This window comes from Mustela putorius, unplaced genomic scaffold (assembly GCF_011764305.1).
Source record: "Mustela putorius furo isolate JIRA1106 unplaced genomic scaffold, ASM1176430v1.1 tig00003834_pilon_pilon_pilon, whole genome shotgun sequence".
NCBI classification, from domain to species: Eukaryota; Metazoa; Chordata; class Mammalia; order Carnivora; family Mustelidae; genus Mustela; species Mustela putorius.
Window position 1 is genome coordinate 129,561,892 of NW_025421987.1, and position 121,896 is coordinate 129,683,787.

At 41.8% G+C, this 121,896-nt stretch overlaps 5 protein-coding genes across 11 annotated transcripts; 3 read left to right on the plus strand and 2 right to left on the minus strand.

Annotated features, from left to right (window-relative positions):
• Nucleotides 1-29,087: 29,087 nt before the first annotated feature.
• LOC101679651 (zinc finger protein with KRAB and SCAN domains 7) lies at nucleotides 29,088-40,648 on the minus strand. Its single transcript, XM_013046680.2, has 3 exons — nucleotides 40,572-40,648; nucleotides 35,177-35,268; nucleotides 29,088-32,740 (listed from the first exon to the last, which is right to left on the minus strand). Exon 3 carries the CDS (start codon nucleotides 32,724-32,726, stop codon nucleotides 31,287-31,289), a length of 1,440 nt encoding a protein of 479 aa, XP_012902134.1. The 5' UTR covers nucleotides 32,727-32,740; nucleotides 35,177-35,268; nucleotides 40,572-40,648; the 3' UTR covers nucleotides 29,088-31,286.
• A 2,909-nt stretch (nucleotides 40,649-43,557) lies between these two features.
• Nucleotides 43,558-52,712, minus strand: LOC106006544. Its single transcript, XM_045088148.1, is given in 5 exon segments — nucleotides 43,558-44,804; nucleotides 44,911-46,132; nucleotides 46,135-46,386; nucleotides 46,389-47,271; nucleotides 52,704-52,712. Coding segments are annotated over 5 exon segments (3,465 nt in total). The 3' UTR covers nucleotides 43,558-43,705.
• LOC123394339 lies at nucleotides 52,711-65,680 on the plus strand. Its single transcript, XM_045088149.1, is given in 6 exon segments — nucleotides 52,711-52,722; nucleotides 62,084-62,674; nucleotides 62,676-62,997; nucleotides 63,000-63,251; nucleotides 63,254-64,544; nucleotides 64,546-65,680. Coding segments are annotated over 6 exon segments (3,603 nt in total).
• Nucleotides 65,681-68,685: 3,005 nt separating this feature from the next.
• Nucleotides 68,686-108,504, plus strand: ZNF445 (zinc finger protein 445). Of its 6 annotated transcripts, XM_045089030.1 has the most exons (8): nucleotides 68,690-68,817; nucleotides 93,565-93,648; nucleotides 96,647-97,212; nucleotides 99,666-99,876; nucleotides 100,175-100,251; nucleotides 100,533-100,659; nucleotides 101,141-101,251; nucleotides 102,044-108,504. In XM_045089030.1, the coding sequence occupies exons 3-8, from the start codon at nucleotides 96,787-96,789 to the stop codon at nucleotides 104,206-104,208; spliced, it is 3,117 nt and encodes a 1,038-aa protein (XP_044944965.1). In that variant the 5' UTR covers nucleotides 68,690-68,817; nucleotides 93,565-93,648; nucleotides 96,647-96,786; the 3' UTR covers nucleotides 104,209-108,504. The 6 variants fall into 6 exon arrangements, with proteins under 6 accessions (XP_004774208.2, XP_004774210.2, XP_044944965.1 ...); XM_004774151.3 differs by lacking the exon at nucleotides 93,565-93,648 and having other exon boundaries at nucleotides 68,686-68,817; XM_004774153.3 differs by lacking the exon at nucleotides 93,565-93,648 and having other exon boundaries at nucleotides 68,686-68,817; nucleotides 99,666-99,834.
• An 8,706-nt stretch (nucleotides 108,505-117,210) lies between these two features.
• Nucleotides 117,211-119,687, plus strand: CUNH3orf86 (chromosome unknown C3orf86 homolog). Of its 2 annotated transcripts, XR_006609282.1 has the most exons (3): nucleotides 117,221-117,585; nucleotides 118,858-119,131; nucleotides 119,382-119,686. XR_006609282.1 is itself a non-coding variant. In XM_045089041.1 (2 exons), the coding sequence occupies exon 2, from the start codon at nucleotides 118,860-118,862 to the stop codon at nucleotides 119,370-119,372; it is 513 nt and encodes a 170-aa protein (XP_044944976.1). In that variant the 5' UTR covers nucleotides 117,211-117,585; nucleotides 118,858-118,859; the 3' UTR covers nucleotides 119,373-119,687. The 2 variants fall into 2 exon arrangements, 1 of the variants encoding a protein (XP_044944976.1); XM_045089041.1 differs by having other exon boundaries at nucleotides 117,211-117,585; nucleotides 118,858-119,687.
• Nucleotides 119,688-121,896: the final 2,209 nt, after the last annotated feature.

Here is a 121,896-nt window from a genome sequence, read left to right on the forward strand (position 1 = left end):
TCCCAACAGGGGAGCAGTCAATGGTATCAACCAACTAATAATGAAAATTAAAATAATATATATTGATAATAATATATTAATAGTAAGAGACTTCAACACTCCACTCACAGCATTAGACAAACCATATAAGGAAAAGATCAACAAAGAAACAAGACCCTCAAAAGACACATTGGATTGGATGGACTTTGTAGATACATACAGAACATTTCATTCTAAAACAATAGAATACTCATTCTTCTCAAGGTCACATGGAACTTTCCCCAGAATAGACCACATTCTAGATCATAAATCAGGTCTAAACTAATACCAGAAGATTGGGATTATTCCCTGCATATTTTCAGACCCCATGCTTTTAAACTGGAACTCAATCACAAGAAAACATTTGGAAGGAATTCAAACACTTTGAAGTTAAAGAGCATCCTGCTAAAGAATGAATGGGTCAACAGGAAATTAAGGAAGAGCTTAAACAAGTCATGAAAATGAATGAGAGGTGAAAACACATTGGTCCAAAACCCACGAAATATTGCAAATATTGTCCTAAGGGGGAAATACATAGCCATCCAAGCCTCTCTCAAATAAAGTAGAAAAATCCCAAATGCACAAGCTAACAATAAACCTAAAGGACCTGGAGAAAGAACAGCAAATAAAGCCTAAACCAAGCAGGAGATGAGAAATAATAAAGATTAGAGCAGAAATCAATGAAACAGAAACCAGAAAAACAGTAGAACGGAACAATGAAACTAGAAGCTGCTGACGTAAAAGAACAAATAAGATTGATAAACCTCTGGCCAGACTTACCAAAACAAATGAGAATGGACCCAAATTAATAAAATCATGAACGAAAGGGAAGAAGTCATGACTAACAACAAGAAAATAGAAAAAAATAGAAATTATTACCAGTGTACACTAAAAAGAAATTTTTTTAAAAAGAAAGAAATTATTACCAGCAACTATGTGCCAACAAATGAAGCAATCTGGAAGAAACAGATGCCTTCCTGGAAAATTATAAACCACCAAGACTGAAACAGGGTAAAACAGACAATGTGAACAGACCAATAACCAGTAAGGAAATTGAAAAATTAATCAAAAACTTTTCAAAACAGAAAAGTCCAGGGCTTCCCAGAAGAATTATACCAAACACTCAAAGAAGAAATTACACCTATTCTACTGAAGCTGTTTCAAAAAACAAAAATCGAAGAAAAACTTTCAAACTCATTCTATGAGGCCAGCACTAGCCTGATCCCCAAACCAGGCAAAGACCCCATCAAAAAGGGGAATTTCAGACCAATATTCCTGATGAACGTGGATGCCAAAATATTCAACAAGACCAGGTTGGATTTGTTTCTGGGATACAAGGGTGGTTTAACATTTGCAAACCAATGAACATGATAAAGCACTTAATAAAAGAAAAGACATAATCCTCTCAACTGTTGCAAAAAAGCATTTGATGGTATTGGAGACAAGAAGGCGGGGAAGTAGTAGGAGGCGCCGTTTCAACCTGTACCCTAAAGTGAGCTGATTACTACCAAAGAACTCCGATCACCCATGAAATCAGCCTGAGATCAGAATTACACACGTCCGGATCTCTACAGGGGCAGAAGACACCAGTGGGCAGGTAAAGCGGAGTGGGAATGTCGGACTGATATCAGAAGATAAACAAAAGGGGGAGGGAGCCACCAGAGGCAACCGATTGGAAAGTAATACCCCTAATAGGAGAGTGCCCTGCATCTGGGGACCAGCATTAACTTGGAGACAGGTTGAAAGCACACAGAAAGAGCAAAGGATTGCGGGGGGGGGGGTGAATTGCAAGAATCGGGGTGGTTAGGGACAGGGGCTTAAGTCCCCAGACCCAGGATAGCCTCCCCTGGTGCTGAGCCAGAGAAAGTGAGGTGGAGAAACCAGGTCTTGGTCCCTGAGAATGCGTGGGGCCTGGCTCCAGTGAGGGTCTGGGAGCCTCACCAGACTGCAGAACACCAAGCCACGCTAACAGAACCTGAGATGTGTGCGCCCCTCACCCTCCCCTGAGAGAGGTGTGCAAAGGCCCAGCCAGGCGTTCTTAGACCCATGCCATTCTACCAGACCCTGAGACACATGCATGCCCCAAACCCGCCCCTGAGAGAGGTGCGTGAAGGCCCAGCCTGGTGCTCTCGGACCCGAGCCCTGCTACCAGAGCCTGAGATGCACGCGTGACCTACAGCCTCTCCTGAGAGAGGTGCGCTCAAGCCCGGCACTCTTAGACCCAGAAAAACCAGGTACTCCCAGCCTGAGCCAGCGGGAAAATCTAAGTGTGTAATTGCTGCTTGGAACCTCTCCGGAGGTCCGGAGCTGTCCAGACAGCCACCGCTGCTGTGGTTTTAGGTACAAGCAGAAGATCCTGCACCCCCTGGGACCACAAATCAAAACCTGCTCTGCCAGCAGCCAAGGGGGAATTTATATGGGCTCTGCAGCACCCACAGGGGACCAGGCTGAGGCTTCTCTCTGAGAGGGCAGTCAGGGTGCAGTTTGCTTTCCTCTAAACCTACAAAAACCAACAAAAGCAGTCAAGGCAAGAGAAAAAAAAGTGAACAAACATAAAAACCTCCAGAGAACAAAAGCCTGAAAAAATCGGTTTCCTCAGAGCCCACCCCTTTGAGGGGGGCAGGAGGACTTAACTCAGGGAACATCATTGACTGAAAACCCACATGGCAGGCCCTTTTCCCAGAAAACAACCAGGAAAGAAAAAAAAAAAAAGACTACAAGAGAACAACCACCACTACTTCATAGGACAACTTTTATTTTTAACTTGTTCCCACTATTCTGGTTCTTTTTTTTTAATATAGATAATTTTTTAACCTATTTACCATTACAGTGAATGTCCAGTACATCAAATTCAATAATTACCTTCTAAACTGAACTTTTTGATACATACACCCATGTTTTTCTTTTGCATTTCTATTTCTTAATTTATTTTAAATTTTAGTTTAGTCTAGTTTATTCCTTTTTTATTTTTATTTTATAATATTCATATAGAGTTAAATTTCAAGGTAATCCCTTTTTGCAATCAATGCTACCCCTATAGGTAAACCAATTTTTCTTTTTTCTTTTTTTTTTAAGATTTTATTTATTAATTTGACAGAAATCACAAGTAGACAGAGAGGCAGCTAGAGAAAGAGAGAGAGAGGGAAGCAGGCTCCCTGCTGAGCAGAGAGCCCAATGCGGGACTCGATCCCAGGACCCTGAGATCATGACCTGAGCCGAAGGCAGCGGCTTAACCCACTGAGCCACCCAGGCGCCCCGGTAAACCAATTTTTAATCCCCCTTTACCTTAGGAAAGATGAGTCCTTTAACAAAGATATCAAGATACATCCAGGAAGAATCAAAACAACCTTCCTCTCCCACACTGAGAATTTATAAGCAGTCCCCGATTTTTTCTTCTGCCAGTTTTTCTGTGTTTTTGTGTTGTCCTGATAGTGTATAAATCTTATAACAGCAATCAGACAACAAAGAGAAATAAAAGGTATCCAAATTGGCAATGAAGAAGTCAAACTCTATTCACAGATAACATGATTCTTTATATGGAAAACCCAAAAGACCACCCACAAACTACTAGAACTCATACAGCAATTCAGCAACGTGGCAGGATACAAAGTCAATGTACAGAAATCAGTGGCTTTCTTATACACTAACAATGAAAATACAGAAAGGGAAATGAGAGAATCGATTCCATTTACTATAGCACCAAGAACCATAAGATAACTGGAAATCAACCTAACCAAAGAGGTAAAGGATCTGTACTCAAGGAATTACAGAACACTCATGAGAGAAATTGAAGAAGATACAAAAAGATGGAAGACCATTCCATGCTCTTGGATCGGAAGAATAAACATTGTTAAAATGTCTTTACTGCCTAGAGCAATCTATACTTTTAATGCCATTCCGATCAAAATTCCACCTGTATTCTTCAAAGAGCTGGAGCAAATAATCCAAAAATTTATATGGAATGATAGTATATAAATCTTAAACTTGGGGTTCTTTTTGATGAGGTTCTTCTTTTATTTGCATATATATAATATATTTATATATTTATTATGTTAATTGATTAATCTATTATAATTAATTAATCAATCATAATTATATATTTATTTATATATTATTCATTTATTTATTATAATTATATAATTATAAATCTACAAATATATAATAATTATATTATTATTCATTATAACTAAATATTATAAAATATTTCTAATATATAAATATGTATATAAATAACTATATATCTAAATATATATGTTTTTCTCTTGTCTTCTACTTTTATCAATCTTTTTGTTTGTCTGTTTTTGTTTGTATACTTCATAAATCTTACCTTGGGACCCATTTGGGCTGAACCTTCACTTTCATCTTCCCTTTCATTCCTGTCTCTCTCTTTTTTTTTCTTTTTTTCTTTTTCTTTTATTTTGTCTCTCATATGGGAGGGGAATCCTGATTGCTCAGAAGTGTTCCAGGGTGCACCTTGACTGCATCATGGTTGATACATCCAGCTACATCTGTTCAGTCATCTCTCACCAAAATGACTAGGAGGAGGAATGCCCAACAGAAGAAAAAGACAGAGCTAACGGCTATCAACATAGACAATATGTCGGAAAGAGAATTCAGGTTAACAATTATCCAGGCAATAGCTAGGTTGGAGAAAGCCATGGATGACCAAATGGAATTGATTAGGGCTGAGCTGAAAGCGACCAGGGATGATGTTCCCAATGTTAGGACGGAGTTAAAAGCTACCAGGGATGAGGTTCACAATGCTCTCAATGAGTTCCAATCTAATCTAAATTCTCTCAAAGCTAGGGTAACTGAGACAGAAGATAGAATTAGTGATTTGGAGGACAAACAGATAGAGAGAAAGGATCAGGAGGAAGCCTGGAACAAACAGCTTAGAAGCCATGAAAATAGAATCAGGGAAATAAATGATGCCATGAAATGTTCCAATATCAGAATTATTGGAATCCCTGAAGGGGAGGAGAAACAAAGAAGTCTAGAAGATAGAGTGGAACAAGTTCTTCATGAAAATTTTCCCAATCTTGCGAATGGAGTCAGCGTTCATGTACTAGAGGCCGAACGGTCTCCCCCCAAGATTATAGATTCTAAAAAAAATCAAGGCACCTGATAGTCAAATTGAGAAATCATAATTGTAGATACAATCTCTTGAAAACCTCTAAGACAAAGAGGCTCCTTACTTACAGAGAAAGCCCATCAGAATAACATCAGACCTGTCCACAGAGACCTGGCAAGCCAGAAAGGGCTCCAAGATATATTCAGGGCACTAAATGAGAAGAACATGCAGCCAAGAATACTTTATCCAGCAAGACTGACATTCAAAATGGATGGAGAGATAAAGAGTTTCTAAGACCAACAAGAGTGAAATAAGTCAAGCAGAGAGAGTCAATTATCATATGGTTTCACTTATTTGTGGAGCATAACAAAAAGCATGGAGGACATGGGGAGTTAGAGAGAAGGGGGTTGGGTAAATTGGAAGGGGAGGTGAATCATGAGAGACTGTGGACTCTGAAAAACAATCTGAGGGGTTCGAAGAGGCGGGGGGGGGGGGTGGGAGGTCAGGGTACCAGGTGGTGGGTATTATAGATGGCACGGATTGCATGGATGAAAAAATAATGGTGTGGTGTGTGAAAAAATAATGATACTGTTATGTAATGATACTGTTATGCTGAAAATAAATACATGGAAAAAAAAAAGACTATGCAACCACCAAGCCGACACTGCAGGAAATATTAAGGGGGGGGGGTTCAATGAAAGAGGAAAATTCCTAAGAATAACACTGAACATAAATATAGAGACAATCTACAGAAAGAAAGACTTCAAAGGTAACACAATATCAATAAAAACGTATCTCTCAATAATCACTCTCAATGTGAATGGCCTAAATGCACCCATAAAATGGCACAGGGTTGCATATTGGATAAAACGACAGGACCCATCCATATGTTGTCTACAAGAGACCCATTTTGAACCTAAAGGTACACCCAGACTGAAAGTGAAGGGATGGAGAAGCATCTTTCAGGCCAATAGGCCTCAAAAGAATGCCGGGGTAGCGATTCTCATATCAGACAAATTAGATTTTAAACTAAAGACTGTAGTCAGAGATACAGAAAGACACTACATCATTCTTAAAGGGACTATGCACCAAGAAGTTCTAACAATTGTAAATAGCTATTCCCCCAATATGGGAGCAGCCAATTACACATAAAACTGTTAATCAAGATAAAGAGTCATATTGATATGAATACACTAATAGTAGGAGATTTTAAAAATTAAACATATACTGTTTATACAAGTGAAATAGCATTTCACTCTCAGGTATTTACTCAAGATAAATAAAAACCTACATATAGACAGAAGATGGTAGAGCTGAAGGCCCAAAGATCCATCCCTCCACTTAAACAACTGTTGAACTGGCAGAATCACCCAAATCAAGACTCTGGAGTCTAGTCAAACACTTGCAACATCCAGGAAAGAACGTGATAAAAAGGCTGTAAACATCAATAATTTCAACCTTTCATGATGTATTAGTCCCCATCCTGGTGGTAGGCGGCAGTGGGGAAAGCTGGCTTTGTTCCTGATGCAGCTTTCTGAGCCAGTGTGGGCAATAAGGACTTGTCTTCTGTATATGCGTATTGTGTGGTCTGTGTATTGACGTTCTTTTTGATCACTGAGGGACCAGCAAAAATGCTGGCAGTTAGGGTTTTTAACCCATGCCCCCCTAACTCCCACTGGCTGAGGCAACGTCAGGGAATTTAAAGAGACATTACTCTTTCTGCTGTTGTGGAACTCTGACATTTAAGAAATATTTGGTCACAGAGATAACAACAGAAACCTTAATTTCTATATACAACAAAGAATACACACTTTGCAAAAGAAAGAAAGAAAGAGTGAAAGAATGAAAGAGAGAAAGAAAGAAAGAGTGAAAGAATGAAAGAGAGAGAAAAGAGGGTTTGGGAAAGCCACAGCCACAGATGGATGGCTCCAACTCTCCAAAAGCAAGATTTAGCAATCACTGAGGAGTGAGACAATTACATTTTCAGAATTGCCATAACACTCAAAATGTCCAGTTTTGAATTAAAAAGCTTAAAACAGGGGTGCCTGGGTGGCTCAGTGGGTTAAGCCACTGCCTTCGGCTCAGGTCATGATCTCAGGGTCCTGGGATCTAGTCCCACATCGGGCTCTCAGCTCAGCAGGGAGCCTGCTTCCCTCTCCCTCTCTCTCTGCCTGTCTCTCTAACTACTTGTGATCTCTATCAAATAAATAAATAAAACCTTTTTAAAAAAAGCATAAAACATACAAAGAAACAGGCTGATGTATGGTATCTGGAAGAAATCATTCTCTAGGAAGACCAAATATTAGAATTATTCATCAAAGATGTTAAATCAACTGTCTTAAATACGTACAATGATTTAAAGGAAACCTTGGACAAAGAACTAAGGGAAATCAGGAAAATGATGTGTGAAAAAAAATGAGAATATCAATAAAGACAGAAATTTTAAAAATTTACCAAGGAAATTCTCAAGTTGAGAAGTACAATAACTACAATAAAAAATTTACTAAGGAGGTTCCGCAACAGATTTGACCAAATAGAAGAAAGGATCAGTAAACTTGAAATTATCCAGTATGAAGAAGAGAGGGGAAAAAAGAATGAATAAGCAAGGAACCGAGTCTAAGGGACATCATCAAAGTTACCATCATTTGCATTTTATTTCAAAAGAGGAAGAGAGATAGAAAGGGGCAGAAAAAATATATGAAGAAATAATGTCCCAGGGCACCTGGGTGGATCAGTCAGTTAAGCCTCTGCCTTCAGCTCAGGCTGTGATCTCAGGTCCTGGGATCAAGTCCCGCATGGGGCTCTCTGCTTGGCAGGGAGTCTGCTTCCTCCTCTCTCTCTCTGCCTGCCTCTCTGTCTACTTGTGATTTTTCTCTGTCAAGTAAATAAATAAAATCTTTTTAAAAAAGAGAGAAAGAATGTCCCAAAGTTCTCAAATATGAGGGAACACAAGAATAAGCACATCCAAGATCAGTGAATTCCAATGAGGATAAACTCAAAAAGATTTACACCAGGCACATTATAGTCAACTTGCTGAAACCCAAAGACAAAGAAGGAATTTGGAAAGCAATAAGAGAGAACTAACCCATCCCATACAAAGAATCCTCCATAAAATTAAAAGCTGATTTCCCTTCAAAAGCCATGAAACTCAGAAAGCAGTGAAAAGGCATATTTAAAGCCTTGAAAGAAAGAAATGTTAACTATGAATTCTATATCTGTCAAAACTATCTCTCAAAAATGAAGGAGAAATTAAGACATTTTAGATACACAAAAGCTGAGGGAGTTAGTTTCTAGTAAACTTGCCATACAAGAGACACTAAAGAGAGTTTCTCACTGTCAAGAACAGTTTCCTCAAAAAGAAGATTGTGGGGGAGGGAAAGACAGTGTATTCAGAAATAAATGGGAGAGTACACTACTACGTAGATTCATGATGGTAGGGATTTTGTCCATTTTGTTTACCTTTGTCTTCCCAGGATCTAGCATAGTTTCAAGCACAAAGTAGACATCAAAAAAAATTTTTTTGAATAAATAGATGAAAGAATTAAGTTGCATGAAGTGATATAAGCCAGAACACTGAAATTGTGGGCACATATGGATAAATTTGATGGTCAATGGGTAACAAGAATTAACCATCCTCATTTTCTTTCCCCACTCTATATTCTTTTTTCTGCCTTGCAGTTCTCCTCTCTCACACTCACTTGTCAAGAATAAATCCAGCATCAATCCAGCATCATTATTTTTTTTTATCATAACAGTATTCATTATTTTTTCACCACACCCAGTGCTCCATGCAATCCGTGCCCTCTATAATACCCACCACCTGGTACCCCAACCTCCCACCCCCCCGCCACTTCAAAACCTTAAGATTGTTTTTCAGAGTCCATAGTCTCTCATGAATCACCTCCCCTTCCAATTTCCCCCAACTCCCTTCTCCTCTCTAACTCCCCATGTCCTCCATGCTATTTGTTGTGCTCCACAAATAAGTGAAACCATATGATAATTGACTCTCTCCAGCATTATTATTAGTAGTGGTGCCCTTAACTCATGAAAATATTCCAGTTTGGACAATAGATTTCATATCATCCTACCTAAAAGTGGAATTAGGAAAAGAATGCTTTAGAGTATAATTTTTTAAAAATATTTTATTTATTTATTTGACAGAGAGAGATCACACGTAGGCAGAGAGGCAGGCTGAAAGAGAGAAAGGAAGAAGCAGGTTCCCTGTCAAGCAGAGAGCCCGATGTGGGGCTCCATCCCAGGATCCTGGGATCACGACCTGAGCCGAAGGCAGAGGCTTAACCCACTGAGTCACCCAGGCACCCCTAGGGTATGATATTGTATAGCAACTATACTTAAACATGCTTTTTTAAAAAATTATTTAGGAAGATTAGCCCAGATGGATTAGAAGCGAAAAAAAAGAATGGAGGAAAGGAAAAGCGTTGGGAGACAGCTTTAGAAATTCAATATGGGTCATGGAGACAAGATGGTGGGGAAGTAGGAGGAGGCACCGTTTCAACCTATACCCTAAAGTGAGCTGATTACCTACCAAAATACTCCGATCACCCATGAAATCAGCCTGAGATCAGAATTATACATGTATGGATCTCTACAGGGGAAGAAGACACCAGTAGGCAGGTAAAGTGGAATGGGAACGGCGGACTGATATCAGAAGGTAAACAAAAGGAGGGGAGAGCCACCAGAGGCGACCAATTGGAAAATAATACCCCATCACAAGAGTGCCTGGCATCTGGGGACCAGCATTAACATGGAGTCTGGCTGAAAGCACTCAAAAAAAGCAAAGGATCATGGGGGGAAATTGTGGGAATCAGGGTGGCTAGGGAGAGGGGTTTAAGTCCCCAGACCCAGGACAACCTTTCCTTGTGCTGAGCCAGAGAGAGTGCAGTGGAAAAACCAGGTCTTTGTCCCTGAGCTGCCAGTGTACCCAAGAACGCGTGGGGTCCAGCTCCTGTGAGGGGCTGGGAACCTCGTCAGATGGCAGAACACGGTGCTATCAGAGCCTGAGACATGCCGCCCCACACACTCCCCTGAGAGAGGTGTGTAGAGACCCAGCCTGGAACTTTTGGACCTGGGCCCTGCTATCAGAGCCTGAGACCCATATGCCCCACACCCTCCCCTGAGAGAGGTGTGCACAGCACAGCACTCTTAGACCCAGAAAGACCAGGCACTCCCAGACTGGGCCAGTGGGAAAATCTCAGTGTGCAATTGCTGCTTGGAACCTCTCTGGCAGTCTGGAGCTGCCCAGATAGCCACCACTGTCGTGGTTTTAGGTACAATCAGACGATCCTGCATCCCCAGGGACCGCGACTTGGAACCTGATCTGCCAGCGGCTGAGGGGGAACTTAATGTGCTCTGGAGACCCAGAGGGGAGACTGAGGTTTCTCTCTGAGAGGGAGGTCGGGGTGCAGTTTGCTTTACTCTAAACCTACAAAAAAACACCAAAAGCGGTCAAGGTGAGAGAAAAGAAGTGAACAAACATAAAAACCTCCAGAGAAAAAAAGCCTGAAGAAAACTGTTTCCTCAGTGCCCACCCCTTTGAGGGCGGTGGGAGTACTTAACTCAAGGGAACATCATTGACTAAAACCACATGGCAGGCCCCTCCCCCAGAAAACCAACCAGGAAAGGAAAAAAAAATAAAAGACTATAAGAGAACCACCATGACTACTTCATAGATACAACATTTATTTTTAACACGTTCACAATATTCTGGTTCATTTTTTTATATAGATAATTTTTTAACCTATTTACCACCACAGTGAGATGTACAGTACATCAAATTCCATAATAACCTTCTAACCTGAACTTTTTGATACATAAACCTGTGTTTTTCGTTTGCATTTCCATGGTAAAGGATCTGTACTCGAGGAACTACAGAATACTCGTGAAAGAAACTGAAGAAGACACAAAAAGATGGAAGATCATTCCATGATCTTGGATTGGAAGAATAAACATTGTTAAAATGTCTATGCTGCCTAGAGCAATCCATACTTTTAATGCCGTTCCAATCAAAATTCCACCGGTATTCGAAGAGCTGGAGCAAATAATCCAAAAATTTGTATGGAATCAGAAGAGACCCCGAATCGCTAAGGAAATGTTGAAAAACAAAAATAAAACTGGGGGCATCATGTTACCTGATTTCAAGCTTTACTACAAAGCTTTGGTCACCAAGACACCATGGTACTGGCATAAAAACAGACACATAGACCAGTGGAATAGAGTAGAGAACCCAGATATGGACCCTCAACTCTATGGGCAAATAAACTTCGACAAAACAGGAAAAAATATACAGTGGAAAAAAGACAGTCTCTTCAAGAAGTGGTGCTGGAAAAACTGGGCAGCTATATGCAGAAGAATGAAACTCGACCATTCTCTTATACCATACACAAAGATAAACTCAAAATGGATGAAAGACCTCAATGTGAGACAGGAATTCATCAGAATCCTAGAGGAGAACATAGGCAGTAATCTCTTCGATATCAGCCACAGCAACTTCTTTCAAGATATGTCTCCAAAGGCAAAGGAAACAAAAGCGAAAATGAACTTTTGGGACTTCATCAAAATGAAAAGTTTCTGCACAGCAAAGGAAACAGTCAAGAAAACAAAGAGGCAACCCACGGAATGGGAGAAGATATTTGCAAATGACAGTACAGACAAAAGGTTGATATCCAGGATCTATAATGAACTCCTCAAACTCAACACACACAAAACAGAAAATCTTATCAAAAAATTTGTAGAAGATATGGACAGACACTTCTCCAATAAAGACAAACAAATGACTATCAGACACATGAAAAAATGTTCATCATCACTAGCCATCAGGGAGATTCAAATTAAAACTACATTGAGATATCACCTTACACCAGTTAGAATGGCCAAAATTAGCAAGACAGGAAACAACATGTGTTGGAGAGGATGTGGAGAAAGGGGAACCCTCTTCCACTGTTGGTGGGAATGCAAGTTGGTGCAGCCTCTTTGGAGAACAGTGTGGAGATTCCTCAAGAAATTAAAAATAAAGCTTCCCTATGACCGTGTAATTGCACTTCTGGGTATTTACCCCAAAGATACCAATGCAGTGAAAGAAGGGCCACCTGTACCCTCAGTGTTCACAGCAGCAATGTCCATGGTCGCCAAACTGTGGAAACAACCAAGACGCCCTTCAACGGACAAATGGATAAGGAAGATGTGGTCCATATAAACTACAGAGTATTATGCCTCCATAAGAAAGGATGAAATCACAACTTTTGTATCAACATGGATGGGAGTGGAAGAGATTATGCTGAGTGAAAAAAGTCAAGCAGAGAGAGTCAATTATCATATGGTTTCACTTATTTGTGGAGCATAAGAAACAACATGGAGGACAAGGGGAGATGGAGAGGGGAAGGGAATTGGGGGAAATTGGAGGGGGTGATGAACCATGAGAGACTATGGACTCTGAAAAACGATCTGAGGGTTTTGAAGGGTGGAGAGTAGGAAGTTGGGGGAGCCTGGTGGTGGGTTTAATGTAGGGTATGTATTGCATGGAGCACTGGGTGTGGTGTAGAAACAATGAATTCTATTACACTGAAAAGAAATTTAAAAAAATAAAATTTTTTTTAAAAAGAAGGCAAAAAAAAAATCATTAAGCCTTAATTCTTACAACCACAGTATATTATACCTTGTGAAGCACAAGTATTTGGAGGACTGCTTGCAAAAATGTGTATCCTTTTTCTTTTTGCAAATAGTATCCCTCATAAATAACAAGCTTTGGAGCACTTTTTCAGAGAAATCTGAAAGACCATTTCCCAAGCTAGTGTCCACAGTAAAACAATGACCAAAGCTTTTACTGTCCACTTTGAGGTTGGCTTTCTTTCAGTCAATATATCCAACACAAGCAAAAAGGAAAATGGGCACCATTGAAACACTTGTCAATGCCTTAATTTCTTCATTACTTTCTTTTTGAAATAATGATCAGAGATAACTCCATGAGGTAGGTGATACAAGGTGGGGGCATACTGAACATTTATAACCATCCATGGGAAGAATTTTGAGTTTTGTCTGTTTGAGAATAAAATGTTTCCATCATAGAGGAGCTTGAGCAGTTCTCTATGTTTCAGATGTGCTTACAGGATGTTTTTCAACATTACTAGGCAGTCAGCATGCATAGCATCCAGACCAATGTGGTAGAACATGCTGCTGCCCCTCGATACGATTTGTTACTTAAACTGTAACCCCTGGAGGATTTTACTAGTTGCCAAGAACATTTAGATATGGCCTTAAAAAATACTGATACTGACAACAGGTGTTTGGGGAGAAGGACGATGTACAATCGTGAAGCTGGGCAGCTGGGGATGCCCGGCTCGCTCAGGGCGGAATGCCGCCCCTTCACAGAAGCTGGGCAGCTGGGGATGCCCGGCTCGCTCAGGGCAGAAGGCCGCCCCTTCACTAAAGCCGGGCAGCCGGGAACACCTGGCCCGCCCAGGGCGGAATGCCGCCTGCTTCAGGGAAGCCGAGCACCCGGGAACACCCGGTCAGCTCAGGGTGGAGCGAAAACTGCTTGCTTCCCTTTTTCGTTATCGCTCCTTTCTCTTCCCAGAAGTGCTCCTTGTTAGTTAGATGAGTCTTTTGAATGTGCTTGGTTAACTATAAACTTTATCCTCCTTCTTGCTTGTCTGCAAGACGGGATTAACGTTTGACCTTCATCAGTCCTTCTGTTGGTTATTGTTTTCTATCTAATAAAAGTGAGACTGTGGAGTTGCTCCTGGCAGCAGTCCTTTTTGACTGTTGTCCCCTGCTCCCCGTCTTTTGCAGCTGACTTGTTTGTGCCTAATTCTTCTCTCGTCACCGACTGGTAGTAGCAGAACAGATCCATCAGATGGGCCTTGCCATCATTTAAAGCTGGCAGCAGCTGCTAGGAAAGAAGCCCTCCTGCAGTTTTTTTTTTTTTTTAATATTTATATATTTATGTGAGAGAAAGCTAGAGAAAGATAGAGAGAGCACTAACAGGGAAGGAGGGGGGGGAGAGAGAGAGAGAGAGAAGCAGACTCCCTGACTCTCTGTTGAGCAAAGACTCTGATGTGAGACTCGACCACAGGATTTCTGGGATCATGACCTGAGCCAAAGGCAGACACTTAACTGACTGAGCTGCCCAGGCACCCCTTGAATAGCTTTTGAAGCTCAGCCCACCTCTGCCAATACTCGATTTCCCTGAAAGCCACATCACAGAGCCCGTACCAATGAGGTTTCTGCCCTCTGAGGTCAGAGGCCTATTCTTTTGAACTGTATTTCCTGAGTGCTTTACCTCCTTACAGATGGGGCTAGTGTGATTGGAATAAGCTCTAGGCAGAGCTTCTCCAATTTTATTTTATTATTTTTTATTTTTAAAAATGATTATTTATTTGAGAAAGAGAGAGAGCGAGAGATGGAACACAAGCAGGGGAAGTGGGAGAGGGAGAAGCAGGCTTCCTGTCGGGCAGGGAGCCTGATGTGGGTCTCAACCCCAGGACTCTGGGATCTTGACCTGAGCTAAAGGCAGATGCTTAATGACTGAGCCACACAGGTGCCTGAGCTTCTCCAATTTTAATGTGCATATGACTACAAATGACTTCGGTTTAAATGGTTAAACTAGATTCTAATTCAGGAGGTCTGTGAGGGGCCACGGGTATTTTATTATTATTATTATGTTATGTTAGTCACCATACATCACATCATTAGTTTTTGATGTAGTTTTCCATGATTCATTGTTTGCGTATAACATGCAGTGCTCCCTGCAATACGTGGCCCTGTTAATACACACCAGGCTGACCCATCCTCCTACCCCCTCCATTCTAAAACCTTCAGTTTGTTTCTCAGAGTCCATAGTCTCTTATGGTTCCCCCGCATCCTGTTTCCTCCACTTCATTTCCCCCTTCCTTCTCTTAATGTCCTCCATGCTATTCCTTATGTTCCACAAGTGAGACCATATGATAATTGACTTTCTCTGTTTGACTTACGTCTCTTAGCATACTCTCCTCCAGTCCCATGCATGTTGATGCAAATGTTGGATATTAATTCTTTATGATGCCTCCATAATATTCCATTGTATATATGGACCACATCTTCTTTATCCACTCATCTGTTGAAGGGCATCTTGTGTTCTTTCTAGTTTGGCTATTGTGGATATAGCTGCTATGAGCATTGGGGTGCATATGGCCCTTCTTTTCACTACACCTGTGTCTTTGGGGTAAATATACAGTAGTACAATTGCTTGGTCATAAAGTAGGTCTATTTTTAGTTTTTTGAGGAACTTCCACACTTTTTCCAAAGTGGCTGCACCAACTTGCATTGTTACCAATAGTGTAAGATGGTTCACCTTTATCCACAGTCTCCCCAACATTTGTTGTTTCTTGCCTTGCCAATTTTTTCCATTCTAACTAGTGTAAGGTGGTATATCAATGTGGTTTTTATTTTAATTTCCCCAATGGCTAATCGTAATGAACATTTTTTCATGTGTCTGTTAAACATTTGTATGAATTCTCTGGAGAAGTCTCTGTTCACATTTTCTGCTCATTTTTGACTTGATTATTTGTTTTTTGGGTGTTGAGTTTGAAAAGTTCTTTGCAGATCTTGGATCTTGGCTTTTATGATATACAGGTATATTGCTTCTATGTGTTTACTTTGAAGACTTTTCATCAGGAAATGTACTTTGTCAAATGCTTTTTCTGCATCAACTGAGAGGATCATATGGTTCTTGTCTTTTATTAATGTGATCTAGCACATTGATTTCTGAATGTTGAACCACCTTTGCATCCCAGAACTGAATCCCACCCATTAATGCTTCTAATGTATTGTTGGATCCTGTTGGCTAGGATCCTGGCGAGTATTCTGGCATCCATATTCATCAGGTATGTTGGTCTGTAATTCTCCTTTTTGATGGAGTATTTTTCTGGTTTTGTAATCATGGTAGTGGTGACCCCATACAATGGGTTTGAAAGTTTTCCTTCCATTTCTATTTATTTATTTATTTATTCAAATTAAACAGTTGCAGTAGAATAGGTACTAGTTCATCTTTATTTATTTTTATTTTATTGTATTGTATTTTTTCAGTGTTCCAAGATGCACTGTCCAAGCACCACACCCAGTGCTCCACGTAATACGTACCCCCCCTTATTACCCACCACTAGGCTCATCCATCCTCCCACTCCCCACCCCTCCAAAACTCTCAGTTGTTTCTCATAGTAAACAGTCTCTCATGGTTCACCTCTCCCTCCAATTTTCCCCAATTCACTTTTCCTTTCCTTCCCCCAATGTCCTCCAGGTTAATCCTTATGCTCCAAAATTAAGTTAAGCCATATGATAATTGACTCTCTCTGCTTGACTTATTTCACTCAGCATAATCTCTTCCAGTCCCATCCATGTTGCTACAAAAGTTGGGTATTCATCCTTTCTGATGGAGGCATAATACTCCATAGTGTATATGGACCACATCTTCCTTATCCATTTGTCCGTTGAAGGGCATCTTGGTTCTTTCCACAGTTTGTCGACTGTGGCCATTGCTGCTATAAACATTGGGGTACAAATGACACTTCTTTTCACTGCATTTGTATCTTTGGGGTAAATACCCAGTAGTGCAATTGCAGGGTCATAGTGTAGCTCTATTTTTCATTTCTTAAGGAACCTCCACACTGTTTTCCAGAGTGGCTGCTCTAACTTGCATTCCCTCCAACAGTATAGGAGGGTTCCACTTTTTCCACATCATCTCCAACACTTCTTGTTTGATGGTATCTCAATATAGTTTTGATCTGAATCTCTCTGATAGCCAATAATCATTTACATTTTTTTATGTGTCTGATAGCAATTTGCATGTCTTCTTTGGAGAAGAGTCTGTTCATGTCTTCTGCCCATTTTTTGACGTGATTATCTATTTTTTGAGTGCTGAGTTTGAGGAGTTCTTTATAGATGTTGGATATCAGCCTTTTGTCTGTATTGCCATTTGTGAATACATTTACCCATTCCATGGGTGGCCGTTTTGTTTTGTTGACTGTTTCCTTTGCTGTGCAGAAGCTTTTGATCTTGATGAAGTTCATTTTTGCTTTTGTTTCCTTTGTCTTTGGAGACATATCTTGAAAGCTTTTGTTTCCTTTGTCTTTGGAGACATATCACAACATCAGCTACATGTTGAAGAGGTTATTGCCTATGTTCTCCTCTAGGATTTTGATAGATTCCTGCCTCACTTTGATGTCTTCTATCCATTTTGAGTTTATCCTTGTATACACAAGAGATATGGTCAAGTTATATGTAAGAGAATGGTCAAGTTTCATTCTTCTACACATAGGTGTCCAATTTTCCCAGCAGCATTTATTGAAGAGAGTGTCTTTTTTCCACTGGATACTTTTTCCTGCTTTGTCAAAGATTATTTGACCATAGAGTGGCGGGTGGGTCCATATCTGTGCTCTGTACTCTGTTCCGCTGATCTATGTGTCTGTTTTTGTGCCAGTACTATGCTGTCTTGGTCATCACAACTTTGTAGTAAAGCTTGAGATCAGGTAACATGATGCCCCCAGTTTTGTTTTTTCTTCTCAGCATTTCCTTAACAATTTGGGGTCTTTTCTGGTTCCATACAAATTTTAGGATGGTTTCTTCCAGCCCTTTTGAAAAATACTGGTGGGATTTTTATCAGGATGGCACTGAAAGTATAGATTGCTCTAGGCAGTATAGACATTTTTAACAATGTTAATTCTTCTGATCCATGAGCATGGAATGGTATTCTATCTTTTTGTGTCTTTGATTTCTTTCATGAGTGTTCTGTAGTTCCTCAAGTACAGATCCTTTACCTCTTTGGTTAGGTTTATTCCCATATCTTATGGTTCTTGGAGCTATAGTAAATAGAACTGATTCTCTAATTTCCCTTTCTATATTTTCATTGTTAGTGTATAAGAAAGCTACTGATTTCTGTGCATTGATTTTGTATCCTGCCACATTACTGAATTGCTATATGAGTTCTAGTAGTTTGGGGGTGGAGTCCTTTGGGTTTTCCATATAAAGTATCATGTCATCCATGAAGAGAGAGAGTTGGACTTCTTCTTCTTTGCTAATTTGAATACATTTTATTTCTTTTTGTTGTCTGTTTGCTGTCTCTAGGTCTTCTAGTACTGTGTTGAACAACAGTGGTAAGAGTGGGCATCCTTGTCATGTTTTTGATCTCAAAGGGAAGGCTATCAGCTTTTCCCCATTGAGAATTATATTTGCTGTGGGTTTTTCATTGATAGATTTTATGAAGTTGAGTAATATTCCTTCATCCCTATACTTTGAAGCATTTTAATCAGGAACAGATGCTGTATCTTGTCAGATGCTTTTTCTGCATCAGTTGTGATGACTATGTGGTTCTTCTCTCTTTTATTGATTTGTTCTATCACATTGACTTGTGAATGTTGAACCACTCTTGCATCCAAGGAATGAATCCCACTTGATCATGGTGGATAATCTTTTTAATGTACTGTTGGATCCTATTATCTAGATTCTTTTTGAGAATCTTGGCATCCATGTTTATCAGGGTATTGGTCTGAAATTTTCCTTTTTGATGGGGTCTTTGCCTGGATCAGCAATGCAGGTAATGTTGGCTTCATAGAAAGAGTTTGGAAGTTTTCCTTCTGCTTCTATTTCTTGAAACAGCTTCAGGAGAATAGGTATTATTTCTTCTTTGAATGTTTGGTAGAATACCCCACGGAATCCAACAGGTCCTGGGTTCTTGTTCTTTGGGAGGTTTTTGATCACTACTTCAATCTCGCTACTAGATATGGTCTATTCAGGTTCTCAGTTTTCCTGTTTCAGTCTTGGAAGTTTCTAGGTTGCCTGGAATGCATCCATTTTTTCTAGGTTGATTAACTTATTGGCACAAAACTCTTGACAATAATTTATGATATTCGTTTCTATTTCCTTGGTGTTAGTCATGATCTCTCCCCTTCATTCATAATTTTATTAATTTGGGTCCTCTTTTCTTTTGGATTAGTATTGATCTTATAAATTCTTTCAAAGAATCAGCTTCTAGTTTTGTTGATGTGTTCCACTGTATCTCTAGTTTCTAACTCATTGATCTTTGCTAATCTTGACTATTTCCCTTCTTATGCATGGGGTTGGCTTAAGTTGTTGATTTTCTAGTTCTTTAAGGTGTAAACAGAGCTGGTGTGTTCTAGATTTTTCAATCTTTTTTTGAGTGAGGCTCAGATGGCTATGTACTTTCCTCTTAGGACAGCCTTTGCTATATCCCAGCAGTTTTGGACCAATGTGTCTTTATTCTCATTGTTTTCCATGAATTGTTTAAGTTCTTCTTTGATTTCCTGGTTGATCCAAACATTCTTAAGCAAGGCAGTCTTTAGCTTCCAGGTATTTGAATTCCTTCCAAACTTCTTGTGGTTGAGTTCCAGTTTCAAAGCATTGTGGTGTGAGAATATGCAGGGAATAATCTCAATCTTTTGGTATTAGTTGGGCCCTGATTTGTGACACAGGGTGTGGTCTATTCTGGAGAAAATTCTCTGTGCACTTGAGAAGAATGTGTATTCTGTTGCTTTAGGGTCGAATGTTCTGTATATATCTATGAGGTCCATCTGGTCCAATATGTCATTCAAAGCTCTTATTTATTTATTGATATTCTGCTTGGATGACCTGTGTATTACTGAGAGTGGTGTGTTAAAATCCCCTACTATTAATGTATTCATGTCAATATGGCTTCTTATTTTGATTAACAGTTGGCTTATGTAATTGACTGCTCTCATATTGGGGACATACATATTTACAATTGTAAGGTCTTGGTGGATAGACCCTTTAAGAATGATGTAGTGTCCTTCTTTATCTCTGGCTACAGTCTTTAGTTCAAAATCTAATTTATCTGATATGAGAATCACTACCCTAGCTTTCTTTTGAGGCCCTTTGGCATGAAAGATTTCTCTCTATCCCTTCACTTTCAGTATGGATATATCTTTAGGTTTGAAATGTGTCTCTTGCAGACAGCATATGGACTGGTACTTTTCTTTTATCCAATCTGCAAGCCTGTGCCAATTAGGAACATTTAAGCCATTCATATTAGAGCTTTTATTGAAATATATGTTTTTATTGATGTCATGTTGCCTGTGAAGTCCTTGTTTCTAAAGATTGTTTCTGCATATTTCTGTTCTATGTCACTCTTGGGTTCTTTCTTCTTTTATAGAACCCTCCCTTAATATTTCTTGTTGTGCCAGCTTGGGGGGGGTCACATACTCTTTTAAGTCTTGCCAGTCTTGGAAGCTCTTTATCTTTCCATCCAATCTGAATGTCAGCCTTTCTGGATAAAGTATTCTTGGCTGCATGTTGTTCTCATTTAGTGCTCTGAGTATGTCTTGCTAGTCCTTTCTGGCTTGCCAGGGTTCTGTGGACAGGTTTGATGTTATTCTGATGTACCCTCCTCTGTACGTAAGGATTCTCTTCCTTGTACCTGCCCTTAGAACCTCTTCTCTAAAATTATGATTTGTGAATATCACAATAATGTGTCTGGAGTTCTTTCTAGATTCATTGATCTTGAATGGGGGGAGGGTGTCCTTTCTTCCTCTAGGACACGAACGCTTATTCCATTCCCCAGATTGGGAAAATTTTCATATAGTTCAACTATTATCTTCTAGTCTTCTCTCTTTCTCCACCCCCTCAAGGATCCCAATGATTCTGACATTGGAATGTTTTGTTGCATCATTTTTTTCCCTAATTCTGTTTTCATGGCTTCTAAGCTGTTTGTTCCAGGTTTCCTCCTTATTCTTCTCCATCATTTTGTCCTCTAGATCACTAATTCTATCTTCTGTCTCAGTTACCCTAGTTGTTAGAGTATTTAGATTAGATTGGTCTCATTGACAGAATTTTTAGCTTCTGCCAGATTGGCTCTCACTTTTGCCCTTAGAGATTCTATGTTGTCACTAATGGTTTTCTCCAACCTATCATTGCCTGAATAATTGTTACCCTGAATTCCCTTTCTGACATACTGTTCATGTCCATATCCAATAGTTCTGTGGCAGAGGGCACAGTCTCTGAATTTTCCTCTGTTGGGTGTTTCTCCTCCTATTCTTTTTGTTGAGAAGTGGTAGAGAGGATGTATAGCTAAATATATCTACCACGATCCACCCTGGAATGTTTCAGAGCAATCAGAAGTCACCAGCAAAAAGAAAAAGAGAGAAAGAGAGAGAGAGAGAAAAAAGAAAACCCAAGCAAAATGAAATCCAGAATTAAGATTTTTAAGGTATATAAACAAAAATGAACAAACAAAAAGACCGACAAAATAAATGACAAAAAAAAAAAAAGAAGAACCCAGCCAAAATGAAACCCATGAGTAAGATTAATACAATACCAGAAAAAAAGGAAAACAAACAAACACTGACAGAAGAAGAAGATGGGAGGGTGGTTTTAAACCCTCGATGTCAACAAGAAGCTTATTTCAGTTCTTCCTGGGTAGATCTTGATATCTTTGTGAAAGGACTAAACTTTCCAGAGATACAGGGAAGTTAAAACTGGTTTATATATAGGGGTAGTATTGAATAGGGAAAAAAGATTACCTTAAAGCTTATATCTATAGGTATATTTTTTAAAAAGAAAAGAAAAAGAAACAGTATGTGTATGAAAAAAGTTCAAGGGGCGCCTAGGTGGCTCAGTGGGTTAAGCCGCTGCCTTCGGCTCAGGTCGTGATCTCAGGGTCCTGGGATCGAGCCCCGCATCGGGCTCTCTGCTCAGCAGGGAGCCTGCTTCCCTCTCTCTCTCTCTGCCTGCCTCTCTGTCTACTTGTGATTTCTCTCTGTCAAATAAATAAATAAAATCTTTAAAAAAAAAAAAAGAAAAAAAGTTCAAGTTAAAATGTTAGTATGGTATTTGTTGTTTTAAGCCTCTAGTTGTAATGGTAAGTTTAAAAAAAATTACATGAACAAGAATTGTAAGAGCAAATTAAAAAAAAAAAAAGCTGTATCTATGAAATATACAGGCTTTAGGGCAATACTGGGAGTTTTTCCCCTGATGTTGGGGTTTTACAGTTTTATGGTGACCCTGTGGTCATTGTCCTCTAGTTCTTTTGGCTTGTCTCCTGGGTGAGGGGCCTGCTGAATTGTTCTCCCATCAATATTGCTTGGATTGAGTTGTCCTGCAGATTATCAGGGTGCTGGGCTCTGTGGAAACTGGTTTTCAGGCTTTTGTTCTCTGGAGGTTTTTGTTGTTTGGCAGCTTTTTGTGGCTTTTCAGATGTCAGAGTAAAGAATCTGTCTGCACCCAGACCTACTTCAGGGAGAAGCCTCAGACTGTTACGCTCTGGGTGGTCCAGAACACACAGACTCCCCCTTTGCAAACTCTGCTAAACAGCGCAACCTCCTACAGGTGGTACGCACTTCCAGCCACCATCCCAGTGGTCACCTGAGGCTACCGCTTGTCTCTGTACCCCTGTGCTACTAAAACTATGAGCTATATTGATCTGGGAAGTCCACTTCTGGTAACTGCCCTTGCTGGGACTGCTGTCTGGAGTCCAGACCCACGCTGGGTGTGCTCAGACCCAGTGGTCATGCAGGTTGCGGAAGAGTGCTGCTGAGGGATCCTGACCAGAGATCCAGCCCGGTTCTCTCAGGCATGGCCTGGGAGCACTCAGACCATGTGGTGGATGGCAGAATGCTGTGGTCCTAGAGCCAGGTTCCTGGCGCCCACACGTGGCTGTCTCAGGTGCTGGTGGGTGTACGTTCAGACATCACAGTTGCACTGGTCACCAAAGACTGTGGTCCTAGAAATCGCGGGCTGGTGCGTACCCCAGGCTCTTTCAGATGTGGATGGGAGTGCACCCAGCAGAGTGGTGGCGTAAGCAGCAGAAAGCTGCGGTCTCCCTGACCATGGACTGGAGGCCCTTCAGGACTCTCTGGCATGGGTGGTCACTGGCATTGACAGTTCTGGGAACATGGGATTAGGCCCCTGCCCATGACTGCCCAATTCCACCAGTTGCCCCTTAAGATCTTTTGTTTTTGCGTGCTTTTAACCAGACTCTAAGTTAATGGTGGTTCCCAATCACAGGGAACTTTTGTATTGGGGTATTACTTTCCAATGGGTCACTTCTGGTGGCTCCCTCCCCATTCTGTTTATCCTCCGATATCAGTTTGAGTGCTCCCACTCCACTTTACTCTCCACTGATGTCTTCTTCCTCATAGAGATCCAGAAGTATGTAATCTTACATCTTAGACTGATTTCATGGTTGTTCAGAGTGTTCTGGTAGATATTTAACTCACTTTAGGAAACTGGTTGAAACAGTCTCCTACTTCTCTGCCATCTTGCCCCTCCTCCCTGCATCCCCTCACTTTCAATCTGCCGTGTCTGTAGGTCTCAAATGAGTCTCTTGTAAACAGCATATAGCTTGGTCTTGCTTTTAAAAAATACATTCTGATACCCTATGTCTTTGGAACATTTATTCCATGTACATTCAGAGGAATTTTTGAAAGATATGAATTTAGTGCCATCCTATTATCTGTAGTGTTGCTGTTTTTGTAGATTGTCTCTGTTCATTTCTGGTCTTTGTTACTTTTGGGATCACTCTTCCCTCAAAGGATCCTCTTTAATGTCTTGCAAAGTTGTTTTAGTGTTCACAAATTCCTTTAGTTTTTATTTGTTCTGGAAACACTTTATCTCTCCTTCTATTATTAATGACTGCTTTGCTAGATAAGGTATTCTTGCCTGCATATTTTTTCCATTCAGCATGTCGAGTATATTCTGAAACTGCTTTCTGGCCTTCCCTGTTTCTGTGGACAGATCTCATGCAAATCTGATCTGTCTTCCCTGTATGTTAAAGACTCTGCCCCACTGCTTTCAGGATTCTTTCATTGTCTATGTATTTTGTGAATTTGACTACAGCATGTGTTGGTGATGGCTGGATTTTGTTGAATTTAATGGGGATTCTCTGTGCTTCTTGCAGTGCGAAGTGTGTTTCCTTCCTCAGGTTAGGGAATTTTTCAGCCCTAATTTGGCCAAATAAACTTCTGCCTCCTTGTTTCCTGTCTTCATCTTGTGGGATTCCTATGATATGAATGTTATTATGCTTTAAGTAGTTAGAGTTCCGTAAGTGTACATTAGTGATCCAATACCTTTCTCTCTCTTTTTTTAAAGATTTTATTTATTCATTTGACACAGAGAGAGATCACAAGTAGGTAAAGAGGCAGGCAGAGAAAGGGGGAAGCAGGCTCCCTGCTGAGCAGAGAGCTGGATGTGGGGCTTGATCCTAGAACCCTGGGATCATGACCTGAGCTGAAGGCAGAGGCTTAACCTACTGAGCCACCCAGGTGCTCCTGTGATCCAACACCTTTCTTTCTCTCTTCTCTTCACCTTTATTTTTTTCATAATTTTATGTTTTATATCACTGGTTCATTCCTTTGCTTCAACCATTCTCACTGTCATGGTATCCATTTGGAAACACATCTCAGTTGCGGCACTTTTAATTTGGGTCTGAATAGTTTTTTGTTCTTTTATCTCTGCAATAAAGGATTCTCTAGTGTCCTTTATGTTTTTTTCAAGTCCAGCCAATAATTATAAAAACAATTATCAATTTTAGCTCAGACGCCCTATTTATATCTATATCAATTAAACACCTGGCCATCACTTCTTGCTGTTCTTTCTTTTTGGGTGAATTCCTATCTTGTCATTTTTGATGTCAAAGAAAATAAAAATTTTAAAAATAGATAATAATTTCAAAAAAATAAAGGAAGCTAGATCCTAGATGTGTTTTGGTCTGTTTATTAATGGAAGCTTGATCAATTTTTAAAAAAATAAAAATTTGAATGTTAAAAAATTAAAAATAAGTGAAATTAAAAATTGCTTTTTCTGTATAAAAAAAAAGAAAAGAAAAAGAAAAGGAGGGCTAGATCCTGTTTTCCCTAGAGCTGAAGCTTTGCAGCACTCCTTGATCAGTAAACTTGGTGTGTGCAAAGGTTTTGTCCTTGTCTTCTGGGGGAAAGGCCTACTGTTGATTCTTAGGTGGACTTGCCCTAAAGGAGTTACACCTGCAGGACACAGGGCAGCTCTGGCATCCACTTGGTGGTGCTGTTTTCCTCACTGAGGTTGGTCGGTCCTGGTCAGTGAAAACAGCTCCCCTCCCATTCTCCAGAGGGCGGAGCTTGGTATCCCCCGCTCCTCAATTAAGCTCTGGAGATGAGCAACCACTCCCTGGCTTTCATCAGATCCCCACCTTCACCCTGTGTCTGAGCTCTTACCTGCCAGGTGGTGCAGCACTTCCTTTTTATCTCAGGTGTGGTTGGGTTTTAAAACTCCAAACTTCAGAGACCCCCCCCCCCCCTAGTGTGGATCCATACTGATACTTTAGGGGTGGGTTTTGGTGCTCTGTGGCTGGTGCCGGCTTGTCCCAGGAAATGGTCACACAACTGCACAGCAGTTGAGAGTTTATGGTAAATCACAGCACAAAGCTGGTGCCAAGGTTTGCCACCCTCAATCTGCATCTTTGTTCCTATGCTGGTGAATGGGGCAGCTTAATGGCACTTGCCAGGTCTTTTACCTCTACAGAGGCCATATCACCTCTACCAAATGCACTCTAAGGAGGGGAATTATTTAGCTCCACGCAGTTGAGGGGATCCTCAGAATGCTGCCCCCTTTGGGTTTCCACTCTTTCCCACCAGAGCACCACTGAGCTCACCCAGCGTGAGCCTGGTGATGGCACTGACCCTCGAAAATTCAGAGTGTGCTCTGCTGTTCATAAAAAAGTTGTAATTTATTTTATTTTAGTTTGGTTATTTTATTTGCATTATTTAAATCCTCTCCTTTTTCTCAGTTAATGGTTTTGGGAAATAGTTTTTCTTGTGAAATCCTCTGCCCCTGTTCTCACTCTTTCTCTCTCACTCCTCTCTCTGTGGTCAGGTTTCCCTCCCCTCCACAATGCCTGTGGCTCTTTTCTCCCCCAAATCAACTCTCTGCAGTTTATACCTTCCACAAGGTGGTCTTTTTTCTTTTCTGCTTGTAGAGGTGCAGATTTGTTCTCTCAGTCCACGGATCAATTTCCTGCATGTCCAGAATAATTTGATATTTATCTAGCTGTGTTCAAGGGAGGAGGTAAGTTAGGGTTGCCCTCCTCCTCTGTCATCTTAACCCTCCCCCTGTTCTCTCCTTCCCAAAAAATCCCTTTTACTATTTCTTGCAGAGGTGGTTTAATGGTCATGAACACCTTTAGTGTTTGTTTGTCTGGGAAACTCTTTATCTTTCCTTCTACTCTGAATGATAACCTGGCTGGATAGCGTATCTTGGCTGCAGATTTTTCTCATTAGGCACTTTGAATATATCATGCCGTTCTCTTCTGCCTTGGAAATTTCTGTTGAAAAATCTCGTGCTAGCCTTATGACTTTTCCCTTGTCAGCTATGACTTCCTTCATCTTGCTACTTTTAACATTTTTTGTCACTATATTTTGCAAAGTTAATTAAATATGTCTTGGTGTTGGTCTGCTTCTGTTAATTCTTTTAGGGGTTTTCTGTGCCTCCTTCCACAGATTAGAAAAATTTTCAGCTATTACTTCAAGTCAATTTTCTGCCCCTTATCTTTCTTCTTCTGGTTCTCCTCTAGTACAAATATTATGTTTCACGGAATCACTGAGTTCCCTAAGTCCATTCTTGTTTTGCATAATTCTTTCTTTTGTTCAGCTTATTTTCCCTTACTCTGTCTTCCAGGTCACTAATTTGTTCCTCTGATTCTTCTATCCTGCTGTTCATTCTATCAAGTGTGTTTCTCCTTTCATTTATTGTGCTCTTCATGTTGACTATATTGCTATTCCGGTCTTAATGACCTCACTCATGTCTTCCACTCTTTTCTCAAGTCTAGTGAGTATCCTTATGATCATTGCTTTAAATTCTCTATTAGGCATGTTACTTATAACTGTTTTGCCTAGATCTCTGGTTGTGGCCTTGTCTTAGTCATTCATTTGGGATAAATTTCCCTATCTCCTCATTTTGTCTGTTTCTCTGTGTTAAGAAACTCAAGATGAAAAGCACAATAAATGCAATGAGAAACACAGTTGATACAAAAAACAGCAGGATAGAAAAGCCTTCTGCTCTTCAAAGTAGTGACTTTATGAAGAAGCGTTCCTGGAGTATCCTGTAGTGCAGTGTCCCCTATTCACTAGAACCTGGCACTTCAGCAGAGTATTCTATATGTATTATTTACACCCTGCTGGTGTGTCTCTCTTTTCTTTTCAGTGCATTCATCTGCACCAACTCTGCCTGCTGTGGGCTGTGCTTGCTCTTTGTGGTATTAGTGTAACCTAGGCAGGCCAGCTCTGCCTGGGAGTGAGGTCTATGCCCACCAGGGAAATCCGGCGGGGGTGGGGTGGGGTGGGGTGAGGCAATGGTGTTAGCAAAATTCGCAGTGCACCACTAGTTTTTTGTAGGATCCCCCGAAGTGCTGCTATGGCTAGGGATGTACAACTGGCTGTGCTGTGGTGGTTGCCCCTGATGCAGTGGTTGGGCTAGGCAAAAGCTATATATCTGGTGGCTGTGCAGGGTGTACAACTGCAACTAGGGACACACAATTACAGCTGGGGTATGCAACTGGGTGGTGTGGAATGTCATCTGGGGGCACACAAACACACAGGCACAGCATGTGATTGTGGCTGGGGTAATGCAGCCGGGGCAGCCGGGTGAAATACACGAGGATGACTTAGAGGCATACAGCTGGATGCGCACATGGCTTTAACAAAATTTGCCCTGAGTCCGCGACCAAGCCTAGCAGGCTTGGAGTAGGTGAGCCCTCAGGAGAACTTGGGCATAGCGCACTGCTATCAGGTTAAGTAGCAAGTGTCTATGCCATCCTACCTCCCCCAGGTGTCCCTGTGTTTGTACTGGGGGTAGTAGAGGAAAATGATACCTGTCAGGTTATTTTCATAGTTCCCCAAACACTCTGAAGTCAGTATGAACAATCTTCTTCTATTTGCCACTGTTTGTGTAAACTGCTTTTATGTTCCTCTCTGCACAAACTGCTGTCTCTTTATGGGCAACAACCTAGCTATCACTTAGCCTCCCAGCTTGCCCCATGTTTAATCAGCTTACCTCCAAAGCCCCTCATTTCAAGTCTCACTGGTTTTACGAACACATTATTCAGCCCTTCTGGTTTTTGAAGTCAAATGCTATGGGTTTGTCTTTCCCATGTGAGTTCCCTGGCACAAGGGCCCATTTCTCTGCCCTCTTTGTTTGTACAGTTCCCTCCCTCCTGCAGGTAGTCTCCCTCCATCTTTCTGACCATTCTTTCAGATGCAGCTTCTTCTCTATATTTAGTTGTGGAGTTTGTTCCATTAACCTTTAGTTCACTCTAGTTTATTGACTTGGATGTGAATAGTATCTAGTTGAAAATGTGGTGAGTTCAGGGTCCTCTTACTCTGTCACCTTCCCAGGCTCCCTGGTTCCTGTATCAACATCGTGTGACTGCCTAGTTACAACTTTGCCTCTTTATGTTTCAGAAATTATGCAGACAGATAGATATGACTCAGTTATCATTACTTGATATCCCTGTCTTTCCAGATTTACTTCAATTTCCTACTTCTTTCTACCTTAAGGAGACAGTACTGTCCAGACCCTTCTTAATAAACTCTTCTCAATGATTCCAACAGCCTACAAACTCCTAGTGGCTCCGGTCATACCCGCTTCCTCAGGCCTTCACAAAGGAGCCCAGGTGGGGAACCCTAGCACATACCAGAGACATTCCCCAGCTTTCATTAATGAGAGAGATATATACCCATTTTTATAAAATTCTATAAAATGCAAACAGATCTACAGTGACAAAAAGTAGATCAGTAGTTGCCTGGGACTGGGGGCCAGAGCAGGAATCTGCCATAAGAGGACTCTTTTAGGGATGATGAAATGTTCTGTATTTTAATTGTGGAAATGGTTTGCTGCATGGAGTTATCTATCAAAACTCATTCAACAATATACTTTAAATAGATGCAGTTGTTACACATATTTCATGACTCAATATACTAGATTTTTGGAATGGAAAAAAATCTGTTCACTCTCCAAAAAAAATGTTTTTTTAATAGTTTTGCTAACACACAACTTAAGTGACACACAGATTGGAGATGAAAAGAATATTAACCCTTATTTATTGTATACTTAGAAAAGCTAGGAAATGAAACTAAAAAACTATTACAACTAAAAATAATTTAGCATGGCAAATGGGTCCAGATAAAATTTTTAAAATTCAATACTTTTAAAAAATACTAGCAATAACAAATAGAAATTGAGGTGGCTTTCATATATAGCCCATTTTCCTCCATGCAAGAGCTGGAGTACTCTTCAAGGAAGTAAGGACATTCATTCCTGCTGAACACGTACACCAGACTGGTGTGGGGGAGGTAATGTGCTTATGAGCAGTGCTGGCTCTCCCCATCCAGACTCAAGAGTGGTAAGAGGATGAGCAAATAACAAACACATACAACATGCAGAGAGTTCTATTGAAGATATGACTAGCAATGTGCAAGTCACAGTGGAGGAATGGGGATATGCTAATATGGGCTCCTTCTCAGAATCTGGATGCTCCCAAGATAAAACACTTTTAAGAAAGTCCTATCTGCAGATCTTGTAAAGGAAAATGGAAACAAACAGTAAAAATACATCTGAAAACAGAAATTTAATTTAAAACACTTATTTCAAAATGGCTAATTTCTAGCTATATACTTCATTCAGTAGTTTTTACGGATCTCCCCAATAACATTCTTCCTAATCTTTTCTGAGATGCCTCCCCCCAAATCCCATCTAATTCTTATTTTCTTTAGCCTCAATTCTCTTCCTTTTCTTCTCCATTGTCTCAGATATAAGTCAGAGCTCACAATAATCTCTCCTCTCCAGGTTACATAATCTGACATTGCCCATCTAACCTCCTCCTCTGCCACACTGTCAATCCTACTGTCCTGCTAAAAGAATGGGGAAGACACCAGAGGCAAAGCTCCCCAGCACTGGAGCACTCCTGCATTGGTGAAAGGGATAGGTGTTGAAGCTAATGTCTCATATGACTATAGGACTCTGAAAAGATCTCCTGATGGCCCAGAAGATTATTACAATAATTAAATGTACTCTTCTCATCTTGCCATTAAATGGCAGTTACAGGCAGACTGAACTATACGTTAAGGAAATCAGAGTCACTCTGAGGACAAATCACAGAAAGCAGGGAAAAGTACATGTCAGTGGGATAACTGCTGACTCCAAAACCTAGACACACACACACAGACATGCATGCACAGAGGCATGCTCAAGCATAAATTGTTAGTTTTTTGAGGCTGAGGTAACAGCACTAAAACTCCCAGACGCGTATACCCCAGAGGTATATGCAGAGGATATGAATGACACCTTTATCTGTGGTAACCTATGATATCCATCTTTAAAAGTCTTAGGTCCAGTGGTAGAAGGGAAGTACGTGCCCAGTTTAAGAATGGTTGAATTGGAAAGGTGAGTTTTAAAAAATTATTAAACTAGCATATGAAAATTATCTGTATGATAAAATAAATACCTAACCTCAAAGAGCCTACATTAAGTTGGTATGAAAGTATATACCAATGCCTGGACAATTATTCTGAATGCAATTTAGTAACAATTGCAAATTGTAGCACAGACTAATTTGAAGCACTGAATTCAAATCAACAGACATTTAGGAGGATGGAAAAAGCATCTCAAGAAGAAAGTCTTTCTGAGATGAGCTAGATCTTAAAGGGTCTGAGAGATAAAGATTAGCAAACAGGAAGAAAAAAAGGTTTTCTAGATAGGAAATACGAGTGATGAGGATCTAGACTGTAATAGAACTTTTTAAAAGGCCACACCCAAGATAGGAAAGAATCAGAGCATTGGAGAAAGACTTTATGCAAATGAATTATCTAGAAAGAAAGGAAGCATTTAATTACTGTCCTTGAAAAGCACACAATTTGATTATGGGATTCCTAACTAAAACCAGAGATACATTTTTAAACAAAAAAGAGAGAGAAGGTAGGAAGGGAGGGAGGGAAAAAGGTAGGGAGGGAACCTATAAGTACAAGAAATGTGTAGTCCTTACTTCCCTCATAGTTGGGAAGGATGGCCCTGTGACTCTTCCACCTTCATGATCCAGCAGAAAGAATGCAGGGAATGGACGTCGTTGATTAGTGATTCCAAGAGGAGATCAGGGTATCTTTCTTACAAAGAAAAATGAACTCAAAATATCTTGCTCTGTCTTGGGGAATCTTCCTTAACAAACTGAGTAAGCCAGAGCTGAATGCTTCTCTCCAGTGTGAGTTCGCTGGTGGTGATTAAAAGTGGAACGCTGACTGAAGGCTTTCCCACACTCAATACATTCATAGGGCTTCTCTCCTGTGTGAACTCTCTGGTGCACAGTGAGCTGTGAGCTGTCACTAAAAGCTTTCCCACAATCTGTACATTTATAGGGTTTCTCCCCTGTATGGGTTCTCTGATGAACCATAAGGCTAGAATTATGACTGAAGACTTTCCCACACTCATTACATTCATAAGGCTTCTCACCAGTGTGAATTCTCTGGTGTATAATGAGGTAGGAGTTCTGATTGAAGGATTTTCCACACTCGTTACATTTATACGGCTTTTCACCTGTGTGAAGTCTCTGATGTCGAATAAGACATTTGCTGAGACTGAATGCCTTACCACACTCATTACATTCGAAAGGTTTTTCTCCAGTATGAATTCGCTCATGGTCAACAAGTTGAGAGATCTGACTGAAGGCTTTCCCACACTCAGTACATTTATATGGTTTTTGTCCAGTGTGGAGGCTTTGATGTCGAATAAGACATTTACTCCGACTGAAAGCTTTGCCACATTCATTACACTCATAAGGCTTCTCCCCAGTATGGATCCTCTGATGATCAACAAGATTTCTATTAGAACAGAAAGCTTTCCCACACTCACTACACTTGTAAGGTTTTTTACCAGTGTGAAGTACCTGATGTCGGATGAGATTTTTACTTCGACTAAAGGCAGCCCCACACTCATTGCATTCATAAGGTTTCTCCCCAGTATGGGTTCTCTGGTGGTCAAAAAGTTTGGAACTCTCATTGAAAGCTTTTGCACATTCATTACACTTATATGGTTTCTCACCATTATGGAGTCTCTGGTGTTGAATAAGATGGGAGCTGTGTCGGTAAGTCTTTCCACACTCATTGCACTCATAGGGCTTTTCCCCTGTGTGGGTTCTGAGATGAACTATGAGTTGAGAGGTCTGCCTGAAGGTCTTACCACATTCATTACACTCATAGGGTTTCTCTCCAGTATGGATTCTCTGATGTCCAATGAGGTGTGAACTCCAATTGAAAGCTTTACCACATTCATCACACTGATAAAATTTCTGTCCCTTCAGAACTCCCTGACATTCTACAGCACTAGAGGACAGATGTGGATGTTTCCCAAGTTCATTATATTCATCATATTCATCCTTTGTGGACTTATCTTCATCCTCGTGTGTTATTCTGAAGACCTCGTTTTCCAGTCTGCTCCCTTCTTCCTCTGAGAGTTGCCCTTCCAGCTTTTCTAAAGTACCTTCACAGGCAGCTCCTGCCTCTGGCTCCCCAGAAACTACTCCACAGAGTCCTCCAGATGTCCCATCAGATGACACCGGTCCTTTAGAAACTTCCTGCTCTGCAGGCAACTCTGAATGCCACATCCTAGTCTCACCTGCTGCCAAAAGAAAGAATACTTTATTAATTTCTTTTTCTCCGATGAAACAGAATCAGGAGTCTGTGGACCTGAGAAAACCTTCATGTTAGGGGATACATTAAGAGATGAAATATTAAGAACAAGAGAAAGATGGGAAATAGCTCAAACTTTCCTTCATGGACAGAAAGACAAAGAGGGGAAAGAAGGTCAGTGGGAGAGGGTGGAAGAAGAGCTATCAGGACAGAGCTCTGTCCTGACAGCTCTTAATTGCCCCACTTATTTGTCCAATCAAAAAGAGCAGCTGGAAAGCAAGAGAGCAGACTGTAAAGGTGGTGTGATCTTAGAGAAATCACTTAGTAAAATGATGAACTCTGACGTCCTTTCCAATCATGACACTGTATGGTTCTGTGGTTCCCAGTAATGATAGTGTGGAGAGAGAGGTGCCTGGGTGGTTCAGTGGGTTAAAGCCTCTGCCTTCGGCTCAGGGCCCTAGGATCGAACCCCGCATCGGGTTCTCTGCTCAGCAAGGAGCCTGCTTCCCTTCCTCTCTCTCCGTCTCTCTGTGATCTCTGTCAAATGAATAAATAAAATCTTAAAAAAAAAAAAAAAAAGATAGTGGGAAGAGAAAGGAGGAGGAAATACCTCAAATCAAATATGAGAAACAGTATGGGCAAATACAATTAGGAAAAAATGTACCAAAAAAGTGAGTCTTATATGTAAGCACAGTGACAAGATTCAGAGAATTCACAGGTTCAGAAATACGGGGGGAAAAGTATTGTGGAAGGGACAGCAAAGGTCTAAAAGTGGGGATTCCGCTAGTCTCTGATGCACTAGACTGGCAGAAGTCAGTAGAGTAAGTACTACATTTCTAAAAAAATTAAGAAACGGATTGATAATTTGAAATATGAATCAAAATACGTCTTTGGTATCTTGATAATCCAGAAGCACGGGAAAATACATAGTTGAATATTTCCTTTCGAATTTGGAAAAGGTAGAAGTAGCAAGCAATCAGTCATGTCTGAACACAAAACTGTTGGTTCTTTTAACCAGGGCCACAAGCCATCGTGGCATTTTAGCATGTGGAAAGTTATAGCTATCCTGGACTCCTAAGCCCATCCACCCTCTCCAGAGTTGGCTACTGTCCTAGACTTGCCAGCCAGAGAGCCTGCCCTGAAAACACTCCTTTCCAGGAAACTGTCCTGCCTCAGTCTTTCCTGAAGGGGAAAATGAGGCAACCATGTAACTGGCCTCAATACATCTCAGACCACAACCGACTAGACCAGGGCACCATGCCCAAGTGTAGCTTCTCTGTATGTTACACTTCAGCCTCTGTTGTGGCCAGGAGCAAAGTTCTGCCCAAACAGAGATGATACTTAATGGCTGAACCACCCTTGGAGGCCCTTTCTAAGTAAAATTTGAGCTGGAAATAAGGCAAAATAAAGAGAACTAAAACAAGAAGGCACTCTAAACTGAAATGAGGCATGGAGAGAAGCCAAGCCATTAGGAGCCATAGCATGCAGAAAGTATATGGGAATGGGAAATCTAATAAAGAAGTAGCTATGAGGGGACAAGAGATTCAGAGTGAAGAAAATGGGAAGACAAACAGATATGCAGGGAGCAATTGCCTTACATTCCCTGGCATAAAAATTATTTGCTATTGTTGCTGAGGGTCCTGTTTCCCAAAGGACGGTCTGAGTGGTAGGTCTGATCAGCCTACTCCTTCCAGACTTATTTAAGTAAAACAGCTCAGTACTTACAATAACATGAGTGGCCCCCTATTCCTTACAACTACAAATTCTAATCAAACCACCCTAGGTCAATTAATAATGGAGTAAAGACAATGTTGATAACTTAGGGCTGAGTGATGGACACAAAGAGGTTCATTACAGTATTCTCTCTACCTTATCTCATCTTTGCAACTTTCCATGATAAAAAGGCTGGGAAAAAATAGAATAGAGGAAAGAAAATGTAAAGAAAAGAATGCAGACTGTATTACTGGCAAACAGAATCATTAACCAATGAGGCCATGCTGCAATAGTTTTTCGGCATGATGCACCAGTACACAGCTCTCTGACTGAGGGCTGGACCTTTCTACTTCCTCTCAGTATAGTCCACAGACAGGAACTGGTATGCTGCAGATTCCTGGAATGATAAGCTTCTACTGCTCAGGGATATTCTCAGCCTGAAGGGCAGAAACATCAGGGTACCAAGAGCCCAGGTAGGACCCTGGTGGGCATAGGGGTAAGGGAGGCAGAGAAGCTGGGATGACACATCTAAGAGGACAAGTCCAGGGCCAGAAAGAATCCATGAACTCAGTAGGCGGGACCCAATTCCAGAGGAAGCAATTAGGCAGGAAAACCACAGGATTAATCTCAGAATTGGGCAGAGCTGGAGATGACTGCTAGCTATTCTCAGGCCACAGACTTGGGGACTCAAGGAAGACAGAGTCCAGCTCACCTGGGGCCTGACCATCTGAAGCATAGTTGCCACTGCCTGATCTCCTGACTTCCCAGCTTGGAAAAGGGCAGGCACCTTGGAAGCACACTGACCTGAGGGAGGGAGAAAAGAGAGCTATGAGGACAAACCCTGCTTCGGCTCCAATAAGGTCTGTATCCCAGGGAGTAGGTTCAACAGAACCCAGGCAGCTCCGCTCCACACACTGCCTCTCATCCCTCTTTCACTCAGGTGTTATTCTGACTGCGCTGTGAATTTTCCATGCAGGTTTTACTCTGAGGGTGCAGAGGGTTCCCTGGTCCAAGTAAGAATTGGCCATTCCTCCCAGCCCTCACTCATTTTAAACTCTCTGAAGAAAGCTATACTTTGGCCCACTTTCTCTCCCCATGGCTTCCTTAGCATTAGCCCTGCCTGATTTGCCCCTCACATTTCTGGCCCTTCATTCCTGATTTCCCTTCCTTTTTTGGCTTCTCATTATGGATGCTGCAGGCGCTGGGCCTCAAAGCATCCCTTTTTGCTCTGACAGACATCTCACGGACTCTGAATGCTCTAATGTTGCTTTCCCAGTTCCAGCCCTCTTCTAGACCCCCATTACAGACTTCCAGTGGCCTACTGGACATTTCATTTGGGTGTCCCTCTTTATCTTATATTCAGTCAAAAATGGATATTCTTACCATCTTTCTATCGTGACTTTCCAAATTCTGTCAATGATTCTAGACATCTCCCATTCCCTCTCTTTCCTTAAACTCACATCCATAAATAGTCCTCCAATTAAGCTTTAGTTTCACCATGATCTCTATTAAATCTCCAAATGGCTCCTATTGGAAACTGACAATCTCATAATAAAATTCATATGGAAAACCAAGGAGTTCTAGCTATGAGAATACTGGGAAAACATAAGCTGAAGGATTTATAATCCCAATGTCAAAATTTACTAAGTAGCAGTCATCAAAGTAGTGTAGTGCTGACATAAGGTCAGACACAGAGATCATTAACAGAATAAGCATCGAGTGATAAACCCATATATCCACAATTACTTATTTTTGACAAAAGTCCTAAGAACACTGAAAGGAAAAGAGATTTTTCAACATGTGGTGCTGGAACAACTAGATGTGCATACAAAAAGGATAAAGATTGACCCTACTTCAGACCATAGAAAGACAGAACAACTTGGCATCTGTTACATCATGGCCTCATAACTCAGTGCACCATGTCACAAATGACACTCATTTTTCCCTGAAACCACCCTCCATCTCTCACCATCACTAAGCACATTTAAGAAATCATTGCCTTCACCCAAAAGTCATCCCCTCTTTGTTATAAACCAATACCTATCCAACATCTTCCGGACTCAGCCAATAATATCAGGACAGACAAAAAATAATGACTAAACACAGACGGAAAGAGGCTCACACCAGAAAGCAAGCTGCCATCCCACTAACGGAAAGAAACTACACTCTTGCTCTCAGGGCATGAAGAGTAAAATAAAGATCTACATTAAGGATTATGCACACTGAGGAGTCTGCTAAAGCTCCGGCAGAGTAAAGAAGCCTTGCTGTAAAAACTAGGGGAGTAAAAGAAGAGTAAATATTTCAGAAAACAAAAGCAAAGGAAAAGGAGGGATATGATAAAGTGGCTGAAGGCCCACAGACAGACTTGAAGACCAGCAATAACAAAAGATGAGAGGAAAGGGAACTTCAGGCACAAGAGGGGCAGGCTCCAGCATTGTTGACCACAGCAGCACAAACAGATGCAGAAACAGCTGCTCAGAAGGAAGCTAAAAGTCAAGAGAAATAGGGACAGGGACTTTCGCTGACAAACTTATAGAACAGACTGGAGAAGGGAAAGAAATGGAAGTATGAAAGAAGTAGAAAACTGCTCAGGTGAAGAGAAACCTGGCATTCGGGCTAAAGACAATGAACTCAAGGTCAGAGACAAGTATTTTGAAGAAATGCATCGACAAGGAAATATAAACGGCATGACCTATCTCAGGAAATGGAGACCCACGGCACAATAAGCACCAATTTTAAGCCTCCAAGCAGACCTTTTCTGAAGCAGCTGTCATAGAAATGTCTAAAGAGGTGGGTGAAGTATCTGGACAGCGGTGATGAGAAGACTGACAGACAGGAAACTGAGGGCAAACGCCAGGAATTTGGCAAAGGATTCCAGGCCTTTGACCAAAGAAAGGGTTAGGCCAGCTTCTACAACCTTGAACATGGAGAAGACCCTTTTGGACTCTGGATGAAAGACCCAGAGCACAGTTAAGGACATAGGAGGCCAGTGAGCTGATCCCGCAAGGTTAAATTCAGGTATCCTAATGCCTCAGGGTTTCTCCACGTCCCAACTAGCTTTTGAGAACAGAAGGAAAACTTCACTCATCCCAAACCCAGGAGGAAACCTGGGCTGATCAGGACTATTCTCCCAGAGCTTCATACCTTAATCCCAGTCTCAATCCTACAGTGAAAATGGCTTTGTAAAGCACAAGGAAAATCCCAAGCAATTATCGGGGCATTTTCCAGGGGCATTCTTTTTTTCCCTTCTTCTCTTTTCATTCTTTCTTTCCTTCTTCCTTCCCTCCCTTTCTTCAACTCATACACAATGTGATTTTGTTTTCTTTTAAAATCCTCATTAAGCAGTCTCTTACTCTTGTGTTTTTCCTACCAGTGTCAGGGTACATATGCTTTATTTTATACACTGGTAAGGAAACAAGAAAAACTGCTTCCAGTACATAACTGGAATGTTATATTAAACAAATCCATCAATTAAGAAATGAACTCAAACCTCGTGTCCCAAACTTGGGTTTCTCCATACCTTTCTCCAGTAAACGGAACTAGGGCTCCCTGGAGAAGTGGTGGTCTTCAGGGCTGGGGAGGGAAAGATACAACACAAGCATTCTGTGGTGCCAGAAAGTCAGGGAAAGACACCAAAATGGATGTGGGCACTTCAAGGGGAAACAGGAGCCAACTGCAAAGAGCGCCCAATGGCCAAGGCTAGAATAATTCAAGTAACAAAATAATATCAGCACTGCATCAGAGCTCAAAGAATACATACCCAACATCACACACTGATATAACTAACTGAATAAATAAAACAAAGGGAAACAAGGCACAACTCTTCCTCAGAAAGTATTCCAATTAATAACTGTAGGGAGAATAACAGAAATGAAAGTCACCTTTAGACCATTACACTAATAAGATCCACCAGGAAGGCTAATTAGTAGGTGAAACAGGATATTGTTATGCAAGGTCTCAAAGTATAATTGCTAGTTATAGAGGGAAAGACAGTATCTTTACAGTGGCAGACACCACTAGATCAAAATTAATATCAACAGCAATAAGACATATCGACACCATCCAATCGAAGCAGGAGAAAATGCCTGACAAAACCAAAGTGAGGAGCATTCTAAAAATACCAGCACAACATACTTCAAAAGCATCGAGGTCACGAAGAACAGGGAAAGATGGAGAGACCGTCACATACTAAAGGAAAACTTGGAGACATGACTACTAAACGCAACGAGGGATTCTAGACTGGATCCTGGAACAGAAAAAGGTCACTAGTGAGAAGCTGATGACCTCTAAATATTAAAGTCAGCAGTTTAATTAACAGTACTGCGCCACTGTGAAATTCTTAAGTTTGATGACTGTTCTGTGGTTAACTTTAACTTTAGGCAAACTGAGCGAAGACTATAAGGGAACTCTACAACTTCTGCACCCCCCTGTAAATCTACAATTACTCAAAAGAAAAAAGTTTTTTGAATTGAGGAAGTGTGTTACCGTTTTTCTCTGATTTACTTTTTTTCTTAGCTTAAAAATTAACTTGGCAATCAAAGATACCAAATACTGTCATTCTTGTCTCCAATTTACAGTCATTCTTTTATTAACTTAACAATATCTATTGAGCACCTACTATGCCGCAGGCACTAAGGTCGCTGTGGTGAATGATACAAAATAATAATAATAATAATGATACCGCCTTCCAGAGCTCACAGGAGGACAGCCAATGAAGTGTAGATATGTTAAGAGGTATGTTACAGTGTCCAGAGCAATGCAGTTTAATAAAACAAGAAAGGAGGCTAAAAGTTTTAAGATCTGGGAAGGAAAACATTCTGATCATTACCACCCACAGGAAGGATTACGGTTTTTAACCAAACTTTGTCTGCCTTTCTCCAGCATTAACATGACATGTAAGAGCACCCTTATTCACCAGACTCTCCGTATACCCAGAGATACAGACACGTGCCAACAGACGCCAAGTCCTCTGAAATTCATTCCTCAAATTACAACTAAAGCCACTTGCTGACATCTCCCTGCAAATTTTCACTCTTGAACTACAAAGAGTTTTGAAACAGGATGGTGTTCTCTCCTGGCCACCACTTTTAACCTAGAAGGAGACCATTCTCTGATTACCGAGGCCTATGCAAGTCAGAGACAGTACAGTAGTTTTAAGTTAGAGCTGTACCTTCTGTTTAAATATTCCCCTTTATTAAAATAAAATCTGTAAAAAAAAAAAAAACCCTATATTACAAAATAAAAAAAACCTCCCTCTCGGACACTTCACTTTTCATTCTGAAAAGAGACAATCACCCTAATAAACAAGACTGCTATTTTTCTTCACAAACGTCACTTGTTGCGCTTTATGTAACACAGCTTAATGCAATGTGTGCTAAGGAAAATAAACTGCAAACAAAATGTTTTCTATCCATCACAGTCAGAAATATGTCTTAGTGATGCCATAATGCTGACACCAATTCTGACCACCAAGTGAACAAATGCATTCCGCCGGAATTTTCAAGAGGCAAGAGTATGACTGTGCTTAATGCCACTGAATGATGCCACACTTTAAAATGGTTAAAATGGTAAATTTTATTGTAGCCTACGGTAAATAATATGCATATCTTATCACAGCATTACTGTATCACAAGAATACTAAAAGAAGTTTTTAAAAGCAATGGTATGATCCAATTTCGTAATAAACAAACAAACATATATTTATGTATATGAGTTTCCATAATTGTGAACAAATTTATACTGTCAAGAAGCATCCAGACGAAACTATTTGCGGTTACTCTTACTTTTCTGGCACTCACCCGCGTCACCTAATTGTCCATAATGAGTAGCTTTGTTCGCGTAATTGGGAGAAAGAATAAAGCGCAGAAGCCATTACTCTCCAACTCCCTGCCCCGGGCTGCAAAGCACTTCCAGATACGCGCCTCCCCGAGGCGGGCACCGGCTTCCCCGCTAAACCACCCGCCCCGGGCGCAGCCTCCAGGCCCGGCCTCAGCCGCCTCCCGCCCCTCTACTCTCAGACCGGGAGGGGCCAAACATCCCCGCCGCCCTCCCGAACCCTGCGCCAGCCAGCCGACCCCGACGCCCCAGCGCCCCGCCCGGCCGCTCACCGACTCCCCAGGCCCCCCCGCCAGCTCGTCCTGCGACCACACCCACCGGGCCACGGCCTGTCGCCCCCGCGCCGGTCTCTCCGTCAGCCCCGGGCGCGCACGCGCGCCGCCGCCCGGGTCCTCCGCAGCCTCTCTAGGAAGTCGGGAGGGCCAGCGTCTCGGCTTCTCCCTGGCGCCGGTGCAATATCCGCCAGCCTGTGAGCGCCTGGCTGGTCCCCAACACTCCCCCCCCCCCCCCCACACTCACTCGCGCCCGGGCGCCTGCCCTCCACTCGTCAATCCAATGCCCTGTCAGGCTCCAGAGCTCTACGGGCCTTGCCCACTTTGACCACATCCCTTGCAAGTGTGTGCCTCGCTGCCCTCCAGGCCTTCTCCTCCCCACCCCCGCGCCCCGCAAGAACAGGATCCAAAACTAGAGGTCAAAATAGGGAGGCACTAAGTTCTAGCTGACTGGTTCTGGCCAAAGGGAGAGTTGTTAAGGGGGCCACTCATTGTATCTAGGGGTACTTGCTGATTTCCGACCACAGGGGCACAAAAACGGTACCTTCCCGTGGCTTCGGGGGATTTTCTTCTGAACAAAATTCAACTGAGTACATTTTAAAGATCTCATTGGCTTTTATTCAAGAGTTCACCAATAGGGCAGCATCCAGTCTAGCCGACAGAAAGAAAGGAGCTGGAAGCACTATACAAGGGTGGACTTATATAGTAGACTGGTTATTGCAATGTGACTTTCCTTATGTTATATTCTGAGCAGCGAGTTATAAAGACGGACACCATATTCAGCAGGCCAAATTGAGGAGTGTTTATTAAAAAACCCGGGGCTGCGAGAGGGCTCATGTACTCCAAAATCTCACAGCCCCCAATGAGCTCAGGGGTTGTAATGCCGGATGCGTTGTACGCCCACCTTAAAAGACCACCAGAGACGCAAGTCAAAGCCAAACAGCAGGGGTCGTTTACTGCGAGTTCGAATCCGGACACTCGTTGCTGGTGACGCTGAGAGGTCCTTAAAGTGCAGGGTTTTTATAAGCAGGTACAAACAAGTTTTGGGGTGGGGTACAAACAAGTTAAAAAATCATACCTGGTGTTGGTTGATTGGTGTTGGGAGCCCGCACCCGCATTAAGCAAGCATTCGAACAGAAGCAAAAGTAGCTAGTTAGCCGCGCATTGAGCAAGGACTTTTACAGAAGCAGAAGTAGCTGGTTGATAACTCTTTCGGGCGTAAACAAGTTTCGGGTGGGGTGAGGTTTGTCCAGGCCTTTCATCTCCCCCTCTCTCAAGGACCTGAGGAGCCAATCTTGGATCCTCCGTGGGCACGAGTGCAGTCGTTGTCATGTAAGTCTAGGGGCTGGTATTGCTGTCTTAAGACCAGAGTTTGCACTGTCTGGAGGCGTTGATTGACAAAAGTTACCAGGCGGTTTAAAATGTATGGTCCAAAAGTTAACAGGAGGAGTAAGATACAGATGGGTCCCAGCAAGGAAGAGATTAAGGTCGTTATCCAAGGGGACGAGGCAAACCAGGATTGGAATAAGCCCTTTGTTGCCTCTCGCTCCTTTTTCCACTTTGCCAACCCTTCTCTCACCTTAGCCATAGAATCTTTGACTACTCCTGAGTGATCAACATAGAAACAACATTCCTCCTTAAGGGCAGCACAGAGGCCCCCCTGTTGGAGGAATAGGAGATCTAACCCCTGTCTGTTTTGTAGGACTACTTCCACTAACGAGCTGATTGACTCTTGCAACTTTGAGATGGATAATTCTAGCTCCTGTATATCTGCATCTATGGCTTCTCACAGGCCCTGATAGTGGTGTTGTTGTGAGATTAAGGCTGAGGTTCCAGTGGCTACCCGGGCAGTTCCTAGTCCTAGCCCCAGGATGAGTGCAAGAGTCAAGCTTACGGGTTCTCTCTTAACCCTGTGTGGTCCTCCCTCCCAGTATGAAATCACGTCCTCATAGGGGTGGTAGATTAGGCGAGGTACAAGATGCACCAGAACACAATAGTCTTTAGTTCGGTTCAGTGCTGACAGATGGATGCATGGGCTAAGTCCAGAGGCACAGGCCCACCAGGTGTTTTGGGGTGGTATTAGATATTTTTCTGTGTCATTTATGGCTATAGTCTGGTTGCAGATGTGGGAATGTTCTGGTGGGACCTGTCCTATACAAGTCCCTTGTCCGCTTATGGCCGTTATAGTTAGGCGATGGTTGGAGTTAGACCAACGACACACAGAAGGTGAACTGGAGCTATTATAACTTCCAGAAGTGGCCAAGCCCTCATAAAAGGGGGGTTATGTTTCATAACACAACCAGCAGGACTCTGTGGCACTAGGATTAGTATAGTTTAGGACTTGAAAGGCATACTGAACTAGTTGGGTTAGGCGGGTGGGGGTGTCTTTTGGCCTAGGGCCCGTTACTACTACAGGCAGCTTTTCGGGGCTTGGGAGGGTTGGTTGGGCCATGTGTGTGGGTAAGTGGTGTTGGCCTTGGCCTTGGTCTCTGGGGAGGCAAGGCGAGAACTGGATTGGGTCCTATGGCTACCGGAGGCTGAAGGGGGGCAATGAAGAGTCTAATTCCAAATAGAGCTCCGGGATCTTTGGGGCCCAATCTAGTCTTTTCAAAAAGTCTTAGCCCCCAGAATAGCATTCCAGAGCTCCATCTGGTGTCTTTCTGTCCTAGGGGAGTAAAGGAAATGATTACTGGATTACACATTCCTTCGATACCTTTACCAAAATTTTTGGAGCACCGCTTGGTAGTGGGTAGCCTTTTGACTGTTATGAGGTCTTGTTTGTATGGTGGGGTCCACTAAGTGTGCCCTGTGGAGACACAGCTCCATGACGAGCAATAAAAGTTAGAGTCTCCCCCACATTGCCATGCTCTCTTTGGTGGATGGCCAGGACAGACGTAAAAGTGATGTTTGCTTATGAAGGTTTCGTCCCAGATTAGGTGGAGGAGTTTAGCTAAGTCAAAGGTTAGGGAGGGAAACCATGTCCCCCGGGGAGCAATTTTACTGGTAGAGTTTAGAACCTCTCCATTAGCCACATTGTACACTATCCATTAGGTTAAGTGGCATGTGAGCACTGGAGGTCCCGCACCATGGCAGGAATGTAAGCAGCAGGACAGAGAGAGAGAGTTTCATATTAATTATTGAGGAAGCAGGGGGTCAGGTTTTCTGCGCAGGGTTAGTTTTAGAGGATTGTCCTTACTGCGGTCCACTGTCCAACTGATGTCCTGGTCAGGCTCCCCAATGAGATCCGACAGGGGGTTGACTGGTTTGACGTGAGCGTGGTGGACCCAGGCGGCTATGTTGTCTACTTTGATGGCTGTGGGGGTGGCCAGGATGATCTGGTAAGGTCCTTTCCACCTGGGCTGGAGGGTCTCAGGCCAATGTCGCTTGACGAGGACCCAGTCCCCCAGACGAAGTTGGTGGGGTGCAGGCAGTGGCTCTGTCTTATACAAGTCCTTCAGTTTAGGCCAAATCCTTTTGTGGACCTGCTGCAGGGCTTAGAGGGAAAACAAGAGGGAATTATCCCGGTCTGACTCTATGAGATCAGTTTTGAGTTTGGGAATGACAGGAGGAGGCCTGCCATACATGATCTCATAGGGCGTGAGCCCCAGCTTGTATGGGGTGTTGCATACCCGATACAGAGCGTAGGGGAGTAGAGCCACCCAGTTAGCGCCAGTCTCCATGGTCAATTTAGCAAGGGTCCCTTTTAAGGTTCTATTCATTCTCTCTACCTGTCCTGAGCTCTGGGGTCTATATGCACAATGCAATTTCCAATTAACCCCAAGTATGGAAGCCAGTCCCTGACTTACCTTAGAAAGGAAGGCTGGCCCATTATCTGATCCTATTACAACAGGAAAGCCATACCTGGACAGGATGTCCTCAAGTAGTTTCTTTGTTACAACCTGTGCTGTTTCGTGCTTGGTTGGGAAAGCCTCAGTCCAACTTGAAAAGGTATCTATGAACACCAGTAAATACTTATAGCCATATTTTCCAGGCTTTACCTCTGTAAAGTCTATTTCCCAGTAGGCTCCCGGCAGGGTCCCCCTTTCTCGGGATCCGGCTGCAGCAGGATGTGGGTGAGCATTCTGGAAACGGCAGGCTGCACAGCTTGAGGTAATCTTCTCTGTCTTCCTGGTGATATCTTTGATGAGTAGTTTGGATTGCCTTATAAGATCCTGAAGTCTTTTAGAACCCAAGTGGGTCGTGCGATGAATTCGCTCCAAGACTGTCTGCCCCAAGGCCTCGGGGAGGATGATGTTATCCTTGGCATCCCGTCACCAACCATCCTGGATCTGTCATTGGGAGTTTGCACATCCAGGCGATGTCCTCTCCAGAGTACTTGGGGTGAGGTGGCAGTTCTCGGGGCCCTGGGTCAGGCAGCTGTATAGGCAACACTGGAATGGTCCTGTGGGCTATCTGGCGAGCAGTCTGGTCAGCAAGGTTGTTTCCCCAGGAAACCAGATCGTTTGGTTTCTGGTGGCCGGGGCAGTGTACTATGGCCAGTTTCTTGGGGGCTCAGATGGCCGTTAGTCGGGCCAAAATTTCGTCCCTGTTTTTAATGTGTTTCCCCTTGGCGGTGAGTAACCCCCTTTCTCTGTAAATTGCTCCATGGATGTGGGCTGTGGCAAAGGCATATCGACTGTCCATGTACACAGTCATCCGGAGGCCCTGCCCCAACTTTAGGGCCTGAGTCAGGGTGATTAACCCAACTCTTTGTGCTGAGGTGCCCGGAGGCAATGCCTCTGCCCAAATAACCTCTGTTTCAGATGTCACCGCGGCCCCTGCATACCTTTGTCCTTGGTGAACGAAGCTGCTGCCATCAGTGAACCAGACAACTTCGGCATCCATCAGGGGGTAGTCCTGCAGGTCTTCTCGTAGCCCAAAAGTCTGGGCCAATATGTCGGCGCAGTCATGGAGGGGTGCATCCAAGTCCAGGTCAGGTAACAGGGATGCAGGGTTTAGGGCCCGAGGGGAAGTGTAGGTTATTCTTAAGGGGTTCAGTAGCAGTCCTTGGTAATGGACCAAGCGAGCATTACTCATCCATCGGTCTGGAGGTTGTTTAAGGACACCTTCAATAGCATGCGGGATGGTCACATGTAATTCTTGACCCATGGACAGCTTATCGGTGTCCTTTACCATTAGGGCAGTGGCTGCTATCATCTGCAGGCAAGGGGGCCACCCGGCTGCCACGGGGTCTAATTTCTTTGAAAGGTATGCTACGGGCCTAGGCCAGGGGCCTAGACTTTGAGTCAGTACTGCCTTAGCCACCCCATTATGCTCATCCACAAACAGGTGGAACGGTTTAGGAATGTCTGGTATACCCAGAGCTGGGGCAGAGAGGAGGGCCTTTTTTATCTGCTGGAAGGCTCATTGTGCCTCCTCCATCCATTCAAAATCCTGCTGGTTTCTGGAAGCTGCGTACAGAGGCTTGGCCATCTCGGCGAAGCCCGGTATCCATAGTGGGCAGTATCCTGCTGTCCCCAGGAACTCTCTTACCTGGCGTGGTGAGGTAGGTCGGGGGATGCGGAGCACAGTGTCCTTGCAGGCATCAGTGAGCCATCTTGTCCTCCTTTGAGCAAGTACCCTAGGTACACTACTTCAGGCTTACAAATCTGGGCCTTCTTTGCTGAGGCTCGGTATCCTAAGTCACCAAGGGTTCGAAGGAGGTTTTCGGTTCCTCGGAGGCAGGCTTGTTGAGTCTCTGCAGCTATTAAAAGATCATCTACATATTGCAAGAGCGTTATATCGGGATTCTGATTTCTGTACTCACTTAGATCCTCGTGGAGGGCCTCATCAAACAGGGTGGGCGAGTTCTTGTCAACTGCCCATTTATGCCTCTCTCAGGGTCTGTCCATTCGAATGAGAAGAGTTCCTGGCTTGTGGGTGCTAAGGGTATACTGAAAAAAGCATCCTTCAGGTCGAGAATGGTATACCACTTCTTGTTTGGCCTCAGGGCACTGAGGAGCGTGTAAGGGTTGGGGACAGTGGGATGTATGTCCATAACCCATTTGTTAACTTCCCTCAAGTCTTGCACTGGCCGGTAATCCCTGCTGTTGGGCTTACATACTGGCAGCAGGGGAGTGTTCCAAGCAGAGTGACAGGGGAGTAATACCCCAGAGTCCAGGAGGCGATGGATGGGGGGGGTGATACCCAACTTAGCCTCCGCAGATAGGGGGTATTGTTTGACCCGGGCGGGGTCGGCCTCAGGTTTGAGCTCTATAAAGAGGGCCAGTCGGTGTTTTGCCAGCCCTATGCCCCCTGTTTCGGCCCAGGCTTCCGGGAACCGGCGTAGCCAGTTCTCGATATCCTGCTCTCGAGGGAGTGCAGTTTGGTGGAGCAGATGCTCATCTTCCAAACGCACTGTGAGTATTGTTAATGGCAGGTTCCATGAGTCAGTCACTGTGGGACCACCGGGCGACTCGGGTTGGAAATAAATGTGTGCTCCCATTTTAGTGAGTAAGTCTCTTCCTAGTAAGGGGCAGGGGTTGGCAGGAATGACCAAGAAGGAATGGGTTACCTCCCCTGTACCCAAGTTAACTGTCCCTTGGGTGGTCCAGGGGTATCTTCTAGTGCCAGTGGCTCCCTGGACCCGGGAGGATCTCTCCGAAATCTTTCCATACGCTTTGGTTAACACTGAGTGTTGAGCTCCCGTGTCAACCAAGAACTGTATGGGGTTCCCCTCCACTCGGAGGGTTACCCTGGGCTTGGGGAGGGGAACCGAACCCGGTCCCCCCTAGTCCAAATCCTGTGTGGATAGGATGGGAGTGGGTCTTGGCTCCCATGGCTATGGTCTAGCTCGTGAGGGGTCTTTCCTAGGGCAGTCACGTGCCCAATGCCCTTTTTCCCACTTTTCAGGTGTGTATGCCTCAAGATGCTTATCATGATGCCAAGAAACATCTCTTCTAAGGACTCCACAAAACAGTGGCTGTTGCAAGATGGAGTCAGAGTGGTCAACCCTTCCCTGGCCCCCTTTCTTCTTCCACCTCATGTCACCACACTGGAACCTAGTTACAGTTTCAGCTTTCCCAGAAATGGAATCTTAAATCAGTCAATCAGGATTTTCCTGATCAGCATTAATTAGGTAATGTGCCTGATAAAAACCCCTACCATCCCCTATTAAAAAAGTAGCCTTGTAATAACCAACCTACCTTTTTGTCTAGTGTAACATCCTTGTTTTTTGCTCCCTTCCGTCTATAAAATGTATTATCTTGTATAACTCTCTGAAGCTTCTTTCTCCCTGCTAGACTGGGTGCTGCCTGATTAATGATTCACTGAATAAAGCCAGTAAGATATTCAAAACTTGAATTTTGTTCTTTAACAGACTGGTTTTAGAATCCATGTCTGGGAGACTAAAATGTAAGTAAGTCACCAAAACTGTAAGTATGTTAAGTCTCATTTTGATGATGTGGGGCGTAGCATAAGCAACTCCCTATTGGTGTTCTTGTCTTGTCTTTAACAATCACCATTTAAATCAGACTCTCAGCCTAATTGAGAGACATAAACCAAAATTTAAGGCATTAGTGCTACTCCCAGCTACTGTTCTAGACTACTCACAGTTTTTGCTGGATCTCTGTGTGGTAATCATAGGCCACGATGCCAGGTTGACATTCTTTAAACTGGTTATTCTCTTTGTAGCCTCTCCAACATTATCATATTAGGGAGATTATCCCCTTGGTGGTTAGAGGATGCAAGCATGCATTTAAAGCTTTTGCGTGAGCAGAGTGCAAAAGGGGGACTGCGATGATCACTATAGGTAGAATGATTGCCAATGTCTGGAGTACACTTTGGAGTCATCATGGTCCTCAAGACCAAACCAATCAGGGTCAAATAAATCAGAGAAAGGTGTCACTTTCTTTCTTTCCTGCTTTTGTTTTATTTAAATTATTATTTATTTATTTATTCATTTATTTATATTATTAATATATAATGCATTATTAGGCCCAGGGGTACAGGTTCTGTGAATCTCCAGGTTTACACACTTCACAGCAATCACCATAGCACATACCCTCCCCAATGTCCATAACCCCACCACCCTCTCCCTACCCCACTCCTCCCAGCAACCTTCAGTTTCTTTTGTGAGATTAAGCGTCTCTTATGGTTTGTCTCCCTCCCGATCCCATCTTCTTTCATTTATTCTTTTTCTACCTCCCAAACCCCCCACATTGTATCTCCACTTCCTCATATCAGGGAGATCATATGATAGTTGTCTTTCTCCGACTGACTTATTTCACGAAGCATAGTACCCTCTAGTTCCATACGCATCACATCATCGCAAATGGCAAGATTTCATTTCTTTTGATGGCTGCATAGTATCCCGTTGTATATATATATATACACCACATCTTCTTTATCCATTCATCTGTTGATGGACATCTAGGTTCTTTCCACAGTTTAGCTAGTGTGGACTTTGCTGCTATAAACATTCAGGTGCACGTGCCCCTTCAGATCACTACATTTGTACCTTTAGGGTAAATACCCAGTAGTGTGATTCCTGGCTCGTAGGGTAGCTCTATTTTCAACTTTTTGAGGAACCTCCATGCTGTTTTCCAGAGTGGCTGCGCCAACTTGCATTCCCACCAACAGTGTAGGAGGGTTCTTCCCCTTTCTCCGCATCCTCACCAGCATCTGTCATTTCCTGACCTGTTAATTTTAGGCATTCTGACTGGTGTGAGGTGGTATCTCGCTGTGGTTTTGATTGATGCTGAGTGATGTGGAGCACTTTTTCATGTGTCTGTTGGCCACCTGGATGTCTTCTTTGCAGAAATGTCTGTTCATGTCCTCTGCCCATTTCTTGATTGGATTATTTGTTCTTTGGATGCTCCCACCCCCCCCGCCCCTTCAAACCCCTCAGATTGTTTTTCAGAGTCCATAGTCTCTCATGATTCACCTCCCCTTCCAATTTACCCCAACCCCCTTCTCTCTAACTCCCCATGTCCTCCATGCTTTTTGTTATGCTCCACAAATAAGTGAAACCATATGATAATTGACTCTCTCTGCTTGACTTATTTCACTCAGCATAATCTCTTCCAGTCCCGTCCATGTTGCTACAAAAGTTGGGTATTCATCCTTTCTGATGGAGGCATAATACTCCATAGTGTATATGGACCACATCTTCCTTATCCATTCGTCTGTTGAAGGGCATCTTGGTTCTTTCCACAGTTTGGCGACTGTGGACATTGCTGCTATAAACTTGGGGTACAGATGGCCCTTCTTTTCACTACATCTGTATCTTTGGGGTAAATACCCAGGAGTGCAATGGCAGGGTCATAGGGAAGTTCTATTTTTAATTTCTTGAGGAATCTCCACACTGTTCTCCAAAGAGGCTGCACCAACTTGCATTCCCACCAAAAGAGGAAGAGGGTTCCGCTTTCTCCACATCCCCTCCAACACATGTTGTTTCTTGTCTTGCTAATTTTGGCCATTCTAACTGGTATAAGTTGATATCTCAATGTGGTTTTAATTTGAATCTCCCTGATGGCTCCTGATGATAAACATTTTTTCATGTGTCTGATAGCCATTTGTATGTCTTCATTGGAGAAGTGTCTGTTCATATCTTCTGCCCATTTTTTTATATGATTGTCTGTTTTGTGTGTGTTGAGTTTGAGGTGTTCATTATAGATTCTGGATATCAATCTTTTGTCTGTACTGTCATTTGCAAATATCTTCTCCCATTCCGTGGTTGTCTCTTTGTTTTCTTGACTGTTTCCTTTGCTGTGCAGAAGCTTTTGATTTTAATGAAGTCCCAAAAGTTTATTTTCGCTTTTGTTTCCTTTGCCTTTGGAGACATATCTTGAAAGAAGTTGCTGTGGCTGATATCGAAGAGATTACTGCCTATGTTGTCCTCTAGGATTCTGATGGATTCCTGTCTCAGGTTGAGGTCTTTTATCCATTTTGAGTTTATCTTTGTGTACGGTGTAAGAGAATGGTCGAGTTTCATTCTTCTGCATATAGCTGTCCAGTTTTCCCAGCACCACTTCTTGAAGAGACTGTCTTTTTTCCACTGTATGTTTTTTCCTGTTTTGTCGAAGATTAATGACCATAGAGTTGAGGGTCCATATGTGGGCTCTCTACTTTGTTCCACTGGTCTATGTGTCTGTTTTTATGACAGTACCATGGTGTCTTGGTGACCACAGCTTTGTAGTAAAGCTTGAAATCAGGTAATGTGATGCCCCAGTTTTGTTTCTGTTTTTCAACATTTCCTTAGTGATTCAGGGTCTTTTCTGATTCCATACAAATTTTAGGATTATTTGCTCCAGCTCTTTGAAACATACCAGTGGAATTTTGATCGGAATGGCATTAAAAGTATAGATTGCTCTATGCAATATAGACATTTTAACAATGTTTATTCTTTTGATCCAAGAGCATGGAATGGTCTTCCATCTTTTTGTGTTTTCTTCAATTTCTTTCGTGAGTGTTCTGTTGTTCCTCGAGTACAGCTCCTTTACTGCTTTGGTTAGGTTGATTCCCAGGTATCTTATGGTTCTTGGTGCTGTAGTAAATGGAATCGATTCTCTAATTTCCCTTTCTGTATTTTCATTATTAGTGTATAAGAAAGCCACTGATTTCTGTACATTGACTTTGTATCCTGCCACGTTGCTGAATTGCTGTATGAGTTCTAGTAGTTTGGGGGTGGAGTCTTTTGGGTTTTCCATATAAAGAATCATGTCATCTGCGAAGAGAGAGAGTTTGACTTCTTCATTGCCAATTTGAATTGGGTAATAGATCTATTCTTATCAGCATCCTCTTGTATGAGCATTCCCACGCCTTGATTTCTCTCTCCTGCACAGTAAGGTGAAAGACTTTGAAGACTTAGGTAGCTTTAGGAGAGGCAGTTCTCGTAGTGTTTATTTTTAAATCTTATAATGGCTTGCTCGTGTTTATCTTCCCAAGGATGGGGTTCTGGGCACTGCATTTTCATTTATTTATTTAATTACTTATTACTTATTTATTTGTTTATTTATTATTTTGGATGTTTAAACTTTATTTCATTTTTTCAGTGTTCCAAGATTCATTGTTTATGCATCACACCCAGTGCCACTGGCATTTTTCAAAGTTCTGGAACAAACAATCCTAAATTTGTATGGTACCAGAAGAGACCCCAAATTGCTAAGAAAATGTTGAAAAAGAAAAAACAAAACTGGTGGCATCACGTTGCCTGAGTTCAAACCTTTTTACAAAGCTTTGATCATCAAGACAGCATGGTACTGGCATAAAAACAGACACATAGACCAGTGGAACAGAGTAGAGAGACAGATATGGACCTATAACTCTTTGTCAAATAATAATAATCTTTGACAAATAACCTTTGACAAAGCAGGAAAAAATATCCAGTGGAAAAAAGACAGTCTCTTCAATAAATGGTGCTGGGAAAATTGGACATCTATCTACAGAAGAATGAAACTTGACCATTCTTTTACCCCATACACAAAGATAAACTAAAAATGGGTGAAAGGCCTCAACATGAGGCAAGAATCCATCAAAATCCTGGAGAAGAACATAGGCAGTAACATCTTTGACATCAGCCACAGAAACTTCTTTCAAGACATGTCCAAAGGCAAAGGAAACAAAAGCAAAAATGAACTTTTGGACTTCATCAAGATCAAAGCTTCTGCACAGTTAAGGAAACAGTCAACAAAACAAAGAGGTAACCCACAGAAGGAGAGAAGATATTCGCAACTGACACTACAGACAAAGGGCTGATATCCAGGGGAACTGCATATTCAAGATGTTCATACAGTGTGGAAGTTGACAGAGAAAAGTCAGGAATCCAGAGTTTATAATGTTTAGCCAGGGGTAGAGATCCACAAGGCTATTGCTAATGGTGGGCCTAGAGAATTCATGAATAATCTTAAAAATCATTTTTGGAGATAATTGAATTTCTACAGCACTTAAATTATGACTCAGGTAAACAATCTGTCCAAAAATAGTTGTAATTTCTCTTTAGAGATGTCATGTCCTATCTCAGCTAACTGTTTGCAGCAGATAAATGTAATCTTGTATGGATGTTTCTTTGGTAATTGAGCATAGCAGGAGGTGGTCTACATACCACAGAAAAGTTGATTTCCTAGGGAACTGGAAGAGATTTAAATCTTGGTGGAGCCCTTGAGAGAAATAAGAAGGGGCCTCAGTGAATACTTGAGGCATGACCGCTCAGGTATATTGCTGATTATTCTCAATAAAGACAAACAAGTATTGGCTGTTGAGGTCTACAGAAATGCTGAAGAGGATAGAACATAGGTTTACATTGGTGAATCATTTTAAGTCTGGAAGAACTTGTGGCAAAAGGGTGTTAAGGTTTGTGAAATGGGAACTAGAAAAAAAAATTTTTTTTTTTTCTAAATAAGCTCTACACTCGACATGTGGCTTAAACTCATGGCCATAAGATCAAGAGTTGTATGCTCTACCAATTGAGCCAGTTAGGCTCCCTGGGAATAACTGTTGGGTTAATAGCTCTCAAGTCTTCAACAAATATTCACCTCTACCCACAAGGTTTATGGACTGGCAAGATTGGTATGTTACAGGGATTGGCACAGGGAATGATTAGCCCATGGGCAATTAGGTCTTCCACTATTAGTGAAGGTGTCTGTGTGGCTTCAGATTTTAACAGATATGAATATGTTTATGTTTATGTCTATCTGAATTTTTACACATTCTGGATTTTTTATTCTCTCAATGTCAGCATTAGAGGTAGTTCACAGATATTTGGGTATCTTGATTAAATTAGGGATCCTTTGCTGGAAATTCTCCTCCTTATCAAGGAGAGATTGTAAGGAATACTAAAGCCTCAGGTTTAGTTGGCAGGTAATGTCTGTATTAGGGGCAAAGGAGATCTCTACCTTATAGATTGTTGGGAGCTGTACCACATAGCAAAAACAAATGATTTCAGTGAAAGTGAAGGTACCAGTTATTATACTAGTTGAGATAAAGCTATCTCTGAAGAAGATATTTGCAAATGGGCTAGTATCCAAAGTCCAGAAAAAGGGCTAGTATCCAAAGTCCATAAAGAACTTGTCAGACTCAACACCCAAAAAACAAATAATCTAGTCCAGACATAGACAGAAGATATGAGCAGACACTTCTCCAAAGAAGACATACAAATGGCCAACAGGCACATGGAAATGTGTTCAACATCACCTGGCATCAAGGAAATACAAATCAAAACCACAATGAGATGCCATCCCACACTAGTCAGAATGGCTTAAATTAACAACGCAGGAAACAACAGATGTTGGCAAGGGTGTGGATAAAGGGGAACCCTCTCACACTGCTAATGGGGTTGCAAACTAGTATACCCACTCTGGAAAACAGTATGGAGGATCCTGAAGCAGTTAAAAATAGAGTGACCCTATGGCCCAGCAACTGCACTACTAGTTATTTATCCTCCCAAAGAAGACATACGAATGGCTAACAGACACATGAAAAAATATTTATCTTCATTAGCCATCAGGGAAATTCAAATCAAAACCACATTGATTCTTCTTCTTGATCCATTCATCTGTTGATGGACATCTAGGTTCTTTCCATAGTTTGGCTATTGTGGACATTGCTGCTATAAACATTCGGGTGCATGTGTCCCTTTGGATCACTACATTTGAGGGAGACAAACCATAAGTGACTCTTAATCTCACAAAACAAACTGAGGGTTGCCGGGGGGAGGGGGTTTGGGTGAAGGGGGTGGGATTATGGACATTGGGGAGGGTATGTGCTTTGGTGAGTGCTGTGAAGTGTGTAAACCTGGTGATTCACAGACCTGTACCCCTGGGGATAAAAATATATGTTTATAAAAAATAAAAAATTTAAAAAAAAAAAAAAAAAACCACATTGAGACACGAACTTATACCTGTTAGAATGGAAAAAATTGACAAGGCAAGAAACAACAAATGTTGGAGAAGTTGTGGAAAAAGAGGAACCCCCCCTTTTTAAAATTTTTTTAAATTTATTCATATATTTTTAAAAATTTCTTTTCAGTTTACCAGAATTCATTGTTTATGTACCACACCCAGTGTTCTATGCAACACATGCCCTCCATAACACCCACTGCCAGGCTCCCCCAACCTCCCACCCCCTGTCCCTTCAAAACCCTCAGATTGTTTGTCAGAGTCCATAGTCTCTCATGGTTCATCTCCCCCTCCAATTTACCCCAACTCCCTTCTCTCCATCTCCCTATGTCCTCCCTATTATTTCTTATGCTCCACAAATAAGTGAAACCATATGATAATTGACTCTCTCTGCTTGACTTATTTCACTCAGCATAATCTCTTCCAGTCCCATCCATGTTGATACAAAAGTTGTGTATTCATCCTTTCTGATGGAGTATATATGGCACATATATATATATAATCAGATAGCATATATATATATGTTATCATCAGATATATGCTATCTGATATATGCTGATATATGCTATCTGATATATGCTATCTCATCTCATATATATATATATATCAGAGATATATATATATCTCTGATATATGCTATCTCATCTCATATATATATATATATATCTCATCTCATATATATATATATGCTATCATCATATATATATAGCATATATATATAGCATATATATAAATATATATATATATTTTTTCTGATGATAGCATATATAGACCACATCTTCCTTATCCATTTATATATTATATATATAAAATACTAGCCCATTTGCAAATATCTTCTTCAATATATGTATAAAATATATATATTATTTATATATATATAAAATATATATATTTTTTCTGATGATAGCATATGTGGACCACATCTTCCTTATCCATTCATCTGTTGAAGGGTATCTTGGTTCTTTCCAGAGTTTGGCAACTGTGGTCATTGCTGCTATGAACATTGGGGTACAGATGGCCCTTCTTTTCACTATATCTGCATATTTGGGGTAAATACCCAGTAGTGCAATTACACTCTATTTTTAATTTCTTAAGGAATCTTCACACTGTTTTCCAAAGTGGCTGCACCAACTTGCATTCCTACCAACAGTGTAAGAGGGTTCCCCTTTCTCCACATCCTCTCCAACTGATATCTCAGTGTGGTTTTGATTTGAATCTCCCTGATGGCTAGTGATGATGAACATTTCTTCACGTGTCTGTTAGCCATTTGTATGTCTTCATTGGAGAAGTGTCTGTTCATATCTTCTGCCCATTTTTTTGACATGATTATCTGTTTTGTGTGTGTTGAGTTTGAGGAGTTATTTATAGATCTTAGATATCAGCCTTTTGTCTGTACTCTCATTTGCGAGTATCTTCTCCCATTCCGTGGGTTGCAAGAGGAATCGTTTTATACTGTTGAATGTTACACTGTTGCACTGGGAATGTAAATTGGTGTAGTCATTTTAGAGAATAGTGTGGAGGGTCTGCAAAAAGTTAAAAATAGAGCTACCCTATGACCGAGCAATTGCACTACTGGGTCTTTACCCCAAAGATACAAATGTAGTGAAAAGAAGGGTCATATGCACCCCAATGTTCATAGCAGGAATGTCCACAATAGCCAAACTGTGGAAAGAGCCAAGATGCCCTTCAACAGATGAATGGGTAAAGAAGATATGGTTCATGGGGCACCTGGGCAGCTCAGTGGGTTAAAGCTTCTGCCATCAGCTCAGATCATGATCCCAGGGTCCTGGGATCAAGTCCTGCATTGGGCTCTCTGCTAAGCAGGGAGCCTGCTTCCCTCTCTCTCTCTCTGCCTGCCTCTCTGCCTACTTGTGATCTCTCTGTCAAATAAATAAATAAAACCTTTAAAAAAAAATTTTTTAAAAAGAAGATATGGTTCGTATACACAATGGAATATTACTCAGCCATCAGAAAGGATGAATACCCACACTTTGCATCAACATGGATGGGACTGGAGGAGGTTATGCTAAGTCAAATAAGTCAAATATAGAAAGTCAATCATCATATGGTTTCATTTATTTGTGGAACATAAGGAATAGAATGTAGGACATTAGAAGAAGGGAAAAATGATGGGGGAGATATCAGAGTGGGAGATTAACCATGAGAGACTATGGACTCCAGGAAGTAAACTGAGAGTTTTAGAAAGGAGGTGGGTGAGCTTGGTGATGGATATTAAGGAGGGCACAGATTGTATGGAACACTGATTGTTACACTGAATCATGGAACACTACATCAAAAACTAATGATGTATGGTGACTAACATAACAATAAAAAAAGGGATGAATTTGATACAGAAAAAAAAAAAGCAAAGGATAAAAACACAGTGGTCCTGAAGGGGCATCTACACCTCAATATTTGTAGCAGTAGTGTCCTCCACATAGTCAAAGTATGGAAAGAGTCCAGATGCCCATCAACAGATGAATTGATAAAGGAGGTGTGTATATATCTACAATGGAATACTACTCAGCCATCAAAAATTTTGGGTGGGTTAGGCCTCTGCCTTTGACTCAGGTCATGATCTCAGAGTCCTGGGATTGAGCCCCACATCAGGCTCTCTGATCAGCGGGGAGCATGTTTCCCCATCTTTCTCTGTCTGCCTCTGTGCCTACTTGCGATCTATCTCTATCAAATAAATAAATAAAATCTTTTAAAAAATTAAAAAAATAAAAAATAGAAAAAAGAAATCTTATGATTTGCGATGACGTGGTTGGAACTAGAAGATATTATGCTAAGCAAAATAAGTCAATCACAGAAAGACAAATACCATATGATTTCACTCATATGCAGAATTTAAGAAACAAAACAGAAGATCATAGGGGAAAGGAGGAAAAAATAAAATAAGAAAAAATCAGAGAGGGGCGCCTGGGTGGTTCAGTGGGTTAAATAAAGCCTCTGCCTTTGGCTTGGGTCATGATCCCAGGGTCCTGGGATCGAGCCCTGCATTGGGCTCTCTGCTCAGTGGGGAGCCTGCTTCCTCCTCTCTCTCTGCCTGCCTCTCTGCCTCTTTGTGGTTTCTGTCTGTCAAATAAATAAATAAATCTTTTTAAAAAATCAGAGAAGGAGACAAACCATAAAAGACTCTTAACTATAGGAAACAAATTGAGGGTTGCTGAAGGGGAGGTGGGTGGGTGGATGGTAACTGGGTGATGGGCATTGGGGAGGGACTTGATGAATGAGCACTGGGTGTTACTTGCAACTGATGAATCATTGAACTCTACCTCTGAAATTAATGCTACACAGCATGTTAATTAATTGAGTTTAAATAAAAAATTTTAAAAATCTCAAAAAAGAAAAAAAAACTCTACCTAAATTTAATTAGACACCCCACTATGGAGATTTCTTTTCCTCAGAAGGATTTCTTGCCCTATGAAAGTTAGGGCTTCAAGTAGAATGTAGCTCTCATATCTACCAGAATTTGGCAAGGTTTTCTGTTGATTTTTATTTTAGTTTCCCCTTGGCTGTTTATGAAAATAACTAGCAGAAGTTTATTGGAGAATCCCTAAGAGAATCCCTTAGAATCCCCCAGATTCTGATAATCCCTCAGTCCTGTCACCCTTGGGTGAGGTCCATATAGGTGCCCTTCTTTGAGAACAGATATGGGAGCATTTGAGTTGGTTTTGAAGGATTTTCACATAAACTTTGGGGACGATTTTTTTCCCGTGTCCCAATTGATCATGAATGAGACACCAATGTCTGGGTGTTTTGATTAAGGGACCCTAAAAGAAGACAATGAGTGTGGCCCAGGAACTGGGTTAGGTTTCTGGCCTTAAAGCTATTATAACTGTAAGGGCACTAACTTGGCAGACTTTTGTTTACAGCTTCTTCCAAGATCCTTTCAAAGTGCTCAGCTATGGTCACAAGTTCAGTCAGACCTGTGACTTCCCATCCTATTTTCTGCCTTGTAACCAATCCACTAATCTCAGGAAGTAATCCATTTACCAGAAAAAGGCAGGTAGAGCAGGTTGGGTAGCATCATCTATTACACAGAAACCAGAATGCTATAGGAAGCTTCAGGCCAGCTTCAAAGTCTGCCACATATTCAGCTTTCTTTTGCTTGCAGGTTTGAGTAATAGAACATTCAATGTAGACAGGGAAGATTCTAAGAATAGCTTTTAAATTATCTGCTTCTATTTTGCAAGCTTTTTCTGGTCCATAATTACATTGTAGATTGAGAACTTTGAGTATCATTTTTGAGGTAATGACGTTCTGCTTCTTGCCTCCATTTTTGGGCTTCAGTATGTGCACAAGCTGGGCCCAGGATCATAGACCCTAATGAGGACTCTAAATTCTTCAGAAAAGTTTTGGAGATCCTGCCTGTGTTTAGGAAATTCATTATGACCTTTAGTTCAGTCTTTGGCCAAGGAGGGGAGATACCTGAAAAGGTGATCTTATTTTAAAAGACAGTGTTTAGTAGTCTCTTCAAAGTGGAATAGCACTAATCTATTCAGATAGATTGTGAGTGCTCAGGTGCAAGGCACCTCAGTTTTATAGTTTTTGATTTTAGGTACATCTTGTACCTTTAACTTTTCATTAGTCTTTTGTAGTGAAGGTATTTTTGCATCTTGAAGCTGTTTGGAGGCTTCTACATGCCAATTAAAATAGATACTCCGTCAATTCCATTTACAATTGCACCCAAAACCACAAGATACCTAGGAATAAACCTAACCAAAGAGGCAAAGAATCTATACTCAGAAAACTATAAAGTACTCATGAAAGAAATTGAGGAAGACACAAAGAAATGGGAAATTGTTCCATGCTCCTGGACTGGAAGAACAAATATTGTGAAAATGTCTATGCTACCTAAAGCAATCTACACATTTAATGCAATCCCTATCAAAATACCAACCATTTTTTTCAAAGAAATGGAACAAATCATCCTAAAATTTATATGGAACCAGAAAAAGACCTCGAATAGCCAGAGGAATATTGAAAAAGAAAGCCAAAGGTGGTGGCATCACGATTCCAGACTTCAAGCTCTATTACGAAGCTGTCATCATCAAGACAGTATGGTACTGGCACAAAAACAGACACATAGATCAATGGAACAGAAGAGAGAGCCCAGAAATAGACTCTCAACTCTATGGTCAACTAATCTTCGACAAAGCAGGAAAGAATGTCCGATGGGAAAAAGACAGTCCTTTCAACAAATGGTGTTGGGAAAATTGGACAGCCACATGCAGAAAAATGAAACTGGGCCATTTCCTTACACCACTCACAAAAATAGACTAAAAAATGGATGAAGGACACCAATGTGAGACAGGAATCCATCAGAATCCTTGAAGAGAACACAGGCAGCAACCTCTTTGACCTCAGCCACCGCAAAACTTCGTCCTAGGAACATCGCCAAAGGCAAGGGAAGCAAGAGCAAAAATGAGCTATTGGGACTTCATCAAGATCAAAAGCTTTTGCACAGCAAGGGAAACAGTTAACAAAACCAAAAGGCAACTGACAGAAAGGGAGAAGATATTTGCAAACGACATATCAGATAAAGGGCTCCTATCCAAAATCTTTAAGAACTTAGCAAACTCAACACCCAAAGAACAAATATTCCAATCAAGAAATGGGCAGAGGACATGAACAGACATTTCTGCAAAGAAGACATCCAGGTGGCCAACAGACACATGAAAAAGTGCTCCACATCACTCAGCATCAATCAAAACCACAGCGAGATACCACCTCACACCAGTCAGAATGCCTAAAATTAACAGGTCAGGAAATGACAGATGCTGGTGAGGATGCGGAGAAAGGGGAAGAACCCTCCTACACTGTTGGTGGGAATGCAAGTTGGCGCAGCCACTCTGGAAAACAGCATGGAGGTTCCTCAAAAAGTTGAAAATAGAGCTACCCTACGAGCCAGGAATCACACTACTGGGTATTTACCCTAAAGGTACAAATGTAGTGATCTGAAGGGGCACGTGCACCTGAATGTTTATAGCAGCAAAGTCCACACTAGCTAAACTGTGGAAAGAACCTAGATGTCCATCAACAGATGAATGGATAAAGAAGATGTGGTGTATATATATATATATATATACAACGGGATACTATGCAGCCATCAAAAGAAATGAAATCTTGCCATTTGCGATGATGTGATGCGTATGGAACTAGAGGGTACTATGCTTCGTGAAATAAGTCAGTCGGAGAAAGACAACTATCATATGATCTCCCTGATATGAGGAAGTGGAGATACAATGTGGGGGGTTTGGGAGGTAGAAAAAGAATAAATGAAAGAAGATGGGATCGGGAGGGAGACAAACCATAAGAGACGCTTAATCTCACAAAAGAAACTGAAGGTTGCTGGGAGGAGTGGGGTAGGGAGAGGGTGGTGGGGTTATGGACATTGGGGAGGGTATGTGCTATGGTGATTGCTGTGAAGTGTGTAAACCTGGAGATTCACAGAACCTGTACCCCTGGGCCTAATAATGCATTATATATTAATAATATAAATAAATGAATAAATAAATAAATAATTTAAATAAAACAAAAGCAGGAAAGAAAGAAAGTGACACCTTTCTCTGATTTATTTGACCCTGATTGGTTTGGTCTTGAGGACCATGATGACTCCAAAGTGTACTCCAGACATTGGCAATCATTCTACCTATAGTGATCATCGCAGTCCCCCTTTTGCACTCTGCTCACGCAAAAGCTTTAAATGCATGCTTGCATCCTCTAACCACCAAGGGGATAATCTCCCTAATATGATAATGTTGGAGAGGCTACAAAGAGAATAACCAGTTTAAAGAATGTCAACCTGGCATCGTGGCCTATGATTACCACACAGAGATCCAGCAAAAACTGTGAGTAGTCTAGAACAGTAGCTGGGAGTAGCACTAATGCCTTAAATTTTGGTTTATGTCTCTCAATTAGGCTGAGAGTCTGATTTAAATGGTGATTGTTAAAGACAAGACAAGAACACCAATAGGGAGTTGCTTATGCTACGCCCCACATCATCAAAATGAGACTTAACATACTTACAGTTTTGGTGACTTACTTACATTTTAGTCTCCCAGACATGGATTCTAAAACCAGTCTGTTAAAGAACAAAATTCAAGTTTTGAATATCTTACTGGCTTTATTCAGTGAATCATTAATCAGGCAGCACCCAGTCTAGCAGGGAGAAAGAAGCTTCAGAGAGTTATACAAGATAATACATTTTATAGACGGAAGGGAGCAAAAACAAGGATGTTACACTAGACAAAAAGGTAGGTTGGTTATTACAAGGCTACTTTTTTAATAGGGGATGGTAGGGGTTTTTATCAGGCACATTACCTAATTAATGCTGATCAGGAAAATCCTGATTGACTGATTTAAGATTCCATTTCTGGGAAAGCTGAAACTGTAACTAGGTTCCAGTGTGGTGACATGAGGTGGAAGAAGAAAGGGGGCCAGGGAAGGGTTGACCACTCTGACTCCATCTTGCAACAGCCACTGTTTTGTGGAGTCCTTAGAAGAGATGTTTCTTGGCATCATGATAAGCATCTTGAGGCATACACACCTGAAAAGTGGGAAAAAGGGCATTGGGCACGTGACTGCCCTAGGAAAGACCCCTCACGAGCTAGACCATAGCCATGGGAGCCAAGACCCACTCCCATCCTATCCACACAGGATTTGGACTAGGGGGGACCGGGTTCGGTTCCCCTCCCCAAGCCCAGGGTAACCCTCCGAGTGGAGGGGAACCCCATACAGTTCTTGGTTGACACGGGAGCTCAACACTCAGTGTTAACCAAAGCGTATGGAAAGATTTCGGAGAGATCCTCCCGGGTCCAGGGAGCCACTGGCACTAGAAGATACCCCTGGACCACCCAAGGGACAGTTAACTTGGGTACAGGGGAGGTAACCCATTCCTTCTTGGTCATTCCTGCCAACCCCTGCCCCTTACTAGGAAGAGACTTACTCACTAAAATGGGAGCACACATTTACTTCCAACCCGAGTCGCCCGGTGGTCCCACAGTGACTGACTCATGGAACCTGCCATTAACAATACTCACAGTGCGTTTGGAAGATGAGCATCTGCTCCACCAAACTGCACTCCCTCGAGAGCAGGATATCGAGAACTGGCTACGCCGGTTCCCGGAAGCCTGGGCCGAAACAGGGGGCATAGGGCTGGCAAAACACCGACTGGCCCTCTTTATAGAGCTCAAACCTGAGGCCGACCCCGTCCGGGTCAAACAATACCCCCTATCTGCGGAGGCTAAGTTGGGTATCACCCCCCCCCATCCATCGCCTCCTGGACTCTGGGGTATTACTCCCCTGTCACTCTGCTTGGAACACTCCCCTGCTGCCAGTATGTAAGCCCAACAGCAGGGATTACCGGCCAGTGCAAGACTTGAGGGAAGTTAACAAATGGGTTATGGACATACATCCCACTGTCCCCAACCCTTACACGCTCCTCAGTGCCCTGAGGCCAAACAAGAAGTGGTATACCATTCTCGACCTGAAGGATGCTTTTTTCAGTATACCCTTAGCACCCACAAGCCAGGAACTCTTCTCATTCGAATGGACAGACCCTGAGAGAGGCATAAATGGGCAGTTGACAAGAACTCGCCCACCCTGTTTGATGAGGCCCTCCACGAGGATCTAAGTGAGTACAGAAATCAGAATCCCGATATAACGCTCTTGCAATATGTAGATGATCTTTTAATAGCTGCAGAGACTCAACAAGCCTGCCTCCGAGGAACCGAAAACCTCCTTCGAACCCTTGGTGACTTAGGATACCGAGCCTCAGCAAAGAAGGCCCAGATTTGTAAGCCTGAAGTAGTGTACCTAGGGTACTTGCTCAAAGGAGGACAAGATGGCTCACTGATGCCTGCAAGGACACTGTGCTCCGCATCCCCCGACCTACCTCACCACGCCAGGTAAGAGAGTTCCTGGGGACAGCAGGATACTGCCCACTATGGATACCGGGCTTCGCCGAGATGGCCAAGCCTCTGTACGCAGCTTCCAGAAACCAGCAGGATTTTGAATGGATGGAGGAGGCACAATGAGCCTTCCAGCAGATAAAAAAGGCCCTCCTCTCTGCCCCAGCTCTGGGTATACCAGACATTCCTAAACCGTTCCACCTGTTTGTGGATGAGCATAATGGGGTGGCTAAGGCAGTACTGACTCAAAGTCTAGGCCCCTGGCCTAGGCCCGTAGCATACCTTTCAAAGAAATTAGACCCCGTGGCAGCCGGGTGGCCCCCTTGCCTGCAGATGATAGCAGCCACTGCCCTAATGGTAAAGGACACCGATAAGCTGTCCATGGGTCAAGAATTACATGTGACCATCCCGCATGCTATTGAAGGTGTCCTTAAACAACCTCCAGACCGATGGATGAGTAATGCTCGCTTGGTCCATTACCAAGGACTGCTACTGAACCCCTTAAGAATAACCTACACTTCCCCTCGGGCCCTAAACCCTGCATCCCTGTTACCTGACCTGGACTTGGATGCACCCCTCCATGACTGCGCCGACATATTGGCCCAGACTTTTGGGCTACGAGAAGACCTGCAGGACTACCCCCTGATGGATGCCGAAGTTGTCTGGTTCACTGATGGCAGCAGCTTCGTTCACCAAGGACAAAGGTATGCAGGGGCCGCGGTGACATCTGAAACAGAGGTTATTTGGGCAGAGGCATTGCCTCCGGGCACCTCAGCACAAAGAGTTGGGTTAATCACCCTGACTCAGGCCCTAAAGTTGGGGCAGGGCCTCCGGATGACTGTGTACATGGACAGTCGATATGCCTTTGCCACAGCCCACATCCATGGAGCAATTTACAGAGAAAGGGGGTTACTCACCGCCAAGGGGAAACACATTAAAAACAGGGACGAAATTTTGGCCCGACTAACGGCCATCTGAGCCCCCAAGAAACTGGCCATAGTACACTGCCCCGGCCACCAGAAACCAAACGATCTGGTTTCCTGGGGAAACAACCTTGCTGACCAGACTGCTCGCCAGATAGCCCACAGGACCATTCCAGTGTTGCCTATACAGCTGCCTGACCCAGGGCCCCGAGAACTGCCACCTCACCCCAAGTACTCTGGAGAGGACATCGCCTGGATGTGCAAACTCCCAATGACAGATCCAGGATGGTTGGTGACGGGATGCCAAGGATAACATCATCCTCCCCGAGGCCTTGGGGCAGACAGTCTTGGAGCGAATTCATCGCACGACCCACTTGGGTTCTAAAAGACTTCAGGATCTTATAAGGCAATCCAAACTACTCATCAAAGATATCACCAGGAAGACAGAGAAGATTACCTCAAGCTGTGCAGCCTGCCGTTTCCAGAATGCTCACCCACATCCTGCTGCAGCCGGATCCCGAGAAAGGGGGACCCTGCCGGGAGCCTACTGGGAAATAGACTTTACAGAGGTAAAGCCTGGAAAATATGGCTATAAGTATTTACTGGTGTTCATAGATACCTTTTCAAGTTGGACTGAGGCTTTCCCAACCAAGCACGAAACAGCACAGGTTGTAACAAAGAAACTACTTGAGGACATCCTGTCCAGGTATGGCTTTCCTGTTGTAATAGGATCAGATAATGGGCCAGCCTTCCTTTCTAAGGTAAGTCAGGGACTGGCTTCCATACTTGGGGTTAATTGGAAATTGCATTGTGCATATAGACCCCAGAGCTCAGGACAGGTAGAGAGAATGAATAGAACCTTAAAAGGGACCCTTGCTAAATTGACCATGGAGACTGGCGCTAACTGGGTGGCTCTACTCCCCTACGCTCTGTATCGGGTATGCAACACCCCATACAAGCTGGGGCTCACGCCCTATGAGATCATGTATGGCAGGCCTCCTCCTGTCATTCCCAAACTCAAAACTGATCTCATAGAGTCAGACCGGGATAATTCCCTCTTGTTTTCCCTCTAAGCCCTGCAGCAGGTCCACAAAAGGATTTGGCCTAAACTGAAGGACTTGTATAAGACAGAGCCACTGCCTGCACCCCACCAACTTCGTCTGGGGGACTGGGTCCTCGTCAAGCGACATTGGCCTGAGACCCTCCAGCCCAGGTGGAAAGGACCTTACCAGATCATCCTGGCCACCCCCACAGCCATCAAAGTAGACAACATAGCCGCCTGGGTCCACCACGCTCACGTCAAACCAGTCAACCCCCTGTCGGATCTCATTGGGGAGCCTGACCAGGACATCAGTTGGACAGTGGACCGCAGTAAGGACAATCCTCTAAAACTAACCCTGCGCAGAAAACCTGACCCCCTGCTTCCTCAATAATTAATATGAAAAACTCTCTCTCTCTGTCCTGCTGCTTACATTCCTGCCATGGTGCGGGACCTCCAGTGCTCACATGCCACTTAACCTAATGGATAGTGTACAATGTGGCTAATGGAGAGGTTCTAAACTCTACCAGTAAAATTGCTCCCCGGGGGACATGGTTTCCCTCCCTAACCTTTGACTTAGCTAAACTCCTCCACCTAATCTGGGACGAAACCTTCATAAGCAAACATCACTTTTACGTCTGTCCTGGCCATCCACCAAAGAGAGCATGGCAATGTGGGGGAGACTCTAACTTTTATTGCTCGTCATGGAGCTGTGTCTCCACAGGGCACACTTAGTGGACCCCACCATACAAACAAGACCTCATAACAGTCAAAAGGCTACCCACTACCAAGCGGTGCTCCAAAAATTTTGGTAAAGGTATCGAAGGAATGTGTAATCCAGTAATCATTTCCTTTACTCCCCTAGGACAGAAAGACACCAGATGGAGCTCTGGAATGCTATTCTGGGGGCTAAGACTTTTTGAAAAGACTAGATTGGGCCCCAAAGATCCCGGAGCTCTATTTGGAATTAGACTCTTCATTGCCCCCCTTCAGCCTCCGGTAGCCATAGGACCCAATCCAGTTCTCGCCTTGCCTCCCCAGAGACCAAGGCCAAGGCCAACACCACTTACCCACACACATGGCCCAACCAACCCTCCCAAGCCCCGAAAAGCTGCCTGTAGTAGTAACGGGCCCTAGGCCAAAAGACACCCCCACCCGCCTAACCCAACTAGTTCAGTATGCCTTTCAAGTCCTAAACTATACTAATCCTAGTGCCACAGAGTCCTGCTGGTTGTGTTATGAAACATAACCCCCCTTTTATGAGGGCTTGGCCACTTCTGGAAGTTATAATAGCTCCAGTTCACCTTCTGTGTGTCGTTGGTCTAACTCCAACCATCGCCTAACTATAACGGCCATAAGCGGACAAGGGACTTGTATAGGACAGGTCCCACCAGAACATTCCCACATCTGCAACCAGACTATAGCCATAAATGACACAGAGAAAAATATCTAATACCACCCCCCCAAAACACCTGGTGGGCCTGTGCCTCTGGACTTAGCCCATGCATCCATCTGTCAGCACTGAACCGAACTAAAGACTATTGTGTTCTGGTGCATCTTGTACCTCGCCTAATCTACCACCCCTATGAGGACGTGATTTCATACTGGGAGGGAGGACCACACAGGGTTAAGAGAGAACCCGTAAGCTTGACTCTTGCACTCATCCTGGGGCTAGGACTAGGAACTGCCCGGGTAGCCACTGGAACCTCAGCCTTAATCTCACAACAACACCACTATCAGGGCCTGTGAGAAGCCATAGATGCAGATATACAGGAGCTAGAATTATCCATCTCAAAGTTGCAAGAGTCAATCAGCTCGTTAGTGGAAGTAGTCCTACAAAACAGACAGGGGTTAGATCTCCTATTCCTCCAACAGGGGGGCCTCTGTGCTGCCCTTAAGGAGGAATGTTGTTTCTATGTTGATCACTCAGGAGTAGTCAAAGATTCTATGGCTAAGGTGAGAGAAGGGTTGGCAAAGTGGAAAAAGGAGCGAGAGGCAACAAAGGGCTTATTCCAATCCTGGTTTGCCTCGTCCCCTTGGATAACGACCTTAATCTCTTCCTTGCTGGGACCCATCTGTATCTTACTCCTCCTGTTAACTTTTGGACCATACATTTTAAACCGCCTGGTAACTTTTGTCAATCAACGCCTCCAGACAGTGCAAACTCTGGTCTTAAGACAGCAATACCAGCCCCTAGACTTACATGACAACGACTGCACTCGTGCCCACGGAGGATCCAAGATTGGCTCCTCAGGTCCTTGAGAGAGGGGGAGATGAAAGGCCTGGACAAACCTCACCCCACCCGAAACTTGTTTACGCCCGAAAGAGTTATCAACCAGCTACTTCTGCTTCTGTAAAAGTCCTTGCTCAATGCGCGGCTAACTAGCTACTTTTGCTTCTGTTCGAATGCTTGCTTAATGCGGGTGCGGGCTCCCAACACCAATCAACCAACCAACACCAGGTATGATTTTTTTAACTTGTTTGTACCCCACCCCAAAACTTGTTTGTACCTGCTTATAAAAACCCTGCACTTTAAGGACCTCTCAGCGTCACCAGCAACGAGTGTCCGGATTCGAACTCGCAGTAAACGACCCCTGCTGTTTGGCTTTGACTTGCGTCTCTGGTGGTCTTTTAAGGTGGGCGTACAACGCATCCGGCATTACAACCCCTGAGCTCATTGGGGGCTGTGAGATTTTGGAGTACATGAGCCCTCTCGCAGCCCCGGGTTTTTTAATAAACACTCCTCAATTTGGCCTGCTGAATATGGTGTCCGTCTTTATAACTCGCTGCTCAGAATATAACATAAGGAAAGTCACATTGCAATAACCAGTCTACTATATAAGTCCACCCTTGTATAGTGCTTCCAGCTCCTTTCTTTCTGTCGGCTAGACTGGATGCTGCCCTATTGGTGAACTCTTGAATAAAAGCCAATGAGATCTTTAAAAATGTACTCAGTTGAATTTTGTTCAGAAGAAAATCCCCCGAAGCCACGGGAAGGTACCGTTTTTGTGCCCCTGTGGTCGGAAATCAGCAAGTACCCCTAGATACAATGAGTGGCCCCCTTAACAACTCTCCCTTTGGCCAGAACCAGTCAGCTAGAACTTAGTGCCTCCCTATTTTGACCTCTAGTTTTGGATCCTGTTCTTGCGGGGCGCGGGGGTGGGGAGGAGAAGGCCTGGAGGGCAGCGAGGCACACACTTGCAAGGGATGTGGTCAAAGTGGGCAAGGCCCGTAGAGCTCTGGAGCCTGACAGGGCATTGGATTGACGAGTGGAGGGCAGGCGCCCGGGCGCGAGTGTGTGTGGGGGGGGGAGTGTTGGGGACCAGCCAGGCGCTCACAGGCTGGCGGATATTGCACCGGCGCCAGGGAGAAGCCGAGACGCTGGCCCTCCCGACTTCCTAGAGAGGCTGCGGAGGACCCGGGCGGCGGCGCGCGTGCGCGCCCGGGGCTGACGGAGAGACCGGCGCGGGGCGACAGGCCGTGGCCCGGTGGTGTGGTCGCAGGACGAGCTGGCGGGGGCCTGGGGAGTCGGTGAGCGGCCGGGCGGGGCGCTGGGGCGTCGGGGTCGGCTGGCTGGCGCAGGGTTCGGGAGGGCGGCGGGGATGTTTGGCCCCTCCCGGTCTGAGAGTAGAGGGGCGGGAGGCGGCTGAGGCCGGGCCTGGAGGCTGCGCCCGGGGCGGGTGGTTTAGCGGGGAAGCCGGTGCCCGCCTCGGGGAGGCGCGTATCTGGAAGTGCTTTGCAGCCCGGGGCAGGGAGTTGGGAGTAATGGCTTCTGCGCTTTATTCTTTCTCCCAATTACGCGAACAAAGCTACTCATTATGGACAATTAGGTGACGCGGGTGAGTGCCAGAAAAGTAAGAGTAACCGCAAATAGTTTCGTCTGGATGCTTCTTGACAGTATAAATTTGTTCACAATTATGGAAACTCATATACATAAATATATGTTTGTTTGTTTATTACGAAATTGGATCATACCATTGCTTTTAAAAACTTCTTTTAGTATTCTTGTGATACAGTAATGCTGTGATAAGATATGCATATTATTTACCGTAGGCTACAATAAAATTTACCATTTTAACCATTTTAAAGTGTGGCATCATTCAGTGGCATTAAGCACAGTCATACTCTTGCCTCTTGAAAATTCCGGCGGAATGCATTTGTTCACTTGGTGGTCAGAATTGGTGTCAGCATTATGGCATCACTAAGACATATTTCTGACTGTGATGGATAGAAAACATTTTGTTTGCAGTTTATTTTCCTTAGCACACATTGCATTAAGCTGTGTTACATAAAGCGCAACAAGTGACGTTTGTGAAGAAAAATAGCAGTCTTGTTTATTAGGGTGATTGTCTCTTTTCAGAATGAAAAGTGAAGTGTCCGAGAGGGAGGTTTTTATTTTTGTAATATAGGGTTTTTTTTTTTTTTACAGATTTTATTTTAATAAAGGGGAATATTTAAACAGAAGGTACAGCTCTAACTTAAAACTACTGTACTGTCTCTGACTTGCATAGGCCTCGGTAATCAGAGAATGGTCTCCTTCTAGGTTAAAAGTGGTGGCCAGGAGAGAACACCATCCTGTTTCAAACTCTTTGTAGTTCAAGAGTGAAAATTTGCAGGGAGATGTCAGCAAGTGGCTTTAGTTGTAATTTGAGGAATGAATTTCAGAGGACTTGGCGTCTGTTGGCACGTGTCTGTATCTCTGGGTATACGGAGAGTCTGGTGAATAAGGGTGCTCTTACATGTCATGTTAATGCTGGAGAAAGGCAGACAAAGTTTGGTTAAAAACCGTAATCCTTCCTGTGGGTGGTAATGATCAGAATGTTTTCCTTCCCAGATCTTAAAACTTTTAGCCTCCTTTCTTGTTTTATTAAACTGCATTGCTCTGGACACTGTAACATACCTCTTAACATATCTACACTTCATTGGCTGTCCTCCTGTGAGCTCTGGAAGGCGGTATCATTATTATTATTATTATTTTGTATCATTCACCACAGCGACCTTAGTGCCTGCGGCATAGTAGGTGCTCAATAGATATTGTTAAGTTAATAAAAGAATGACTGTAAATTGGAGACAAGAATGACAGTATTTGGTATCTTTGATTGCCAAGTTAATTTTTAAGCTAAGAAAAAAAGTAAATCAGAGAAAAACGGTAACACACTTCCTCAATTCAAAAAACTTTTTTCTTTTGAGTAATTGTAGATTTACAGGGGGGTGCAGAAGTTGTAGAGTTCCCTTATAGTCTTCGCTCAGTTTGCCTAAAGTTAAAGTTAACCACAGAACAGTCATCAAACTTAAGAATTTCACAGTGGCGCAGTACTGTTAATTAAACTGCTGACTTTAATATTTAGAGGTCATCAGCTTCTCACTAGTGACCCTTTTTCTGTTCCAGGATCCAGTCTAGAATCCCTCGTTGCGTTTAGTAGTCATGTCTCCAAGTTTTCCTTTAGTATGTGACGGTCTCTCCATCTTTCCCTGTTCTTCGTGACCTCGATGCTTTTGAAGTATGTTGTGCTGGTATTTTTAGAATGCTCCTCACTTTGGTTTTGTCAGGCATTTTCTCCTGCTTCGATTGGATGGTGTCGATATGTCTTATTGCTGTTGATATTAATTTTGATCTAGTGGTGTCTGCCACTGTAAAGATACTGTCTTTCCCTCTATAACTAGCAATTATACTTTGAGACCTTGCATAACAATATCCTGTTTCACCTACTAATTAGCCTTCCTGGTGGATCTTATTAGTGTAATGGTCTAAAGGTGACTTTCATTTCTGTTATTCTCCCTACAGTTATTAATTGGAATACTTTCTGAGGAAGAGTTGTGCCTTGTTTCCCTTTGTTTTATTTATTCAGTTAGTTATATCAGTGTGTGATGTTGGGTATGTATTCTTTGAGCTCTGATGCAGTGCTGATATTATTTTGTTACTTGAATTATTCTAGCCTTGGCCATTGGGCGCTCTTTGCAGTTGGCTCCTGTTTCCCCTTGAAGTGCCCACATCCATTTTGGTGTCTTTCCCTGACTTTCTGGCACCACAGAATGCTTGTGTTGTATCTTTCCCTCCCCAGCCCTGAAGACCACCACTTCTCCAGGGAGCCCTAGTTCCGTTTACTGGAGAAAGGTATGGAGAAACCCAAGTTTGGGACACGAGGTTTGAGTTCATTTCTTAATTGATGGATTTGTTTAATATAACATTCCAGTTATGTACTGGAAGCAGTTTTTCTTGTTTCCTTACCAGTGTATAAAATAAAGCATATGTACCCTGACACTGGTAGGAAAAACACAAGAGTAAGAGACTGCTTAATGAGGATTTTAAAAGAAAACAAAATCACATTGTGTATGAGTTGAAGAAAGGGAGGGAAGGAAGAAGGAAAGAAAGAATGAAAAGAGAAGAAGGGAAAAAAAGAATGCCCCTGGAAAATGCCCCGATAATTGCTTGGGATTTTCCTTGTGCTTTACAAAGCCATTTTCACTGTAGGATTGAGACTGGGATTAAGGTATGAAGCTCTGGGAGAATAGTCCTGATCAGCCCAGGTTTCCTCCTGGGTTTGGGATGAGTGAAGTTTTCCTTCTGTTCTCAAAAGCTAGTTGGGACGTGGAGAAACCCTGAGGCATTAGGATACCTGAATTTAACCTTGCGGGATCAGCTCACTGGCCTCCTATGTCCTTAACTGTGCTCTGGGTCTTTCATCCAGAGTCCAAAAGGGTCTTCTCCATGTTCAAGGTTGTAGAAGCTGGCCTAACCCTTTCTTTGGTCAAAGGCCTGGAATCCTTTGCCAAATTCCTGGCGTTTGCCCTCAGTTTCCTGTCTGTCAGTCTTCTCATCACCGCTGTCCAGATACTTCACCCACCTCTTTAGACATTTCTATGACAGCTGCTTCAGAAAAGGTCTGCTTGGAGGCTTAAAATTGGTGCTTATTGTGCCGTGGGTCTCCATTTCCTGAGATAGGTCATGCCGTTTATATTTTCTGGTGGTTGCATATCTCCCCGCAGAATCACTGTTCCCCACCTCATACCTGGAAACTAACTGCAGGAGATATTCTGTTTGTATAGATCCAGATTCTCATCTTACTTCTCAGGCTTATTTCAGGCTTATTTGGTGGGTGGTCAGAGTCTTGTTGATACCCAGCTCAATTCAGGGTTCTGGTTGAAATACGGTCCCTTACTCCTCCTCTATCTTTTCTTACGTATATTTACCATTTCTAATTACAGTTTTATAGTTTTAGCTAGTATCTTTAGGTCTACATTTAATTAATTAATTTACTTAAAATCAATTTAATTAACATTTAGTATATTATTATTTTCAAGGGTAGAATTTAATTATCCATCAGTTGCATATAACGTCCAGTGTACATTACATCAAGTGCTTTCCTTAACTTCCATCACCCATTTACACTATCCTCCACCCAAATCCCCTCAAGCAACCCTCAGTTTGTGTCCTATAGTTAAGAATGCTTATGGTTTGCCTCCCTCTCTGATTTTGTCTTACTTTATTTTTCTTTCCCTTCCCTTACATTCATCTGTATTGTTTCTTAAATTCCACATATGAGTGCTCTCATGTGGTATTTGTCTTTCCCTGACTGACCTACTTTGCTTAGCATAAAACCCTAGGTCTATCTAGGTCTATCTACATCGTTGGCAGATGGCAAGATTTCATTCTTTTTGATGTCTGAGTAATAATCCATTATATTTATACTACCTCTTCTCTATCCATTCATCAGTTCTTTGGTAGGTCTGCAGTTAATTTTGAATTAATTTTTATATATTGCATTATTTAGGGTTCCAACTTCATTCCTATTTATGTAAACTTTGTTATCGCAGCACCATTTGTGGAAAAAACTATTCTTTCCCCCTTAAGTGGTCTTGGTATCCTTGTCAAAAATAAATTGAGGGCGCCTGGGTGGCTCAGTGGGTTAAGCCACTGCCTTTGGCTCAGGTCATGATCTCAGGGTCCTGGGATCGAGTCTCGCATCAGGCTCTCTGCTCAGTAGGGAGCCTGCTTCCCTCTCTCTTTCTCTGCCTGCCTCTCTGTCTACTTGTGATCTCTGTCAAATAAACAAATAAAATCTTAAAAAAATAAATTAAAAAATAAAAATAAATTGAGCATAGATATATGGGTTTATTTGGGGACTCTTAATTCTATTTAATTGATCTCTATGTCTGCCCTTATGCCCACACCACACTTTCTTGATGACTGCTGCTTTATGAATTAAGTTTTGAAATTAAGAGTGTGTCTTCCAGTTTATTCTTTTTCAAGATCTTGTTGGCTATGCTGGGCCTCTTCAGTTTCCATATGTTAGGATTGGTTTTTCAATTTCTGTAAAGAAGCCAGACGGGATTTTAATAGGGTTTGTATTGAATCTTCATATAATTTGGGAGTACTGTCATTTGACAATATTTTGTTTTCTGATCCCTGGAGAGAGGATCTTTCCATTTACTTAAATCCTTAATTTCTTCTAGCAATGTAGTTTTCAGGGTATAAGTTTTGTTTTTCCTCTGAAAATTCATTTGTAAGTATTTTATTTTTTTATGAGATTATAAATATAAGTATATATTATTTCTTAATTTTATATTTGATTTGTTCGTTTCTGCTATAGAAATACTATTAACTTTTGCAAACTGATCTTATATCCTCCAATCTTGCTGAACTCTTCTATTCTAATAGCTTTTAGTGGAGTACTTTTGATTTCCTATATATGTATCATGTCATTTGCAAATAGAAATATTTCCATTTCTTTTCCTTTCCCATATGGGTTCTCTTTTCAAAGATTAATTCCACTATAATTAACCTACACTGTTATATTAACTTCAGGTGTACAGTACAGTTAGTGAACAGTTCTGTACGTTACTTAGTGCTCATCAGGATAAGTGTACACTTAATCCCCTTCACCTGTTTTACTCTTCCCTCCACCCATCTCTCCTCTGGTAACCATCAATTTTCTATTTAAGAGTGTGGTTTTTTGGTCTCTTTTTTTCTTTACTCATTTGTTTTTTATTTTCTGAAATTCCACATGAGTGAAATCATGTGATACTTGTCTCTTTCTGACTGATTTATTTCACTTAACATTATACTCTCTAGATCCATTCATGTTGTTGCAAATGAGAGTAATATTTTACTGTATACATGCGTGTGTATATATGTATACACACACACACACACACACTCTCCACATCTTTATCCATTCATCTACTTGGATTGCTTCCCCAATTTGGTTATTGTAAGTGACAGTGCAATAAACATAGAGGTGCACATATTTCTTTGAATTAGTGTTTTTGTATTCTTTGGATAAATACCCAGTAGTAAATTAACTATATTGTATGGTAATTCTATTTTTAATCTTTTGAGAAACCTCCAAACTGTTTTCCAGAGTGACTGCACCAGATTGCATTCCTACCAATAGTACATGAGTGTACCTTTTTCTCCACATCCTGGCCAACAGTTGTTATTTCTTGTGTTTTTTATTTTAGCCATTCTGACAGATGTGAGGTAACATCTCATGTGGTAATGATTTGCATTTCCCTGAAGATAAGTTATGTTGAGCCTCTTTTCATGTCTGCTGGCCATCTGGATATCTTTTTCAGAAGAATGTCTGTTCATGCCTTCTGCCCATTTTCAAGTTGGATTATTTTCTTTTCTTTTGGTATTGAGTTTTATTAGATCTTAATATATTTTGGATACTAACGCTTTATCAGATATGTCATTTGCAAATATTTTTTCCCGTTCAGTAGGTTTCTTTTAGTTTTGTTAATTTTTTCCTTTACTGTGCAGAAACCTTTTATTTGATGTGATACCAATAGTTTATTTTTGCTTTTGCTCCCCTTGCCTCAGGAGACCCATGTAGAAAAATGTTGCTACAGCCAATTTCAGAGAATTATCCCCTGTGCTGTCTCATGGGATTTTTGTTTCAGTCTCACATTTAGGTGCTCAGTCCACTTTGAGTTTATTTTTGTATATGATGTAAGAAAGTGGTCCAGTTTCAGTCTTTTGTGTGTGGCTCTCACAGTTTTCCCAGCACCATTTGCTGGAGAAACTACTTCCTATTGCATATTCTTGCCTCCTTTGTCAAAGATCAATTGACCATATAATCATGAGATTATTTCTAGGTTTTCTATTGTGTTCCATTATACTCTCTAGATCCATTCATGTTGTTGCAAATGAGAATAATATTTTATTGTGTGTGATTCCAACTATTTTGATTACTACAGTTTTGTAGTATAACTTGAAATCTGGGATTCTGATGCCTTCAGTGTGTTCTTTTTCAAGGTTGCTTTGGCTATTTAGGGTCTTTTGTGGTTCTGTACAAATTTTTAGGATTGTTCTGGTTCTGTGAAAAATGCTTTTGTATTTTGGTAAGAACTATATTAAGTATGTAAGTTACTTGGGGTAGTATCCACATTTTAATAAAATTTGTTCTCCCAATCCATGAGCATGGAATATCTTTCTAATTATATTATCTTCAGTTTCTTTCATTGGTGTTTTATAGTTTTCACAGTACAGGTCTTTCATCTCTCTGGTTAAGTGTATTCCTAGATATGTTATTGTATTTGGTGCAATTGTGAATAGGATTAATAGGATTTTTTCCTTTTTTTTTTTTTTTAAAGATTTATTTATGTTAGAGGGAGAGAAAGAGCGCACAAATGGGAGGAGCAAAGGTAGAGAAAGAGAGATTTCAGACAGACTCCATGCTGATTGGGGAGCCCCATGTAGGACCAGATCTTACGACTCTGAGATCACGACCTGACCTGAATCCAAGAGTTGGATGCCCAACTGATTGTGCCATCCAGGCAACCTGACATTGTTTTCTTAATTTCTCTGTGTGTTGCTTCATTATTAGTGTATAAATATGCAGTGGATTTTTCTGTATAGTGATTTTGTGTCCTGCAGCCTTACTGAATTCATCTATTAATTCTGGTAGTTTTTCTTTTTTTTTTTTAATCTTTAGGGTTTTTTTAAAATATATAATATCATGTCATTCACAAATAGTGAAAATTTTACTTCATTCTTACTGATGGATTTTTTTTTTTTTTTGGTCTGATTATTTTGGCTAGGATTTGTAGTACTATGTGGAATTAAAGTGGTAAGAGGGGACATCTTTTTCCTACTCTTAGGTAGAAAGCTCTCAGTTTTTCTTCATTTATGTTAGCTGTGGGTTTTTCATATATGACCTTTATTATGTTGAGGTATGTTCCCTTTACACCTACTTTGTTGTGGTGTGGGTTTTTTTTTAATACTTCGTCACTTTTTCTGCATCTTTAGAAATGATCATATGGTTTTTGTTTTTTCTCTTGTTGATGTGATGTATCACACTGATTTGTGACTAATGAATCACACTTGAATAAATTCCACTTGTTCATGGTGAATGATTATTTTAATACGTTGTTGGAATTAGTTTGCTATTATTTTATTGAGGACTTGTGTATCTCTGTTCATCAGGGATACTGGCCTGTAGTTCTCTTTTTTTAATGGTGTATTTATTTGGTTTTGGTATCAGGGAAATGCTGGTCTCACAGAATAAATTTGGAAACTTTCCTTCCTTTTTCCATTTTTTGGGAATAGTTTGAAAAGAATAGATATGAGCTCTTCTCTAAATGTTGGTAGAATTCCCCCTCTGAAACCATCTGGTCCTGGACTTTTGTTTGTTGGGAGTTTTTTGATTACTGAACAATTTGATTTCTGGTAATTTGTCTGCTTAAATTTTCTATTTCTTCCTGATTCAGTTTTGAGAGGTTACATATTTCTAGAAAAGTATCCATTTCTCTATGTTGTTCAATTTGTTGGGATATAATTTTTGTTTTATAAACCTTTGTAATTTTGTGGTGGTGTTTCTCCCCTTTCATTTCTGTGCTTGTTTGAGTCCTCTCTCTCACAGTAAGTCTGACAAAAGGTTTATCAATTTTGTTGATCTTTTCAAAGAATGAGATCTTTGTTTTATTGATCTGTTCTGTTTCTTTCCTTCCTCCTTCCTTACTTCTTATGGATTTTCTCTAATCTTTACTTTTTTAGCTCCTTTAAGTATAAGGTTAATTTTTTTTGTCTGAGATTTTTCTCTATTGTTGAGGTGGGCTTGTATTATTGTTAACTTCCCTCTTGGAAAAGCTTTTGCTGCATCCCAAAGATTCTGGACTGTTGTGTTTTCATTTCCGTTTTCCTCCATGTATTTTTTTTATTTCTTTTTTGATTTCTTGGTTAATCTATTAATTATTCACCTGTTATTTCCATGTATTTGTGTTCTTTTCAGTTTTTCTTGTATATAACTTCTAGTTTCGTACATTGTGGTCAGAAAATTACATGGTATAACTTGGATCTTTTGGAATTTGTTGAAACTTTTTTTGTGACCTAACATTTGATCTGTTCTGGAGAATGTTCCATGTGTACCTGAAAAGAATGCATAATCTGCTGTTTTAGGTTGGAATATTCTGAATATATCTTGAGATCCATGTGGTCTGATGTGTCATTCATATCCATTGTTTACTTTTTGGTTTTCTTTTTAGATCCTCTATCTATTGATGTGTGTTGTTAAAGTTCCTTGGTATGTACAACTATAAATTTTCTCTGTTATGGTTATTATTACCTCCTTTATGTATTTATGTTCTCCTGTATTGGCTACATAAATATTTACAGTTGCTGTATTTTTTTGTTAGATTGTCCGCTTTATAATTATGTAGTGTCCTTCTTTGTCTACTGTCAGTATTTGTTTTAAAGTCAGTTTGTCTGATAAAAGTATTGCTACCTTGGTTTTCTTTTCACTTCCATTTGCATGATAAGTGCTTCTCCGTTCCTTCACTTCGAATCTGCCCGTGTCTTTAGGGCTGAAACGAATGTCTTGTAGGCAGCATATAGATGGGTCTTGGGTTTTTGTCTATTCCATCACCAGTATCTTTTGATTAGAGCATTTAGTCCATTTACAGTCAAAGTAATTATTGATAGGTATGTGTTTATTGCCATTTTGTTACTTGTTTTATGTTTGTTTTTACAGGTCTTCTGTTCCTTTCTTCTTTTGCTCTCCCTTCTCTCTTGGGTCTGCTGGCTTTCTTTAGTGATATTCTTGGATTTCTTTCTGTTTATTTTTTGCATACTTGTTACCAGGTTTGATGTGTGGTTACCGTTAGGTTTATATATAACATTTTATATGTAGCACTCTACATTAAGTGGACAGTTGCTTAAGTTTGAACCCATTCTAAAAGCACTAAATTTCTTGTTTTAGGTGTATGATGTCATACTTAATATCCTTATATTTTGTGAATTTCTTGCCTTAATGTTATATGTATACTTAATTTACTTCATTTTGCTTCCTACTCTGCTTACTCCTCTTTATGGTCTTTCCTTTCTGCTCAGAAAGTCCCATTTGATACATCTTGTAAGTTTGGTTTAGTGGTGATAAATTCCTTTAAACTTTTTTTGACCAGGAAACTCTGTCTCACCTATTTTTAATGATAGCCTTCCTGGATAGACTATTCTTTGGCTGCAGAGTTTTTCCTTTCAGCACTTTGAATATATGATATCACTCCCTTCTGGTGTTCAGAGTTTTTCCTGAAGAATCCACTGATAACCTTATAGAGTTTCACTTATGTGTTTTCTTCTCTTTTGCTGCTTTTAAAACTCTCTTTATCACTGGTTTTTGCCATTTTAGTTATTATGTGTCTTGTTGTGGACCTCCTTTGTTAATTTTTTTGGGGGGGGGCTCTCTTTACCTCCTGGATCTAGATTTTTGTTTTCTCTTTCCTTCCCCAGATTTGGGAAGTTTTCAGCTTTTTTTCAAATGCATGTTCTGCTCCCTTTTCTCTCTCTTCTCATTCTGCGTCCCTACCATGCAAATGTTACTATGCTTGAAGGTGTCGCTAAGTTTCCTTAACTCATTTTCTTACTTATTTATTGTTGATTTTTAAAAAAAGATATCCTGTATTTATTTGAGAGAGAGGAAGGGAGGGAGGGAGAGGGAGAAGCAGACTCCCTGCTGAGCAGGGAGCTCTGAGAATCATGCCCTGAGTTGAAGGCAAATGCTTAACCAACTGAGCTGCCCAGGTACCCCTATTTTTTCCTCAATTTTTTATTTAAATTCTAGTTATTTAACATGTAGTCTAATAGTATTTTCAGAAGTCAAATATAATAATTCATCACTTCCATATAACCCCCAGTGCTCAACACACCAGGTGCCCTTGTTAATACCCATCACCCATCTAACCCAATCCACCACCCACCTCCTTCTGTCAACCCTCAGTTTGTTCTCTATGAGTCTCATGGTTTATTCCCTCCCTCTTTTCTTTCTCCTTCCCATATGTTTATCTGTTTTGTTTCTTAAATTCTTCATATAAGTGAAATTTTATGGAATTTGTCCTTCTCTGGCTGACTTATTTTGCTTACCATAATGCACTCTAGCTCTATCCATTTCATTGCAAATGGAAAGATTTCATTCATTTTGATGGCTGAGTAATCCATTGTATGTATATGCCATATCTTTATCCCTTCATCAGTCAGTGGATATTTGGGCTCAATCCATGCTTGGCTATTGTTAATAATACTGGAACATCAGGCGACATGTACCCTTTTGAATCTGCATTTTTGTAACCTTTGGGTAAATACCTAGCAATGCAATTGCTGGATTGTAAAGTAGTTCTGTTTTTAACTTTTGGGGGAAATATCCATACTATTTTCCACAGTGGCTGCACCAATTTGCATTCCCACCAGCAGTGCAAGGGGGTTCCCCTTTCTCCACATCCTTAGCTACACTTGCTGTTTCTGTGTTACTAATTTAACCATTCTGACAGGTGTGAGGTGATATATTATCACACTTTGGATTTTTATTTCCCTGATGCCAAGTGATTCCAAGTGATGTTGAGCATCTGTTTATGTGCCTGTTGGCTATCAAAGAAGATATCTTCTTTGGAGAAGTGTCTGTTCCTGTCTTCTGCCCTTTTATTTTCTGTTTTTCTTTGTGGGTCTTGGGGTTGTTTTTTTTTTTTTTTTTTTGGATTCTTTGTGTTTTTGGTGTTGAGTTTGGTAAGTTCTTTTTAGCCTTTTATGTGGTATGTCATTGCAAATATCTTCTCCTGTCCCATAGGTTGCCTTTTAGTTATGTCAGCTGTTTCATTTGCTGTGCAAAGTTTTTTAATCTTGAATTCCTGGTAGTTCATTTTTGCCTTTATTTCTCTTGCCTTTGGAGACATGTCTAACAAGAAGTTACTGTGGCTGAGATCAAAGAGGTAGCTGTCTTGTTCTTCTCTAGTACTTTGATGGATTCCTGTCTCACATTGAGGTTTTTCACCCCTTTTGAATTTATATGTGTGTATAGTATAAAGAAGTGGTCCAGTTTCATTCTTCTGCGTATTGCTGTCTGGTTTTCTCAACACCATTTGTTGAAGACAATGCCTTTTTTTCCACTGAAGATTCTTTCCTTCTTTTTTTTTTTTTTTTAAGATTTTATTTATTTGACAGACAGAGATCACAAGTAGGCAGAGAGGCAGGCAGAGAAAGGGGGGCAGGCAGGCTCCCCACTGAGCAGAGAGCCCGATGCAGGGCTCGATCCCAGGACCTTGGGATTATGACCTGAGCTGAAGGCAGAGGCTTTAACCCATTGAGCCACCCAGGTGCCCCAATTCTTTCCTTCTTTGTCAGGGTTAGTTGACCACAGAATTGTGGGTCCATTTCTGGGTTTTCTATTCTGTTCCATTGATCTATATGTTTTTGTGCCAGTCCCATACTGTCTTGATGATCACAGCTATGAATATAGCTCAAAATCTGGAATCATGATGCTTCCTGCTTTGTCTTTCTTTTTCAGTATTGCTTTAGCTGTTTGGGGATTTTTGTCATCCCATACAAATTTAGAAATGCTTGTTCTGGCTCTTTGAAAACTGCTGCTGGTATTTTTACAAATTTATTTAAATACAATTTAGTTAATATGTAATGTATCACCAGCTTCAAATTTAGTGAGTCATCAGTTGCATATAACACCCAGTGCTCATCACATCAAGTACCCTCCATAATGCCTATCCCCAAATTACCACATCCCCCCGCCCACCTTCCCTTCAGCAATCCTCAGTATTTGCTAGAATAGATAAATAGCTAGAATAGATAGAATAGATAAGAATCTCTTATGGTTTGCCTCCTTCTCTGTTTTCATCTTATTTTATTTTTCCTCCCCTTCCCTTATGTTCATCTGTTTTGTTTCTTAAATTCCACATTGGTGAAAGCATATGACATATGTCTTTCTCTGACTAACTTATTTCACCTAGGATAATACTCTCTAATTCCATCCATGTTATTGTAAATGGCACTACTTCTGAGTTTGATGAGTTATAGATTTTGGACACTGTCTGATAAGACATTTGCAAATATCTTCTCCCCTCCCATAGGTTGCCTTTCCGTTTTGTCAACTGTTTCCTTTGTTGTGCAAAAGCTTTTTTTTTTTTTTTAGATTTTATTTATTTATTTGACAGACAGTGATGACAAGTAGGCAGAGAGGCAGACAGAGAGAGAGGGGAGAAGCAGGATCCTCGCTGAGCATAGAGCCTGATGCAGGGCTTGATCCCAGGACCCTGGGATCATGATCTGAGCCAAAGGCAGAGGCTTTAACCCACTGAGCCACCCAGGTGCCCCGTACAAAAGCTTTTTATGCTGATGAAGCCCTATTCATATTTGCTTTTGTTTCCCTTGCCTTTATAGAGGTGTCTTGCAAGAAGTAGCTGCAGTTCAGGTTGAAGAGGTTACTGCCTTTCTTGTCCTCTAGAATTCTGATGGATTCTTGTCTCACACTGAGGTCTTTTCATCCATTTTGAGTTTATCTTTGTGAATGGTATAAGAGAATGGTCCAGTTTCATTCTCCTGGGTGTGGCTATCTGGTTTTCTCTGCACCATTTTTTGAAGTGACTATCTTTTTTTCTGTTAGATACTCTTTCCTGTTCTGTGGAAGTTTAGCTAACCATAGTGCTGAGGGTCTGTTTCTGGGTTCCCTACTCTGTTCCATTGACCTTTGTATCTCTTTTTGTGCCAGTTCTATACTGTTTTGATGATATAGCTTTGTAATAGAGCTTAAGTCTGGAATTATGATGCCTCCACATTTGGTTTTCTTTTTCAACATTCTTTTGGCCATTCAGGATCTTTTGTGGTTCCATACAAATATAGTATGGACTGTTAGTTCCAGCTCTGTGAAAAATGCTTACAGTATTTTGATAGGGAATGAATTGAATGTGTAGATTACTCTGGGTAGCATAGAGGTTTTAACAATATTTGTTCTTCCAGTCGATGAGCATGGAACGGTTTTCCATTTCTTTGTGTCATCTTCAATTTCTTTTATAAGTGTTCTGTAGTTTCCAGAGTACAGATCCTTTACGTCTTTGGTTAGGCTTATTCCTAGGTATCTTACTTTTTTGTGTGTGCAATTGTAAATGGGATTGATTCTTGATTTCTCTTTTTCCTGACTTGTTAGTGTACAGAAATGTAACTGACTTCTATGCATTGATTTTATATCCTGGGATTTTGCTGAATTCTAGCAATTTTGGGTGATGTCTTTTGGGTTTTCAACATAAGAGTATCATGTCCTCCAAGAAGATTGAAAGTTTGACTGCTTCTTTGCCAATTTGGATGCCTTTTATTTCTTTTTGTTGTCTGGTTGCTGATGCTAGGACTCCCAGTACTATGTTGAATAACAGTGGTGACAGTGGACATCTATTTATCTTCCTGACCTAAGGGGAAAAGCTCTTAGTTTTTCCCTGTTGAGCATGATATTCTCTTTGGGTCTTTTGATATATAATTTTTATGATACTGAGGTATGTTCTCTCCATCCCTGCCCAGCAGAGAGGTTTTTTGTTTTTGTTTTTGTTTTTCAGAGAGGTTTTATCAAGAGAGAATGCTGATTTTTATCAGATGCTTTTTCTACATCTATTGAGAGGATCCTATTGTTCTTGTCCTTTCTTTTATTAATGTGATGTATCACATTGACTTATGGATGGTGAACCACTCCTGCAGGCCAGGAGTTAATCCCTTTTTCTTGTAATGAATAATCCTTTATGTGTCCTGTTGGATCCTTTTAGCAGTATCTTGGTGAGATTTATTGCATCCTTGTTCATCAGGGATATTAGTCTGTAATTCTCCTTTTTGGTAGCGTCATTGTCTGGTTTTGAGATCAAGCTAATGCTGGCTTCATACAATGAGTTTGGAACTTTTCATTCCATTTGTTTGCTTTTTAAGATTTATGTATGTTTGTGAGAGAGACACAGAGAGGGAGCAAGCACAGACTGGGGGAGGGGCAGAGGGAGAAGCAGACTACCTGCTGAACAGAGAACCTGATGTGGGACTCAATCCCAGGACCCTGGGATCATGACCTGAGCCGAAGGCAGATGCTTAACCTGTACTCTTCCATTTCTTTTTCTTCTTCTTCTTCTTTTTTTTTTTAGAACATTTTCAGGAGTGTAGGTATTAATTCTTCTTTAAATGTTTAATAGTGGGGCACCTGGGTGGCTCAGTCGTTAAGCGGCTGCCTTCGTCTCTGATCATGATCTCAGGTCCTGGGATCAAGCCCCGCATCAGACTTCCTGCTCAGCGGGAAGCCTGCTTCTCCCTCTCCTCTTACTTGTGCTCCCTCTCTCTTGCTGTTTCTCTCTGTCAAATAATTAAAATCTTAAAAAAAAAAAAAAAAGTTTGGTAGAATTCTGCTGTGAGGCCATGTGGCCATGGACTCTAGTTTGTTGGGAGATTTTTAATTACTGCTTCAATTTCTCTGCTGGCTATGCATCTGTTCATCTTTTCTATTTCTTCTTGTTTCAGTTTTGGTAATTTATGTTTCTAGGAATACATTCATTTTCTTAGATTGTCTAGCTCATTGACATATAATTTTTTATAATATTCTCTTATAATTCTTTGTATTTCTTCATTGTTGGATGTGATTTCTCCTCATTCTTCATAGTTTTATTTATGTGGGTATTTTCTCTTTTCTTTTTGATATGTCTGGCTGGGGGTTATCAATTTTATTAATTCTTTAAAAGAACCAGCTCCTAGTTTTGGTTATCTTTTCCATTGCTTGTTTGGTTTCTGCTCTAATCTTTATTATTTCTCTTCTCCTACTGTACTTAGACTTTTCTTTTTCCAGTCTTTCGGTATAAGGTTAGGTTTTGTGTTTTAGAGTTTTCTTGCTTCTTGAAGAAGGCCTGTATTGCCATATGAGTTCTCTCTAGGACCATCTATGCTACATCCAAAGGTTCTGAACTGTCATGTTTTCATTCTCATTTGTTTCCATGTATTTTTTAAATTCTCCTTTTAATTTCTGGATTGATTCATTCTGTAGTAGTTTGCTTTTTAGCCTCCATGTATTTATGTTCTTTCCAAGTTTTTCCCTGTAGTTGACTTCAAGTTTTAAAGCAGTGTAGTCTGAAAATATGCTTTGTACCAGTTGAGACCTGATTCGTGACCCACTGTGTGATCTATTCTGGAGAATGTTCCATATGTTCTCAGGAAGAATGTGTATTTTGCTGCTTTAGAATGAAATGCTCTGATTATATGTGTGAAGTCCATCTGGTCCATTGTGTCAAAGCCTTGTTTCCTTGTTGATCTTCTGCTTAGATGAGCTGTCCATTGCTGTGAATAGGGTTGTTAATGTTCCCTATTATTATCAATGTGTTTTTTTAATTTGGTTATTTATTGATTTATGTATTTGGCTGCTTCCATGTTAGGTGCATAAATATTTAACAACTGTTAGATATTCTTGTTTGATATACTCCTATATTATTGTATAGTATCCTCCTTCCTCTCTTTTACAGTCTTTGGTAAAATCTCATTTGTCTGATGTAAGGATGGCTACACCAGCTTTCTTTTGATGTCCATTGGCATGGTAAATGGTTCTGCATCCCCTCACTTTCAATCTGGAGGTATATCTGAGTAAAATCAGTCTTTTATAAACAACATATCCATGGGTCTTATTTTTTCTATCCATTCTGATACCCTAGGTCTTTTGATTGGAGCTTTTAGTCCTTTTAATTCAGAATAGTTATTGAAAGATGTGGACACTAGTATATATGCTACAATTAAGTATTTTCTTTATATACAAGTTTGCTTTCATTAGAAACTTTTAAAAAGATAAAAAATTATTAATTTAGTGCCATTGTTTCCTTGTAAAGTCGGTGTTCTTAGATTGCTTCTGTTCCTTTCTTGTCTTTTTTACTTCTGTGCTCTCTCTGCGCCAAGAACCTCCTTCAGTATTTCTTGCAGGGCTGTTTTAGTGTTCACAAATTCCTTTAGTTTTTGTTTGTCCTAGAAACTCTTTATCTCTCCTTCTATTCTGAATGATAGCTTCTTGGATAATGAATTCTTGATCACATATTTTTCCAGTTTAGCACGTTGAATATATCATGCCAGTCCTTTCTGGCCTGCTAGTTCTCCATGGACAACTCTGCTGCCAACCTTATCTTTCTACCCTTGTTGGTTAAGGACCTCCCCCCACCCCAACCAAGCTGCTTTGGGATTTTCTCTTTATCTCTGAAATTTGCATACTTCACTATTAGCTCTGAAGATGTTGACCTGTTTTTATTGATTTCAAGGGGCCATTCTCTGTGTCTCCTGAACCTAAATGTCTGTTTCTTTACCCAATTTAGGGAAGTTCTCAGCTCCAATTTGTTCAAATAAACCTTCTGCCCTTCTCTCCTTCTCTTCATCTTCTGGGGCCCCTAATATCCATATACTATTCCAGATTCGGAATCACCGAGTCTTCTGTTTTCCTTCATTATCTAATAGTTTTCTTTCTCTCTTCTTTTCAGCTTCCTCATTTCCTTCATTTTCTCTTCTGTATCACTGATTCACTCTTCTACCTTGTTCATTTTCATTTGTATAGCCTTCACTTGGAAGTATATTTTGGTAATAGCATTTTTAGTTTTGACCTGACTAGTTTTTATTTCTTTTATTTTTACAGTGTGGGGTTCTCTGTTGTCTTCTGCTTTTTCCAAGACCAGCTAGTATCTTTATAATTGTTTTAAATTCTAGTTCAGTCATCTTACTTAGATCAATATTGATTAAATACCTGGATGTGTGTACTACCTCCTGTTCTTTCTTTTGGAGTGAATTTCTCTAGCTCTTCATTTTGTTCAGAAAAGAACAGAAGAAAGGAAAAGAGAAAAGAACAAAAACAACCACAAAAAGAGGGAAAAACAAAAACCGTACCAAAACAAAACAAAACAAAATACCAAAAAACAAAAAACAAAATTAAACATTAGATCCTGGGTGTGTTTTGGCGTGCTTGTTTCCAAAAGCAATCCAAATTCAAACTGTTATGCTGAAAAGAAATAAAAAATAAAAAAAAAAAATTTCAAAATAAGAAAGCAAAGAAAACAGGTCTAACTGGTACAAAGCATATTTTCAGACTATACTGCTTTAAAACTTGAAGTCAACTACAAGGAAAAACTTGGAAAGAACACAAATACATGGAGGCTAAAGAACAAACTACTACAGAATGAATAAATCAATCCAGAAATTAAAGGAGAATTTTAAAAATACATGGAAACTGTTTTTCCCCATTGAGGATGATATTAGCCTCTTTCATACGTGGCCTTTATGATGTTGAGGCATATTCTAGCTACCTCTACTTTCTTGAGAGTTTCTATCAAGGACTCATACTATATTTTGTCAGATGCTTTCTCTGCATCTATTGAGAGGATCATATGATTCTTATCTTCTCTTTTATTAATGTAGTGTATCACACTGATTACTTTGTGACTATCTGACCCACCCCTCTAGCCCAGGAATAAATCCCACCAGGAATAAATCGTGGTTTATGGTTCATTTAAACTACTGTTGGATTCAGTTAGCTAGTATCTTCTTGAGAATTTTCATATCCATCTTCATAGGGGATATTGGGATATTGGACTGTAATTACTCTTTTTAGTGAAGTCCTTGTGTGATTTTGGAATCAAGGTAATGCTGGCCTTATAGAGTGAGTTTGGAAATTTTTCTCCCATTTCTATTTTTTTGGAACAGTTTGAGAAGAATAGGTATTAATTCTTCCTTAAATGTCTGATATAGTTCTCCTGGTATATATAGGCTTTTTGGCCCTGTACTTTTGTTTGTTGGGATATTTTTGATTAATGATTCAGTTTCTTTGCTGGTTATGGTCAGATTTTCTGTTTCTTCCTGTTTCAGTTTTGGTAGTGTGTATATGTCTAGGAATACATCCATTTCTTCTATATTGCCCAGTTTGTTGGCATATAATTTTTTTTATAATATTCTCTTATAATTGTTTGTATTTCTGTAGAGTCTTGATTGTGATCTCTCCTCTTTCATTCATGATTTTATCTATTTGGCTCCTTTCTCTTTTCTTTTCTTTTTTTTTTTTTAGATTTTATTTATTTATTTGACAGAGATCACAAGTAGGCAGAGAGGCAGGCAGAGAGAGAGGAAGGGAAGCAGGCTCCCCACTGAGCAGAGAACCTGATGTGGGGCTCGATCCCAGGACTTTGGGATCATGACCCAAGCTGAAGGCAGAAGCTTTAACCCACTGAGCCACCGAGGTCTCTCTCTTTTCTTTTTGGTAAGTCTGGCTAGGGTTGTTGTTGTTGTTTTTTAATTTTATTAATTCTTTAAAATAACCAGCTCTTATTTTCATTTCTCTGTTCTACTGGGATTTTGTTTGTTTCTATATTCATTATTTCTTGCTTCCATCTATTTTTTTCTTTAATTTTTTTGTAATCCCATTCATTCTTTAGTAGAATGTTCTTTACTCTCCATTTATTTGTGGTCTTTTTAAATTTTTTCTTATGGCTGTCTTCTATTTCCTCTAGTCTACTCTTCATTCTATCTAGTATATTTTTAATTTTTGTTATTGGATTCTTCATCTCTGATTGTTTCTCTTTAACGTCTTGTATCTCTGTTGAGGATCTTACTGAGGTCCTCCACTCTTCTAAAGTTTGGTGAATATCTTTATGATTATTACTTGAGATTCTCTATTAGGCATATCACTTATCTCCATTTCATTGAGGTCTTTTGCTTGATATTTTGTCCTATACTTTGATTTTGGACATATCCCTGTTTTCTCATTTTGTCTAAGTCTCTGTGTCTGTTTCTATGCATTAGGAAAATCAGCTATATCTCCTCTGGAAAGTAGTGCCCTTTGAAGAAGAGGTCCTGTAGTCCCTGCACTACAGTGTCCTCTGTTCACCAGAACCTGGAACTTCAGGGGCATTTTTTATGTGTGTTGCATGAACCATACTACTATGGCTGAGCCGTGTTTACATTCTGCCCATCTTCTGCAATGGCTCTCTTTGCCTGTTTTGGTCACAGTTTGGTTTCTGTATTGTTAGTGGGCCAGTCTGTGGTCACCTTGGGCTTGAACTGCATCAGACCAGGTGTTTTCCAGGGCTGCGGTAGCTCCAAACTACAGGGCACTCTCCATATGTTGTTCCCTGAGAAGCTTTAATCAGTAAGTGAGGCCTGCTCTCAGACCCGATTTCTGCCCCCCAGCCCACTGTTTGGGCCCCAGTAGACTGATGTATGTGGTTTACTTCCTCTCTCTGCTGGGCAGGATTACTTTGGTTTAGTGCTCATCCCTGTTGGGGCTGCTTATACACAGCTTGTGGCACCACTTTGGATGTAATGCTGCCAAGGGCCTGTTAGAGGGGGCGGGTCACAGGAGATTGGTGTGCTGTTAACAAGCTACATGGACCAACCACATGGGGTTTGATCTCAAGACCCGAGATCATGACCTGAGCCAAAAATCAGGAATGGGATGCTTAATGGGCTGAACCACCCAGGCACCACTGACTGACTGCATTCTTTTACTAGCTTTAATACTTTGTTAGATGTCCTTGCATTTCTATGTAAACAGTTATATCGTTTGAGCTTTTTTATTTTTTTCCTACCCCTACCTTTCACTTGTTTGCTTGTCTTTTCATTTTCTTAACACATGTACTTGAATTAATAGTTTGTACCTAATCACTCTCTCTTCACAAATAAATGGACTCTGCAGCCTAAAACTAACATATTATGTTAGCTTATACCTCAATTAAGAAATAAAAGAACTCCGGGGGAAAAAAAAAATAGAAGCTACGTGGATAGTGTTCTCACTGTGCTGGTTCCAACAGTTGTTCCTGTATATAGGCTGCATGGATTGGGAGGGAAATTGTGCCCACCAGCTCTTTTGTTCTTGGAGAAGTTTCCCAAAGATACCTGCCCCTCCAGCACAAGCTCTTAAGATCAGTAAATAAATTTCTTTCTTGTATACCCAGGTGGTTTTCAGATTGCTGTTTCTCTGCTGTATCTCAGCGGAGCTGTTCGTTGCACTTTAAATGTGGGGACAGAGTTCTCATTGCCCTCCCCAGAGCCGATCCTGCTGATTTTTAAAGTTCTAGGTGTTAAGCTCCACTGGTTTTAAAAACTTGAAACATGAAGCCCTTCTGGTTGTCACAGCCAGATATTATTGAGATTCCTCTTCCCTGTGCAGGTTTCCGGTACCTGGGGTGCCTTGTGTAGGGTTTGCTCCTCTCTCTCTACCCGGATCATCCCTCTGGCCATGTCTCCTCCGCCCTTCCTGTCCTCTTCAGTGTGACCTCTTCTATACATTTAGCTGTTTAGAGGAGTCTGTTCTGCTGGCCTTATGATTGCTTTTTGGGTTATTTATACTGATGTGGGTGTTATCAGGTATATCTGTTGCAACCATGAGTCTAGGATCCTCCTACTCTGCCATTTTCCCTGGAAGTACCCCCAGCTTTTATTTTTCCTTCCAGTTTTTTGCCTAACTGCCATGGCTACAACCTCCTGTACAGTGTTAAAAAGAAGAGTTGAAAGTGGATATCCTTAATTTGTTCTCAATTTGGGGGAAAAGCATTTGGTCTTTATTAAACATGATGTTAGCTGTGAGTTTTGTAGAGACTTTTTAACAGTATTAGAAGTTGCTTTCTATTCCTCGTGATTATTTTTGTCATGAAAAATTTGGGGGCATCTGGGTGGTTCATTTGGTTAAGCATCTGCCTTCAGCTCAAGTCATGATCTCAGGGTCCTGGGATCCAGCCTGGCTTCCAGCTCTCTGTTCAGTGGGGAGTCTGCTTCTCCCTCTACCTGTATGATCTCTCTCACTCTTGTTCTGTCAAATGAAATAAGTAAATAAATAAGTAATATTTTAAAAGTATGGATTTGGTCAATTTTTTCCTCCTATTGACATAATAATGTGATTTGTGGTTTTATTGATATGTTAAAAAATAATCTTGCATTCCATTTGGTCATGGGTTATAATTCTTTTATGTGTTATGGCATTTCAGTGTGCTAGTATATTGTTGAGAATTTTTGCATTTGTATACTTAAGAGAGAATGGTTTGTCCAATTTTGGTATTAAGGTAATACCAAACTCATAGCATAAAGTAGGAAGTTCTTCCTCTTCAGTTGTTTTGAAGAATTTATGAAGAATCAGTATGATTTTTCTTGTAGATTTTATTTATTTGTCGGAGAGGGAGAGAGGGAGCACAAGCAGAGAGAGAAGCAGGCTCCCCGCTGAGCAGGGAGCCCAGTGTGGGACTTGATCTCAGGACTCTGGGATCATGACCTGAGCCCAAGGCAGACACTTAACGGACTGAGCCACCCAGGCATCCTAAGTATTATTTTTTCTTTAAACATGTGGTACAACTTACCAAAAAGGCAACTGGGTCTTTGCTTTTCTTTATGGGTGGGTTTTTTTTTTTTAAATTAAGATTTTATGTATTTATTTATTTATTTGAGAGAGAGCATGAGGGGGAAGAAAGGTCAGAGGGAGAAGCAGACTCCCTGTGGGGCTGGGAGCCCAATGTGGGACTCCATCCTGGGACTCCAGGATCATGACCTGAGCCAAAGGCAATCTCTTAACCAACTGAACCATCCAGGCACCCTTTATGGGTGGTTTTGACTACTAATTTAATCTCTTTACTTGTTATATGTCTGTTCAGATTTTGTGTTTCTTCTTGAATCAATTTTAGTAGAGTTTGTGTTTTATAACTGCTAAAACTTTTCATCATTTTTATCGAAAGTATTTATTGGCAAAAATTGTCTTATTTTTAATTAATATTTTAAAAGTTCCTGTAAATCAGTAGTACGTTTCTTATTTTGTTTCTCATTTATGTAGTTTGAATCTTTTTTCTTCATCACTTTAGAGGTTTATCAATCTTGTTGATCTTTTCATTGAACCAATTTGTTATTTCATTGATTTTCTCTTTTGTTTTTCTAATCTTTGTTTCATTAATTTCCACTATATTCTTTACTGTTTCTTTCCTTCTGCTTGCTTTAGGTTTAGTTTGCTCTTCTTTTTCCAGTGTTTCAAGGTAAAAGGTTAGGTTGTTGATTTGAGCTCCTAAGTTTTTTTAAAACAACATAAGCATTGCAGAATGAAATTCCCTCTAAGCATTCCCTGAATTATTTGGAAGGGTTCTTTGTCACAGGAACCACTGGTATTTTAGTTCTTGATTTTTTGATTCATAACTAATCAAAGGCCTTAACTATGCTTTTTTGATACCAAAAGTTATACTTTAGAGCACTGAAAAAATTCCTAACCTGATGCTGGCTAGTCAGTTCAATACTTGAAACTGTTTTAAAGTGTTATTTGGAAGTGGAACTTATTTTATTATGTTCAGTTAGCCAGCATATATTGCATCAATGTGTTTTTTTGTTTGTTTGTTTTTTTTTTTAAAGATTTTGTTTATTTAACAGAGAGAGATGACAAGTAGGCACAGAGAGAGAGAAAGAGAGAGAGAGGGAAGCAGGCTCCCCGCCGAGCAGAGAGCCCGATGCGGGACTTGATCCCAGAACTCTGAGATCATGACCTGAGCCGAAGGCAGAGGCTTAACCCACTGAGCCACCCAAGCGCCCTGCATCAATGTTTTTAAAGATTTTTTTTTTTTTTTTTGACAGACAAGTAGGCAGAGAGGCAGGCAGAGAGAGACAGGAAGAGGAGGTAGGCTCCCTGCCGAGCAGAGAGCCTGATGCGGGACTTGATCCCAGGAACCCGAGATCATGACCCGAGCCTAAGGCAGAGGCCTCAACCACTGAGCCACCCAGGCGCTCCTGCATCAATGTTTTTGATGTAGTGTTCAGCAATTCAGTAGTTGTGTATAACACCCAGTGCTCATTACAACGTGTGCCCTCCTTAATACCATTACTCACTTGGACTTAAAGCATAATAAAGCTAATAGCAGCCTCCTGGATCCCATTTAAATTAGCTCAGTAGAAATTTAACGGGATCCAGGAGGTTGCCATTAACTTCATCAAGCTTTAAGTCCAACCTTTAATTACAATCATGATTCCAAAGACTCTAACATTGGTTATTAATATTATAATAGGCAGACTTGGTTATACTGCAACAAAATGATGAGTACTGAAAGTTTAAGTTATAAAAAACATAGCTTAGAAGCTAGCATTGAAGATCATTCTTATTATCTCTCTTCTCATACTTCTGTTCCACTGGCTAAAAGGACTAATAACACTTTTTTGTCTTCATTTTTAAATGAAGTAAATGTTAAATTTAAAAATTCGTCTTGTGGAGACTCAACAGTAAATGAAGAATTTTCAGGTATGGCTCAAATGTTATTACTAGATACCAAGACTGATTTAAGTGTGTTCTAAAAATCAGTGTATTTTCAAGGGGAGTAATAATAGATACTAAATATCTGCTCTCAATATGTCAAAGCAGATATTCAGTATATCTCAGTATCAAAGTAGATTAGCATTATATATTTTTGTTAGGTGATTTGGTATATAATAGAAAATTTGGTATATAATAGAAAATTTATTCAAGTGGACTTTGAAATATCCATTAATGTAAATGTAACTATCAGGCTGCCTAGGTGGCTCAGCCATTAAGTGTCTGCCTTCAGCTCAGGTCATGATGTCAGGGTCCTGGGATAGTGCCCCTCATCAGGCTCGCTGCTCCGTGGAAAGCCTGCTCCTCCCTCTCTCTCTGCCTGCTGCTCTGCCCACTTGTGTGCGCGCTCTCTCTCTCTCTGTCAAATAAATAAATAAAATCTTAAAAATAAATGTGAATATCAAAGAATGTTTCTAAGACATTATGTCATGATACTAAAGCTTGTTTTTCCATGTAAAATAATTTTAGTGCAATATGAACTTAAGTAGAAATGTAAAGCATTCGAATTGCTATCCTTTATAATTATTTAAAATGTAAAAAGAATAATGGCTTGAGAGAGTAAGGAGAAGAGTTGACTAGCTTTGGCTTTTATTATGGTTAGAGAGGGGGGGTGGCGTGTGGACTTTTGTACATAACCCAGCCAGGGCTTATGTACTTTGAACTTCCTGCCAATGCTAAGGGAACACTTGGACTTTCTTATTTCTTTGTCCAGATGTTGGCAAGGAGAAGTACGAGTGGTGGACATTGAAAACTGTCAGCAGTCAAACATCAAAAATGAAGTCCTACTTTTAATTATGTAAAACCGTAATACCTCCTGCTCTGCCCTCCAGTCCTTAATACTCTGGCAACCACTAATCTGTTGTCCATTTCTATACTTTTGCTATTTCAAGAATGTTGTATAAATAGAGTCACAGGCTATGAAACCTTTTCAGGTTGGCTCTTTTCATTCATCGTCGTTCTCTGGAGATGTATCCAAGTTGTTGCATATACTCATTCTTTATATTGCAAATAGTGTTCCATAGTATAGTAGTACCTCAGTTTGTTTTTTCATCCATTGAAGGACATCTGGGTGGTTTCCATTTAGGGGAATAAGCTGCAGTGAACAATAGTGTACAAATTTTTCTGTGGACACAAATTTTAATTTTTCTGGGATATATATCTAGGTACATATGGGATATATGTCTAGGTGCTAGGTTGTATGGTAAGTTTTTAAGAAACTTCCAGACTGTTTCCCAGACTGTCGCTATACAATTTACATTCCTACTATTAATGAATGAGTGATCTGGTTTCTTTGTATCCTCAACAGCATTTGGTGTTATCACTGTTTTTTATTTTAGCCATTCTGATAGATACATAGTGATTATTTTACTGTAGTTTTAAGATGATGTGAATTTTCTTGATGACTGGTTATGTTAAACATTTTTTCATGTCCTTATTTGTATTTATTTTCATGTCTTTTGCCTATTTTCTTATGGGATTGTTTGTCCTTTTAACTGTTGAGTTTTGAGAATTCTTTATATAGTCAGATACTAGTCCTTTGTCAGGTATGTGCCTTATAAATATTATCTTCCAGTCTATAGCTTATCTCTCATGCTCTCAACAAGGGCCTTCCTAGAGCAGAGTTTTACATTTTGATGAGGTCTAGTTTATCAGTTTTCCCTTTTATGAGTCATGCTTTTGATGTCAATTCTAATGACTTCGCCTAGGCTTAGATCATAAAGATTTTCTCCCATGCTTTTTTCTAAAAGTTGTATAGTTTTATGTTTTATAGTTAAGTCTGGGATTCATTTAGAATTGATTGTTTTATAAGATGTAAGGTTTAACTTGACTTTCATTACTTTGCCAATGAATGTCCAATTCCCCCATCAGTATTTGTTGAGAAGACTATCCTTCCTCCTTTGAATTGCTTTTTGCACCTTCATGAAAAATCAGTTGGGCACATCTGCAGGGTAGAATGGTGTGGCCTACAGCATAAACTTTTACTGTAGATGTGGAAAAACATTCACTGAGCCCAAGATGTGCCCAGGTAGTTTTTTACTTAAACCCCACAACCACCCCCATTTTATACAATGAGGACACAGAGATTTTAAGAGGTAAAGTGATGCCTCCAAAGTCAGTACAGCTAATAAGTGGAGAGGTGGATTTGAACCCAGGTTAGTCTTAGTTGTTCTCCTCTCTGTACACTAAACTCTGATGTCTCCTGAAAGTGGCTTAAACCTCTGGAGAGCCTCCATTATGATGAGTTACAGAGGAAACTCAGTGTAGTAGATAGCTGGATTAGTAGTGTCCAGATTATAGTTCTTAACATGGTGGGGTCACAATCACTTAAGGAATTCCTAATCAGCATTTGTTTTGTTTTTGAATTGCTTATTTGAGATATTTTTAAATATAATACTACAGTATTAGTTAAGTCACATTTAATATTACAAATTAGTTGGGCATATTTGTGTTGGTCTATCCCAGGTTTTTCTTTTCCACTGGTTTATGTGTCTCTTCTTCCACCAGTACCACAGTCTCTCTTTTTTTTTTTTAAAGTTTTTTTTTTTTTTAAAGATTTTATTTATTTATTTGAGAGAGAGACAGTGAGAGGGAACATGAGCGAGGAGAAGGTCAGAGGGAGAAGCAGACTCCCCATGGAGCTGGGAGCCCGATGTGGGACTCGATCCCGGGACTCCAGGATCATGACCTGAGCCGAAGGCAGTCGTCCAACCAACTGAGCCACCCAGGCGCCCTTTTTTTAAAGTTTTTAGTTAAATTCCAGTTTGTTAACATACAGTGTTATATTAGTTTCGGTGTCCAGTATAGTGATTCAACACTTCCATCCATCACCTTGTGCTCATCACAAATGCACTCCTTAATCCCCATCACCTATCTCACCCATCCCCCCACTCACCTCCCCTCTGGTTTAACCATCAGTTCATTCTCTATAGTTAAAAGTCTGTTTCTTGGTTTGCCTCTCTCTCTTTCTCCTCCTTTCACCCCTTTTTGCTCATTTGTTTTGTGTCTTAAATTTCATGTGTGAGTGAAGTCATGTGGTATTTGTCTTTCTCTGGCTAACTTATTTCACTTAATATTCTCTAGCTCCATGTACATTGTTGCAAATGGTGAGATTTCATTCTTTTTGATGGCTGGGTAGTATTTGATTTATATGTATTCCATATATTCTTTATCTGTTCATCAGTCAATGGACACTCAGGCTGTTTCCATAATTTGGATATTGTGGACAGTGCTGCTGTAAACATTAAAACACCTCTTTGAATTAGTATTCTTGTATTCTTTGTGTAAGTATTTAGTAGTTCAGTTGCTGGATGCACAGTCTTGATTTGTCTTGAAATTAAATAGACGATGTCCTCATACTCTATTTTTTAAAAATTGTTTTAGTTATTGTAATTCCTTTATTTTCCACATAAATTTTAGAATAATCTTGTCTATAAATATGAAAAACTTTCCTGAGATATTGATAGGAATAGCATCAAACCTGTAGATTTTTTGGTGAAGAATTGACATCTTTATTATGTCAAGTCTTCCAGTATATGATACAGTAGGTCCGTCCATTTATTTAGACCTTTGGTTTCTTTCATCAGCCATTTGCAATTGTTAGCATACAAGCCTTGTACATGTTTTCCCGCATTCTGGGTTATTTTCTTAGTTTACCACAGTATGTGACAATGTAGCACTGGTCTGCTTAATATTGGCAGGCATGATTGTGCAAATCTTCATGTGCCCTGGCTACCAGGATCTAACTGCACCATCATTCTTGCATCTCTCCTGAACAATAATGTTGATTATTTTAGTCTTTTGACAGTGACATCTGATATCCCAGCAAATGGCATTGCCCACTACAGTGCTGAAAAACTACTCCTGATGTGCCAACAGCGACACAGCTAACATAGACCTGGTTCACATTCTGCTGGGTAGAGCCTGAGAAGGAGTGATGCCCCCAGGCAGGTGGTATGCTGTCCATCCAGCTCAGGCACAACCTTCACGGGAACGAGGGCGTCTTCAGATAAAGAAGGAAGAAGAGGATGAGGGATACACTTCAGTGCAGGCTGCCAGGCCACAAACACTCAACCGTTCTGGCCAGGAACTGTTTCGCCAGCTCTTCAGGCAGCTTCGCTACCATGAATCTTCTGGGCCCCTAGAGACTTTCAGCCGGCTCCGTGAGCTCTGTCGCTGGTGGCTGAGGCCTGACATTCTCTCCAAGGCCCAGATCCTGGAGCTGTTGGTGCTGGAGCAATTCCTGAGCATCCTGCCTGGGGAGCTCCGGACCTGGGTGCAGCTCCATCACCCTGAGAGTGGTGGGGAAGCTGTGGCCCTGCTTGAAGAGCTGCAGAGGGACATCAATGGGACACCATGGCAGGTGAGTGTTCACAAGTGTGCAGTGCCCAGTGAACTCTGCCTGTCAGCTAGCCAGCTCATTTAGAGTGGGTGGGTTGGGTCTCTGAACCTTCAACATTGAGGAAGGCAGGGAATGTCATCCCTTCTCATTCCCACAGCACCTGAGCAGCTGAGAACTAGACCCTGAGCGGAGGACCTTTGAGCTGGCAGCCCTTCCCACCTTCCCAGAGGGCAGTTGGCTCCAGTAAGAGGGTCAGCAAGTATCTGTAGATATCAGTAATGAGCTTTTGGACACAGTGACTTACGTTATGCCAGTTCATCTCCACATATCTAATTTGACTTGATATTGACCTGTTTGTTAAGTGGGAGGAATGTCTCTCTTGCTGTTAGTCAGGACTCCTGGCTTCTGAGTACATGGTAAGACCTATAAATGCAGTGTACTCACAACATCTTCCTTATTTCTTTTGACGATTTGTTCTGTGCAGGGGTCAGGGGTAAGAAGAGTATTGAGGGATAGCCCAGGGCCAAGAAATTGGAAGACTTTATTTCACAGCCTCATTGTTCAAGCGTTGCTCACATTCTCCCAGATTCTCAGATTATTGAAAAGTATATGCAAAACTGATCTAACAATGAGAATTTATTCAGTGTATATTTGAATTCCCACCATGTGCCCAGCCCCACCCTTAGCACTGGGAAACAGCTGACTCCCCCAGAGCTGGTGGTAAAGCAGCCAGTCACTTAAAGTGAGCTCTCTCTGCTCCTTCTGCCCAACACAAGTGAGTTTCTCAGTGCTTCTTATAGCTTTGGAGATTTGTTTTTTGTTTTTTCTTAAGAGCGTCTATCATTTTTATAGGCTTCTTTAAAATTTTTTTTCAATAAAAATATGTGGGAACATATTCGACATACTTTTCTCTCAAATATAATATCAAATTAAGTAACACATTTGACTGAACATCTACCAGCAGTAAATGATAATATATCAATGCAGGTTATGACTATTAAAAAAGAAAACCTTTTTGCTTAACACTGGTTACTATTTTAAAAAATCTAAAAGAGCATTTTATCATTTTTACCAAAACACCAAATGTTCAAAAGGATTGAAAAATCACTGATTAAAGCAAATAAGGTACATAGTAGGTACAAAATTGTGGCTTAATTACATTTGACTCATTTAGAGCTAGATGTAAGGTTTGAAAATACCTGATGGGGATACAGGACCTGGTTGAAAGCTGGTTAGAAATTAGAAAACAGGGACACCTAGGTGGCTCCGTCAGTTAAGCATCTGCCTTTGGCTCAGGCCCCGATCCCAAAGCTATGGGATCGAGTTCCACATCGGGCTCCTTGCTCAATGGGGAGCCTGCTTTTCCCCTTTCCCTCTGCCTGCCATTCCCCCTGCTTGTGCTCTTGCTCTCTCTGACAAATAAATAAATAAAAGCTAAAAAAAAAAAAAAATTAGAAAACAGAATGGGCTGGACGAACACCTCCCAAATTCTGAAAAATGAACAGAATGGCTCAAGATGCACATAAAATTGCATAAACACCCTGTGGTTTATCAGCATTGAGCAACAAGGTTCTGAGAAATTTTCCTAAACTCTGTCTGCTTCCATCTTTGTATGTTTCTTTATTCTCTTTTTGGTAGGGTTTGGGAGGAACAGGTTCATCATCTTTAGTCTGTAGCTTGGTGTCACATGTGTCATGGCCCCAGGCTAATCATCCAAATCAGTGTTAAGAAAGTTAAGAAAGAAGAGACCAGTTTCAGTCACGGGACCAGAAAAAACTTAAAAGTTCTTTCCCTGTACGCTTTCAGTACTCATTTCTACATCAGGGATAGCCTTGCCTCAGAGACTAGAACCATTTGAAGTCCCAGGGCAAAGACTGCCTCTTTCTAGGTCTCTGGATGGTCACTGCCATTTTTTGTACCTGAGACTTTCTCTTCTGTGATTCCATGGCTGACTCTCACAAGTAGCATTGCCTCTCTGGCAGTGTTAATCTCAGTCAGATTTACACTGGGAGCTGTCCTAATTCTTGGGGGTCACTGGTTAGTAGTACCTACAGCATTGCCTAATACTTGGTAGATGTTATCTGTCTGCATCTCTGTGGGGAGCCATTATCATTTTAACTCAGGGATAAATTTCTTCTCTCTGATTTCTAAGTTCTAGACCAGGGTGGGGCCTGAGGGGCTAGTGGGGATGTGTCACTGTAGCACCTGAAGCCTAACAGCAGTGCCTTGCTGGGTGCTTTCCTATGTTGTAGCTGGAATCTGGCTCCACGTGTCTCCCTCATGGCCCACACTAGAGCCCAGGGAGACTAAGGGGTGAGGGGGTCATCCCTGGATTTTCTCCTCTGCTGTAGGTAATGAAGGGCCTGTCTTGCCCTTTCCTGGATCCCTGCCCTTAATGATTGGCCATGTGGTCTCCTCTGAGTTTGCTTTATGATTCCCATGGGGATCCTCTCACAACATTTTCTTCCCTCCAGGATCCAGCCCTTGCCCAGAGCCCAGATGTACGTTGGATGGGTACAGGAGCCCTGCGAGCCTCACAGATATGGCCCTCTGCTTCTCCTCTCAGGAGCGGCTCTACTCTTGGGGACCACCTGGAGCCTCCCTATGAAATAGGAGTGTGTGACTTCCTGGCTGGCCAATCCGGTACTTGCCATCAAGCTCAAGCTGTATGCCACAAATCCCAAAGTAGTGTTGTCATTTCACCATCTGTCCTCTCATGAGAATCCCTTTCAGTTGGTGCTTAGCTCTGTGTCCTTTTTACCCTGCTGTAACCCATGTCTAACTAGCTCCTCCTCCCATTGCACCCCCTACTCCTCATTCCCTAACCCTCAGTGGACTCTGGGGAAATGTGAAATGGGTATTTAACAATAGTCCATACCTGCTCCTAGGCCTAGGATTCCTCTATGTGGGGGAGGAATGGACCTCCTCAGTGGGGTGCCAAGAACTGGGCTACCTTCTCTCATGGTTCTTTCTTCTCCTTCAGAGCCTCCTGTTCCCCAGGTGCCTGCCCTTTCCCAGAGAGAGGTGTGCCCAGGAGACCCATTGACATCTCAGGCTCAGGTGAGTCATAAGAACTTTGGTCCTTCATGATATCCCAGCATTGTTGCCTAATGGAGTCAGTGAGGCTCCCCCTATCTTGAATTTCTGTGTCTCTGGATGTGACCAGGTCCTAGAGACCAGATTATCCCCTTGAACTCAGAGCTCTTCTGCTGGGTGATGCTCTCACTTTCACTCTTACCACATCAATCCTCTGCTCACTCAGAGCCTGCTCCCTTCCACTGCCCTCTCCTAAAAGCCAGGATCTGTAGACTGACTCTCAGTCATAGGACTGTGTTTTTCAGGAAGCTGTGACTTTTAAGGACGTGGAGGTTACCTTCTCCCAGGATGAGTGGGGATGGCTGGACCCTGCTCAGAGGAATTTGTACAGAGATGTGATGCTGGAGAATTACAGGAATGTGGTTTCTCTGGGTAAGGCATTAATACCCCCATGCTTCTATCCATTTTTACTTCTACATTCTCACTTTTTATTACAGTGTCGAGACAGGGACCTGACTTGAACTTTCACCCTGGCTTTATCACCTAGTCTTTCTTGAAACATGGTGATAATGATGCCTGTTTGCTGGATTATTACAATGATTAAAAATCATGTGTGTCAAGTTCCTAGTTAGACATCCAAATTGTATTGGTTGATTTAACTGATTAAGGTGTCATGTGGCTCCCACCTCCAGAGAATCCTAGTGATCCTTTTCCCTGTGACTTCTTTCAGCCTGTTTTGTCATGCTCAGAGCTGTTGGAAATGGCTGTCTAGGCCTCCTGTCTGGCTTCCCCCACTAGCCTCCCTGGCCTTTCCCTTGTCCTTGCCAGGACCTCAGTCCTGAGAGGGTCCTGAAGAATAGTTATGTATGATTTATCACCCTTCCATCTCATCCCATCCCCTCCTTTTTTGCAGTGGGACCATTCACCAAACCTGTTCTGATTTCCTGGTTGGAGGCAAGGGAGCCATGGGGTCTGAATGTCCAGGGAGCTCAGCCTAAGGGGAATCCAGGTGTTGCCCCCGCAGGTGAGTTTCAGAGAACCTCTGGATCTTACTCCTCTCACATCTATTCTTCTCTTTCTTAAGGTCTTTTATACCAAGTAAGTCACAGGGAACATAACTTCTTTGTTTGCTAGAAGGAAGATCCTTAACAGTGTTGCTAAAGAGTGCTGGGCTTCTGGGCTTCTCCTCTCCAGACTGGCCTATTAGATGTTTGTTTCTGACCCTACCCCTTTCCCAGAAACCATTTTAGTAACTGTTCTTGCCCACTGTAGGGCTTCATTGTTGCACTCTTTTCCATTCAGTAAGGCTCTTCCTCAACCCTGTGCTGTACTCCTTCTGGCCCTTGGCCCATACCCCATGCTCATCCCTTCATGCTCTTTGAAGAACCCTAATCGCACTCCTGCTTCTCTTCATTGCCCCTGCGATAGGTTTGACTTCCAATTCCTTCAGCCAGTCCTCCATGGAGCCCCTCCCCTGGGTTCTTGGGAGCCTTTTATCCTCTTACCATTATTCCTCTTCCCTTTATTACTGTTTAACATACACTTATCAATGCTGTTTTTCAAATGGATGTGATTTCTGCATGTTTAGCTACTGTGCCCACCTTCCTTTTCCTCCTCCCTTCCCTATCATCTGGAACACTCTTCCATGTTTTGCCTTCCTGGACTATTTGATAAAGATATTGGCAGTTAAGCAGAAGCTTCACCACCCAAGAACTTGGCTTTTTTTTTCTTTTTCTTTTTTTTTCTGTGCTTTGGTGCTTTCTGCAGTTCCAAGTATAGAATAGAGTACATTGTCTTGTGTTTTATTTTGTTTCAGGAGGTGAGCTGCAGATTAAAACAAGCAAGTTCTTAAAACATGAACCTCTGGAAGAAGGAGAAACCTTAGCTATGCCATCAGAATCTTGGGTGATGAGTGTTCCTGAGGGAATGGGACTCAGAGAATCTTTTGAACTGAAGAGCAGGCTAAAGGAACAATATGGAAACCCCATACAAGTAAGAGTTAAGAAAGAAGAGACCAATTTCAGTCACAGGAGAGAAAAAGAATCTGAAGAATCAGGAAGAAGTACTAGTTGTAATTTAAAACACGGCACATGTTTGAGAGTTCCCAGAAGAAAGCGATCCCTTAAACATGGCTGTGGCAGACACTTCAGAGGGAGTTCATACCACTATGACTACAAGGAATATGGGAAAGGGCTCAGGCGCATAGTTGGTGGATTTAGCTTACATCAGAGAATTCATGCTGGACTAAAAGCAAATGTGAAGGATGCATGTGGGAAAGATTTCAGCCTTAGTTCACATCATCAACATGGGCAGAATCTTCATATGGTGGCGACATCGTATAAGTGCAGTGACTGTGGGAGGACCTTCAGTCACAGCTCTCATCTTGCATGTCATCAGAGACTTCACACTCAAGAGAAACCATTTAAATGCAGGGTGTGTGGGAAAGCCTTCAGGTGGAGCTCAAACTGTGTGCGACATGAAAAGATTCACACTGGAGTGAAACCTTATAAATGTAGTTTATGTGACAAGGCTTTCCGACGCATGTCTGCCTACCGCCTACACCAGGAAACCCATACTAAGCAGAAATTTCTTGAGTCTAATCAGTATGAGGAAGCTCTCACCTATGGCTCAGGATTTGATCATCATTTGAGAGACCAAAGAGGGGAGAAACCCTTTGACTGCAGCCAGTGTAGGAAATCCTTCCACTGTAAATCATATGTTGTTGAACATCAAAGGGTCCACACTCAGGAGAAACCTTATAAATGTACCAAATGTCGGAAAACCTTTAGGTGGAGATCAAACTTTACTCGTCACATGAGAATGCACCAGGAAGAAAAGTTCTGTGATCAAGATATATGTAGAGAAGACTTCAGACAGACCTCCAGTTGCAGTCAGCCCCAGAATGCCCCTGCTACAGAGAAAGCTTTTCCCTGTCAGCAGTGTGGGAAAACTTTTACTCGAAAGAAATCTCTCATTGATCATCAGAGAATTCACACAGGCGAGAAGCCATACAGATGTAGTGAATGTGAAAAAGAGTTTACCCATCGGTCAGCCTTTATTGCTCATAAGAAGCAGCATGCCATTCAGAGAAAACCTGAAGATGGGCCATCGTTTAGTCAGGACAGAGTTCTCCAAGTTCCTCAGAGCAGTCATACCACAGAGGAAGCCTACAAATGTAGCCAGTGTGGCAAAGCCTTCCGTAATCACTCATTCCTCCTCATCCATCAGAGAATTCACACCAGAGAGAAGCCTTATAAGTGCAGAGAATGTGGGAAAGCTTTCAGATGGAGTTCTAACCTCTCCCGTCATCAAAGGATTCACTCTTTGGAAAAACAATATGAGTACCGTGAAAGTGGAAACATGCCAAATCTGCAGCCACAAATCCTCACTGGTGAGAAACCTTTTTGGTGCCAAGAATGTGGAAAAACTTTTACACGTAAAAGAAGTCTTTTAGATCATAAGGGGATACACAGTGGAGAGAAGCGCTATAAATGTAATCTGTGTGGGAAATCTTATGATAGGAAACATCGCCTTGTTAATCATCAGAGAATCCACACGAAAGAGAGACCTTTTAAATGTCAGTGGTGTGGGAAGGATTTCATTGGAAGACATACCCTCTGCATTCATCAGAGAAAACACACCAGAGTGGCACAGTCTGAATGCAGCCTGGCTGGGTTGTCTTCCTGCCAGGATGCAGGGGTGAGTTTACAGGAATTAAAAACAAGTGGGGAGAAGCCCCTTGAAGATTCTGAGGAAGCTTGTGACCAGAGCTCCAGGATCACTGGACTCCAGAACATACCCATTGGGAAAAAGTGCCATAAGTGTAGTACCTGTGGGAAAACTTTTAACAAAAGCTCACAGCTCATTAGCCACAAGAGATTTCATACTCGAGAGAGGCCCTTCAAATGCAGAGAGTGTGGGAAGACCTTCAGGTGGTCTTCAAATTTGGCTCGGCATATGAAAAACCATATTAGAGATTAGCTTGGGGTCTGACAGTGGGAGAATGGGTTCCTAGCACACCTGCTGGAGAACCCTTAATTATGGGAAGCATGGGGAAAACCTTCACAAAGGGTCTAGCCCTTTCTATTTTCAAATCTGGTGCAGATTCTGAGGATTCAGAAACTCAGGGCATCCCCTTTCTTACCTGCTGGGGAGTGTGATGCTGGGGAAGAACAGCAACCTGTTCTTTGGAGCCCTTCTGGAGGCTCGAGCCCCAGAAGTGGCCTTTGCCCAGTGACCTGGAGCCCCCAGTCAGGTAATAAGTCTAAAAGCAGATACCATTGCCCTTTGTGGTTTGACAGAATATCTGTGATGTAATGGGCCAGTGGGAAGGGGCCAGTTGAATCCTGTGATAGTAGATCTACTGTTTGACCTTATAAGTAGCAGCAGCAGCAGCCCACGGACTCCTGGTCACCCCCAAATGCTTCCTGAGAGTTCAGCTTTGTCCCTCATCTCAATTTGGATATCTGCCACGGTTATAGAGTTGTCTCAGCAGCTTATGGAGGAGAGCAGAGTTAGACTCAATCACTGGGAGAATGGGGCTCTCCCAGTGCCCTGTTACTGTCTCCACCCCACAATCTGCATGGGCAACAGTGGGCCATCTGTTCAACAGAAATGTGATCACCTCCCATATGCCAGACACTGTTGTGCTAGAGACCCAGCAGTGACCAGAACAGACAAAAGATCTGCCCTCTTGGATCTTTATAGACAATAAACAAATGAATTATATAGTACTTCAGATGGTGATATATATTGTAGACAAAATTAATCAGAGAAGAGTGAGAGGCAGTGCTGGATTAGGAGGTGGGTTGCGATTTTAAGTAGGCTGGTTAGGGAGGACTTCAACTGAGAAAGCGAAACTTGAGCAAATACCTGAAGGAGGTTAGGGCATGGACCCTTTGGGTCTCTAGATCCAGGCACAGGAGGTGGAATCTTGTCTGGTGTCCTTGGAGGATGGCACTCCTGGGCTGGAGTGGAGTGAGCCAGCAGAAGATAGAGCCCCAGCAAGGTAGTGGGCCAGGCCATGTATCATGGGTCCCCACTAGCTCTAAAGCTTCCTCAAAGGGAGGTAGGGAGCCTTTGGACAGTTTTGAGTTGAGTGATGGGGTCTGAATCTGAATTACACTTATAAGGTTAACCACAGACCCAAGGACTCAGTGAAATTATATAGCTGAGAAATTTTTATGCAGTTATCTCTGCTCTCGGTTTGCAATAAAGGGACACTCTCCTCTTCCCTCACAGAGTCTGAATTTTTGTAAGGCCTCCAGCTTTCAACAGTTACAAACGTTTAGTTATTGTGCTTGCTTGCATTTCTAACTTGTGCACACTGCTGGGACCCTCTAACCTTATGTAGCTTTCTTCACATATTGGATTCGGTGCTGGCATTGGGTTCAACCCAAATGTACCAGTGCACATAACTGATGCCCTCTGGAGAAAAGGGGGCCTGGTGGGGGAGGCACCTCCATCTCACTTGCCAACTTGACTTGAAACAAAAAGAAATAGCTCAGTGGCATAAAGGTAAAGGAGTGATTTTTCTAAAATTTGTGTAAGTAGTAATTGCTTCTGATTATTGAAGAGCTCACATGAATATAAGAATAAATATCTCACTTGATAGTAGAGGACCATCTCAAACTACATTTTACTGCTTTGAATCAGGGCACACTGGTGGAGCAGACCATTTCTTGTAGTGAGAAGAAACCAACCTGGAAAATGTCCTTTCAGTAGAGTATAAGTAATCTTATCCTGTCTGGTCGGTTGTGGGCATTTGAAAATGAAGACTTTTGACACCATGTGGTGATGTCACATGGAATAGAGGGCAGGGAGAAGGATCAGATATATATGTTTGTGTTCTGGCCCCCATTCGGCTTTCTACTCAGTAAGGTTTGGTAATCCTGGCTCTTCATCCTTTTATTACAGCAGCAGCTGCCCATGGTGTGGAATCAAATGTCCCATCACTGGTATAGTGCCAAAAACTGGCTCTGGAAGTGTCTGGACACGGGTCAGAGTCTCATGTTCTGAGGGCCCAGGGTCATGGGAAGGGCCTTGGAATTATAAGATCTGGGTTCCAGTCTCAGTGTGCCTTTTCTTGGCAGGATAGTCTTGAACAAGTTGCTGAACATCTGCATCTGTTTTCTGGCATGTAAAATTAGAGTAATTAAGCTCCCTGATTCCTAGGATTGTAGAAAGAGGGCTTGGTGTGCAAAGGCTCTGGCTTAGGTAGCTGATCTCTAGAATCAGAGCCCTTCACAGAGCTGCAGCTCCAACTCGGCTTCAGCTTCAAATCTGGTGCCACAAATGAGGAGATACCCCCTTTCTGTCCATATTTTCACCACCCCCCAACTCCTTGTGCCACTGTCACTTCACAGAGTTCCTGCCCCAATAGGGGTGTTCTAGAGCCATTTTTATAGTGAGATATACTCACTTCTAAACATTCAAACCAAATTTTCAGGTGTACAAAGAAGTAAAAACAAATCCCTCTATACTGAGGTAAGCCTTTAATATTTGGGGATTATATTGATGGAGTCTGTTTTATAACCTAAATTTTTAAATAATTTTAATTATATCAGTAATATATGGTTATTATAGAAATATTAGTAAATACAAATTAGCTAAAAGAAGAAGAGTAACTACTTGCAGCTAACCACTCAACAATTTTGGTGCAGTCAGTGTTGGATTTAACTTAATTGCCCACCTCTGAACACCCCTGGACTGGCCTGACTTGTTCTGTCTCTTTTCACCACGAGTATAGGCCATATCCATGCTAGCCAAGGTCCTCATCCATCAAGGCTAACCTTTGTCATCCCTAACCCTTGTCTATGTAAGCGCTCTCCCTGGCCCCACTTCTCTTGGTGCCTGTTTCTTACTCTGCTACATGTTGTCCAGGTTTCCAAGAGTTAGACCTACTACTACAGCCAGACAGGGCACTCTGGAGGCCGGGTTGGGTGCTTATTTACCTGCCTGCCATACAAAGACTTTGTACAAAATTACTTCTGTTAAGGAATATGGAACTGAATTTAGTTCAGCTTAGTCAGGATCTGGAGTGTTTTGAAGGGGCCCTGAGTACAGTGTTGACTGAAGGTCACCCACAGGTGCACTGGTTAGCACCAGTGGTAGGTGGTTCTATGCCATGTGGCTCCAGGTGATAATTACTGACAGTGTCAGCCACCAGTTCTTGTCCATTCTGGCCTGGAAAACATGTAGGCTTTTTTGAACCCTGCCTTGCTTTCTTTTGCTGCCTAGAAAGAACCGAAGTTGGGGCTGAGGAGAGCCAGAGTGCTCGGACTCCCAGAGAGGAGTAGATATTGGAGTGTCTTTGAATCAGTTGTTCAATGTGGTTGACCCTTGCCTCGCTGATAGACACCCCACACAAAGACATGTATGGAGAAGAAAGCACAGGAAATTCTTCTCATACTTCTCAAGATGACAAGTTTTACGAGCCCTAGCATGGGTTCGTATGTAGAAGAGTGGGAACTCACTGCTGTGGGAGTGGAAATTGTAATAGCTCCTGTGCCAGACAGTCTGCAAAATCTTATGATGTGCATACCACCAACAGTTCTATTCCTGGATAAACCCTAGAAGAATTTCATGTAGGGAGGGACATTTGTATAAAATTGTTCATTGTTATACCATTCATTGCAGTATTGTTTAGGTAGTAATATTGGGCAAAGCCTAAATGTCCATCAACAGAAAAAAGGTTGTTTTTGGTACTTTGGGAAGTGACTATGAAAGAGCTGAAGTTACTTCATTCAATATAGATACATCAAAAATGCTGAGAAAGTTGCAGAAGTTATGTACAATATACAATTTATGTAAAACATACTGTGTATCTGTGGGCACCTTATTTAAACTTAATTTGTGTTTCACTTTTTTAATGAAATGGAATAGTAGTTGCCCACCTCACAAGATAATTGGGGGTGGGTGAATGATTAATTAATGCATGTAATAAGGTATTTTGATTAGCAGCTGGCATGTAGGCATTGTTGTCATATAGTAAACAATGTTGTTACTGTTTTTGCACAATAATATATTCCTGTGGATTCAAATTATATGATGAAGAGTATAAAATCATGTATTGGAATGTCATGTGAAAGTCATGTTCTGTCTTCTCACGGCAGGAGCTGCTGATAGAGTAAGGGAGGGGAGATGGAAGCTGCAGTTGTGTTTTCATTTTGAAAATTGATGTAGATGGGTCACATGTTGCTTAACAGGTTAGTGTGGTGTATGGGTGTTTTTTTAACTGCTTAAAATAGTTAAAAATAAAGTGTTTTTAAGCATGGACTGTGGCATCTTATGATTTTTATAGATATCCTAGTTCTGCCATTTATATAATGTTACAGAGTAAGTCTTTTAATCTCTTAAGGCTTTAGTTTTCTCACCTACAAAAATGAGTAGCAACTCAAAATGGCTATTAGTAAAGGAATGGTTGAACAGTTCTGGTGCATCTTTGATGGAATATCATGCATCCTTTTTGAAAGATTGAGGATATTCTCTGTGTATTGACACATGATGTCCAAGACAGATTTTATAGGAAATTATGAGCTCTATTTTAACATTTTTGCCTAAAATAGCAAGTGAAGCCAGAAGCTCTAGACTCAAAAGTTTAAGAAATGGGGGGTGGAGGAAGTTTAAGAAATAGGATCCTGTGGATGGAGAAGTTTAGTCATTCCATTTTATTAGGTAACTGGAGGAAGATGAATAAATGTTTATATGCTCAACTGGCACATCTAGTAATCTAATGCTAACCCTGTAGAATAGCAAAGAGGACTTGTATCACCCAGGTTATAGTCAGGAGCCAGAAAACATACCAGTTACTTTAAGAAAAAGAACTCAGAATTGTTTAATAGGTATATCTAAGTAACTAAAAAGGCAAGAAGGAAGTTCTAGTTTATCACAGAGGCAGTGACTTGAGACTTGGTGCCGTCCCAAGACTGGGAGAACCTTAATGGAGTCTGACCCCATTTTTTATGTTTGACCACTAACAGCTTTCAAACCCTCACCCTGGGCAAGCTGATAAGAAAGCCCAGGTACCCACTCAGCACTTGAGGTGAGATTTATGTAAACCCTGGCTTTTTCCATTATCCTGGAAACCCACACCTCTTAGCACGATAAAAATCAGAGCCATTGGCCCCACCTTGTAATCAGTGCAAACTGACTGGCTTGGGTGCCTGTCTTGCTCTTTGCAGAGAGCCACATTATGTGAATAATAGAATTTTCATGACCCCTGTTGGGCACAGCAAAGATGGCGCTGGCCTGCCTTCTCTTCCGGCTAGAAAAGGTGCCACCGTGGCAGTATTGGCGCCACCGTGGCGGTTTCGGTTTCGCATATCTCTGATACTTCCTCCTCTCGCCCAACACACCCTACCCAGTTACTGACTACATAACCAAACCCCATAGGCTCTCTCCCCGCTGACCTCATTTCCCATCCCCTACCCAATATAAGCTGCAACCCCGCTCAATAAAGTGAGATCCTGCTTCGACAGATCCCCCGAGTCTGGTGTGGTTCGTTAATGCGCCTGGACTCGCGACACTCGCCATCCCGCTCAGCCCCAAGGGGAGCTACCGGCTGGCCCGGACGCTCTCCTCGTGCCTGTCGGCCCGCAAAACCTACCGGAGTCCGACAGACCCCTTGATGTGTGTGTTGTCATCTGTCTTGACATTTGAATCAGTTTGGGGTGATGGTACAGTTTTGATCCCACCTCCACAGAAAAGCTACAAAGTAGTAACAGAAGAATTGTTAAAAGGTAGAATGTTAGAAGAGAGCACCTGTAGAGCTGAACTCAGACCTAAAAGGAGGAGAGCACTGCTGGCCTGGAGTTGGTCTAAATTGGAAGGAAGGCCCTGTGGTGACAGAACTGCAAGCTGGACCCAGTTGCTGCTACCAAAGGGAATTGCCACTACTGCTGGAGTGAAGCAGCTTTGGAAACAGGAACCAGTGCCCACATACATACATTCTCTGTATCTGGGCACTCTCTTCCTCCTTGTATTAGGGTTCTCCAGAGGAACAGAATAAATTGAATGTGTGTATACATCCAGAAAGAGATATATGGAATTGTCTTGTGTGATTCCAGAGGCTGGCAAGTCAAAAAAATCTGCAGGATGGACCACAAACTGGAGACCCAGGAGAGCTAATATTCCTGTCCCGGGTTGAAGGCTGGCTGTTGTAGAACCAGGAAGAGTCAGTATCGCAGATGAAGTCTAAAGGCCGCTGAAGAATTCTTTCTCACCAGGGGGAGGCCAGTCTTTTTGTTATATGTAGGCCTTCAACTGATTTAATGAGGCCCACCCACATAGTGGAGAGTATTTTCTTTACTCAAAACCCATTAACTTAAATGTTAATCTTATCCAAAAACACCCTCACAGAAACATTCATTTGACCAAATATCTGGGCATCCTGTCACTCAGCCAAACTGACAAAGTAATTACAATTCTTCAACACTGCAGCTTCCCTCTTAACATTTCTTGATGCCAGAACCTAATAGGGAAATAGCTGGCAAAATAGAAATGTGAATCACAAGAGTTCCAACCCCATCATCTCAAAGCATCTATAGAAGAGTGAGTTTGAAGCAGAGACAATAGTAACTGGCACAGCTTTCCTAAGTTATCTTAAAAATTCCTAGGATGCTTGACTTAAAACTTTGAGACCAAGAATATCTGTCAAAGAAATTATGTGTAGGAGTGCCTGGCTGGCTCAGTTGGAAGAGCATGTTACAGTTGATCTCAAGGTCAAGTCCAAGCCCTACATTGGCTATAGAGATTACTTAAACTAATAAAACTTTTAAAAATATGTATGGTACATTAGGACAGCTGCAATATAAATTATGTCATAAGCAGTTGATTTTACCTATGGACCTCGTAATAATTAGGTGTTTGACCTTACTCATCTTATTATATTGAATTGAAACCTAAAAGCCCCCAGAATGTGTTTAAAGGTATTTCTGCTTAAGAACATTTATTTTACAACAAGAATAAATACATTACTTAATAAGTACATTTAATAAGTTTGACAAAATAAAGTTATGATTTTAAAAAATTAAAACAGCACAGACATCTGATTTGCCTCCAATGGAGCAGGGATTTAGGTGATAAAAACCCCAACAGAGCATAGGCAAGAGCAGGTAGTAGACTCCTATAGCCCTGAATTCTAAATGAATCAATCCTTTTTAATGAAAAAGGAAAGGTTGCCTCCATTTACATCCCATAGTTGGGCCATTTGTCTTTGTTGCCCATTTGATCTGTGGGCACATTAGTTCAAGCCTCTTAACTATGAAATCTATCTAAGCTAGGTGAGGCAAGAATGTGTGCATCTGCTGATTAAGTTTCATAGGATGCTAAAGTCGTTTCAACAGATAGTTATAACTGGTGAGGATCTAAGAATCTAATAAATAATATTGGGTAGAAGTAGAGAAAATTGGTTTAACTACATATGTTTTCTTTTGTGACTTCAGGTTTGAATGAGAACAAAAAAAATTGCCCTTAGGACACCTGGGTGGCTCAGTTGGTTGAATGTCTGCCTTTGGTTCAGTTCATGATCACAGGGTCCTGGGTCCTGCATTGGGCTCCCTGCTCATCCAGGTGTCTGCTTCTCCTTGTGCCTGCTGCTCTCTCTCTAATAAATAAAATCTAAAGCAAACAAACAAAACCAAAACTGCCCTCAGACACATCATCAAGGTTTACTTAAAATGGCCATAGAAGATTCTTCCTTGGTAAGATTCTTTCTTGGTAAGAAGTCTAAAGAGACTTCTGTACTTAAACCAATACTAATATTGAAGTTAGCAACCCAAGAGAAGTGTACTTTCAGATTCATGGAAACATTTCACATACTAGTTATACTCATGAATCTTATTCATATGGAAACAATAAAGTTTTGGGGAAAATCCATAAATTTTTCATCCTTTTGGTCTATTTACAATTAAAACAATTACTCTATAGACATATAAGATTTGATAATAAGATACTCAGCTGAAAAGCTTATACTACCAAGGTATATTGGTATATTCTACTGTGAACATATGGTTGAAAAAAAAAGGAGCACCTGGGTAGCTCAGTGGGTTAAGCCTCTATCTTTGGCTTAGATCATAATCTCAGGGTCCTGGGACTGAGCCCCGCATCAGGCTCTCTGTTCAGCGGGGGGCCTGCTTCCCTCTTTCTCTCTCTGCCTGCCTCTCTGCCTACTGGTGCTCTCTTTGTCAAAATAAATAAAATCTTAAAAAGAGAGAGAGAGAAACATGTTTTTTACATGTTAAAAAAGAAACATTATGTTAAAAAGAAACCAGCACATAAGAAGGAAGTCTGGTTGGAGTCCTGAAAGCAGTCATGGTGACTGCATTGTGATTGGGAAGAGCTATGTTAGGTAAGACTACCGTAATTCTAATTAAATAGGTAACTTGTAGAACAATATAACGATTGATAAACTGTGGTCAATGGTACTAGAGTAATCCAGTATCTAATAAGAATTGGTGTTTTCCTGTCCTCAAGTGTTTCACTAACACAACATGAGGCTTCAACCCTAGGATAACTTTCCACCTGCCATTTTTTGCATAAGATGGATCTGGTCATCTTTTAAAACTTATTTTATGGCAGAGGGGGGCAAGATGGTGGAGGAGTAAGGGACCCTATTTCAGCAGTTGCCTGAACTGAGCTAGATATCAACCAGACCACTCAACACCCACAAAATCAGCCTGAGATATAAGAAGATATATCAGGATCTATACCAGCAGAATGTCTCCAGTGGTTGGTTCCAAGGTATGAAGCGGGGAGCGGTAATTCTATGGACAGATATCAGAAGATAAGTGGAAGATAAGTGGAAGGGGGAGGGAGCCTCTGGGATCCTGTGCCCCAGGGATCTTGTAGCGCCAGATTGCAAAAGCCTCCTGGGCTGGGGCCAGGCACAGACTCGCAGACCAGTAGTGGTGGGGAAAGGACTTCAGGGCAGCCCCCCAGACTGAAACCTGGAGTTGCCAGGGACTTCACTGTGCAAAATCTTTTTATCTTGATGAAGTCCCAATGGTTCATTTTTGCTTTTGTTTCCCTTGCCATTAGAGATATGTCTTGCAAGAAGTTGCTGTGGCCAAGGTTGAAGAGGTTCCTGCCTGTGTTCTCCTCTAGGATTTTGATGGATTTCCGTCACATTGAGGTCTTTCATCCTTTTTGAGTTTATCTTTGTGAATGGTGTAAGAAAATGGCGTAGTTTCATTACTTCTGTATGTGGCTGTCCAATTTTCCCAGCACCATTTATTGAAGAGACTGTCCCTTTTCTTTCTTTCTTTTTTTTTTTTTTCACCACACCCAGTGCTCCATGCAATCCGAGCCCTCTATAATACCCACCACCTGGTACCCCAACCTCTCACACCCCCGCCCCTTCAAAAAACCTCAGATTGTTTTTCAGAGCCCATAGTCTCTCATGGTTCACTTCCCCTTCCAATTTCCCTCAACTCCCTTCTCCTCTCTATCTCCCTTGTCCTCCATGCTTTTTGTTATGCTCCACAAATAAGTGAAACCATATGATAACTGACTCTCTCTGCTTGACTTATTTCACTGAGCATAATCTCTTCCAGTCCCGTCCATGTTGCTACAAAAGTTGGGTATTCATCCTTTCTGATGGAGGCATAATACTCCATAGTGTATATGGACTACATCTTCCTTATCCATTTGTCCATTGAAGGGCATCTTGGTTGTTTCCACAGTTTGGCAACTGTGGACATTGCTGCTATGAACATTGAGGGTACAGATGGCCCTTCCTGTCACTGCATTTGTATCTTTGGGGTAAATACCCAGTAGTGCAATGGCAGGGTCATAGGGAAGCTCTACTTTTAATTTCTTGAGGAATCTCCACATTGTTCTCCAAAGAGGCTGCACCAACTTGCTTTCCCACCAACAGTGGAAGAGGGGTTCCCCTTTCTCCACATCCGCTCCAACACATGTTGTTTCCTGTCTTGCTAATTTGGGCCATTCTAACTGGTGTAAGGTGGTATCTCAATGTGGTTTTAATTTGAATCTCCCTGAGGGCTAGTGATGATGAACATTTTTTCATGTGTCTGATAGCCATTTGTATGTCTTCATTGGAGAAGTGTCTGCTCATATCTTCTGCCCATTTTTTTACATGATTGTCTGTTTTGTGTGTGTTGAGTTTGAGGAGTTCATTATAGATCCTGGATATCAACCTTTTGTCTGTACTGTCATTTGCAAATATCTTCTCCCATTCCGTGGGTTGCCTCTTTGTTTTCTTGACTGTTTCCTTTGCTGTGCAGAAGAAGCTTTTGATTTTGATGAAGTCCCAAAAGTTCATTTTCGCTTTTGTTTCCTTTGCCTTTGGAGACATATCTTGAAAGAAGTTACTGTGGCAGATATCGAAGAGGTTACTGCCTATGTTCCCCTCTAGGATTCTGATGGATTCCTGTCTCATGTTGAGGTCTTTTACCCATTTTGAGTTTATCTTTGCGTACGGTGTAAGAGAATGGTCGAGTTTCATTCTTCTACATATAGCTGTCCAGTTTTCCCAGCACCATTTCTTGAAGAGACTGTCTTTTTTCCACTGTATATTTTTTCCTGTTTTGTTGAAGATTAATTGACAATAGAGTTGAGGGTCCATATCTGGGCTCTCTACTCTGTTCCACTGGTCTATGTGTCTGTTTTTATGACAGTACCATGCTGTCTTGGTGATCACAACTTTGTAGTAAAGCTTGAAATCAGGTAATGTGATGCCCCCAGTTTTCTTTTTGTTTTTCAACATTTCCTTAGCGATTTGGGGTCTCTTCTGATTCCATACAAATTTTTGGATTATTCGCTCCAGCTCTTTGAAACATACCCGTGGAATTTTGATCGGAATGGCATTAAAAGTATAGATTGCTCTAGGCAGTATAGACATTTTAACAATGTTTATTCTTCTGATCCAAGAGCATGGAATGGTCTTCCATCTTTTTGTGTCTTCTTCAAGGAGAAGAGTTTTCTTGTGCAATCCCCTGCTCATGCTTTCTCTCTTGCTCACTTGCTCGCTCCTCTCCCCCTGATCAGGGCTCCCTCACCTCCACAGCACCTGCAGTTCTTTTCTGCCCCAAAGCAACTCTCTGCAGCAACTACCTTCTATGATGTGTCAGTTTTTCTGGCTCTAGATGTGCAGTGTGCTCTCTCAGTCCTCAGATCAATTTCTCGGGTGTTCAGAATGATTCGATATTTATCAAGCTGTGTTTGAAAGATGAGGCAAGCTTAGAGTCCCCCTACTCCTCTGCCATCTTAACTCCTCCTCCCTGCAAGCTCCTAAATATACTTCCTAGAGTCCATAAAAAGAAACATAGTTTAATAATGTTTTTCTTTTTCTTATGTAAACAATTTTGGCTTTATCTGAAGTAAATAGTCCTAAAGTATTTGTGTAGTAAATTAATACATTTTTTTGATGAATAAAGAAAATCTTTGAAGTTTCCAAGGGAAGGAAAAAGTGGGATACAAAAAAGAAGAGAAAATTGGCCTTAGACATCTTACCACTCTTCTTTGTAAGAAGAGCAAATAGTTGAGATGTGCACACATACCAAAGAGAGTGTCATATATTAGATTTTGACATAACTTGGTGTCCTTGACAGTTCAAGATTTTTTTTTTTATAAATTTCTTTTTTTTTTTAAAGATTTTATTTATTTACTTGACAGAGATCACAAGTAGGCAGAGAGGCAGAGAGAGAGGAGGAAGCAGGCTCCCTGCTGAGCAGAGAGCCCGATGTGGGGCTTGATCCCAGGACCCTGGGATCATGACCTGAGCCGAAAGCAGAGGCTTTAACCCACTGAGCCACCCAGGCGCCCCTCAAGTCAAGATTTTTAATACCAGCATTTATTAATAAAGGAAGAAATTGATGCCTCCTACATGAAACAAATAAATTCCTCATGAGATTTCTGGTTTTTGGTATCTAAAGTCTCCTTAAAATATATGGCCAAATATTGACTATATGTTTATACAATCAAATGATTTTCCAGTCAACATTTTTATCTACCTAACATATCTATGATTTCTGGTTGAAAGCCTTTAACAAACTGTGGAAAGAACATTGGATATGTCAATATCAGAAGCTAATCCGATACTTTCTAAAGATGCTGATGAGGGAGAAGAGTCTCATATTTTACATTAGTTTTAGCTAAAAAAATATTTTAGGGAGGCAATTTTTGAGTTTAAATTGTGTATGGAATCCTCATACCAATTAAAGCAGATTATTGAACAGTCAATAATCTGTTTTTTCCCCAAGATTTTTAAAAAATTGAGTTCAATTTAATTAGCATATAGTTTATTATTAGTTTCAGAGGTAGAATTTAGTGATTCATCAGTTGCATATAACACCCAGTGCTCATCCCAACAAGTGCTCTCTTTAATCCCCATCCTCCTGACCACCTCCCCTCCAGCAAACCCCAGTCTGTTTCCTATAGTTAAGAGTGTCTTATGGTTTATCTCCCTATCTGTTTTTGTCTACATCTTCAAAGGCAAGGGAGATCAGTTTCAGCAGTGCTTATGAACTGCCCTACATTGGAGAGTGGCCCCAGGCAGAGGGGGAAAGGAGAAAAGCCTGTGGGTTGACCTGGGCCCATTTAACAGGACAGCCACTCCATCTCCTATCAGCATGATGGATCAGCACCCTGAGACACCCAGTAGCTTTTCAACCCACCAAGTGGGGTAGCCCCATGTCAAGGGCAGCCCCAGGTTGGTGTGTCCTCAGGGTGGCCCCAGGTCTGTGTGTCCCCAGGTTGGGTTGGCTCCAGGTTGGAGTAGCCCCAGGTCGCGGTAACCTCAAGTCAGTGGCTGCTTGGTGAAAATTCAAGGTGGGTCTGGGCTGAAGCAGAATCTCAGCAGATGGCAACACAAGTCTATTCTTAGGTCTATTCTAAGGTCTGTTCTTAGGGAGATGAGGCCATGGAGAGGATGCGAGATCTAGGATGAGCCAAAGCCAGCTGAAGATAGTGGATCTATGAGAAATTCCTAACCCAAGGACCCCTGGTGTCCACTGTGCTGACAATGAACTAACTCAGCCAGAGAAGGACATCCCCCTTGTCTATAAGTTTATGTTCTAGAAAAAATGGACTATGCTGTGAAGCTATGCAATAGGCCGGACAGAAGTCAGGAGCAGTGGATAGGAGAATGCGGGCTATCAGAGAGCCCTCTAGGTTGGAGATATGGAACACTATGGAAAGCAGAGCTCCAGAGGGTGAAGTGTATGTTTGTGGCTGCATCGATGAGGCCGGGGGTCCCAGCGGAATCTAGGCTGGAATAGGGTGGAAAACACTTCACACAACAAAGACCAGGTTGCTAGGAGCCCCCAGTCTTCTAATGCCCCTTCTCCTTTCTGAGGCTCCCTCCACAGACACTTTCACCCCAGCACCTTTCCATAGGTGAGCTTCAAATCCTTCATACCTTTCTAGTCCCACAGTTACTGGTCAGGCTCTAGATTTCAGTCCACTATTGTGGGAGTCAGTGTGGGATGTTCTGACTTATCCATGGCCTTGTGGACACCAAGGGAGGGTGGGGGAAATCCTTTCTGCCAATTGGCAAATCACAGTTTCCTAGGATGCAGGTGTTAGGACCTTGAAAGATGGTTGACCTGGTTGATATGCTAGGTAATATACCTTGACACTGCTCAGGGGTGGCAGTCATTGACCATTCTAAAGAAGGAGAAGCAACTACCAAGCTTGACAGAAAGAAATTAGGGACTGGCTAATAGCCAGACTGGGGGACTGGCTAATAGGCCCATGCCAAAGGTAGGCTTACTCTGAGCTCAGGACACCTCAGTTTTGCAGCCCATCTTTCCCATTGGTCCTAGAAGAGTGTTCACATGATATATGAGTTCCTGTTGCTGTTGTAACAAATGACCACAAATCGAGCGACTTGGAACAAGAGCCATTTATTATTATCTCCCATAGCAGTAGATCCCGAGTCTGGTAAGTGTGGCTTGGTACTCTCTCATAAGATCCACATCAAGGTTCTGTGTAGCCTGGCCCCTATCTGGAGGCTCTTGAGGGAAAGTCCACTTCCAGGCTCATTCATTTTGTTGACAGAATTTATTTCCTTCTCATGATTTCCATTTGGCCTACCATCATCAGGCCACCAATGGTGGGTGAATCTTTCTCACACTTAGAATCTCCTCTTAATATCAGACAGTGTTTTTCAAACTATAGTTCATTAATTTTGATTTCTCAAAAAATGAGTTTAAGGAGTAGCAACTAACATTTTTGTAAGAAATATAGAATTGAATTGCATAGAAAATATCAAGACAGTTATATATAACCATCCAAGTTCTATGAAATTGCTAGTATCCATACATACACACATACACACGTACTTGACTGTACACATGCATGCACATACACACACACACACATTTCTGAATTATGTCAGGATTTAAAGTATACTCCTCAGTATACTTGGTTAAGACTTAAAAATTTGAAAAGATGTTTTTTAAAAAAGATAATAGAATTCATCTAGAACCTCCAGCAAGGCTTGCTCCTGGTCCTGGGAAGATTTCTGAAGCATCTGGGAAGGCATCTGTCTCCCTGACAGAATGCTGACACAGGCTATCTAGTGCTAGCCCAGACATAGGTGGCTCCCTTTGACCCTGGTGGACAACTGAAGATGCATCTGTGTTTTCTCAATTTTTTCCTTTGTAGCTATGTCTAAGAATCTGTTTGGACAGGGGAAGAAACCTCTCGATACATTTTTCTGGGTAAACGAGGTAACAGGAGAAATCACCTACCCCCCACTAGAGGCAGATGTACCTAAAGCTCCTCCAGCTTCTCTGGAGAATCCTCAAGAGAGGCCCAAATCTCAGCATGGAAGTGTGCAGGGGGCTCTTCTTAGTGCCCAGGGCCCGTCCAGCACACCGCTACAGAAGGCTGCCCTTCTCCCTCCTCCTAAGGCTTTACTGAAAGACACTGGATCAAGGTACTGCATCCCAGTAACACCTCCCCATGGCTTGGTTAAGGCTGGAGTAAGGAGTGCCCAGCCATTCTCAGCAATTCCCGTCACCATCTCACCACCAGGAGGTCCTCTGCCAACATGTGGCCCCCTTGGATCAGTCCCTCTGCCCCCAGCTTCTTCCTTTCCTCCTAGCCCTTCGGCCCCCTGGGCCTTCACCTGCAAGCTGAAAAATGTCCTTACTGGAAATAACCGATTTTCCTTTTGAACCTGAAAGTATTTGCGTGACCACAGCTTCCTGAGTGGCCTGTCAGCTGTACACCTTCATCCTCACGTCAATGCTTCTGCCCTGCCTGGAAGTGCACAGAACTCTGAGGAGTTCTTAGAAGAACACACCAAGTGCTTTCAAGCTCCATATAAATTAAACTTAGATTCTGACACATATGTTTTCTAGACCTTCTTTTACCTTCCAAGCCACCTTGGTATTTTTCTCCTAAGTTTTTAGAGTTCAAGAATTTGTGGTTCTGATGTTGGTAGCAGAGCAATATGTTTGGTTCCCAGCCAGAGCTAGAAGAGGATCTCTTTGGCTGAGAGAGGAACAAGCCAGGATGAGTGTGACCTCCAGGCCCTGTGTCCCTGCACACAGCCCAGGGGGCAGCACTCAGGGCTGTTCTGAGTCCTGAGCACAAGGGGGCTAGAGCCCTCCTGGAACTCTCTTTGAGGCAACCTGAGGCTGAGAGAGCCTTTGGGGAGAGCACCCCTTCAAGCTCTGCCTGGTAGATAGGCTCCGGATGATGCTTTAGTGGGACAATGGGCAGTAGCTCGACCCTCCAGGAATGGAGTGACTGGTCCAGTCATGCTCGGGGAAGAGGCGGTAGGTAGGGACTTGGAAACAGTCTCAGCCTGAGGACTCCAATAAACCCTCCTTGAGCCTTGGGAGCAAAGGCCTATGGTTCAGCCTTGATTCTGTGGCCAATATGTCCAATAATGACCCGATCAGAACCCTGTCTCTCTTGGCCTCAGTTCCCTGCCCTGCACAATATAGGGGTGAGCAAGCCTGTCTGCCAGATCTGATCAACTTTACAGTCTGTAACTATGGTACCAGGAACCAGGGATGGGTGAGGCCCTGTGTACATCAGGTGGCAGGAGGCCAGGCGCTTGTAGTGTGGAGAGAGCCACAAGGCCCAGCATGTTTTCTGGGCCTACGGCTGGAGCAGGTCTCCACCGGATGCCATCACACTTACACTTCTGACCAACTGTGCAGCCTCCAGAACCAGCAGGAGGGGCCCCTGCCTCCTGCAATGCCCCTGTAGTGCACTCTACTGAACAAGTTTACCATGGTGCTCGCTCTGAAGGCGAGAAGCTTAAAAGATTCTGTCTGGTACTGCAGAGCACGTAAGAAGAGTGGGTTGATGCTGAGCAGCAGCAAGTGAGTAACGGGCACAGAAGGCCTCAACACAGCTCTAACCTGGAACCCAGCAGCCCAGGTAGAAAAGAGAAGCATGTACACAGAAAAGCTCACTGCAGCGAATTAGAAAAATGAGAGGCTGGAACCAATTCAAACAACCAGGGAATAGGGTAGGCTAAGTAGAGGCTGCAATCCCAGGAAACTCTAACCTTGGGAAGGTTAGTGGAAATGAAATAATGCTCAGGTAGGAAGAGAGAGTGAACACCTTACCAGGGTCTCAGGTGGACTTGGCATGTTGCCCACAGATGGTGGGTTCTTCCCCCTGCAATGTTCAAGGGCAGCCTTCAACAAATGGGGTTTGTAGTGGTGACCCCAAGTCACCAGTATGGTGGACTGAATCATGTCCCTAAGGGATATGTCCAAATCATAACCACAAGGACCTGTGAATATGACCTTCTATAGCAATGAATGTGATTAAGTTCTGGGTCTTGAGAGGAGGGTGTCATCCTAAATGATCCAGTAGGCCCTACACAGATTCATATGCATTTTACGCAGATTCACATGCATTTTCAAACAGACACACAGAAGACACAGAGAATAAGAGATAGCAATGTGACCACAGAGGCAGAGATTGGAGTGATGTGGCCACAAGCCAGGAACATGGCAGTGAGCAGAGCCTGGAAGAGGCAAAGAAAAGAATGCCCCTTTGGGCCTCTGGAGGGAGCAGGGTCCCACTGACACCTCAATTTTGGACTTTTGGTTTCAAGACTGCGAGGGAATGCATTTGTGTTAAGCCCCCCAGTTTGTAATTTGTGTCAGCCCTAAGAAACATATACCAAAAGCAGGCTCTTGTCTGCTCCATCCCTGCTGTGTACCCAGTGCCTAGGATAAGGCCCGCATACAGCTGGTGCCTCCTAAATGTTTGCTCAATGACTAATAAGAAAACGATCTTATGAAATTCCTCAGCAAAAGTTTTACTCCAGAGTTTAAAAGTCATGCGTTTGGGCGGGGGTGGAAGTGAGGTACAAGGCTGCTATCTATAGAGATGGTACTGTCCCTCCACCAATCACACTGATGCTGACTTGGAAGTCTCTGACTCATGCATGCTGACACCAGGTCTAGGCCAGTGCTGTGGTATTGACAGAGAAAGTGAAAATGGACCGCCTCCAAAAGATTCTGAGGGTGAAATCTGATGGCCTCCTCTAGTGTGGGCCATACCCTGTGCTGAACCGGTTTCCTCCACATTAGCTGCTGTGATGGACTTTGGGGTAGAACTGTGCAAAAGTTGCTCCAAGAATGATGTCTAGAGCCCAGGCTGTTGCCAGGCCTCAGGCGGAGCAGGGCTGCCCCCCGGCCCTGTTCTACATAAGTCCCCTAGGTGCCA

What these genes read in the sequence shown, in the direction of transcription:
- LOC101679651 (XM_013046680.2), bottom strand. Translation starts at nt 32,726, where the DNA reads ATGTGGCATTCAGAGTTGCCTGCAGAGCAGGAAGTTTCTAAAGGACCG.
- CUNH3orf86 (XM_045089041.1), top strand. Translation starts at nt 118,860, where the DNA reads ATGTCTAAGAATCTGTTTGGACAGGGGAAGAAACCTCTCGATACATTT.
- ZNF445 (XM_004774151.3), top strand. Translation starts at nt 96,787, where the DNA reads ATGCCCCCAGGCAGGTGGTATGCTGTCCATCCAGCTCAGGCACAACCT. An exon ending in TGTATGCCACAAATCCCAAA is followed by an intron (nt 99,877 to 100,174) that starts GTAGTGTTGTCA and finishes CTTCTCCTTCAG; the next exon opens with AGCCTCCTGTTCCCCAGGTG. An exon ending in CAGGAATGTGGTTTCTCTGG is followed by an intron (nt 100,660 to 101,140) that starts GTAAGGCATTAA and finishes CCTTTTTTGCAG; the next exon opens with TGGGACCATTCACCAAACCT.